The 144179-nt window shown below is 41.4% G+C and overlaps 3 protein-coding genes and 1 long non-coding RNA gene across 10 annotated transcripts; 1 reads left to right on the forward strand and 3 right to left on the reverse strand.

Annotated features, from left to right (window-relative positions):
* Positions 1-5340: 5340 nt before the first annotated feature.
* Positions 5341-56986, reverse strand: ZC3H13 (zinc finger CCCH-type containing 13). Of its 7 annotated transcripts, none has more exons than XM_072850190.1 (20): positions 56724-56986; positions 50476-50598; positions 49929-50038; positions 44413-44524; positions 37615-37723; positions 35238-35377; positions 34327-34487; positions 32821-33018; positions 31245-31418; positions 27178-27482; positions 25634-26098; positions 24478-24660; positions 20786-21329; positions 19657-19760; positions 18239-19258; positions 16672-17181; positions 13255-13410; positions 12142-12342; positions 6442-6605; positions 5341-5831 (listed from the first exon to the last, which is right to left on the reverse strand). In XM_072850190.1, the coding sequence occupies exons 2-20, from the start codon at positions 50590-50592 to the stop codon at positions 5661-5663; spliced, it is 4944 nt and encodes a 1647-aa protein (XP_072706291.1). In that variant the 5' UTR covers positions 50593-50598; positions 56724-56986; the 3' UTR covers positions 5341-5660. The 7 variants fall into 7 exon arrangements, with proteins under 7 accessions (XP_072706291.1, XP_072706289.1, XP_072706288.1 ...); XM_072850188.1 differs by having other exon boundaries at positions 13261-13410; positions 50476-50601; positions 56724-56861; XM_072850187.1 differs by having other exon boundaries at positions 50476-50601; positions 56724-56861.
* Positions 56987-58057: 1071 nt separating this feature from the next.
* LOC140646367 (uncharacterized) lies at positions 58058-65005 on the forward strand. The gene is made up of 3 exons (XR_012040416.1): positions 58058-58303; positions 60242-60382; positions 61941-65005. It is a non-coding gene; the product is annotated as an uncharacterized lncRNA (long non-coding RNA).
* CPB2 (carboxypeptidase B2) lies at positions 58180-77807 on the reverse strand. The gene is made up of 11 exons (XM_072850195.1): positions 77737-77807; positions 73076-73151; positions 69705-69829; positions 69505-69613; positions 68866-68967; positions 68220-68324; positions 65493-65609; positions 64410-64500; positions 60433-60635; positions 58492-58576; positions 58180-58364 (listed from the first exon to the last, which is right to left on the reverse strand). Exons 1-11 carry the CDS (start codon positions 77805-77807, stop codon positions 58180-58182), a joined length of 1269 nt encoding a protein of 422 aa, XP_072706296.1.
* Positions 77808-89450: 11643 nt separating this feature from the next.
* LCP1 (lymphocyte cytosolic protein 1) lies at positions 89451-120205 on the reverse strand. The gene is made up of 16 exons (XM_072854389.1): positions 120022-120205; positions 109679-109769; positions 107740-107891; positions 106855-106984; positions 105318-105450; positions 104653-104734; positions 102300-102465; positions 99515-99657; positions 97363-97458; positions 96639-96834; positions 95860-95938; positions 95543-95657; positions 94560-94693; positions 93403-93526; positions 92372-92496; positions 89451-90942 (listed from the first exon to the last, which is right to left on the reverse strand). The coding sequence occupies exons 2-16, from the start codon at positions 109743-109745 to the stop codon at positions 90810-90812; spliced, it is 1875 nt and encodes a 624-aa protein (XP_072710490.1). The 5' UTR covers positions 109746-109769; positions 120022-120205; the 3' UTR covers positions 89451-90809.
* Between the last annotated feature and the right edge of the window lie 23974 nt (positions 120206-144179).

Here is a 144179-nt window from a genome sequence, read left to right on the forward strand (position 1 = left end):
CTGTTTCATATATTTTAATCATAACTACTATTACTCCTTTCCTTTCTAAGGACACGGTCCCAAGAATTTTAACAACTTTGATATGAGATCTTCCTTGCCTTCCCCAAGTTCTCACCTGTTTTGCAATAAGCTTTCTTGCATTACGAGCCTACTTATAGCGCAGTTTCTACCTTTGCATACATCATCTTTTCTGTGTATTCTTCTACTTTTGGCTTTATGCACATCTGTACATCAGATTGAAGTTTTCTGTGAACTTCTGGCACTGATATTGCTAACTTATGGCACTGTCAGGTATAGGAGTTGATTAAATTTTCCCATTCAGTGATGTGTCAATTTGCACATCTTGATGCTGACTCGCAGAAGGACTTGAAATGAGCTAAATGAATGGGCCACATGGCAGCAAACTCGTCTCCGTGGGTTTTTCTCCAGTTTTAACTGTGATTTGCAAATTTTCTAATCTTCCTTCTCAGCCAACTCCTTTCCAAATCACAAATGTACAGGGAGGTCACCCACTGTGAGCTGTTTGTGATGAGACGTGATCATTTAATCCTCTGTTTTACCTTCTGTTTCCCAGCTAATTTTTAATTCATGTCATTTCTTTATCCTTCACTTGCTACAGCTTAACTTTTTTCTAGTAACCTTGTGTGAGACATTCCAAAAGTCCTGTGAAACCTCTTGCTAACACGTTTTCTGTGAGCGTACAAGACACAGGCAGAGGAATGATGTCTAAAATAGAAGCAACTGCAGGTTTCATGCTGACACAAAGCACCTTTGCAACTTGGAGAGAAGGTAAATCTTGCGTGCACCTATTCGGGTCCTTAGGGGGTTTCCAGTATCCATCTTACAGGTACATATGGGCAGCTTAGGCTCACCTGTTCTTTTGCTGACTTTCTTCAGTTTTTTCTCCCCTTTTCTCACTTTCCCAGTTTTTTAGGAAACAGCAATCATAATCCATGCTTCTCCTCACTTTCAGGGCTCCCTGTGTCTGTAGGTCGAATCCAACTTCTGCAACCATAGGGGAGCAGACCAGGAGAGAATTCGCAGGTACTACAGAGCAGTAAATCCACTCCTCTCCCTGCTCGAAACCCCTGTCTGGAGCCATGTTAGGGCTACACTGCCTGTTTCCAGAGCTCTTTCACCAGTGCATCGTGTCCTCACTTAGCACACCTAGACCTTTCTGTCTCCATCATTCTGATGAGCGAGCTCCTGGCTTGTAGATGTGTGAATTCTCACTCCCAGGCTGACAACTACAACTTACACTACTCAATTCTGTCCCATTTCTACTACTCCCTTCCTCAAGTACTTTCCACACAGTGCCCCAAGCACCCCTCATATGCATATTATATTCAAACAGCAAATTTAATCATGAAGTAGATGGAAAAGAGCATTTTCCATTGCCCCTAAAGCCGCAAGCTTTCTTAAAAACCCCATCCATTACCTGTTAGGTCAGTCATCCCTCTTGTTTAGGAACTGCACGTTTGCAACCCACACAACTCTTTCACATGTGAACATACACTTAAAATCTGGCAGCCCATTGCTTTGTAACTCAGCAGTTTGTTCTAGCACACCTTCTGACGCTTCAGTCTTTAAAGATAATACCCCAACTTCATTACTAAGGAAAAAGCAAGCCTGTGGTAGGTGTATCCCTGACAGTGAAAGCTGATATCAAGAAATTAAACTTCCCCAGAATGCACTTATCTTCCCTCTTTCATCTACTGATCCCTACTGATAGGGCACAGGCTATGAAACTGGCTGTTCTTCATAAAAGACTGTCTTCTTCCAAAAAACTTAAGGTATTTGCTTTTTGAATGCTATTTTAGCACTTCTCTCCCTGCACATTTGGACTCCTTTATTGATTTTGATGGGACAAATTTCCAAATTCTTAAGAGGTCAGTTTGGTTTAAGAAACCCCTTGCATCTTGATGCTTGGCCACATTGCTTTACTTATGAGTTTAGGGCTTAGTTTAGAGCTTTTTATTATTATTATTATTATAACAGTACATTTGCCATTCTCAAGCTGTCTCCTGACATTGCATAAAAAAATAATTCCTCTACCGCACTGCGCACAAAACCTTACCTACTATGTATGCCAAGACCAAGCATTTGGTAACATCTCCTTGGGTTTCTCCTTAGCATTATAGTGAAGACCTGTACAGTAAAAACAACTGTTTGTACAAAGACCCTTTGAAAAGCAGACTTTGACCGTTACTACAAAACAAAAGAGGTTCCTGAACCCTTTGTAGCAACCATTTGAATTGCACATGTATTGTGTGCCCTGCCTCGTATGGGCAGAGCAGCTCCAGCCAGCCTGCTCTCTGCTGAAGGACACCCCTACAGCGGACAAGGGAGAACACAACTACGTCAAGGCAATTCAAACAAAGCCTTAATTTAGTAAAACTGTCTGAACTCTAACGCTATCTTTTGAGTACACTGTGCAGATGGCCCACTGTCAAAATCTGTATCTCACTCCACTATCTGAAGCGGTAATAGCCTTAAAGTACTATTTCAGATAATGAACATGACAATATCCCAAGATACAGGTCGTAGCCCCATTTGTGTCTCGAGGCTCTAAAAATCTGCTCTGTCTGTGAATCTGTTACGGCTGTAAGAGCTGGGCACAGTGTTTCACCTGGGTGAAAGCCTGCCTCATCCCACCAGCGCACGCAGCAGCTTGTTCTTCTGCGGCTCCATGTTCCAGACTGCACCTTGGGGATGCTTAAAACTAATTTATCATCCAACTAGGCACAGCATGGGCTTAGCAGCAGAAAGGGCTGACATCTCTTTAAAGTTGCTGCCACAGCTTAAAAGGAGAAACGGGGTAGCGATAGAAGCTTGTCCACGTTTTCAGACTTGGAGCTTGTGTACCCAAGGGCATCCGAGGCACACATTCAGCCCTGTCCTCACACTGCTGCCTGAAACATTACTGGCTCCTGTGCATCCCTGCTGGAGCCTTGCAAGATGAGAACTGGACTAAAATTCTTCCATCTACTCTTTTTCCACACAAAAATCATGCTAGCAGAGAAGAGGGGAGAAAGGAAGAGATAGGTTAAAAGGGGTGGCAGACCACATCAGAAAAGTGATGACCAACACAGGGAAGGGGATGGAAGGTCCTACAGCAAGTGCTCCGATTCAGACAAGTTTCATGCCTTTTTTTGAAATTGGTATGTGGGCAAATCTCCTTTTCCTGAAGTTACTGTAAAATGACCTGAAGATTTGGTAACTTACATTCTCTGTCAGAGAGATTACCTGCAAACTAAACACTATTTTATGTTAAAATGAAAATATTCATACACAGGAACTTCACACTTGCTGGGCTCTACCTGTGCAGTTAACTCCTGCCACGTGAGAGAGGAATTGCTTGAAAAATCTTAGTGCTTCCCACAGAAACAGGCATGTTTTCTGCCAGTGCCATAACGTACTACTGTAATCATAAGCACTGCACTCGTAAATCAAATCAAAGGTGTGTCAGAGGCAATTTCAGCACCTTTTTTGTATAATTCCAACAAATGATGGTACAGGTCAGCACTGGCTTTGACCTTCACTGGGACACTAGGACTTCACAAGATACTCATAGTAGCCTATCAAGCCTATTTTATTTTGCATTTTCTAGGGTAATGTGAAATATTCTTCTGCAAACTAAGTGCATATATACACCTTGACTGTTTTACAGGAAGAGTGTTTAAAGTAAGCACAGTGTAATTAAATGCCATGCAGTGAATCTATTTTGTGTACTGCAGTCTTAGACAAGGCTGTTTCTAGCTATCAAACATTTTTATGTCTTTTAGAGACAGAGATTAAAATAGGCTTTAACATAATTGGAAGCAATGATCTAATACTTTCAGCTTAAAGGCAGCATTATTGTAGCTATAAAATAGGTGAGAACGCATTTAAATGCTGAATAGAAGAGGTTTGTTAACTCTTGCTCAGGTTAAAGTATGAGTGTGTTTAAAAGACACACTAGTTTTTTATAAGCATATATAAAATCACCGATGACATTAAAAATAACAGCCACCAAGTCCCTTAAAAATGTTCAACAAGTGAAAAACTTAGGAAGATAAAAGTTTTGCCTGCATCACATAGTTTAATAAGAATCAAACAAATGGTAGAAATTTCTCACGTCATTTATATTTGATACAAGTACATATACACTAGTGTGTGGGCACTTACAAAAATATAAATAAAACCCCCTCACATTTTCTTTAACAACAATTCTTTGAACATAGTATAAGAACATTTTACTAAATGCTTATGTACTAGGCATTATAGGAAAGCATTATAGTAAGAAAACTTTGTATTTGAACGGAATTGCTATTCAATATTTAGGCCTTTGCTTGAAGCCAATACAACTGTCAGTAATCACAAGAGATGTGAGACAGGGCTGCTGTTAAACTGCACAGTCAACATCCCACCTCAGTGTGCTGGTTCCAAGCAGAGAAAAAAGGATAAAAAACTAATATAAACCAACTGTCAAAAAATTTAGTGGTTCATAACTCACTTTCAACCTGAATGAGAACAATGAAAGCAAGCTGCTTTGCAGCAACCCAGAATCAGTTAAACTATGGATTTCTTTCCCACTCTCCATGAGCAGAATTCACAGCAACAGTTCAGGTTTAAACCCAGGAAAAGTAGAGGTGTATACAGAGACTTAGTCCAAAGTTTTATAAGTCTCAGTTTCACACAGAGGCCTCCACAAACTACCTAAACGTACGTGACTGGTATAACCCAAAGATCTCTCACAAGATATTAACTTCTCAAACCAAAAACAATTCTTACAAAATTGAGTCCAAGCTTGACAAGTCTCTAATCAGGCCCCTGAAATCTAACACCCAGCAAAACATCATTGCTCACTGCCTTTACTGCTAACATCCGAAAACTCCTGAAACTCACCAAGTGTTAAACACCATCAGGTTGCTGCATGGGATTGATCTGCCTTGATACTTAACGGAACGTAAAATATATGCACGAGTCCTCCTTTGTAAGCAGCAGGCATTTCCAAAATGCTGTTAGTCTCATAAATATAGGCATCTAAAACTGGTCATAAATCGGTTCCTGGAAGTTTTTTTACTTCTTTTCATCAACAAGAAGGGGACCCTTAAGTGACTGGACTAGATTTTTGTGTCCAGAAATTATCAGAGGAAACCTATGCTAAAGATGGAAAAGAGCTAGAGTTTTGTCCAAATCCAGATCCACACCAGAGGCTGCTGTGGTAAGAAAGGGATTTGGAAAGTGGAGGTAGACAAACTCCCAGGAAGCCAGCTATTTAAGAAATTCCAAAAGTGTACTGAGGGACCAGGGTGGTGGTGGAAAAACCCATTTATAATGAGGAAAAAGATACGCAGACAGTTTTCTTCAGTTTAATATCAGGTGGTGTTATAAACTGCTAAAACCAGACATCTTCACATTATTACACTTGATGCACCATAAAACAGGTTTATGTTACAGTGTAAGATTCAATATTATAAAACTTGTGGAGAACTTCACACAGAAGTCTTTATTTTTTACCCCTTTTATTCACATCCAAAACCAATAATTCTTATCTGTGTACAAATGGAGTATTTTCTTCCATCTTCTACAGCTGCTTTCCAACCAACCAGTTCTAAACATTAATACCAACATTGGTAGTGGGAAATGAACTAGAGTGTGCCACCACGGTCATTCGCTTAAGACACACACACTTCTTGCTGGATAGCCGGTTGTGGAATTTTACTATCCTCTGACTTTTCCTGCCCAGGAACTTGGCACACAGTCTTTCGTTTGAATAATCGTAGACTCAACCGTAACAAGTCGCTGTCCATTGCTGCAGAATTTGTATAAGTTTGTTTTGTTGCACCCTGTTGAAATTAAAAATGAAAAATAAAAAAAGAAAGAACTGAAAACAGTGGCTTTTAACATGCAAGCTGAGAAATTAACCTCAAGTACTCTCAATAATTAGAGGTTTAATCATACATATTCACTAGAAAAGACTTTGAGAATTAATGATTTTTCTATTAGCATGCAAGATCATAAAACCTACTGTGGTGCAAAAAATGGCTAAAATATTTTTTCTTTCAATTTTAACTTGGAAGAACAGAACCTTATAATTCTTATAGAAGTACATGGAACCTCGAGCAGGAGAAATATTCAACAATTGTCTTTCAAATTGTATTTTAACCAATTATTTTTTATTATGTATTCTCTAAATATAGAAAATACATCTCCAGAATTTAAACGCCAAAATAAGAAACAGACCTACCTCTAGTCTTAATCTTAAATTAATCTCTCATCCTAAAGAAATAGTAAACACCCTACAACCTCTTTAAATTAAAGTCTGTTCTCCATTGTTTAAAGGACTAGGTCTGCTCCAGAACAACAAACACAAAAATTATCTCCCTAGAGAAATGCTTTGCACAGTGGAATCTGTGTTTCCACATTTTGACCAAGCACTGTAAATGAACCACTTGCCTTTTCATTCTTCATTAGCTGCTTACGAATTGCAGAATCCCTTCGAAAGCACAGTGCTTTACAGCAAGGACCTAAATTACTGAGAAGACCTGCTCTCTCTTCTTTTCGTAGAAGTGCAGCCATGTTCAAGGCCCCCAGCTCATGTTCAAAAAGGTTTTCTGCATCTAGAAAGAATTGATATTTGCAGAGATGAATATATACATGGTATTTTTAAACAGCAATATACAGTAATATATAATTCCTTAAAGTTTTACTTATTTGTATTTCTGCCTTCTAAACAATATCAAGGTTTGGAAAAAAAAAAAAAGGATATTGCAGTTTATAAAAAACCCTGAATAAATCCCTCACCATTTAAAAGGAAGGAAGGGTATCCTTGCATGTAGCTTCAGCACTGGAAAGCAATATTGAGACAGCAATCACCGAGAGGCCTAACAATCAAGTGACAGCTCTGGGACAGAAGAGGGGGTATCACTTATGGTCAGACATGTGTGATGAAAGGGGTTTACTACTAGCGTTAATCAGAAAGTGGTCTAAGTTTCACTTCTCTGCAAGACAGCAGATAACTGTACCAGTGTCAACACAGAGTTTGTACAGCTATGGAGAAGTGAAATATGACTATGTAGAATCATTCTTTTATCCATGGTGGATGAACCTGGAGAACAAGTCTATAGACGCTAATGAACTACCCCCTCCTACTGGCTCATCTAAAGCATTTATTAATAGCACTGAAAGTGGCAGGACTAGTCCTTTAATACATTTATCAGAAGAAACAGTGTGCAGACAGAACACTTTAACCACTTTAACAAAAGATGGATCCTGAGGTAAGTCTTGTTCTGCAACAAGTCTGTTTCTACGAAATGCAGACAAAGACAAAAAGAGTGCACATGGCTGGACCGCAGCTCATTGATTTATAACCCTTTTACAATAAATAGGAAGATTACAATTAATCGGAGGGGTGGGGGGGTGCGTATGTAGCTAAGTGCAATCCAGCCACCTCCATATAATAAAATACTTGGTGTTCAGCAGAGAATCTAACACCTAACTAGAAAGACCAGCAAACCTGGGGAAAATTTAGCAGCTAAAGGCAAAGACTGCTACAGTAGTTTGGCAGAATGCACACAGAAGAGAACAAAAATGCATTTTTAAACCACTCGGAGAATTTGGATGAAGCTGAGCAAGACCAGTTTTTAAACAAGGTGAAAAGAAACAAAAAAGTTACACGAAATCAAGGGCAGGTTGAAGAGAACTGTGCTGAAGTCATCAAGACAACCTCAATGGACAATAAACAACACAAATAAGTGACAAGACACTAAAAGGCCACTTCAAAGGTAACACTGACAGGTCGTAGAGTCTGCCTAGGTGCCAGATGCTGAGCATACTGGCAACTAAGCATGTCCATATCCTTAAGAGGAAACAATGGCATATAATAGATAGAGGGTAAGTCAGCTACAAATGTCAATTCCATCACATACTACAGATTTTTGTTTCCAAAGAAAATTTAAAAAAAAAAAAAAATCCCTGAAACAAGATATAATTTCCTTTTTTTTCTGCATTTCAGTGTATTACCAGAAACTTTTCATCCACAGTAAGAACAAAGAAGGGAACACCAAACTCAGGAATAAAACAGGGAAACAAATTATACCACCATGAAGAAGTCCAAAGTGAAAACACTACATTTTCACTGTAACGCTCACTGAAAATCTAGCTCAAATTCATTCACTTTTCAGGGCATCATATTTGTGCCTTAGTTTAGAATCTATGTGCTGTGGCTGTGTAATCACTATACAAGGAACCTTCACGTAGCAGATTACAGAGGAAATGCACACACTTGACAGCCTACTGGCAGTTCCACATGTAGCAACTTTGATGCACAAGAGACTGCACACACCAAAGAGAAATAATGGAGGCACTTCAATCCCCTTTCTTCCAGAGCAAAGTTCTGCTGAATCTGAGTACACTTAAGACAGCCCAGGGGCAGTGCTGGAGAGCCTGCTATTATCACTATGGACTTTCTGTTTATTTCTAGAGAAGCATGCAGGGACTGCTGACGTTATTTCAAGTACAATTTTAAATAACCAGGTGGAGTGATTCTGCACTGCAGCTCCTGTTGCAAGGAATCCCTGGGAAGAAGCGTTGAAGTATAGAGCAAAATTAAAGCTTACAGGGAGAGAGACATAGTTCATACCTTCACTGTATCAGATAGTTTGCAAACTCAGGAAGACTCAATATTGTATCAGTTACATTGGTTATGTGAATTCTTAAGCGTAAGAGCTGAGATTTTTTTTTTTTTAAACTAGAAGAAAGCTAATACTGCATAGAAAGAGCTGCAAATACTGCAGTGAGACATTTACAGTACTTACTAATACCAAGTACATGCCTCAAATTATACTATCTATGATGCATTAAAAATGTTAGCATTTAATTTGACTTTTAAAAAAAGTAGCAACGGCCCACGATTAATAGTTATACAACTTAAATGGCTCAAGCAAGCAGTGACATTCATGAAGATTAACAAGACAACTGCATAAAGAATAATGTTGCAAAGAATTAAAAAGTACTGTTTCAAATTAAGAACTAGAACTTACAGAGTAAAAAAAAAAAATCAGAAAAATCTGCTATACCCTAAAAACAGGGACTCCACAGATACTATTATTTATAAGCCATCATTTTCTCACATTTAGATCCTGGAATAATTTCCATAGAGATCTTATAGAAAGCAAAAGTTTCATAGTCCTAAAAAACCAATTCTACCATGCAAGTTGTTCCAAGCAGCTCAACTGGTTCCTGGGATGCCAAAGAGAAATATCAGTATTCTCCCTCATGCAAAAGCCCTGCTTACACTACAGAACTGTAGTAAACAGCACTGGTATAGTTTGTGCCCCTCCCATCTATCATGCATGTCTTATGCCACACACTTTGTCCAAATGTGATCACAAAAAATGTGATCACGAGTGATCACGAAATGATAGAGTTTTTGATACGTGGAGAAGTGGCGAGGGGGGTCAGCAAAACTGCCACCTTAGACTTCTGGAGGGCAGACTTTGGGCTGTTTAGGAGACTGGTCGACAGAGTCCCCTGGGAGGCAGCCCTAATGGGCAAAGGAGTCCAGGAAGGCTGGACATTCTTTAAGGAGGAAGTCCTAAAGGCACAAGAGTGGGCTGTCCCCAGGTGCTGAAAGACGAGCTGGCGGGGAAGACCACCAGCCTGGCTGACTAGAGAGCTCTGGCTAGAACTCAGGAAAAAGAGGAGAGTCTACAGCCTCTGGAAGAAGGGGCAGGGAACTCAGGAGAACTACAAAGGTGTAGCAAAGCTGTGCAGGGAGAAAATTAGAAGGGCCAAAGCTGAGCTAGAGGTCAATCTGGCTGCTGCTGTAAAAGAGAACAGAAAATACTTCAAATACGTTAGCAGCAAAAGGAGAGCTAAGGAGAATCTCCAGCCCCTAGTAGATGGGGAGGGAACACAGTGACCAAGGATGAGGAAAAGGCTGAGGTACTTAATGCCTTCTTTGCCTCAGTCTTTAATAGCAGGGCCAATTGTTCTCTGGGTACTCAGCCCCCAGAGTTGGAAGATAGGGACAGGGACCAGAATGGAGCCCCCATAATCCAGGGGGAAATGGTTAGTGACCTGCTGCACCACTTAGACACTCACAAGTCTATGGGGCCTGATGAGATCCACCTGAGAGTACTGAAGGAACTGGCAGATGTGCTCACCAAGCCCCTTTCCATCATTTACCAGCAGTCCTGGCTAACTGGGGAGGTCCCAGCTGACTGGAGATTAGCGAATGTGACGCCCATCTTCAAGAAGGGCCGGAAGGAGGACCCGGGGAACTACAGGCCTGTCAGCCTGACCTTGGTACAGCGGAAGCTGATGGAGCAGATCATCCTGAGTGCCATCACACAGCATGTAGAGAATAACCAAGGGATCAAGCCCAGCCAGCATGGGTTTAGGAAAGGCAGGTCCTGCTTGACCAACCTGATCTCCTTCTACAACAAGGTGACCCACCTAGCAGATGAGGGAAAGGCTGTGGATGTTGTCTATCTGGACTTCAGTAAAGCCTTTGACACGGTTTCCCACAGCATTCTCCTGGAGGAACTGGCTGCTCATGGCTTGGACGGGTGTACTCTTTGCTGGGTAAAAAACTGGCTGGATGGCCGGGCCCAAAGAGTGGTGGTGAAGGGAGTTCACTCCAGTTGGCGGCCGGTCACAAGAGGTGTTCCCCAGGGCTCTGTGTTGGGGCCAGTTCTGTTTAATATCTTTATCAATGATCTGGATGAAGTGATTGAGTGCACCCTCAGTAAGTTTGCAGATGACACCAAGTTGGGCAGGAGTGTTGATCTGCTTGAGGGTAGGAAGACTCTGCAGAGGGACCTGGACAGGCGGGATCGATGGGCCAAGGCCAATTGTATGAGGTTTAACAAGGCCAAGTGCAAGGTCCTGCACTTGAGCCACAGCAACCCCATGCAACCCTACAGGCTTGGGGAAGAGTGGCTGGAAAGCTGCCAGGCAGAAAAGGACCTGGGGGTGTTGGTTGACGGCTGGCTGAATATGAGCCAGCAGTGTGCCCAGGTGGCCAAGAAAGCCAACACCATCCTGGTTTGTATCAAAAATAGTGTGGCCAGCAGGACTAGGGAAGTGATAGTGCCCCTGTACTTGGCACTGGTGAGGCTGCACCTCAAATCCTGTGTTCAGTTTTGGCCCCCCCCACTACAAGAGAGATATTGAGGTGCTGGAGCGTGTCCAGAGAAAGGCAACGAAGCTGGTGAAGGGTCTGGAGCACAAGTCTTATGAGGAGCGGCTGAGGGAACTGGGGTTGTTTAGCCTGGAGAAAAGGAGGCTGAGGGGAGACCTTATCGCTCTCTACAACTACCTGAAAGGAGGTTGTAGAGAGGTGGGGGTCAGTCTCTCCTCCCAGGTAACAATAGGACGAGAGGAAATGGCCTCAAGTTGCGCCAGGGGAGGTTTAGACTGGATATTAGGAAATTTTACTTCCCTGAAAGGGTTGTCAAGCATTGGAACAGGCTGCCAGGGAAGTGGTTGAGTCGCCATCCCTGGAGGTATTTAAAAGACGTTTGGATGAGGTGCTTAGGGACATGGTGTAGTGGTGGTCTTGGTAGTGTTAGGTTTACGGCTGGACTCAATGACCTTAAAGGTCTTTTCCAACCTATACGATTCTGTGATTCAAATGCCAGACCTGTGATTACTTAATTTCCCACTTCTAGCAGAGACATAATATACAAACTTCACTTAGCTCCTTCATTCTGACCCAAAAACTCCTATCTATGCATTCTGGAGAGGATCCTCAGAAGGAAAATAAGAGGATGTGCAGAGGACCTTCAGAGAAAATAAGAAATCTTATTTCTTTCTCGCAATATTACTGCTAACTCACTGCAGAAGATATTTAGCTCTCCAAAAAACTGTTGACACGCTTTAGGCTAGGAAAGCATGAATGGTCTCACAAAAAGAATATTCCATTAGGATGAAAAATTTTCTTTAGGCTATTATTCAAGTCCTCGTCACCACTGCTGGAATTAAAACACTAACTTGGATTGACATGAAGCTGTATTACATTCCTGTATTTTTCACACAATACTGATTATACACTTTCTATGGTCTTGAAACCTAAAATAATGAACTAATGCACATTTCATAAGGACTTTCACTAAGTACGAAAGACAGTTTAATCCCTGTAGAAACAATTACCTTTAGGTTTTTCTAACACTCTCTGGCAAGTCTCTTTAATTTTGGTGAAGAGTTCTGGTCCTGCCAATCGCTTGGAAATGCCAACTCTCAGCATAACGGCACCTGGTGTGAATTTTAAGAGCGCAGCCCCAGGCTCCCGTGGTTCTTTTGGCTGCTTTGGCATAAGACTGGACCAATCTACATCTATAACATCCACAGGATCTGCAAAAACATTGACAGAGAATGAATTATCACATCATCATCCCTTACCACAGTTGATTAATTTCACATACTGTGTACATCCCATCTCCTAAAAGCAATATATATTAGATGAACATTGTTCTGCAGTTCTCAAAGCCAGATCCTTGGACACTTCAGGTAAGAATGTCAAAACTCACTTAGATTGGTAGAAAAAAGGAGCATACAAATATAAAGCTTCTTGGATTAAAAAAACCACCCCTAATATTCTGCTTCATTTTTATTGCAACCCTTTTGTGGAAGGCTGCTTGGACCCTGCTTAGGCAGCAGATTTGGACACATCACTTACGCATTCACAAAAGTCACAGTACAACTAAATGTGCTACGACAGATCCAAATTAAATGCTTAAAAAGCTAGTATTTCCACTCATGATGCTGGATGGTTTTTTTTGAAGGAGAGATATACTATTTATTGAATAACCATACAACTGTGTTTGTCTAGTACATTTATCATAGAAAATACAAACACTGATCATTTAGCCCAGATGACCCAACTGAATTTATGACAAGTAAGAAGATTCCATGCTTCCCATCGCATCTGGGAAGCATTCAAGCACGGATAAAATCTGTTCATAAAAATATCATTTCCAAATAATGATCAAAACCAAATGGGATAAATGAAAACATGGTTATAAAAACAAAAAGCTTACCCTTAGCTATATAAAACAAGATAAATATTACTTCGCAATACAGCTCCTGTTACTCTTTACTTACCTCTCTACTTCTCAGGTTTACCTATTACAGAACAAGTAAGAAATGCAGAAGAGCATACAAACGGCATTCCTAATTCAGAAATACTGCCAACCTCACAATAGCATTATACACAAACTGATCTAATCCTTATATTCAAATAATCATAAAGGGGTTTTGCTATACTTTTACCAGGCATCTTCTCATCCTCCTGTTGATCCTCCCGCTTTTCAGCATCACCTGCCAGAATTTCATCCAGTTCATCATCACTGATTGGCTCGTATTCTCCAGCACCAGACCCCAGTGACTGTACATCATCAATCTTTGCTTCATCTTCTCCTCCTACAGAGACAGATACATACTGTAGCTTTAAAGCAATCATTCTTGTTTTCTAAACATGCTTTAAGCAGCCTGAAAACAAAGAGGTTCAGCAAACTAAACTGTTAGTTTTTGAGGACAAGTATATTCAACATGAAAACAGAGAAGTTATTTTTCCCATACACAATGCGGCAGTTTGAATTTTACTTATCTCAGTCATTTTTTTTGGTGCAGTATTAGTCAAACTGCACATAGAATACCATATTCAGAAGAAACATATGTGGATTATCTGATATCTGTTATGTAGTTAATAATACAAATTTAAGTTAGCGCCACAAAGTCTTTCAGATGCTTTTGCACATGAATTCAAACTCAGGATTCAGTCCAAAGGCTTTACAGGAGAAAGAAGTAACAAAATGCCAAAATACAAGAAGGTGCAAGATATTCTGAATGAAGCAATTATTCACAGAGTTTTAGACTCTTTGTGGAAGTCACAAGAAGAGCTTTTAGAAAGCCATGACAAACTTCTTCAGTTGTTGTTACACTCCTATCCATCCATGTACTATATGCATATACAAATACCTGTGCTGTATGTGTAAACATGTTCCTTAAAACCTGTAAACACAAGACACTCAAACACTGCATTTTGCAGTTCATGAAAGGAACATCTGAAGGTATTCTCTCACCTCCAAGACTGAAAGATCTGATTCAAGCATCCAGAAACCCTATTGCTCTAAACTCAGGTTTTCTTCGGGTTCTCCTCCACAGTACTTGCAATGAGTTGTGTCATACAAACTAGACAGAATTTACAGGGGTCCTCCCCTGTGGATGACTATTCTAATATCTTCCAGCTCCCTTATCCAGAAGAGAAACTGCCTCTGTTTTAAATTACCCCCCTTTTTTTTTTTGCTTGCCTTTCTAAAAGCTACGGGGGGGGGGGGGATTAAAAAAATCACACTTCAACTAACCTAAAAATCAGCATTGAAGAAGCAAGTAAAAGACATGCTAGCAGAGTGTAAATTAACTACTCAGACCACCTGGCAGCGCTTTGGAGGAAGCATATAGCATCTTGGGCATTATTTAAGCCCAGTCCTAGAGCAAACACATTAAGGTTCATGTTGTTACAATAATTTAGTAATTATCTCCTCACACATTTTGTTAGACAATATACTACAGTAATTTGTCCAAGTAAATACCAGATACCTCCTTAACATCATCAGATTTGGAAATTGTATTCAGTTTTCTAAAAAGTTTTTTCTTCTTAAAAGGAAAATAAGGCGATCTGTACTAGATTTCATTTTGTGTCTTACAATTTTAAATATTCACTGCCTGTATGATCCATCTTCTGCCTCCACACTGATCTACCAGATACACTAGCTCACCATAACTATGTGCTTGGACAGCACAGATAAACCATTTAAAAAATTACTGTATGAAGCAATTAAAAATAATAATCCATAGTTCTCAATACATGATTAAAAAAGATTACTTTCTCAACTTTGAATTTCAAATCGAAGTTTGATAATTTCTAGATTATAATCCGATCGCTACCTTTACTGCTTTTTTGCAGAAATGTACTTTTATATTAATTCTGCATTAAAAACAGGACACACTAGTCAGCTAAAAGCAGCAATGTAAACAGGAGTAATAAAGTAATGAAAGACAATAAAGTACACTAAACCTTAGAAAATCATAAACATGCTATATATAGCACGCTTTAATAAAATGGAATGCCATCTAATATTTTGTAAAAGACATTTATTTTTCTAAAAAAAAAAAAATCCTAAATATACCATAACTTCCTACAGATTATAATTTTCAGGGAATTTAGAACACAACCTTTGAAAAATACACTAAGAAATACACATTAAAACACTTACAAGAAGTCTGCTGAAAGCATAGAACTAAGAACACATTTAACATCTGCAGCCTGTTTAGTTACAGGTGCCCTCTTGGAAACAGGTAATGTACCTAGGAATAGCCTTTCACCAACTCTTTTCTGAAGTTACCACATTGTACTCTCAGATTTATTGCACCATTCGTTCCTCTAGCTTAAAAATTGCTGAATTCTGTCCATTACAGCAAGACAGAGCAGACTTTTCCATGCTCACTGCAAATACTGTCTTTGACAAGTGCTTCCACTCCACAGATGATCTCCTTAAATGGAATTTTCTCAATTGTATCAGTCAACTCTAATGACCACTTTGCAACTAATGAGGTAGGAGATATAAGTAGTAATAAATATTCCTCATCATCCTCTCCAGACAACATTTGATTTAACTGCCCAAATTAACAATGAACACTACAGATAATTCTTATTAAGAATGCAAATATGATGAGACAATGTCCTGTTATCTTGTGTAAAACTACAAAAGCTTAATTCATTTCTCTTTCTGCTTCTGAAGACTATGGACTTCAGGCCTTACCATCCCAAACATCCAAAAATTCCAAATCCTACAATGCCTTTTTTCCTCTCAACATAGAGAAGAAAACTCCTGCAATCACCAAAAAAACCCAACTTACTGAACATAACCATAACGTACACCAGCTACTCTGGATTTAGACTATTGCTTCTTTTACGTTGTTGATATAGGTTATAAGTACTTCCCAAACTCCCTATCCCATGCAAAGCTCAAGCTGTCTAATCCACGTGACAAACTCTTAAGAGTTTGTCAGTGTTTGTCCCTTACTTTATTTATTTATTAATCCTAAGCATGTTTTCCCCAGTACCATTAGGGCCAGCAAATTGAAGCCGCATTTAATAAGATTCCCTCACGAAAGCCATTTTCAGACTGTTGTGCCAAACCATACATGTTTCACCTACTAATCAGACAATCATTTCTATGATAATTGGGCTCTGCAGAAAAAAATCCCCAAAGAACAGTTCTAAGCCAACACTCATTTTTTTTCACTTGTTACCTGTCACTTCCAAACTAAGAAATAGATCTTATAATGATATAACAAGGCAATCAGATGTTGGCTATTCTTTAGCAAACTACCAATTCAGAAACATTACACCTTGGTGAAATTATTCCTCAGACCATTTACATTTCTTTGCCTCCAGACTTCTTTAGAAATTAACAAAGAACACTAACATTAACACAATTAACACTAAGAAGATGCTCATCAGAATTCTCTCTTACTGCGTCTGCTTCCATAATAGAGAAGTTGGAGCCAATACACCTTTCAGTAGAAAATTATTCTAATATAGCTCAGTTCAGCACTATACTAAAAGGGAAAGAATAAAATATTTGACAGTCCGGGTTCTTTCCCAGAATATCTCACCTTCTAAACTCTCTACCTTTTCAGCCTCATTTCCATCTTCAAAACCTTGCAAAGGTCCTAAATCTTTGTCTGTTCTTTCCTTCTCTGAAGCCACTGAATCCCGACAAACACCATCGAATTCCTTTTCGTGATCTCTGTCCAGTTTCGTTTCACTGTGTTTTGTTGATTCTTTTTGAGAAGAGATGTCAAGAGTTCTGTCTCTCTCTCTTTCAACAGTATCGGGTAGCTGTCTGTCTCTCTCTCTGTCCAGCTCCCGTCTTTTCTCCCTCTCCCTCTCTCGTTCTCTGAGTCTCTCTCGTTCCCTGCTCCTCGGCCAGTCTTTGTCAACATCTCGGTCCCAGTCTCTCTGTCTTCCCTCTCTCCTGTCTCTCTCTCGTTCTCGATCATGTTCATGTCGATCTCGCTCCTGAAGCCTTTCCCTGCTATCAAAGGACCCAGATCTGGAATGGACCTGACGATCTGATTCAGGAGAACTTCTTCTTGAACTGTGGCTTCTTGAGTCTTGACGATCTGAATAAAATATTTTAAATATATGCATGACTACAGCACGTAAATGTAATAACATTTTACTAGACCAAAGCATTTTAAAGATTCAGGTACAAAAATGTACTTCTCAAGAGCATCATCTTCAAATTAATAATGCCTTCAGATTGCCTATAGATTTAACCTTAAACACATAAGGTATTTCTCCCACTCCCAAAAAAGATTTGTAATGGCTACTTTCTACTATGGCAGAAGCCAAACTGAAAGTACATCATTTCAACTCAGAAACTGGGGGGGGGGAGGAATTAGCTCAAAATTCAAAATTTTCAAAACATGTCTTCTAAAAGCTAGGAATGCCTTGGCTAGCAAATGATAAATTCAGAAAAATAATTTCAGGCATGTAACCATGAGGAGAACAGAGAGCCGAAGTGCTTTAGGAGGAGGGTATTTTCCTACTGATGCTGTTTAAATTTTAAAACATTTTACCCTTTTTTTTTTTTCCCACAGGAACTACACAAATAAAACAAGTCAATTATTATTTTGATTTGCAACAAAGATGATTTCCATATGCATTAGAAGCATGCCTAACAGGAACCATGACAGATTTACCTCAGTGAAAATAGCTCCTGAGACGATAATGGATCTCTCTCCCAGAGAGAAGAGACATTTTCATTTTGCATAGATTTCGTATCAAAATGTATGTTAATAATGAATTTAAGAACATTATTTAGATGACAAAACTACCTCAATGTTCTGTTAGCACAAGCATTTTCTCTTTCTATGAGCTTTTTTTTGTCCTACAAATTACTTTATTCCCCAGGCAGCATGAACTGAATCTGATTGAATGTTTTGGTGTAAACAAAGTGGTAATCCTGCCTACTGAGGATAGCTTTTCAAATATGGTAACACTTGCAGGAATCTTAATTCACTCTAGTTTTACAGTGAATGGCTGAGTACCTACCTCTCCCTTCACACTAACTACGAATGAAAAGAGTATACAGCCATGCAAGAATGATCTGGGATTTGTACCTTCGCACTTTTATACAGAATGACAGGTCAGTCTCACTAAAACCTATCTTATTACCTGAAGATGTGCTGCGACTGGGTTCCCCTCGTTTCAACTGATCAATTCTGGACTTCCGTTCCCCAGTGATTTCTAAGCTTTTCTTCTCTCTGTCCCTGTCCCTATCCCTGTCTCTAGAGCTACTGTGCAGAATCCTCTTCCGTCCAGTCTGGTCATCTCCACTGCGATGAGCTGACTCATTGGAAGGGGATCTAAGTCTGCTTGAGGCATGGCTCCGATTGCTACCAAGGCTGCTGCTGCGCTTCTGATCCACAGGTTTACGGTGTGGTCCATCGTCTATAGTAACATGAGGGGCTTCCACCTTTTCACCCCTCGTCCTGTGACTTTTTCTATGGGAGTCCTCAGTACTTCTTTCTGGAACAACAATGTCACTGCGTTCAGGAACATCTTCATCTGACCAGTCACTAAATGTTGTATCTTCTCTTTTTTTGGGGACTTCTGCCACAGCTTTCTCAGGTGGTGCTTCAACCAATTCTTCTTTTGTTACAGGAGGGGTTCTTGGGCCTTTCTTCTTTTTATGATGTGGAACAATTTCTTCATCAGAAACTTCAGAATCACCCTTGGACCTCTTCCGCTTTTTCTCTACATTTTTCTTTTTTTGACCTTTCTTGGGTGAAAAGACCTGGCTTTCCTCAGTCGTTGATTCATTAGCGTACCTTTCCACCCCACTGTCATCATCTTTCTTCTTCTTTGTGGCCTTTTTCTGTACTTTAGACTTCTTCTTGCTGTCATCATGCATTCTATCAGAAGCATCTCTCTCTTCAGAGGGACGGTGTCCAAGATTTTCCTGAACCCTGGACCGGGAGCTTTCTGAAACATCTGGTTGCTCTCTTTGCTTATCTGCTGAAGAAACCCTCTCTTTAAACTCTGGTTCTTCATAACGCCGGGAACTTTCCTTTCTGTCTGATTTTCGCTCTTCTTCTTTCCAGCGACTCTGCCGCTCTTCTGTAACATGAGAGGGGCTTAGTGACCGTGATTCCTGTGGCCGCACAACCTGGCTCAGAAGTCTGTGCTTTTCATCTACAAAATAGGAAAAAGGATGTACTTGTATTTTTAGGAAGGAGAACAGGTGAACATTTGGTATCTTGTACATGCCAAAGTGTCAATCAAAACAAATAATCCATTATTTCAGTTACATTTCTTAAGTTTTTCTACTGCTGCAGCAGCAACAGCCTATTTCCATTTTGGTAAACATGTATCTTGAACAACAGATATGGAAGCCATTATCAGACATATAGTGACAAAATGAAGACAAAAAGACAAACATATAGATTAAGAAAAATGGTGTTGCTCATAAAAATAAGGGAGGACACTTATAAAAGCTTGCCCCATATTTTTTCTATTTAAGATTGCAAGTTATTTTCCATAGGCAGAGGGTAAGCTGGATCCTGCTGCAGAGATAGCCATCTCCTACTTACTTTTATCATCTCCACTGTTGTAGGCATCACTATCAGGAGAGTGCTCACGGCGACGTTTGGGTGACTGACGAGGACTTGGACTGCTTTCATTTCTGTGACGCTTCCTGCAGAACAAACATGTACAGTTAAATTTCTTCAGGAATCTTTAACGAAAACATTCAATAATTGAGTTTATCATCAATACAATCTCTGAAGTCTAAGCATTTCGTAGAGAAGACAACACATCTAAGGATGCCAGGAAGTTTTGTAGTTTTCTAAGTTGTTATTCCATAATTTCAAATATGATCAGTTTTCTGATCATACTGTAAGATGTCTTAAACTGAAACTCTAACACTTAAGACAACTATTTTTTCAGCAAAAAGTTATGAAAGACTATTAAGATCAATTTTTTCCTGTGGCAATGATCCTTGCAGTGGGTTGACCCCAGCTGGCAGCTAAGCCCCCACCTAGATGCTTGTTCACTTCTCCCCCAGTGGGATGGGGGAAGAGCCCATACTAGCTGATTTATAGGAATCCACAATTCTCTCACACAAAAGCTATTAATTACTTCCAAGCAAAGCAGCCATTCAGGGCAACATTGTTTTGCTTATTATTGACGGAACAATGAGAATTTTATTGTACTAAATGAAAAAGAAAAAGAACTAGTGCTACACACCTAAAGGAAGCACCACACACCTACTCAGTATGTTGTTCACGCCTTCACTGGTAGCCTTCTGGTATTGAAAATTTAGTAGTGCAAAGGGTAATGTATGTTCCACAGAAATTTAATGAACAAAGTCATGAACCCTGACCTAGTTAGCTGCTATCTGACTTGCTAGGCTTCAAAAGGTACCACGGTCTGTTATTATGGTTCCAAGAATGCCTGCATTATTAAAGACAAGGCCACACCAGTATACTTAGAAGGAAAAATTACATGATCTGACTCAGTTGTTAGTTCCTGAGTAGTTCCATGATTCTGCACTAACAAAGCATCAGATTAACTTCACTAGCATAGTACTGATTTTGGGGCCACCAGCATGTGCCACTTCCTCCTTATGATACTCCCCTGTGTACCAACTTACTGAAACCAACAGTTAAAGACTGCCTTTTTTGCCTTTTTTTTACTGAAGTAACATTCAGATCAACTCACTTGGATTTTCTTTCCTCATGGACATCTCTTGAACTTCTTTCTTCTCGGATATCTTCTCTCTTATCCCTGCGGTCTTCCCTTCCTTTTTCTTTGTCATCCCAGTCTCTTTGGCGGTCTCTTTCCTTATCCCTGTCCCGACCTCTCTCCCTTTCTCGCTCCCGCTCTCGCTCCCTTTCACGCTCTCGCTCCCTTTCTCGTTCCTCCCGCTCTCGCTCTCGCTCCTTCTCCCTCTCCCTCTCTCGTTCCCTTTCCCTGTCGTGGTCCCTTTCTCGGTCACGCTCGCGGTCCCTGTCTTTGTCCCGCTCTCTCTCCCTCTCCCGTTCCCGAGCACGATCTCGTTCCAACTCTCTTTCCTTCTCCCTTTCTCTTTCCCGGTCTCTCTCTCTTTCCCTCTCTCGGTCCCTCTCCCTTTCTCTCTCTCTCTCCCGGGCCCTTTCATCTCTCCTATCATCAGACCGATCTACCCTTCGCTCTTCTCTTCTTTCATCCCGCTCGAGGTCATCACTTCGTCCTTGATGTCGTACCGGTGAGCTTGCTCTCTGATCTGTGAAGAGAGGCAGGTTTGATTACCAAGTGCTAAAGGGACATACACTGCTTCCACTACACTGATAAAAACCCAAGAGCTTTTGTTCTGACTATCTAGATATTGGTTTGCACTAAACGAAAAGAAACTCCCTGAAGAAACTTGGAAATTCTCTTTGGGGAGGGAAAAAGACAAAAAGCAGTACTAATTTTGAAAGATTTTTTTCAATATTTAGGGAGTGGGCTTTCCTTCTTCTAGCCAAAAGTTACTACAAAAATTTTATTTTCTACCAGATTTTTCTGAATGGCTTCAAAAGATAATTATATGTCTCACAGTCTAGCTATTACTATTGCATTACTCAATGATTCAAAATCTGGTATAAGGTCTTGAAAAGCTCTGAATGATGTACATACGAAAATGAAACGTTAAGACTTCTGTACAAAAATTTTACTTCCTAAAACTGTTAAGAGTCATGGGCTTTACAAGAACTCACACTATTTATAATACACAGTAAAAAGTACTGCAAAATAAGAAATACTAGCCTGTCTCGTCACACAAGAAGAGATCCCTGCACAGAAATACACAACCAAATCCATGAGAAAGGGAGAGGCAAGGATGCAGTACAGGAAGCAGAACTGCTGGCTGCAGAGCCTTACAGTTTTAGAAGCTGACTTTTCCAATGTTCAGACAGTGGATTAGAGTCTTGGAGAAAACTAAGTTTATATAGAAAATGACTGATCCAGAAGGACAGTGAAACTAATTTATCTAATGGTATTTATTCTCCACAGACTTAGCTGCATTTTGTTATATTTTGGATATTTTTAAAAATATTTTTATAAATTTTGACCACTTTATAACAATTTCTATGCTGATGTTAGTAGCATTTGAATCACAACAAATCAATAAAACTATTTTTCCACAATATGTATTAAAAGCACTAAACAAAAGAGAAAAAAATAGCACGAACAGCGGTTGGTATTTTTCAGTCCATTACTCTGAGGCTGAGAGTGCACTTCGCTGTAAATTGAGACAATGTCCACCAGGGGTGAGCAGGCAGAGTTTGAACAGGACAAAATCAATAAAACATGCATTTCCATCAGTTTAATCAATTTTCATCTCTGAGTGAATTTACAGTGACTTAATGCTCTCCTGTAACCAGGTAAAATTAAAAGCAAACTTGAGAGACATTTCTGCCATGGATGTAACACTTCTTTTTTTTAAAAGGCAAATCAGTCCATGCAATTGGTTCCATGAACAGGTTTTACATTCTTTTAACAGTACCTATAACATTATAATACGATTTATCGTGCATACTAAGTTATTAGATTTTTTACAGAAGTTCTGTAACTCCTGTTTGTTATGTCAGTTTCAGTGACAAAACATCTACACGAAACTCATACATGAATCAAGACACTGGAAGTGTATTAGACAATTAAACATGGACAGTCAGCACTTCTTATGTGATTTCATTATTTGAAGTGCTATTCCCATGGTTGTTTGGAACACCTACATATTTGCGTTAGTTGAACAAAGACAGCCCAAATTTGCAAGCTTTCATTTTAAAATCATGCTAAAAAGATTCCTTACGTATCAGAACTAAGTACTAGCCAAAATCCATCTCCATTTTTCTCTGAACAACAAATGTTAAAACTGTGGTCTAATTATGGAAACTATGTCTTGAACTGTAATTCTGAGGAGGATTTACTATTACAAAAAGCGATATAAATTTTTATTGAAGTAAACAACAAATCTTATCTCCATTCAAGCTCTTTACATTTTTCCCCCCAAAGGGAAACACAACCCATTCAAAGCAACTTCCCTTCTAGAAATTTATTTTGTTCTGATGACATGTTTTTACTTCTAAGGGTTTTTTTTCCTGTGGTTTTTTTTTAAATGTTTTTCTTAATTTATTAAGAACTCTGTATGATATGAAAAGCACAAATTACATTATAATGTATCTAGGATTTATTGGTGGTGAGGAAGTAGAAGAGATGAAAGCTAGTCTGCAAAAGCCAACCCCCAGGACACACGCAGACTGCAGGATTTTTCAGCTGACAAGAAAAAGGAAGGCTGGAGATTAGGTTTGTTGAAATCCTGCCTTGAAGATGAGACAGAATCTAAAGCAGAACCTGTCACAAGAACAAGCAATAATAGATACATTTATTTCAACGGACCAAAAAGCACCTCACAAAGTAACATACAAAACATCTCTTTGAAAAACTGAAATTAAACAACAGCTAGAACATATCTGTCACTTCTAAATCAAAACTCAAGATAGGAAAAAACCCCAAAACACTGTAATTTTGTATTTATTCTTCACAGCTCCTCATTTCATTTCCATGCTATTTTCATTTGCCTGATTCCTCCTGTTCTCTTAATTGGTGAGTAATACAAATATTTTCCAGAGTGCAAGTTGGTACTAAGTTCCTTAAAGACAACACACTGCTCTTTCAGGTGCAGAAGTGTGACATCTTGCATACTATGTCTAAAAGAACAGTCTTGCATACTCTTTCTATGATCACTGGTATCTGTACCAACACTTACTAGCCAATTATTATTGACCACAACAAAGCATTAATCAATATTAAATTCCCGAGGCAGTAAATTTTTTAATTAATCATAAATTTAAACTGTCACTTGCTTTAGTATTAAGTAGTCAGTAAGTCAGTCAGTCTAGTAGTCAGGCCTTCCCAAAAACACACTCAAGTAATTTAGAGTGCAAAAGTACTATGTTTCTACACGGACAAACAGAACCAGTAATGAAATGCAGTCATGACTCTAAGCTTACATGTGTATGTACATGAAGTGGAGGAGGCGGCGGCAAAGAGGAGGAAAAAAATTGTACAATGAAGTTGTACAATGAAATCTCTTTAAGAAGTTTAGTTTGTTGAAAGACTACTTGGATGAATAAAAACAGAAGGTGCCAAAATCTAGCCATAGGAAGGGAGAAAGGGTATAGCATTCATGCATACACTGCGAATGAGAGATCTTACTACAGAAGTTAATTTACATCAAGGATAGGACTAGCATCAGTGTGCCGTGTCAAATGAGTTAGTTATGAATTAGTGTTATGGGGGCAGAACAAGGGGAAAAAAAGGAGGGAGAGAGAAATATACATACATACACGTTTGACTACATATGTATGTGTAAAAAATATACGTTAAAATACCTCTTTCTCTGTTGTCACGCCTGTCCCGCTCACCATGTCTTCTTTCAAAGGAGGAATCCCTTGCCTGTTCTCGACTGTCATAGCGATCCCGATCAGGGTAGCTGCTCCTTGATTCCCAGCTGTCATGGTAGTTTCCACTACTGCTGTGACCATCAACCTGGGATCCTCTAGTCCCCCGGCTTCCTAATAGAGATGTATCAACATAAAAGATGAGTGTCCACATGTAAGGAAATCCACTGATATTTTATACCAACTAAAGTAGTAACTTTTAATAAACTTGAATTAACTGTTCACAGAAATAGAAATTGTAGCAGCAAACTCTACTTAACCAACAATTCTCAAATTGCACATTTTAATGGTAAAGTTGTTATTTTCAAACTGCAAACTCAAGACTTTCTATATCACCATCCCCTGGTCACAGCATGAGGTCGCCTGACTAGGAATATAACAGTCCAAAAGCCAGTTCACATTTGTTCTGAGTAGGATGTAAACTTATAGACAGTGCAGCAGGAATAAGCAGAGAAAGTAGAGATCATTTTTCCTGTAAAAATTGTATGGCATTTTCCTAATAAAAACATCACAATAAGCCCAAGAAAGCCAAAATATATTTATTAGATGATTAAAAGGTGATAAGTGAAGCTGTTCTACAAAGGGCATCAGGCTTTCAAAAATACTGCCAAAGCTTAAAATCCCAGGTTTTTTGGTAAATCAAGAAGGGCAAGGTGGGGAGGTGAAAGTTTTCAGGTAGCTAAGACATGCAGTTGCTTTTGAAAGAGAACAAAAAAACTGCCACCCAGTACTTTGAGACACACTGCCCCCTACGAATCTTCCACTACACATCAGCCTCTTTCTTGTGTTTGTAGCCCATGGGAAAACCTAGAGTTGCAGAAACATTAAAGCGGTGTAAGGGTTAGGGTTTGTTTTAAAATAGGATGGCAGAATACTAATGTTATGCCAATTTAATGAACTGAGAACACAGAAGTGCCATAAATTTAAGCCACTGTTCTAATTTAACGACAATAGAATTGAACATAGCTTTAAAAGCATGAACTATTTGGCAGCACTTCCATATCAATTATCAAACAACACAGTATGAATATCAACATTCAATCTCCAATGATAGGGACACTTATTAATTTTTTAAATCACGCAATACCCTTGTCAGATAATTCTGGACCTCTGCCTCGACTTCTGCCAGCTCTATCGCTTCTGCTCTCATTTCTGGAGTCACTTCTGGAGTCATTCCTTGTTTCAGCACGAGAGCTCTCCTCTCTGCCATGGGATCTTCCATAGCTGCGTGAGTCCTCCTGATACTGGTCATCCTTTTTATGGGTATCGCGACTCTCTCTGTCTCTGTAGTCATGGGAATCTCGTGTGGAGCGCGAGTCTCTCTGATCACGACTATCTTTGGTATCTCTGCTATAATCCCTCGTATCTCTGGAGTCTCGAGTGTCTCTGGATTCCCTTGGCTCCCTCCGATCTCTGTTGTCTCTTGTCTCCCTCCGATCTCTTCCATCACGAGACTCTCTGTCTTCTCTATGATCCCTGGAGGTACTCTGCTCCTGGTCATAATCACGATCATCTCTTGTTTCTCTTTCTTTTTCCCTTTTCCCTCTAGTTTCTGTAAAATGTTTAGAAGAATGTTATATACCTAGCTTAATCAGAGCAAGTAAAAATTCAGCACACAAATAACACTAAAATACAGTCAAAAATATACTTCTGACGTACACACAGAAACTCAAAATTAATATGTAAGTAGGAGAAGATCATGTTGGGTACCCACTTATACATTCAGTAAGCTTTAAAGATCTTTTTGTGAATTTGAATCTGTACTTTAAAAATATTTACCTCTTCAAAAGACAGTAAGTATAATAAAAGTAAACTTCAAACATATTAGAGAGCAAGCACACTTCAATAATTTTAAGGTAGGATCATTTATTCTCCAATCATAGATTCCTTTTTTTCTCCACACACACATATTTTCAGGAAATTTGTGGTATATTTAGACCACTTGCTTTTAAGACCTCAATGCCCTGTTAAAGTTTTTTTGTTTGTTTCGGGTTTTTTGGTTTTGTTTTTTTTAAATTATGTATTTATAATGTTACTGCTACAGGAAGGTAAGTTTACAGCCAGTCTAAAAACAAGCTGACGTGTACTCTTTGTAATCTGTCTTTTGAGAGAAACAGCATGCTTGCCCATCACAAATTGCTCAACCAGCTTTACAGATTTCCAGAGGGAATGACCATTTCTTTGCACACACCTCACAATGTCAATTAAAAAGACAATAGACAGAGCAATCAGTGAGGAATGGATTAGCATTTGGGCACCTCACAGAAAAGAGTAATAGTTACTTACAAGTATCCTGCTGTCACTCAGCTGATGCACTAGTATATGCCTGATACCAAGAGAAGATCACTTACCTACTGACACCACCATTACATTACACAAGAAACACCTAGACAGATGCCTACAGGATCTTTACAATCAGCTGGGCCTACATAAGCAGTCCTATCAGGAACACTCAATTGCACAGTCCCTGAAAACAGCACCACCAGCACAGGAACGATAATACAGCCAGTATTTTCTTCACCCTTAGCCATTGGAATAGGTGCAGACAATGCCACAATTTGAAAATCAAGTTTCAAAATGCAATTTGCAAACAAATAAAAATTATTCTGAAGCGCTATTTTTTATTCATACCATCCCGCCTTTCATGGCGCCTATCGTGAGACTGTGAAGTCCGATCACGATCATGTCTTCCCTTTTCTCTTCCAGGAGATCTGTGTCTCGAAGGGCTTCGCTTCCTCTGAGGAGAAGAGTGTGGGGGATAGGGAGAAGACGATCGCCTTACAGGCGGGGAAGCTGTCCTTTGATAGGATGGAGAAGGAGTTCTCTTGCGGTGTGGGGAAGGAGAATGTCTTTGAATGGAGGAGCCTGACTGTGATGAAGAGGAGTGATGTCTGGAGGATATGGGAGAATGATGCTGACCTGATGGGGAAGCAGACCTGCAAGGAAGAGTCAGAATAGGCACACAGGTAATATCTTGATTTGAATGGTTCTTACCATACCCTACAAAAAAAGAGTGATTAAAATAATTTGTGCATTCTCTACCCTGTCTGCTGAAAATAAGTGCTGTTTCTATAAAACATCAAAGTAGTCTTCCCTCAAGGGTACCAAGGATATCCTTTCAAAGTATGCTTATCTTTAAACGGTTGTAGTTTATTTAATATCTAAGAACAAGCTGTCCAATCAAAATTATATTACACAGCTACCAGAATGCTTTCCTGGGGGGAGGGAGGGAGGAGTCAGAAAAAACAATTATCTTCTCCCCCACCCCCAAACGAAGAACAATTGTTTTCTTCAATATAAAATGCTTTTTGGAGTTCATGGTAGAATTAGGCATGTAACTTTTACACAATGTTACTTAAGGGGAATTTTTCTTCTTTTGTTTACAACAGCATTCAATTTTTTAGAAAGCAACAATGTCTCCTTCTTGTGCACTTCTAACTTTCTTTTATTATCTTCAAACAATTTAGACCTGGATCCTGAAAACTCCTATGCATACCTACTTAAAATTTTAGCAAACATGAATGTTCACACAAACAGGGAAAACTCATGTCTAACAGAATAAGAAAGAGCATACAAAGTGCCTCTCATCTTTGAAATCCCATCACTTAAAGATAATTTACACAACAGTAAACAAATTTCCTCATAATATGTTATCCCATGCACAGTCTAATTTGGACAAACACACACTTCAAGCCTTTGAGCTCAGTAGTGGTTTTTTTTCCCCCTTATCAGCATCAAAGCAACTTGCAAATATCTTTTCTCATGAGATATGCATTGCCCTTAACTCCCAACTCCCTTCCACTTCACAAAATTCCAGAGACTCCAAAGAGACAAGCAGGAGTCAGAAAAATCACACATGGGCAATAGATGTTCAGAAATCCCACTTAAGAAATTTAGTTCCCACTTTTGAATGTCCATATACAGTGTTGGTGACTTCAAATAAACATCCAGATCATACAGATGAAGCTCTCTGTTTCAGGTGACTCACAAATGAGGGACTACTTTACCAAAGGCAGTAGTACCTCCCTGCAATCTTCTGCAATAGCCCAGCAGTTGGTAAAGATACGTATGTAACACAGCGCTTGCTGAATATCTTGCAAACATCACAAGAAATTCTTCTCGGTGAGATAGCTCATGTCAGTTGGGCTCTGAAGAGAATGAGCTCTGGAATAATTCAGGTTAGCAGGCTTACTGCCTGTCATGACAGTATCCAAGAGCCAAATGGACAGTTGCCCAGCCAATGCTACTCTGCAGTGGATCTCCTCGCTAGAGGCTTCTTAAAGACCCAGACTCTGCAGGTAAAAAGATTCTCCTCATGTCAAGAACACAGAGCAATGATTCAGCTTCCAAGGAGCAAAGCTCTGGGAATGGAATGCAAAGTGAAATCACTGGCAACCTGAGGCAGGAACTGAAGTCTGTAAGGAAGTCCTTTTTAGGTAAAAGACAACATGGTGGAAATCTTCTATTAATATTAGTATTTCATCTTTCCTTCTAGTCAATGTCAGTGACTCAAGAAAACTGCGTTCAGAGCCCCATGGAGTAGTATGCCGATAACCACAGGACCAACCTCACGAAGATGGTGGTTTCACAGCCAGATTCCATTACAGAACCAGATATATTCACTAAAGGAAGCATCTTGACTTGATTGTTGAGGCACTTCAGACTTGTCAATTGAGAGAAGTCAAACAAAATTTTTGCAGAACAGGCTGAAACAATACTCGAACTGAGCCACTTCATCTCTACTAGAAAATATACCCAGAAAAGTGGCAGAAAGATAGGGGTGAGACAGAAAAATAAATAAAACCAGCCTTTGGAACATGCTTAACTAGGACACTCTGAAGAACAGGCTGCATCTGTTTTTTCGATTTAATTCATACTGTGTCTGTAAGCTTGTACGCTCAGATATTGCCAGGTCTGGAGACTATCCCACTGAGACGTGTTTATGATGGTCAATGCCAGAGAATATTTGGACACCTCTACAATAGACTAAGATTCTGTATCTCCTTGTCTGAAGACCTAAAAGTGCATGGGATCCAGCTGATGCGCTCCTGATGTGGCTTAGGGATGACCGTAACTTCTACATACAGCCTGACCTCCAGGATGCTTATGTGTAGCTTCTTTTGTCCGGAAAATTAAAAAGCCTCAAGGTCCCCTTCTGCATGCTATCAGTAAACATTCCTCATGGATGGCAGGAAAGAGGAAACTCAGTTTCTCTGTCTCCATGGATATATACTCATGCTGGCCACAGCTTTCCATCACAAGAGGGAAGGTCTGACCAATGGCTATTCCTGAGGAAACAAGTAGCCTGCATGCCTCTAAGATAACAATTTGCATACATTGTTACATACAAATGAAACAGATGGCCTGGAATTAGTAGTAAAATTTCCAAAGCACTCAAAGTAAAATTCCGTCAGGGTCAGAAATTACTGGCAGAATCTATATCAACTCATGACTTACCATCTTTAAACTAAGACTACATTTACTTTTCACCATTAAACCATTATTACGAAACACAGGATTACCAAAATCAGCTTGCATGGAAAGCTCTCAATGGTTTGGAGACAAATAAAACATTTCAAATATCCTTCCCTGCTTCCAGGAGAAGGCCCATTTATCTTCCCTGCTTAACATTCCCTTGCACAACACTTGATACGTCTGCATAGAACCTCCAAGCAGGCAGTGATGAGCAAAATACTGGAGTAGGTTAGCAAAAGTGGGGAAAAGCATACTGCAAAGGTATTTTTCAGTCTCCTGACTACTGCCAGCTGCAGGAGGAACGGGCTGCTCTACTCCCTTCCCTATAAACAATCTATTTTAGAGAAAGTGTCCAGTGACATCTAGCTTAATACAACATTGTTCCAGCTGAATTGAGTCACCACAGCAGCAAAAGAACTTGCTTACAACTCTTAGGATTGCTGAATGGATGGGTTTTATTTCCCTTGTTTTATCAGCATGAAGATATATATGACATCTGGTGTCTTCCCCCCACCCTTCAACAGAAGTTCAGAAAATAAGGATGCCCCCCCCTCCATTATATAAACATAGGACTGCAGTAGTATTTAGCACTGTTCTAAACCTAAGCTTACAGACTCCTTCAGACCAAAATAAGAAGCCTTCTCCTTTCTTTTTAATGGGTGGTACAAGATTTTTTTCTAAGGCCCCTAGAAATAGCAGGATGGTATCTTCCCTGAAGCTTCCTGCAAGAAGAGTCTCTGAAATTGTCCTCGTATTATACTGTTTAGTCAGTTGTGCTTACTTTTCAGGAAAGAGGTGTAGAACCAGGATCTGTGTATTACCGTACCTATTTTAGAATGGAGAAACTCTGCTCCTCCCCCACCTCCCAGACAGAAGACTTCTCACATTTTCTACTTTTTAAGAAGGGGGAAGGTGAGGAAGAAAAAAAAAGTTCCCAAAGGATGACAGACCGACTATGTCTCATATCACACTTCTGAAGTTCCACCTGAAGCCAAAACATTTTAGAGGAACTGACAAATGGAAGCCTGCACCATGACTTGTGTTCTTGACATGACAGGTACTCTCAATGTAGTAACTTAGCAAAAAAAAAGTCTCAGAGCTCAAGCGTGTGAGGCACACACATACCCACAACAGGCACATACAAACAAGTAGTCAAACCAAGAGAGGAAGTTTCTAAAGTAGAACAATTCATGGAAATAAAATCCATGCAATTGACCTCCCACCTGCGAGAGGGTGAGAAGTTATGTTTGTGAGTGGTTGACTTGGCTGGAGCTCGGGAGGTTTGTCTTCGCCTTGCAGCAGGTGGTGAATACTCCCTGGAAGGGGAAGAATTACTGCCAGAATGATCTGCAGGACTAGGAGAACGCTTCTGCCTATGGGAGCTTTCAGAGGGATCCCTGGAAGACATAAAGAGCAGCTTGTTTAACAGGTGTAATATGGCATTAGTACATTTCTAAGAAATTACAAACAACTCCAAGACAGAACCTGTGCTTACAAGATCAAGAACTATCTTATAGAACCATTTGCTCCATCTATAGTTTCATATACAAAACTACCTTAAGCTAGCAAAACTCAAGAATGCAAGACATGCACTAAATTTCTTGCTAATTACTGGACTGTAAAATACAAAACTAGAATACGGTAAAACCAAAAATATATTCTTGTAATTTCACCTAATATTTCATGTGGCAGTGAAACGGAATTCCTATCAATGGAGAATTATCTTGCTACCCTATTTCAAAATTTCTGTAATGTCAGAACTTTATTTAAGAAGCCTCAAGCTCACAGACATTTCCAAACACTAATCACAGTTGCAAATGAATGAAAGAGATCTGCCACAACCTTCAACTATTTCACCTACTGTACATCATGAAGATTTGACGTTATTTCTTAATTCTTATTATTTAGGGAAAAAAAAAGACAAAAATCCAACACTGAAATAAAAGGCTGTAGTCACCACAGCAATACCTGATTATAGTACAACGATAAGCCAAGTACTCTCTTGATCCTTTCAGCACTACCTAGAATGTTCTTTTCTACTGCTTACAACCTCCTTCCCGTAATAGAGTGTGCAAGCATGAGGGAAATAATATATTTTAAAGTAAGAATGGTGCAATTTATTTAATCAATTAAAAATACACAATTCACTGGTCTTCCACTCCTTAGTCTTTGCTATGCCCGTTACAAAGTAAACACTTATGAACATGTACCCTATTTTCATGAAGGGAATACAGGACTTAAAAATGCAGATGTCGTATTTTTCAACTTAAATGGACACCTATGCTTCAGAAAATAACAGGAATAGTCATATTAGTCCACTGTTTGAGACATATATATATATGCAAAAGTGAAGTAATTCTAAAATCACAGTAGTCTGACTACTTCAGAAATACTTTTAACCTACTGAAGATTAGGGGAAGTTTAAACGTGCCACTGCCAATTTAGAAAGATATTAGTCCTTTAAAATTTCAAAAAAGCAGGCAAGCAGACAAGTGAACGACTTTGATAAAGATTCTGGCAAATGAATTGCTCCACTGGTGAAGGTCCAACTTCCTGAAAAGTAATGAATCTTTCAAAAGGGCATTTTACAAACTTACTTAGTTATGTAATTAAAACCTACCAATCTGTTAGTTATAGTCTATCAATCCATCTATATAACACACTTAAAATATTTAATGAGTACTGAAAAGGTTGTTGGCAAAGCAGGTATAAATCCCTTATTATTCAGTGTTCTATAAAAGATAACTTTAAAAGCAAGGTTACATTAATGTTAAAAGCTAATAACGCAACATAACTTACCTCTGCTTCTCTTTTTTCTCCTTGTGCCTTTCAAAGTCACGCCCTCTCTCTTTCACCTCTCTTGCCTTTTCTTCTGAACGTTCTTTTGCTTTATGTTTTTCTTTGTGTTTTTTCCCCAGGGGAGTTTCCTCTTGTACTGGTGGAGGAGGACTAGGGGTACGAGGACCTTTCTTTTTACTCTGGTTACTTTTAGAACTCCTAGAGATAAATTAACAGGGGGGTAAAAAATGAAGGACTGCCAACTATTTCAAATAATGATTTCTCAGATGTTGGCAGGAAAGTTATAACATAAAGTGCCTTGAAGCTTTTAAGATAGGATTCACCACTCCATTAGCAAGCAGCGCTCAATAACTGTACTTGACTGAAGGGTGAATGTAGATGGTAAAAATTCACATTGAGCTCTCTCATTTATAACCTTTATTTCTGAAGCAAGTGAACAAAAACAGGAATTGCTCCCATTCAGACAGAACCAGTTTTCAAAGTTAAAATGCCCTTGTGTGAACTGAACGCATCAGAGGACCAGAAGTCTATGGAGTATCTTGTCTGTTTAGACTCCCAGGGGGCAATGTAATACCCCAATCACAAACACAAAATTACTTGAACAACTCATGTCTTCAATTTAACATTAACTACCCGAGACAGGATAAAGCATCCAAATATTTTTGAATATGCATCTTACAATATGAAATAGTACGTATTTTTCCATATAAACTACCCTATAAACTAGATATCACTGCATACTGAATGTCAGTAGCATACTAGCCCATGCTGTACATTCTCGTAGCAGAAACAACATTGTTTTGTCCCTATTTTAAAGGGGATTTTTGCTTAGCAAACACAGATGTGTCTGCTTACACTGCTGCAGTAATTTTTCCTATCTAAAAGCTGCAGACAGTGATTCAAAAGGTCCTGCAACCAGCAAGGACTTAGAAACAGATTTTGGAGATTGACTTTTTGTGGCAAGGTGCCCAGTTCGAACTTCCTGTGATTTTCACATACCTTGTCCTTACTTTTTTCCCTCCCCCCCCACATCCCCCACTTCTTTTCCCCTCTTGAATTCCGAGGAATTCCCTGCCTTGAAAGTCAAACATTATTTCCTGAACATCAATATGCAATATCAACAGAATGTGCAGTTGGTCAAATTTTAAACATTTCACTTCAGTCTAGAGCACCTACTTCACAGGCTGCAGCATCTCAAATAAAACTGTCTCCCACTTTTTAATGGTTTATATTTCCTCACCACCTCCCAGAGACTCTGGACATTCAAAGAGAAAAGACCTGCTTGTAAACCATGAAATTAATCAACTGACAACTACATGCATATAACAATTTTCTGCATAGGATTATTCTCAGTGCACAATTTAGAGACCTTCCCCTAAAGTTATATAATCAAAAGTCCTGAAAGCAAGGAAAATGAAAAATCGTATTAATTACGAAAACTCCAGTAATCAAAATCAGCATGGTTCTCTGTTCTCACTTTCTTGCAGGATGCATCTACATACTGACCTCTGCTGATCCAAAAGTGGGGAAGATACAGTAGATGCTTTCTTCTCTTTCTTACTAGCCGAAGATGATGATTTGGGACTGGATCTTCGTTTAGGAGATTTGCTAGACTTTCTCGGTGATGGCGATGGTGATAATTTAGATCTAACCACCTCTGGAGAAATCTTGAGGAAAAGAATATATTAACCGATAAGATATTGATGCTCAAAAGCTTACCTGTATGCTGATATATGTGTCAAATATGTAAATTCAGTAGCAGTCTACATCTGAGAATATAACCATGTACACATCTACCTCAAATAAACTAACCACATCATTTTCAAAGAACACCATAAAAGGAAAACGACAGGAAAAAGGTGGGGAAAGACATGATGATGCACTCCAATACATTATAAAAACTGTAACTAAAAGTTTAAAATCAGTACGTTCCCAGTTAGCACTCAAGTTTGTCTGAAAAAGAAAGACCTCTTTTCCTTTCAGGCTTTTTTTTTTTTTTTAATCTTCCTCAAAATTCTAGGGTTTCTAACACTTAGAACTTTGCCTCTGTCACTCTACTTTACTCTGTTACTACAAGATGTTGGAAAAGGAGCTTGGCAAATGCCTTGGTGTTTTCTTCTACATGTCTTCTCTGTTAAACGTCTCACTAGTTTTATAGCATCAAAATGCATTAATCCTACTCATTTAATAGCTGACTTCATAAGCAGAAAACTTGGTTATGGTGCTGATGACTGACCTGATATTCACAACTAATATCCAAGTCACATACTGAGTTATACATGTGCCTGTTTTTTACTACTATGTAGCACAATACTGCATTTGTAGCCCAGGAAGCTCGTGTCTTCCAGGAAACAATGAGAAGCCTATGATGTGGCTGCTGACTTATTTTTTTTATTTCACATTTATGTAATACAAACCTCTTTTTTAATGACTATTTCCTCTCGTTTCTCCATGTTTTCCTGTTCCAACTTCATGAGTTCTCTCTGAATCTTTTGGCGCTTCATTTCCAAAGACAGCTCATGATCATAATCATAATTAACATCTCCATTATCAGAGTCTTTATTTAAAAAAAAGTAAATAGATTAGTAAACAATTACATATGAAATAAATAAGAATATTTAGCATACTTGATGCCATGCATAAATATTTCCATTACTTTTAAGCACTGCATGGATGGATCAATGAAGCTAAGCCAAATCCCTTCTCCAATTATGTGTGTAAACCTGAAATAACTCCAGTTAGTTCCATACAACCTGCAGTTAAATTCTTCAACTTCATTAAAAAAACACCTTAACTTCTTTCAGAGACTTGCATCAATTATTAAGCTGAGGCAGCAAGGGAAACCCAGTAAACCATTTATTTATATTTAAATAACAAAAAAATATTAAAACAGTGTGTCTTCATAAAGACCAAAAATATGTAGAGCACTACTTAATTGGGACATCTTACATGAGACGGATTTAAAGAGAGATGCATGATACTAGAGGATTTTGCTTAACAGAGTATCCCACAAATCAATTGGTACACTTAATTACATCTACAAATTGATTTTAAAATAAAAGAGGTCTGTATGACCTCTTTCTCCAGATAAACACACACTTCAGGAGTTTATTTCTGTTTTTAAAACATTATTACTGTTTGGTTTTCACATCAGAAAAGGTGCTATTTCTCTCACTTTTTCCTTAAGTCGTGGTTAGTTAATATCATATGCTTCAAGCCTTGCAACTGAAATCTTACTGAAAATTAAAGCAGTTTTACTCACTCTGTTCACATTTCTTATTTTGTTTATGGCTATTTAACTCTAATACTCAAAAAGCACTTCAGGAAAATAACCGTCAGAGAAAAGATTACTTCATTAAAAAGCCATTAGCTTTCACTCCCCTTCTTACACACAGGCACTATATAAAAGGTTTTGCAATAACTAAACTCAGTCTACAAACACCCTTCACGTGTCATGAATGCATGGGAACAGCTTATAGAGAGGTACAGTTCCTAACAGCACAGGTTCTTTCCCAGTCCATCTGTCTGCTTATATAGCACTCACTAGAACTTATCAGACAGTAATTCTACTTCATCCACATAACTATGATCAACACTATTTTGAAAAAATCATAATTTTCAAGCTGAAAGCCTCAGTGTCTAAGACTTAAGACATTCATACTATGTATTTATATAGAACTTGAGGTTTTTACGTTCCAAACTTTTTTGACTTAGAATCTATTTCCATGTATACGTGTCATAGGTCAATGTTTCTTAAATCACGCAAAAAAAAAAATTTAGAAAGGAGTGAGAATATATTATGGCTACTTTTCTATTCATGTATTGTGCTTAAGACACAACAAAACAGTATTTACAACACTTATAGCACATACTATGGAAAAGCTACTTACTTAATGAAATTTACAGAGGACTCCATCCCACAAACAACTTTTAGTATACTTTATTGCAAATATATTCACTATATCTGAATTCTCTCAGAATGGATCAAGATTCCCATCTTCTCTTGCAATATTGTAACTACTTCTGAAACACTGACACTTACAAAACTACATAAACGCCACAGTTCATTAGAAACTGCCATAATTTCACTGTCAGGTGAACTTGGTCTCTAACAGAAGACAAACTCAGAAGAGAGAGGAGAAAGACAGTCCTGTCCTCAACTGTCCACATATTAAATGGACGAGTATTATCAACAAGGACAATGAAATCACCTTTTAACCATTTAAAAAAAAAAAAACCCACACCCAAACAAAAACTACTACAGAAGGTAATGAAGACTCTTACCACTCTTTGAGTGTTTTCAGAATATAAATAGTTCACCGATTGCTACCTTCAGCTGTTGTTATACTCTTTCTAATGGAACCCTTGTTAATGAGACAGTTCACACCATTCCAAATTATGCAATAAAAACCTGCTGACTTTTGAATTCAAAGGAGTTATGCTCTCTCCTCAGACTGACCAGTTTCAAAATTACTTTGCATGTAACTTGGATTCAAATAGTGGTCTAAATGTGAAAGGTTCAGCCATGGAGTAGCCTATGGCCAAGTTCCTTGTTGTCTGAGGAGTCAAAAAAGAAAAAAAAAAAGCACGTGTTTTTAAAATAAGTTGGTTTTACCATTGTAGCAGTCCAACTCAGATTGCTTCTTTGGTCTCCTCCAAAAATAAACATTAATGGCTACTGCATAAAAGTATTCTGCTTAGAGACCAAATCTTTAAGCATTCTGCTTTACATACAGCCAAGTAATCTTGCAATTCTTTGAGCTGTAGGGGGACCATTAGTTTAATTATACTTACCTTCTCTATTTGTTTCCCAATCCCCATTTTCCTCTTCACTTTCTGGTGTTCTCTCCTTTGTAATTTTGATATCCTCCTTTTCTCTATGTCTTCCTCGTGAAGACTCTTTCTATAAAGGGAAAAATGCTGCATTAGAGTAAACAACTTTACTTTAAAAGGAGTCTGAAGAAGCAGGTATACTTTACATGGTATTTTGGCTGTTTCTTTTTTATAGTACAAAAAGCATTTTCCCCTTTAGCCTGTTGAACAAATACCTTCTTATATAAAAGAGACTCCACAGGCAACATGTTCTAATGCAATTTCATATAATCAGTACGCAAACAGCAGATGGGGAAAAGAGAAGAAAGGATTCATAAAATAAGAAGGTTTAAGGCAGGGCAAGAATCGAGCACGTATCAGAGAATAAAGTTTAAAACAGGAACCGAAAGAACAGATCAGGTTCTTAAGACCAGAAGTTTAATGAACATTTAAAGAGTGTAATTTTAACAGCTTGAGTAAGAGTTCTCAGCTGTAAATGAGAATATTTATATGCAAGGCAGATGAGCCTCAGAAGCTGAACCATTTAACTCTCCAGAGGAGGGGGGGGGGCAGGAAATAATAAAATAAAAAGAGACCCTTGGCTGGCAGAAGGAAGGGGGGGAAAAAAGTATAAAGCAACACATAGGAATCAAGTTTTGTTGATAGCTTTATATTTCAACTTTCACTGGCCCCGAGTTATTAGACAAGTCTAACTATTGCAGTAGCACCCATTTTGCATGTGGCAGACGGTCCTGTGGACACCTAAGGAAGCCAGAGACTCTTCTTACAGGAAAGAAGATAATTTCAAAAGGCAACTGAACCTGTACTGCTCTTCTCCCCCTGCTAAATTCCAGTAGTAAAGCTGCATAGTTGCATCATTGCTTCTGCTGAACTGACATTCTCTAAATAATCTACCTGGGCTCAAGTGGAGTACAGGACAAAGTTTTTTCACTATTTGCAAAAAAAGAACATTCAAGCTTAGAAGTATCTCAGGTGCATTTATTAAGTAGGAAACCAGAAAGGGCAAATAATGAAAGTCTGTCCCATATCCCTTTTGTTCTCACCTCCCATAGTGCCTTCTTTTGTCTTTTGGGGATTCTTCAGTGTTGATATGTAGGAACCTTTGTTTTTATGTCAAGAAAAGGAGATGCCTGAGAATTTCACTAGCTATTCCTTATTGGGACTTAGATCTTGACTTAATTTAAATCCTTAACGTCACCTTAGAAACACAGCAAGGAAATAACGTAACATTGTGGACAGTCACTCCCAAGTGTGGATAGTCACTCCCAAATTAGTAAAATTCAACTGTTCCTTTTTATTCAATAACAATGTTAAAATCTTATCTCTAGTCTAATGACATAAACAATGACAGAACAAGTACTGCATTTATTTTACCTAGTGAACTAAAACAAATGCTTCAATGCACAGTTACCTTCAAGCCTCCCATCTTGATGCATTCAGTATATCATATTCAAAGCCTTAGAAGGTTTGGAAAAAACTGACTGGTCGCTGTGTAACATGAAGGAACTCCACATTAAAGAACTAATTTGTGTCATGTTTAATTTAAAGCAGCTTGTAGAATAAGGAAAAAAAAGTCATTTTTTCTCCATTTCATGACAGTATCTCTAAACTGATGCACAAGATCCTAACCTATCAAGGCATGTTGGTTGCTGACATCAACTCCAGACAAGTCTACATATCAACTAAGCCATCATCACAACATGTACTAAAGTCATTTCAGTCTAAGAGCAAGAATTGTACTACGCTCCAAAGCAAGTTACTTTAAAAGAAAATTACTCTGATGAAATCTGAAAATCTGTACCTTTATCAACAAGCCTCTCCTGCAACCATTCTTTTTTTCCTTAGAGTATCTGAATTTTTCTAGACTGCCCTCCTTGAAGGCTGCATCTGTTCTATTAAACTGTGTACTTCTGCTACATACTCCAACTAATTCCTACAATATAAACATACAATAAACATGATTTCTTAAGTACAAATACTAGGTTCTATTAATTCAACACTATTTGTTACTAGCAAACTGAAATACGCATGTTCGGACATCCTCTATACGCCGAGTTCAAAAAACTTCTCAAAGCCAATTCCCCAAATAACTTGCCAGCAGAGAGCATGCAGATAAGTCAGAATGCTTCAAGACCAATTTAATAAGCCATGTTAAAAATACTACACAACCTGCATGTATCTCACCTACATCTCCAAACTTATACCCAAACGCAAGCATCTTGAAACAGCCTGTATTTTCTCCTTTCAGTGGAGAGATTCAGTAGTGGCACAATCATACTTCTACAGAAGAACTGAGAACAAAAACACCTATGAAAGGAATTTTATTGAATTACTGAATATAGGGGAAGGGAATAGACAATTTTTATGCAAGCATGCTATTTTACAAGTCAGGACAACTCGATCCAAGCCCGTTCATACACTAAATGACTTCAGTTTAGTTGTCAGGAAAAAGGATTCTGATGATATTGCATCTTGAAAAACAAATCTCAGTTTTGAAATAGAGTATATTTTCCTGGGGCACGCAAATCAAGAATTTAAGTTATGATGGTTTAGAACACATATTTGAATTTTCTCATTGAAAACTCTTCAACGTATTCCTTTTATTGTACTTGTTCCACTTACAATGCAGTTAATTCCCTCATACTATGGGGAGTAAATATTTCCCTCATATCCTTATAGACCTTCTTGTACTTTACACAGATTTGTTTTCACCTCTTCCTTAATAAGCCAAGAATAAAAAGTCAAACTCCTAAAGGCCAACAGCATGGCTTTTATTTGTACTTGAAGATGCTGTATCCACTTCAGCCACACTTGTAAACTACTTCTCTGCAGACTCTGAAAAAATGCCATTTACTAGATAAGAAACAATAAAAACTTTCATAATAATATAATTATTTACTAAAAACAAATATTGTAGATTATCCTAAGAGCAAATAACAACTTCATAGACTTTGTCTATGCTGTTTTCAGGTAAGTGCTCAAAGTTAAACTATTTACATGTGTTGAATTGATGATTACAGTTTAAAGTTGACATTCAGGAGAAATGCTACTTAAGAAAGGAAAAAAAATACATTATGGCTGAATTCTGTGAGATTTTATTTAATTTAATGTCTACTTAAGTTGAAGTTCCACACCCCATAAGATATGATCAGCATGCTACAGCACAAGACTTGATGTCTACTTGAATTAATTTCCTACTAAAGCCAGGAGAGTTTGGCCAAGCACAGGACTCATCCAGTCTGCAAAACATGCTTCTAGCCAAGAAGTGTTATTTTTGCCAAAACTGACGGAGAGAATATTTATAAGACTCTTACAACCTACAATTCTTACAAGGCAGGAGCTTCAGTTTCAGCCTCATCAGCACTTGTACATGCAGCAGCAATATAAACTAATTGAAAAGCACAGATTCCTTTAAATCTAGTATAAGCTATCATGTATTACAGCTAGAATCTTTTGGGCAAGCACAGTACTATTTTGCTCTAGGTATAATAACTTTATAGTGTAAACTACTACCACACTACACGAACATACAAGAAAATGAATCTGAAGTTTCCCTGAAATGAACAGGTATTGTTTCCATTTCAGAGATGGAAGACAATGCTGACTTCCATTTCTAGTGGAGATATTCAAAAGCCACAGTGACAAAAAGCACAGATATGAAAAAAAGTGATACACATGCCTTACAAAAACCTTTCCTAAATGCACATTAAGTTCTTCCCACTGTTTCTCCCAAATCACACACCCCTCCCAAGTAATATGTTAGATAATACTTCATATACTCCAATGTAACTGTCTTCTCATAATACAGAGAAAAATTCAACATAAAAATTTCCAACTAAATACAATAACGGCAAGAACCTTATCTAGTTATTTGTATAACAACTGATACACTAACATACAGTGCTGAAATAATTCTGAACACAAATCTGAGAAACACAGAAACAACTGAGTTCAATGTAGTTGTCCACGTAATGCAGCATATTGTCTCTGAAAATAATAGTACAAGACATGAAGAAATAATAAGGGATATATTCTATAAGCTGTACATATAGGAAGTTTCTTCCTAAATACATAGAGATTGTACTAGTTACCTTATGTCTCCAAAGAAAAAGAAATCTCTTCTAAAAAGATTTTATACTAGTTATACTGTCTCAACTTTTTGTGCAACCTATTCAGGTTTTTGACTGTATGTTCTGGTCATCAGGTAGAATTGTCATATATAACAAATAGCATTTCCCCTTGTCATTTTCAAATTTGCCACTCTTTCTACTAGGATAAAGTATGAATAGACGCATCTAATGTACATTCTCTCAACCATACATTATATGCATTCACCACATGTCCTTTCTTCTCTCCAGTCTCTCACCTCCTTGCCCATTCAAAAAGACCTTCGACTGTATTTTCTTGCATACAGGTGATCACAACCAAACAGCATTTCAAATAAAACTGGACCATGAACTTCTACAGCATAATATTGATCATTTTCTATTCCATTTTTATGTACCTGAGCGTTCGCTTCTACAACTGTGACTGCACTTTGAACAGATGGTTTCATTGAGCTGTCCACAATAACTTCTTTTTCTACTGGATGGTTTCAGTTACTTTTAAAATATTCATTCATGATTTTTTGTTTTAAATACTTTCTTCATTGTGCATTACCTTGCACTTGCCAACACCAAGTTTCATCTGCCATTGTACTGCCAAAAACTATCTTTCCCCAAACTCTGTGACATTCCTCAGACTTTAGTAATCTCAACTACTGTTTTCATATATTCTGCAAAGTTTTACATTGGGGATGTCCAACATTTTTTCCACATTCTTAAAAAGTTATAGCTCTTTAGATGAAGCACCATAGCATCCTCTGTAACTTCATCATTTGAAATTAATCTAAAGTTTTCCCCTTAGCTGGCTTCTAAACCTGACAATATTATACCTGCTATTCTTTGACTATCTATATGCCTCAAAAGCCTTGTTTCAAAAGTAGCTATTTAATGTTTCACCTGTATCAGACAGTTCTCTTAGCCGCTACTCTCCATTAAAGTTCCAGGCTAGTAGACTGGTGAAGCACAAATTTTGTCTGCAGGAACAGTGCTGCTCTTTTTTTTTTTTAAAACACAATTATGAAACTTTTTGTGGAACAAGCCACTTTCCGTTATTTCAAAACAAAGTTAAGATTTCTTATCCAGCTCCTCTGGTATCCCAAAAGCTTTAATAAGAGGTGGAAACATCAGGTATTCGATCTCCACCATAATAGTAGCTCTAATGATGGAGCAAGATTTTTGTTAGCAGTTCAGTCACTTCGGTCTTCTGTTCTTTTAGATATCCTGGTTCCTTGCAATGCAACTCTTGACGCCTGTCCCTCTTCATCTATTTGTTCCAGAATATTTTCTTTGGATATCCCGTATTTTGACAGTTGCCTCCATTCAACTAATACAAAAGCTCAGTGGCTTCCTAGCCTTCTGTTTTATGAGATTGAAGCAGAGTATTTTTTTCTCTGCAGTGTGCTTATCCTGTAAATAATTCTTTGGTACTTTTAACAGACCCACTAATTCTTCAATTCCTTTTGATTTCTGCTTCCAGTTCACCTTTACTTGGGGTTTAGTTGTTTAAGAATATTTTATTATTACATTAATAGAACACTATAAAAAAGCAGGGTTAACTAACCAAAAGTAAGAATGACATCAAAATTAGAGTTGTACCACGAGAGAAGAAGTTACAGTAAATTTTTAATAACGGTTGGAAAAAAACACTTTTCCCACCAACCATGTACTTAATAACTGAACAGTTTATTCAAACTATTCGAAAATAAACACATTTAAGTAGAAGAGTAAAAAGACTGAAAGTTTACACAAATTAACAGCAACTGAACACATGATTGGAAGGTAAGCCATTCTGATAATTTAATGATAGCAGCTGCTGTTGATTTCTTTACACCTGACATAAAATTTCATTTTACACAGCAAGTAGGAACAGACCAAGAGGAAAAAAAAGAATGCTGTTAATACCTGCAGAAGCAAAACTGATTTTTCACAAATAAAAACTTTTAATCATTATTCATATGAAGATGGTCTTAAAAAACATGACGCAAGAATACACTAGTGCTATTGTTACACAGGTGCAGGATCACACTACCAACTCTGTCCCTATTTGTTTGTAACATCAGGAACAGATAACACAATTTAAGTAAATTCTGATATTTGAGGGGTATAGAGTTGCAGAAAGAGGATTAGAAAATGAAAACAATAATGAATGAATTTTCTGCAAAATCCAAAAGTAAGCAGTTGGGATGGCTCACGAGTATGTGAGGAGGAAGGCGAAATGAACCAGCACAACAGTAACTGCATGGTCTCATCAAAAGCAAATTTGGGATGAACAACTGGAGTCAGGATGCATGTAAAAAATGGATATGAATAAGTGTTGGGGGAAAAACAGTGCATGATTGGAACAACTGTTAATACACTTTCTTGGTAATAATCGAAGAGTCTGCACTGTTATTAAATATCTGTTTATCAGTTTTTATAACATATTTTAGTCTACGGGATTTATAAAATCTTTGGGAACCAAAAGACCAGAAAGTGCTATAAAATTGCAAAATAATACAATTAAGACACTTCATAATAAAATATGCCACATGCTACATACAAAACGATCAGTTCATTAAAACATTTTAAATATTACAAGTCACCACAATCAGGTTTCTAGGACACACTGCCCAACTGCTACTGAGGGATTCTGGAGTTCTGCAAACTCCATTCTTACCCTAACAGGAGAGGATGATTCCTCTGTACTTCGTTTCTGTGGCTCTGCCTCAACGTCTTGACGTTTGTTCTTCATTCTTTCCCGAAGATCTCCAGTGGGTCTTTCTGGTGACCTGTATAATACAGAAACATAATATAACCAGTTCTATGGGACTATTTTTATACCAATACAATCTGTCTTGTAATCATTTTTTTAATCAGTATATACAGAAAGATCTAAACCTCCCACCAAGAAACAAAGTGAATTAATAAAAAAATATTCTGTTCTAATGGGCTTAAGCATTCTAAAAAACCAACTCTTTCAGAACATCAAGGAAGACTTGACTCTAAGAAGAAAAATTACTTGTATGTATATATGGCATGAGGCAGTTACCACTCTAGATCAGCTTCAGGTGATCCAATCCAGAACAAATCTTCTTTTTCTGACCATCATGTAAATGTGTTTCACAATCACTCCTACCAAGTCTTTCAATACATCTTTAGCCTTCTCCATATTCTAAGCTGCACCGATTTTAATATATATATATAATATATATTAAAAAATACAGTTAATGCCGAGTCAAACTACTGTAGACTAGCAATGATAGTCAGACAGAAGCACAACTCTGAATACAGATGAAGTCTGCAAGTGGAGATAACATGACCGAGGTGCCATCTTCCCATGACCTTGGTGAGACTGCCACACAAAAAAACACTGTTGCAAGACCATGCACCAGACATTCACTCTTGGAGGCCTCCTCCATTTTCCATCTTGCAGTAACATAATTATTTAATTATAAAACACTGGATGAACTCTACTAGTCATGTGACTTTAAGGTATATTTTCTGTAAAAGGTATTACTGTGATGTGGGAAGGGAGGGCAAACATCCTACACTACCACAAGACATCTATATAATTTTGTCACCTCTTAGTATGAATTCACAAGTTCATTTATCCCTTATGGGTTAAAAGAGAACAACTCTTGCATTCAAACAAGTTCTTAAGCAAAGGGGATGTAGGAGCTGCTTCAAATGATCTTTCAGTTCACGAAAACAAATTTTCTCTTCATATAAATCTGGCTTGATATTGAGTTTGGTACTTCTGTGATGGCTGCTAGCCATAATTACAGATTCTTCTCTGAAGTGGTTGTATTGGAAGTACTGCATCTGTACCTATCAGTTTACACTAAAGAATCATAAAGAGATACTGATGCTGCCTTAGTTGATTAGAAGAGTTATATGTAATATTTGAATAATGAAATTTGCATTTGTTTTGTTTTTCAGACTGAATTAGGGTTTCCATTTAGAAAGTGTTGTTTCTCCCATCCTTCCTCTCTCACATAATACACAAAGGGTAAACTGCCTTTCACAGTTTATGCATACATAAATCTAAATTAATATGATTTCATTTTCAACCTGTGCATATTTGAAAAACAGTAATTGGTTTCCACTTCCTCTTCTGCAATGTTATCTATATTTAATTCTTTAAACTGTATCATAAGGTTAAGTGTCAGGATCTAAGAAGAAAAAGACCAGTGACTTCTCTCATTTTTAAATGCATTTAATTCTTCATGAAGTTGTAAATACAGGTCAATCTAGATCAGAGGAAAGGTACAAAACAGTAGCGTGCTGCTTCTTTCAGCACTAAGAAATAGTATCCAGCATACAAAAATAAACAAGTTATCTTATTTGCATGCATGATTATATCATCTTTACAGTGTCTGGCTTTAGCAAAGGTTATGATTCAAGGTATTTTTTTTCCCCTCCCCCCATCTTCAAAAGATTTCTGAAGCATTCCAACCATCAGCTACCTCAACAAATAAACTGTCTTTCAACATTAAAGTGGCAATTCAATGCCTTAATTTTTAATAATATTTCAGCTATGGCACAAAGGATTTGGATTTGTGAAACTGAAAATTAATTTAAAAGGCAAAAAGATTATAGATAACGTACTAATAACATTGTTCCTCAAGAGGAGCAATTTCAGGAAAAACCCCAGTAGCTGAAGGAGAAAGCAAGAGAACTTACACTGAATGCAGCTCATGTACTTTCTAGAGATGCCTGATATCTTAATACTTTTTTTTTTAAAAGCTATATGCTGGAGTGAAAAAACATCCAAACCATTTCACCCTCAATTAAAACCTTTTTCAGTATGGGAAGGAAGAAAAAACTTATTTTGTTAAAACATTATTCAAATCTACTTAAATATTACACAAGTTATCAAGAATCACAGAAATTAAAAAAGCTATAGCTTCAGGGTTGAGGTTTGTTGGTGGGGTTTTTTGCTTGGTTTTGTTGTTTTGGGTTTGGGGGGTTTTTTCAGCTTTAGGAGAACACTGGAGTGAAGTCACGGCAACCATCCTACCCCTCCTTCCCAAAAAGCATCATAACCCCCCAAAAAGTCTAATAAAATAAGACTGAAAAATTGTCAAATTTTAAGAAATAATTACTCAGGAAGCTGTGACTGTTTTCAGATACTTTGGCTTAATGCACAGAAAAACAAGTTGGTCTACTAGCTGATTTTTCTTTCAGATGTACCGCAATTTTACACAATGGCTTCTTTTCTACATAACTTTCCCCCCGCTCCCCCTCCAAAAGGGATCTTTGGTTATTCCAGGTAATGCACACTGCTGAATTTCAACAGATAACTACAATTTTACCTCTACAGTTTAAGATGATGTGGCTAGACTGCAACTGGTAGAACCTTTCACACAAAAGACTCCACAGAATTATCCCTGTACACTGAAAGAAGAAAACTACTCAATGAAAAATTTCTCTTTAATGACTTAATATTTTGTGCTGGGCCCAATTTTGTGCTGGGCCATTTTAAATAAGGCCTAAAATGCAGAATTTAATAATTTCAAATTTTAAGCAGTGCAGTTAAGTGATTTTAAACAGCATTACTTCCTGCAACAGTTCAGTTCTCCATATTCAGCGGCTCAGTTAGGAAATGCACATTCATAACAGTGCCTCCATTTGCTTCTGTACCTCATACAGCGTCAGGAACAACTACCTAGCAACAGGCACACATTACACCACACCTTTCTGAGAATATCTGTGTGTATGTGTGTGTGTGTGTGCACAAATGCGTGTATAGGCAGATGACAATTATTATGTACAATGTATATATTATAATTGAATGCTCATGAAACATTGTCCCGTTTTTCAGCTTCCCATACAACAATATTTGAACCTTGCAAAATCCATACGTTCTTACCTAATATTACCACTGGTTTAGTTTTTAAATCCAGTGTAACGATCCAGAATGAAGAGGATCAGACAGGCTAAGAGAGGGATGCTATGATGGCATAGATCCTGACAACAGTATAAAAGAACCAGCAGGAAGCTGCCAAGCAACTAACCAACAATCTATGAGTGGAGCAAGAGAGCAAAATTCCTTGTGGGACAGCATGTTTACACGCAGCTCTCTCCTTGATAGCTTCTCCTTACTTCAGATGCCTGGAAGACTGGCAGGTCTATTACTGAATTCTTAATATCCTCATCAGGAAAGCTTTGTATGTAAAAACATGCTAGGTTTTATTTTTATAACAGCAAGGTTAAAATTCATGCGTGAGAGGCAGCATTAATGCTGAAATGGAGTTATAATGAAACTAGATTTAAGAGTCTTTTTCACACTTTAGAATCAAGTTTTCCTACTGTCTGGTGATGTTCAGAACTATGGGAGGCATTATGGTCAGATAAAACCATTAACAATGATATTTATTTCAGACAGGTATGAAATTGAAGGGGCAAGACAGAAAGGCAACAAGACGTGCTTTGTCCTACCAAACTGCTTGCAAAGCAGACAAAAATACTTCACCAGCAGGCCTGGCTGAACACACATAGACATGCCGCCATTATGCTGTCCCAGCTACTTCAACAAGAGTACTTGCTTGAACTGAACTGATGTGGAAGCAGCATTAGCTTGGCTTGCAAGAAGCCAATAAAGTTGCATTCAAAATACCTGGATAAAATTTATAAAAATCTCTGTAATGTTAAATGGCATGAAAACACCAACATTTTATTATGTACATAAAACAGCTTTTTCTGTGCCTGGCCAAGAGCTATCAGTAGAAACTTCTGAAGACAGGCATACCTTTTTCATTTGTCTGTTTTGGGGGGTGTGTGTGTGGGTAAGTAGGGACTTCCTCCCCCTCTTTATTTTTAAGAACACCTTTATTAAATGTTGAATGTATCAGGCAACTAAGCAGCAAGATTTGTCCTTTGACTTTTTCATATAGTCCTAGTAAGAAAAAGTTAGCAATAAAAAGAAGTAAATCAACATTATTCTTAAATGTCAGTGGCAACAGTGAAGCAGAAACATAGCTTTAATCATTAAAATAAATGTCACTTTTCTTCAAATGACCAAGCAGAACTACGCACTGAGTGTTCCAAACACTGAAAGCAAGGAGAAAGTGACATTGTAACAGTTTTAAAATTTAATCTCTACCAGTAAATCATTCCTTTTTCCCATTTGGAACATTCAGTACAGAACAGAGTAAAATCTTTTACACACCAAAAGAAACATTAAACTCAGTGACATATTTTGTATCCCAGCTGCTACCACCATAGAAGCAATGGAAGATCAAACAAGCAAAGTCAAGATCATCCTGAGAGTATGCCACAGGAACAGGAAAAAGAACCAGAAACAGAACCCTAAACTCATGCCAACCTTCCTGTTGTTGCTTTATACTTTGATGCTTCAGTGTGCCCGTCCATAATCTAGAGGTAACATTGACATTACTGTAGCATTACAAAGCACAGTTGTTCATAAAATGTGAAGCCTTCATACAGAGAGGTACTATACTAAAACTATACTATCTTTTTGTCCTTTATAGCAAGAATATTACAAACTTACTTCCACATTTAGTTTCAGTTAAGTAAGGTGCTATGCCAAACAAAGGACAGTCGAAAAAACCAGCATTTTTAAACTATAGTAACATATGAAGAGGCAGATAATAAAAAATATTCTCTTGTGAAAAATGAAATAACTTTTTGGATCTCCTCCTATGATACAGGACATTTGTTCTATAACTGACACAAAGTCAAAACTATGTTTTGAAGAGAAGTGTTTTCTCACAACAGGAGAGAAAGGATAGACACCTTATTCATCAAGCAATATAGCGAAGGCAGAAGGGCTGCAAGTATGTAAGTACTGCTGTAAGTAGTTGCAAAACAGCATTTTAGTAAAGGACAGAAAGGCATATCAGAAGCTGCAGTGACGCTATGCAAGAAAAAAAATGTACTAAGGTACTCGAACTTCCCATTCCAAGTAATATAAGAAGTTAATCTGCACCCAGCGGACTCCATTCATTTTTTAAAGCTACATACACACAAAAATCCTGGGAAAACCCACTGCAAGTTGCCAAATTAATTGTTTTGAGCAGCTTCACAATGCAATTGGTTATTGATAAAACATACCATTAGGCACACCACAGCATTTCACTTAAAAAAAAATAAAACAAAAAACAGAAGACATAGTTGCAAAAGCTATTTTCCTACAGCATGTGAAGAATTCAAAGTGAGTTCTTGATTTACCTTCTATAACTGCTGCTATAGCCTTTACCTCGTGGTGAAGGGCCATGTACGAATCTACATGTGTTCCCATAGAGGCAGTTGCCAGTCTTCAGCCAGTTACGGCACTGTGTCTAAGAGACAGACATTACTGGGTGAATTTCACACTCATTTCTGGAAATACCATTGGTGTGAGTGTGGCAGAACAAACAAATGACTCACATTAACTCCCACTTATCTGTAATTTCTGTCCACCAGTAATATAACTAATTTAAAAAAAAAAAATCAACAATGAGCATCAGGTCTGGCAGAGAAAAATTTAGGTTGGTGGAAATACTATTAATATGTACAGCACTACTGCTCATCTCCAGAAGCTGGGACAACACACGTTATTTGAAAATTCTAGTATTAGTATGTTGAACATCCATGCGTTAAGGAGTTCTTTTCACCTTTACTAACATCAGTGACATCTGAGTATTTGGTACTTGTGAGCTACTCTTTCCCACCACCTAAATCCTGGAAAAGAAGATGCCAGGGTGGGGAAGAAAAAAAGAACACTTTTACAACTCACCTCTGCAGTACTTCCAGTGCTGGGTCCAAGCCTTTCAAACACACTGGGTCTTCGGGATGTGCTATCGGATATGGTCTTGGTATTTTCCACTGTGACCTTCCTTCTAATTTTTGACATTTTGTACTACTTCAACCAAAAAAAAAAGCAAAACGGTAAAATCCTTCAGTTTGGGGCTATTGACACTGAACTCACACGAATGAAATAGTATGATATACGTTGTAAGAGTTGCTGCAGAGGTGATGAAGAAAGAAAAAGAAGTCATAAATGAGTGAAATGTATCTAATAACAAGGAAAGGCTCTGATTTGAACTAGTCAGCTGAACACCAGTAATGATAATTTTTCATTTTATTTTATGACCTGCTTTGGATTCTTCAGCTGCCCTTTGGGAAAGATGATATGACATGTTATTCATTTAGGTAGCAAACACCACACAGAACAAATGCTTTCCTTCGTCATGTATTTTTTGTGCATGAACTCAAGTGACTTCAAGTGAAAAACCTTTAATGTTACTTCACCAACCTCTCAGAAACAGGTTCTGACCACTAAAAATGGCTCCCATTTTCAGAAACAAATCTCCAAAAATGAGAGCTCCTTTTTCCCCCCGCTTTGTTGTGTGTGACAACCTACTGAAAATCACCTTGATATCATCCACAGTCTGTGTTTGTTACTGGTCTGTATGCTACAACTATTTGGAACCACCTGAGTTTAGAAAAAAACAAAAAACCCACAACAGTGATACATTTCTTAAGCTTCTCAAGAAGTAACTCCTTTTCATTAAGAAAAACAGATTTTAAAGCAAATACAGCATAAGTTTGACAAATAAGAAGTCACAATTTATCTTACCTGAGAAAGGAAGGAGTTATTGAACACAGAAAGAAAACCATTTAAAAAAAAAAAAAAAGATACATATTTAGCACTAGAGATAGGTTGTAGAAAAAGGGCAAAATAGGCTCCAAAAACTATTGTCCATTCTTTAAATGCTACTTGATCTACAAAGAAATAAATTCCATTTGGATAAATCTGGCAGTCGCTGGACAAATTATATACAGCTCAAAAAACCACCTCTTTGTTGTATTGCAAAGTGTCATCATTCTAGAGCTTGTTAGTCAGTATACCACGATTAGCCAAACACTAATCTCCTACCCTTCTGCTGTCTCTTCTGCTCCTATCCATGTGTCACTGCATTTAGAACACACACACTTAAGCTAATTTCTCATACACAAACAGGTTACAAATGACACAAAGCTCATCCATACAGTCAGAATAATACAAATTTAAACTAACACCCACCAGACTGGATTAATACAAATTTTCACTGATCTGATCAGCAATATTTTCCCATAGCATTCAGATTGTAAGGTCCCCTTCTACAGCAAAAAAAATTTATAATGTATAAATGCAGACAAATGTACATAAAACGTAATACTGCTGTAACTTATATTTTACACTCGATACTTTGATAATACCTGGTTTTCTCCCTTGTACCTTGGTGAAACCTCATTATCTGGATCCTATGGTTACTTCAATGACAAGACTTCCCTAGAAGACTGACACCTGTGCACTTTCTACAAACAAAATTCTGTGCTGAAGATCTTGCTAAGCACTTTAGCTCCTTTATAAACAACAGAAGAAAGCTTACACTATGCACCTGAGAGATTTCTCAGCTCAGCTCTAGTGACTACTTCTCCAAGCCTTTGATTATCTGAATAATTGTATCTCATGAGTAAGGTTCAGATAACCAAGACGTTAACCAAGATGCTCAGAGAGGGTAGTAGTTAACCATGTGGTGTATACCAGACATAAAAAACAATGGTTAACATCAATTAGTGGAAGCAGACAGCAAAACAGTAGAATTTGCCAGTAGTAGGAAATTATTTGGGTTAGTAAAAACTGGAGAATAGAGATTTCCAGAAAGATCTAATTGAGTTAGAAAACTGAGTAATACAACAGCAAATGAAATGCAAATAAATATAATGTAATGCACACAAGGAGAAATGATTTTATCTAAATACTCGATGAGTTCAAATTAGTCCAGTCTTCTGAGAAAAATAATTAGGAGTCATTGTGGACAGCTCAATGTGCAGCAATAGTTATAAAGTCTGACAGGATAAACCATTAAAGTTAGAAAGCAAAACAATACCACATCTCACCTAGCTGAGCACCCTTCCATTTCAGGACTGTTTCCCACTGTATTTCAGCAAAAAACCCCACTAATTTGTAAGGTTTCATGCAGCTACACCCTTTAATAGAGGACACAAAAATTGACTGACATATGCAAAAGTATTTTTAGTAAGACGATCATATACCAAATACTGAATTTAGTTTAAATATTTACAGTAAAAAGAGCCATATCTGAAATAAAAAGGGTTAGAAGAACGGCACTGGCAATGGCATAGGGAGAGGGTTCAACACATGAAGGACATAAAATGAGTGCATCTAATACATAAGTACAGTACACACTGACATGATAGCAGTATACAAATACAAAAAATGTACATTCATTTTGCCTCCTAATTTGAATGTCCTTTTATTTTCAAAGAAACAGAGGCAAAACATCTTTTTTTAAATGTTACTTTTAACCCAGCAAATAGTACCTTCTTGGAATTAACTTCTATAGGAAGTTATGATGATGACTAGGCTTAAAAGGATAGTTATAAACATGGAGAAGATGAAGGGGGTAATACCATCATAACTGAACAGGTAACTTCATTCCAACTACCTATTTCCACATATTTTGGCTGATAATTTCCTATAAGGAAATTAAGAGAACACCATCCAACCCTGAATCTTCTAAGGTTTGTAAAACCCCCTATTTTAAATAAAATAAAATCTTGGAATGTGAAATAAAAAAATGTACTATTTCAGGTAGCATTCTGTCAATTCTATCCTTACATTCTGGCCCATATCCACCAGTTTGCAATTAAGAACAGATACTTTATTAACAGAAGAGATATTTCACAAGAAATTATTCTACGCAAACAAAAACAGCATGCTGTGACTGCACAGCATATTACTTTCTGTATGCACATACTATCACATGAGGGTCTAACTCCTGCAATCAGAACTGCATGAGATTTCACCATTGAGTGAATATAGCCGTTATATAGGCTGCAGGATTAGAATCCAGACACATTATTGAGAGGCAAACTGCAGAATTTTCACTATGTCAAACATTACATTTGAGAGACTGTATCTGAAAATGCAGTCAGTCCCATTTTCATTCTTCAAAGACCAACCAAGTTGGAAAAACAGACACTATTAAAACAATATTGCAGTTTAAATCTCAGATGCATAATGGCAGTTTTATATTACTGACAAGCTTCCTTGCTTATAAACAAGTACTGTGAGGGGAAAAAAATTAAGTGCTTCATTTCCAAATTTTTCAGATTGCACATTAATGCATAATCAATAACAATTTAAATGGAACATCCTATAAAAATTCCCATAACTTGCTCAATTCTCCCACATTTTCATCTTACGTTGCTTTACCCTGGCTGATCACAGTCCTGCTATCCATCCCACACTGACAAACAGTGCAATGATTTTCCTTTCCATCAAACGCCTGTGTCTCTGAACTACCATCTCCTTATCAAACACTCACATGGATGAGACTGCACTGAGTATCAGTGTGGACTGAGCCTTGAGCATTCAAATTTCAACATTTCAAATAATTACTACTATGATATATTTTTTTAAAAGTTTCTAAGTAGAAAATGATGTACTTCTCTATTTCAGGTACATGACATTGCAATGCTAAATCTACTTAGGCGCACTGAAGTGTCTACAACTTCTGAAACAGCTTCCTACCGCTAAGTGAAATTACCTTTATACTCCTAAAATAAATTCTATAGCTAAGGTTTTAACTGTAAAGTATCACTTTTCCATACATAAATAAGATCAACGGGAATCTTTAATAATAAATTAGAAATATTTTAACACTACGACAACTTACTCACAGATGCATCTAGGTTATTCTTTAAACGGAGTAACCTTTCCAGGGCGAGAGACAATCTGTTAATGACATTAAATATACTACCATTTGAAGTAAAATATATCTCAGAGTGTTACTTAATGAATAAATCTAAAATGTAGACAGACTTGAGAGAAGTGAGTATACCTAGTGGGCACTAACCAAGTAACTGAAATCAATGAAGCATGATATGATTGACACAATATTTGGTGAAATTCTGTATGTTTATTATCAGTACTCCTGCATTTTGGTGTCAAACATGCTTAACATTTTTCTTCAATAGAAATATGATATTACATAAGCCACAATCAAGAGAAACACTTCTGAAACACCCGCTCTTCTGTTAGAAAAACTCAGTCCAGTCCTCTGCAAAAATTAATCCTGCTTCTACAGGAAAACTAGAAACTGATATGTTACAGAACAAAAGCAGAGTTCACAAAAAACTATAAGGAGATAAAATCTCTTTAAGAAGTCCAAGACCTCACTAGCAAGCATGTCAATGTCTGTGCATGCATACATGCACACCACACACAGGCTAAACATCATGTCACTTAAGAAAATCCTACCTGTGAAGTGATAAATAATATGCCATTTAAAATAACAAGCAAAATTTTAATTTTAAAATCCTACAGAAGTTCAGATACAAGCTGATTATAACACTCTAGGATAAACTAATATACCTGTTGACAAATAAATAACAGCTTAGAAAGAGGAAAATGTCAGTGCTTCCCTTCACTTTTCCAAATGAAGAGCTTTTACCTGAAAAGGTTTTGTTTCTGATTACAATGTTAATGTTTCCATGTCACAATACTAATAAAATAGTGATATTTGAAGGAGCTCCACAAGTTTACTACCTAAAAGTAATGCTAAAAATAGTAAAACGTGTTGTTAACCAACTTTCAAAAAATAGTCAAATACTGGTTGCACATTTATGCAATGTCAGTCTAGCACTCTTCAACTCACACAAAGAAGCCTGTTTGACAGAAAACTAGAAATTATTCCAAGTTTACTTTAACAACTCCATGCTGTTAACCCATCACCATATTAATTTGAACCTATCCCTATAATTTAACATATGGTATTTCTCCATTAGTAGTGATAAGCAACTGCTAATTATGTTTTCACAAGTCTAAAATCATGGTTGGCTTTCTACATGTAAATAAATAAATTAAAACATCAGGCCCTAATATAACAAAAGTAAGTATACAGCATTCCATATCTTGTCTAACAAAGTCCTCGTACTCAAAGAAGATGTTTCACCAGACTAAGGGACAGTCTATGCAGACTGGTGTGGACAGATCCAAGCTCACTCAGCCTTCCTATCAAGTTTGTTGGACACAGGTTATCTCTAATCTGTAAACTGGATCACCACATTAGCATGTTGTTACACTCGAGCAAACATGCAGAGAAGCAGGGTGTATTATCTTGGGCACAGTCACATATGGCCATACTTCTTTAATTTTCAGACACACTCAGTTCATGGGCTGAGTCTGTCCACTCCTGTCTGCACAGAGGCACTGTAAGTGTTTCACCACCAGAGCAAGATCCCTTAAGGTCCTGCTAACCCACTATCTGTTACAATCTGTTCTTCAAACAGTCTTGCAGAAGGTCGACAAGAAATCAATGGTGGAGGGAGAATCCAGCAGAGAAGTCAAAGGTGAGGACCTAAGCAGACCTAACCCAACATGCCCTGTCTACAAGTTCTGGAAGGGATGGGAGTTAGCTGCAGCCACTATCTAAAGAAATGGTGATGAGTGAATTTATACGAGCGAAATTAGTAGTTCCTCTAAGCGCATAAAGCAGAAACAATTTTACTGCCAGAAAGTGGGAGAAGAGCCCCATTAAAGAGGAAAAAACCCCACGAAGAGGGAAGATCCAAGTATCTGGGAGGCAGACTCCAGCCCGGCCACCGACTGATGGAACTGCACCCCGAGCAAACGGCTGGATGGGCCGGCACCGCCAGGCACTCACCCGCGGCCCCCCGGCAGGCCACCCCAGCCCTCTCGGCCGCGACCCCCTCCTCGGGGAGCCCCCAGGGCGCCCCCAGCCTCGCACCGTGCTGGGCTGCCGGCGCGGGGGGGGGAGCGCGGCCCTTCCCGGCGGCGCAGCTCCGAAGGCCGAGCGCCCCCGAGCCCCGCCGCCGCCGGTCCCCGAGGCCAGGCCAGGCCAGGGCGACGGGAAAGGGGCGCAGGGCCCGCCCCGCCCCCTCCCGCCTCTCCTCCCCTCACGGCCCTCCCCCTCCCTCTCCCCCTCCCTCCGCGCCCCCGGCCGCACTCACCTGCTCCTTCCGCTGCCGCGCCGCTCCCCGCCGCCTCCTCCGCCGCCGCCCGGGGCGGAGAGGGTGGGAGGGGGCGAGGGGGGAGTCCGTCCTCCCGGGCCTGAGCGCGGAGCGACACGGAGAGGAAGACGAGGAGCGCCAGCCGCTCCCGCAGCCCAACGCCGCCCGCCGCTCCCGCCCTGCGCCCGCGCGCCAGGGCCGCTGGGTAACCGCCGCCGCCACCGCCGCGCGCGCCCTTCCCGGCGGCCCTCGCGCCGCCCCCCGCGCCGCCGCTGGTGATGACGTCAAAGGGGAGCGGGCAGCGGCGGCGGGCTGGGCGGAAGCGGCGGCGCCGCCATGTTGGGGGAGGGCGGGGAAGGGGGGCCGTCCGCCCCGCGCGGGGCTGCCTGCGGGCGGAAGCCGCCTGTCCGCCCCGCGCCTCCTCACGGGGCTTCGGCCGGGCCGGCAGCTTTGGGCGTGCCGCAGGCATCTGGCCGGACTCCGTGGGTTTGCCAGTGCGGTTTCTCGGCCTGGGCCGCTCAGGATTGTGGGGATGGTAAACAGTGTGGCTGAGGTGCAAGAAAGAATCACAGAACGGTTTGGGTCGGAAGGGACCTTTAAAGGTCATCTGTCCGTCCCCCCTGCCGTGGGCAGGGACATCTGTCACTAGAGCAGGTTGCTCACAGCGCCGTCCGACCTGGCCTTGAATGTTTCCGAGGATGGGGCATCCACACCTTCTGTGGGCAACCTGTGCCAGCGTTTCATTACCCTCATGGTAAAACATCTCTTCCTTATGTCCAATCTAAACCTACCCTCATTCGGTTTAAAACCCTTGCCCCTTGTCTTGTCACTACAGGCCTTGGTATAAAGGCTTCAGGGCTACGTTGTGCTGCACAAACGCTTGGCTGCAGGGTAAGCAATTAGCCTGCTAATTGTAGCGGAGGAGCCTGTGGGCAGCTCCCACTTAGTATCAGTGATTTGGCCCCCTGTGTGTCCTTGCCTTTATGTATACGTGCAGCAAGAAGTTCTCGTGTGAACATGATTTCTGTTTGACAGTGGAAATGATGAATAGGGTTGCTTTCTTGTAAGGAAATCCTGTAATAGCTTGAATGACCGAAATGGAGGAATCTCTTCTGTGGATGGGGTCTGCCCAGCATGCCGCATGTCATCCAGAGGCCCGTTCGATGCTACATCACATGGAGTTCCCACCATCTAGAGGGACGTAAGATTATCTATGCTATTTTCCCCTTACAGTGTGCACTATATATATATATATATATGTATGTAGTGCACTGAACTACCATTGTAGATATAGGTATACAAGTACGGTTGAAAAAAACTGATGTATTCTAAAATGAAGTATAGGGGGTGCAGTCTGTCTTTATTTTGCCTATATAAAAATAATAAAGCAGCAAGCTTTTTTATTACTATTTGAGCTAACCAAGTACAGTCATGCTGGAATAAATTATATTCAACATCACAAATTTTGAAGAATGTGTTGAGCTATCTCTTTGACAGCAGAAAGTGCTTCTAAGCAAGTTGGTTTAATTTCCTGAGGAGGAAGCAAAAATCCATAAGTTCCTGTGTCCCGAAGCTCAAAGGTAAAAGAATATTTAATGCCAAGATCGTAAGCCCAGTCGTCTGAACCTCCAGGAGCTAGATCTATGTGAGGAAGGGAAAATAGATCAGTTACCTGAAACGAGAACTACCGTTCTCTGTTCAAAAGCTGTCTTCTGATGCTAGCGAGGATATGCTGTCATGCCTATTGTTGTAGTAAAGTCATACTTACAAATTGTTTGTGCACCGGGACCAAGTCTATAAGTTTTCTTTGTTGTCCTCTTTATAGCATTAGCTGCTTTCTTTGCCAGACTTTCCTGAAATTAAACAAAACATTATTAGCTTTATAGCCTTGTGATAATTGTTAATATGTACGCAGTTAGGATTTATGTACACTGTTCTCTGGATCTCGCATTAGTTAAATACTCTTATAAAAGGCTCTAGAAAACTCATAGAATGTGATTAAAATGTTCAGCATATGCCCATGCTACAGATTGCATTTCTGCTGTAGCTAGATAAAAAATATAGGTGGGACCTTACCACCACTTCACGCAACAAACTGTTGTCAAACCATTTGTTCCCACTTGTCTCATGTTTTTCCTTTCCTGCCACAGTATTTAAGTCACTGTTGATTTATGTAGTATTGACAAAAACAGCAGAAAAAGATTTTCATTGAGGGAATTCTACTCTTAAGCCATGACAAAGATTTAAATGCCCAGAATTAGTGAATCTCTTTCTGCTTTACAGGGAAGGAGTCACAAATGCATTATTACTGCTCACTCACAACTGCATTTTTTTTTATTGCAGTATATAAAACAGTTTGTTTCAGGAAGTTAAACAGTAACCAAGACAGCATAAAAATATATGTTGTTTGGACTTAGTTTGTCCTGTACTTATATTACTATATTTTTTTTCATTTTTTCTTCTGAACACAGTTACTAATGGAAATGCTATATTGGACTGTCTGGGGTTTTGTATAACAAAGTAGGATGCTTCCAATGCATTAATTCTGTACTTTTTACAGTCCTCTTATCTATACAACATTTATTTTGTAAAATAAATGGTTTTTTAGAATATGGTTTTTAAAAATGTTAAGTGACGTGGGAGATGCATGAGGTTGAAAAGCAGTAAAAATGACAGCAGTGTCTGTAAGTGTCAACCCTTGGATCTTCATAAACTGTCTTACTGTCTGTCCTTATGTCATCTAGCATATGAAATGACCTGTCCACCTCAGACATGTGCTGTCTTCCCATATGGCAAATCACAAAGCCTGCAAACCTGCTTTCTGGTCGCCTTTACATGATTTCTGCTCCTTTCTTACTGCTAGGCAGGAGCCCTTGCTGCACATAAAAGAATTCATTGCCTCAGCACTTGGAGCTTAAGAAACACCAAAAGTGGGCTAGGAAGTGCAGGAAAGGGAACTCCTTGCTCTAGGGAATTTGATGTCTTTACATAAGAAGAATATGACTAAGCTGTCCACCTACTCTTATGGCTTGATTACTCTTGAGTTAGCAAATCCCATTTTAGCCTGGATATCCCTTCCAGATCCAGAGAAAGCCAGAGTTTTATGGTCAGTGGGGAAAAGCAGCGGCTACTTTTTCTGTTTTGAACTCTGTTTTCTAGGAGAGTTTTTACTCTGTGATTTGGTGGCTCAAGAATGTAAAATTCTACATAAGCAGGATATGTTTTACATCCTACCATTAGGACCATTTTAAATAAGTATCCCTAGCAAAAACCTTAATAAAAGTAGCAAGTATCCGCCAGAATACCTCCTTGCTTAGGTATGTGGAGGGTATTTTTCAGAGTTACACACCCAAGTAATTTCAGAGTTTGTGTAAACCATACAACATAATCAGGAATTTGCACAAATATCTTTTCAAGGTGTCCAAAAACCAAGAATCTGCTCTTCTAGCAGCAACTTCAACATATCGGGGTTGTTCATGTGTTATCAATCTGGAATAAATATTTTCATTTTTCCATAGTCTTCAGAAGAAGCTTGTTGACTTACACACTGCTAGACCAGCCCAGACTTAAGTTCTTAAGAACATCAAGAGGAGTCTCATTTCCTGATTCTTGGTCCTCGGAGCACTGTGACTCCCTCATTACAAGCCTAACCAAGCAGGGTAAGAAGTTCTGAAATAAGCGTGAAACTTCAGGAGATAGGAAGACTTACCAGCTCATCATGGTCTTTGCTTTTGTCCATAGTGTAAGAGTATGGAAACAATACCAGCTGGGAGTAAGAGTGCATGGTTATGTAGGCTTTAATGATGTCTTTGTGATCTCTGACAAAGCGAGTCACTGCTTTCACTTCAGGCTCAGACTCTGGGTAGGGTCCACAGTATGTCTCCTGACATTCATAGGGAGATGCTCCTTCCCCTGTAACAAAAAAGTGCACGGTGTTACTCCTTAACTTCTTCCCTTCTGCATTTCTGTTCGTCTAATGCAAGAGCAGAGTATGATGCTAATACACAAGAAATCGTGGACTCTGCCATGCTATGGAAAGAACTCTCATGCTTGTAGAAATCGGTGCGAGCCTACTAGGATTTCTTACCTACTGTACTCTTGAAAAAAAATTGGAGAAGGTGAAGGAAAAAAAAATGATTCCAAGACTGGATAAAAAGCCTTAGAGGAGAGGATGAATATGCTCAATTTAAATTCATCAAGAACAAGATTGTGAGATCCCTTCTTAAAATCTAGAAGTATTACAGGAAAAAGGCAGTTCTAAGTGATTATTTAATCTTGGGGAAAAGCAAAATGCCAATTGGAAGCTGAAGAAACACAAATCAAAATGAAGGTTTTTAAGAATGAAGAAAACTAGGCACTGGAACAAATTACCAAGAAAACAACTAGGATTCACCATTTTTGCTATCTTCAGAATAAGACCAAATAACTTTCTGGAAGCAGGCAGGATCTTTAGCGTTAAATGTCAGGTCTTCATGTTTTAATAAGTTTTGTAAATTTTCCCCTTTGCTGCTATCTGTAGTTTAAATGGACATTTTATCCTTAAATCTTATGCAGGAATAAAGCTCACTGAGTACTTTAACACCCACAAGACTTTCTTCATCCCTGGGCATTGGGACACTTTAACAGATGTCCATCTTCCAGAAATCAATAAAGCCAGTTACATTTGCAGAGTAGCAGCCCTGTAGAAGCAACACAAGCTGTTATCATATGATACAGGGGAGAAGGAAACATCTTCTGGTGCCAGTGATATCTAGGGAAGATCTATAGCATGCCACAAAGTAGTAGAAGTAGTAGGGAGCATATCTGGAACCCAAAAACACTTAAAATTTTATATATATATAAAAATATATATTTATACATATATATAAATATATATTTATATATTAATAATTTATAAATATTTATATATTAATATAAAATATAAATATATAATATATAATATATTCGTATAATATAATAATATAATATAATAATATATTATAAAATATATTAAATATTTATATATTAATAAATTATAAATATTTATATATATTTTATATATATATTTTTTTATATATATATATATATATGTTTTAGTGAATTAAAAGTTGCAAGGCCCCGTACAGGTGTATTTGGGTGAAATGTAGTTGTGATAGATGGAAAGACTAGGTGATATGGTGGTTCCTGGCTGTCAATGTTAAGAATAAACCTGTATTTTCATATTCAACTGTTCCACAGATACTGCAAGCCCCTTTATAATATCAATGGCTGAAAATACATCCCCAGATGACCTACACCCTTGTATCACACAGTAGAAGAAGCAGAAATAATATAGTGAAGAGAGCAGGCTGTGAGGAAGAAGTGACGACAGAGACACTGAGTCTGGGAGATGCAGGCTGGGAGGTCAGAAACAAGCGTACTGGAGCAGAGAGGGCTGTGGTACATTTTTGTTTTGGGATATATGTATAAGCCTTAGTGTTTCTGGATCGAGGGGGATTTCACAGACAGTCCATGAAAATTCATGCACATGAAAATACAGACAATGTATTTTCTGCATCTATGCAAAATCATGCCAAGGTGGCAAAATGAGAATGTTAAATTTTACACTGTTCTATTTTGCACAGAAGTGAGTGCTGTCCAAGGAAAAAGGCAATGAAGAATCTGTTGGCTGGCAATCTTGGATGAATGTTCTGTCTGCTTTCCTAAATTCTTGATCATACTGAGAACAGCTAGCTAAGGAAGCGATACAGAAAATGTAGAGGAAAATTTAAGTCTGGGTTCCAGTCAATTTTAGTTCCACAGAGCAAATTCCAAGTTAGTGCATTGCTTTTAGTGGAGTAATTTTGCTTTTTATTTGTGTAAAAGAAAAGCGTAAGGTATCAGTGCATTTAGTATATTTTGCTCTTCATAAAAACCATGAGGGCTTTGTTCATAAAGTTCATAAAGTTGTTATCTGAGCAGCTGAAGAGGAAGAACAGATAAACACGGTGGTACATTTATAATTAAATGCATAGATCTAAAACCTGGAATTTTGCAGTGGCACAAAGTGTATTCACAAGCAAAGCTGAAGCCAGTGGAAGTCTGAACATTTGGCACCCCTCACAAGAACTATTCTCTATTTAAAAGTATGTGAGTAAAGATTAAATTGCAGGTTCCCATGAATTTGTGGTCATTTCCCATGAACACAATTGTGTTATTGTATTCAATCGACACAGCTAATAGTAATTACAACAGTATTGTGAAGTGATAAAACTCCAGCTTGGTTCTTCTGAGGATCCTGTTGAACTCCTGGTGTTTCACACAGCTACAGCAATAATGGAGATTCTACAGTTAATATGTTCTGGATCAAATCTGTTCAACCATTGCTATCAGTTGCTAATGTATCTGAATCAGTATAAACAATATTTTTATGTTAACTAAGAAAAACAGGATTTGGATTTTCAGCATTTTACTGACTGTATAAGTAAAAGAAGTAGAAACCTAGGGAGATCCTTACAATCATCTGTTTAAGTTATTGTAAGCACCTGACTTCGGTGCTTAGATTCATCTGTACAGTTTTTTTCTCTCCAATGGCCCTGCAAGGTGCTGAGGCTTCTCTCTTCTATGTTTTCAGCCATCTCTAAGAGAGGAGCATAGCATGGCTGAAAACAGTATGAATACTTCCCTAGTTATTCAGGTAAGATGTTCTGGTTTTGCCCTGTAAGAAGGTGTATGTTTTGTCCAGAGACTTACTTAGAGAGGAAGCACTTTCTAATCTACCTGTATTCTTCTGCTCTTTGTAAAGGGGAATCATTTCTCTGCTTCAGAAGTTGTTCACCACCAAAAGTGCTTGACAAGTTGAATGCAGTACTAATGTACACGACCTTTCCCTGATACTAGTATCTGTATTACATAGTTTTTTGCTGTTATTCCTTCAGACTTCTCCAAGTTCTGTTTTTATGACATATTTATACTGAATATCACTTTTAAGTCTATGTATTTGGTCCCCATCTTCATAATTTTGTGTCTGAAAAAATGTATGGTTTTCTCCATATAATAGCCATGGATGGTAAACAATCATCTTTATTCCCAGTTTAGCAATGGACTAAAATGACTGAAAGTCATACAGGACATTAGTGTCAGTACTGAGTGAAGCCAGATCTGATCTATAGGGTAACATTTTGAGACAGCTATTGTGCAGACTATTAAAAACCTGTCAAGTACTAAAGTGCTTGCGGGTAAGTAAACATGATATAGTCTTGACAACAAACACTGAGAGCCAAAAAATCTTGGTCAGGTAGGCATTACTGGAGGATGACTGAGGTGATCAGTTCATACTACGTGGTGGAGCATCTACTCAACTGGATGGTGCAACAGGCCTTGGGTGACATGGCAAGGGCCACCTCTTCCCTCTTTCCTCCCTCCCACCAACAGCCTGCACCAGGTGTGTCATGGTGTGATGCAAGGACCAGGGTCCTGGTCCCCCCCTCTCTTGTCATCATGCTGGGAAGAGGTTAGTCCCCGATGTGGCATCTGGGAAGGAAAAATCCTGAGTCCCAACAAAAAGTGTCTCAAGCTGGGGAAGTGTTCACTGGTTCATAACAGATATTCAGCTGCATTTGTCTTGATATCAACTTTGTGAAATGGTAAATGAAAATGTTTTCAAAATAACAATTCCAAAGGCTAAAAGTAAGGCAGGGGTACAATAGGAAGGAAATGATGTCATACCACACCAGAGCGCATCAAAATTCCTGTTCATGTCAGTACCAATGCACTTGCTGTTACCGTGCGATGAGCGGCTCTTTCTCCACAGCCGATTCTATGGAAGGAGACACACAAGCCACGTTCAGGGAAAAAGCCGAGAAAAGCAATGCACCATCTCACTGGTTAGTAAAATGTGACTTCCCACTTGTGCCTCTACAGGTCATGTGCCAATGAAGAGGCAAAAGACCAAGGAAGATTATAAAACCACAATCTGATTGCCAGCGAGGCTGGATGATAAAAGGAAATGTTGGGTAGGATAAGAAGTGGTCACATCTGGTCTGATTTCAATGGATTTGGACTGTGGAGGGAGGGGAGGAGGCATACAGTTTGGCCAGGTATGTGAGTTTAGGAGTCCAAGTCCAACCTTTCTGTAGGCATTGCTGACAGCACGTGGAAAGTTGGAAATTTGGTGTGCAGCTGTTGAGGTGTATATGCATAGTTATCCAAAGGGGAGCCAAGCTGGGTTGAAGATTGAATGGGTAAAAGAGTGGAGGATTTTTTTTTTTTAACTTGAGTGAAGGATCTAAAAAATCAAAGAACCATCTCAACAGCTTGGAATTTCCAACCAATAAATAAAATCCTGGACAAAAGATACCTGTTGTACCTTCATTTATCTGAAACAAAAAGTACTGAGAGAACGGGGCTACCTTGCAGGAGGAAGGAGTGAGTTATTGGCTGTGCTCTATGTGATGCAGCATGCTATTCAGCTTGTGCTAGATTGTGCCAGCATTTGAAACCTTGCTGCCGAAGGCTGACACAGGCGTTCCCTGACATCTGGAAGTATTAAAATCCCAGGATGAGATTCTGTCATTTCCAAATGCATTTGCAACAGCTTGGAAGACACGAAAGTACTGTTGGTCAAATGACAGTTAATTGCAGTATTTGTTGTGGTTTAAATAGGGCAGAGATGCAGAAATTCCAAGCACGGATTAAGAGTTTGGGGTGTGCAGTTCCAGGATGGAAATGATCCCCTAAGCATGCACGCTGATAGTTCCCATAAATAGCACATCAGTACATTGCACAGCCCGTCAAAAAAGCTCTACATACAGAGGGATGGCTCCACGTGTACTCATAGCCATCCACATTCATCACAGGCATGACGTAGAAATCAAAGTGCTCCAGAAGTGTTGTCATGATCTGATCTCGCTCACGCACATGGATTGCCTATAAAGCACAGGGGAAACTTATTGAAAGCACTCATAATAGTGGTTTTCTTACCTCCCTAGAAAGGCACCTGATGGCATATGTAAAATAATTGTGCAATTATCAGACCAGTCTACCTCCTGATAGAGGCTCATCACATCACAGAAACTGCTAAATAGCAAAGTATCTCTTCGGTTGGAAGTGCCAGGGAGAGGGTAAGAATCGAACTGATACAATCAATCAGATACACTGCAGTCCTTTAATGTTAATGGGTGGTCATGAGATAGAGTTGAAGCCTATTAATAGGAAGGTTGAAGCCTGAAGGTTGAGCTTTTGCTGCTTGTATAAGAGATAGGAACCCTTCCTCCCACCCAAAATAGCACAAAAGTAGCATAAAATAAAGCAAGCCCAAAACCAACAAGTAACATTTCAAATGGCTGCTGTACATAACGATTTTTTTTTCTGGTTGCATTGTGAGGTCAATGCACTTGTATGCCAAGAGCCAGTAAGATCTACATTGCTGATTTTGCCTCACAGCCTATTTTGAAGGCTTTAGTGATACCTAACCTGGTTGTTGGACCACGACACAGGGATAAATTTTAACCTAGATAAGTGGTTTTGTTACTATTAGAATAGACTAAGTCTTTAATCATATCTTTTTTTTTCTTTATGCCTTACTTAAACCACCTTCTTTCATTTTAAATCCTTCCTAGTTTTTCTCAGGCAATGAACTTTCTGTGACTAAATGAGAAATGTCAATCTTTCTACAATCTTAACAACAAAATTAAATGATAAGGAGTGGACCCATTGTAAAGAATGCCTAGGATTTGCTAGAGAGAGCTAGTGATTTTAATGTGTGTGTGCAGATGTGTATTAATGTCAGATTTTAAAATGTTACTTCATGAAGTGATATAGAAATAAAATTTGAATTTAAAACACGTAAATTAGATCAAGGGGATGGGGAGAACCTAAATGTTCAGCTTGTTACTTCTGAAAAATGCTGCAGGGACATGTCACCGGCAAAGTGACAGCACAGCTGGTAATTATTTGGAGCAGCATGAAAAGGGCAAATGCATTTCTCTCCAAGGGAACCTTGAAGGCTGGGATTATCAGTTGGTCACAAGGCACATTCAGCTGTATCTGTCCCTAACTGCTGCTATCTCCTTTCATATGTCATAGTCATTGAGGTTTTATAGTTGTGACTGAGGACAGAAATAAACACATTTCTTCTTATTATTGTTATCATCATCATCATTATTTAGTTCCATCATGGCCAAACCGTAATTCCTGTTTCCAGGACTCATCTATGTTGTTTCTCTGGCTACTGTACTGGTGATTGCGAAGTCTCAATTTAATCTAGCTTATTTTTACTGTGAACTTTGCTTTTGTGAAGAAGTAACAATAAATATAATTTATTTATTTATTATTACTCGGGACATTAACTGAGCAAGCTGGGCAACCTTGTCTGGGCCAGAAAGGCCTTAGGAGCTTTTTCCTGGTCCATACGAGGAACTGGGCCAGCAGCTCAGCACAATCAGTTGATCAGAGATGCCTTCAATCCAAAAAGACCAAGGCAACATATGTTAAGATCCAGGTGCAAACCATTGATGTTGTATCTTTTGGCATATGTTTGTTCACTCTCCTGAGCAGTGTAGATATTAAAGATACTAAAGATCAGATGTGACCATTGGTCTGCAGCTGCACATCGGGCTAAGCCCATACTACAGTCTCATCCCATCAGTGGTTTACTAGTTTGCATGAACTGGTACTATGCATGTGGCTGGCAGTTGTTGGTCTTGTTCTGGAGGTCTGAAATGAGGGTGTCTCTAGCAGGGATGGTACCTTCAGAAGAAGGTGGCTTGTGTGGCCTCATTCTCTGAATGAGGCGGATCCAGAAAAAAGCAGGAGCACAAATAGAAAATGCAGCGGCAGGAGGCAGAGGAGCAGTAGCCGCAGACACAGCAGCAGATAACACATCACAGCAAGTGCTAAGTAGGGGTTGCTGGTGTGCATGCTGGTGTGGAGCTATGCCATGCCTGGAGCAGAGAAGTGTGGGGTACCAATTGCTCTAGGAAGGCATGTAGGGAAGAGCCAAGTGTTGTAGGACAGTTTGAGCTCACCCGGGTGTCCTTTGATCTACACCAGGCAGTGCCAGCTGGAGTAATATGGCCATGAGCCACTATGTGCTGCATGACCCAGAGCCAAGATCATTCCTTGGATCCGTGTGGCAGTATAGACATAGCTCTAGTAGATTACCAAATACTTGCTTTTCCTGGCACACCCTCTCCATCCCTGACTGTTCATAACTGCAAACATCTCTGTTGAATTTGCTACACATACTTTGAATTTTCTTTCATACTTGAGAATACATCTGAGCTCTTTTGCCTTCAATCCATATGACTTTCTGTCTCTCACACACACACGCACCTTCATCTACTGACACATGCACGCATGCACACACACTCACTGCTATGTACGCAGCTTAGACACAAATCTCATATGTTGGCATGGTGGAAGTAAATGAATTAAGACTTTATGGAGCTTAGAGCGCAATTGGACAGAGAAGGTAAGTGGCATCAAGATTTTTTGCTTTGTTTTGAAAATGTTAATCAGATGTGATTATCTACTCACATGGCCTATGAACCACAGGCAAAACGCAGGAGAAATCCATTCTCTAGCGTGGATACCACAGTCAATCCATATGGCACTTTTGGATTTTTCCTGGCTTTTAGAAAGCTGACAAAAAAGAAACTGTATTAAAATGTCACCATTGTAAAGTGTACCACATAAAAGTGGAAGTGAAAAGGGTAACCAAGATGGAAGAAGGTAGGGAGAACTTAGACTGATCCTGGGCCAGGATACTGCTGTCAGTTACGTTCGCATACAGTCAGAGCCATATTCGGACTGCTTGCAGCAAGCTCCTAACATAGACACCAAGACTACAGCAAGACCTGAGGTCAAGTGAGTAAATCACCAGCTATGCAGGGCAACAAACTAGACTGGCTTCATAGTTAACAGAGGAGGGTATCCACCATGCCAATATTTCATATCTTTGGATGATGGCCTGGATGTGGTAACTTCTTTGTGACCCAACAAGGAACCTAATGTGGTCAAATGCCTTTGCAAAGGTAATGCACCTTACTAGAAGAACTTAGGAAACTTCTAAAAACCACAAAAATATGCATATAAGTACAGATTTAAGAAAGTGTTCTGACCAAACCCCATCACTTGCTTACATTAGTACTTGGAAAGTTTTTGCAGTAAGTCACAGCTGTACCTTCAGAACATAAAGTGGTCGTTTTTCATATGATGATCCAATATATATTTTCTGGAGGAGGTCAGAATGGACTTTCACTACTTCTTCCATCCAATGATATATCTGCAAGGATGAAGTTAGTAAATAGATCTTCTCCCTATTGTTTTCCTTCATCCCTGAAAGTGGTCTAGACTTAAATTCATTCTTCCTCCCAAAATCCTGCCTCTTTAGCTGATGGGAAATAAAACCTAGCAATTCAGCCAGCTTACCATTTGCCTGACTCTAATTTCTCTTAAAACAAACAGTAAGATACAGTCACAACACAGTCCAAGTATAGCCCTGAAATTCCTCTTTAGTTCTATTTGGTTAAATTATTATTCATTTCATGTTTTAAATATTTATATGTTGTTTGGTGACTTCATTTTCCTTCTGTATTGGCTGCATTTAAATGGCAGTTTGAGGCAATACATGTATGAGACATTTTGTCTGCTGCTTCTTTCTTTTTCTGTGAAGGCATTCCAGTAAACACAGCTCTCAGTGGTTGAGCAATACAATGGTAATTATTTACCTGTTGATGATTTCTTTCCCTATGTCCATTCTCAACCATGAGACCAATTTCACCCCTTGAATCTACAGAGGATTACAACAAAAATATCTTACTTCTTTCATCGAATGGTAGCTTTCATAATATGATGAAGATCTGCGTGGGTTGACTGTGTCATTGATAGTCTGTTTTTCAATAAGTCCTTGAACATCTCCCATCAACACTCTGAATAACAAAGAAAGAGCACAACCTCCTGTTAAATAAATGACAAACAACTTTACAGAAACACTTATGACAACGAATGAAAAAGGCATACTTGTGTTGGATGGTCAGTTGCCATAACTGAGCTTTTATGCTATTTATGCTGGATCCCCTGACATAGAAATGGACTTCTCTGTCCTTCTTGATGTTTTCAACTACAACAGGTTGCCAGAGAATGACCTGCAAAGTTTCCAAAAACATTTTATTTTTTTTTACTGAGGAAAGAAAAAATATTCTTACTAACATTTAATAAGTATTTTGAAAATAATCAAAGCATATGTTTTCAATTTAAGAGACCACTTGTAACAAGCAGTCTAATGTTCCCTGTGTTGTGTTATAGCATTCTGCTACAGCTGGAAATGAAATGTGTGTATTTAAGAAATGTTTATAATGACTTCTGCACATAAATTCATAAATCAAGGACAAAGACAAGAACATAACCTTTTCTGAGATAGTATTTCTAGTATAATAGATATGTTTAGCTGGTTATTATGTTACATGTTTTCAAGTCTGCTGAGAGTTATTTTCCCTGAGGGTATTTGGAGAATTAATGAAGATCAGACCAGTCTTTGTAGTTATTGTATTCGCTGATGACTTTGATCAAGGAGGAAATAAATGCCAGAAGGGGTTTGAATATAAGTCAAGTTGAAGCAGCAATACAGAGATTAGAAATGTGAGGAAAACAAGAAAATGAGATTCTTCTTGGTAAAATTAAATCTTTTACAATAATAAAATCAGAAGCCAACATATTCAATAAAAGACTGAAACTGTAGAACCAATAATACCAAAAGATCTAGGGGTGACAGTAAGCAGAAAATCAGGCATGAATTTACAATGTGAAAACGGTCAACATAATTCTTGGATGCATTTTGGAAGACATACAGCATGGAGTCGCCAGACAATAGGGTTTTTTTTTTTCCTTTCTGGTGCAGTTGCACCAGGAATATTATATTCAACTTAGGGCACCATGTTACCAGGCTGTATCAGCTGTCAACTGTTTACCTCACTCATTTCTCAGAGAGAATGTGTCTGCAAAATCATACAGAAAACTCATCCATGCTTTTAATCAAGACTTTGGAACAATAAATGGTAAAACATTTGGCCCCTGGATATATTACTGCAATGTGCTATACAAATGGCTGAGCTAGTCTCAGTGTAGCCATCTCGGACATTATCGGCAGGCGAGCGACAGCACCGCGTGGCTCAGCATTGTTTGGAAAACCCATCTAAGAAACAAGCTGGATGCTCAGCTCCCCAGCACCGATTTCCCTGTTGCCCTGGCTAGCCTGCTGTCTGCACTGATGTGCACCAGTTCAGACTTAGTTTCTCTTTGGTGTAGGTATTCTTTGAATTGAGAATAAGGAAAACTAAGGAACTCTGGATTAACACAGCTGAGCTGGCAGAGGAGCAATGAATGGGGGTCAATGGGAAGCTTTGATAAATGCATATGGTTATTGGTCTCTTTACCCATCATCAGCAATGGTCGATACTGCCCCAGGGGCAGCTACAAAAGACTCTGATGTAGGTGTTCCTCCATCTGGGTCTTCTGATGGATGCTATATGCAACGTGTGTGCTGTAAGAACAAAGCATTTCCTTTGTTTTAGGTTTTTGCTTTCCAGCTTTTGCAGGAGTAGCACCTATAATTAGCCTGATAATTATTCTTGTAAGATGCTAATTTTCAATTGCTTCTTTTTTGCTAGATTGTAACCATAAAGTTTGTTGGGAGGTACTGTTTGTGTCTTCCCTTTCCCTTTCCTTTCCCCTTTCCCTTTCCCTTTCCTATTGCCTTTTCTTCTCTCATTCCCTTTCCCTTTTATTCTTATAACTTGCCCAATTTATAGCCATGGAAAAAAAATGGCTAGTTTATAACTCTTGAAAAATATTCGGTTTGCATATTCACATAAGTGACTTAGTAGAAACCACCACATGCTCTCTCTGCACTGAATGTACTGCAGTTGTTCATGACTTCTTGGGGCTCCTGTGTACAAGAAAGTGAAGAATGGCAGTGGTGAGGAACAGATGGAGGAGGGGAAATTTGTTTTGATGCAGCAAAGGAGATGGATATGTGAGTTGACTTGTGGAGGTGGAAAAGAGCAAGGAAGGTTATCAATGTTTGTGAGAACTGAAGGGAAGGATCAGAAGATGCTAGTAGGGACAGCAGAAGATTAGTAGGATTTTGGGGTGGACATAAAATGAATAGGAGCCAAGAAAGACAGAGAAAGACTGGGCATAGGCACCATTAAAACCTCTCAGTCATCTGAGACACATCCTCAATCATCCTGTAAATTATGTTGGTCGAGGGAATGGTTACACCTTTGTTGCAGAGTGTTGGCTTCAAACTGGGAGGGTGTGATTGGGCAAATGCTTTTGAAGAGGAAGAGATGCCTCATTTTAATTAAATACTCTATTCTTTAATGAAAGATAGAAGTAATTTTTAAAAAAAGTATTGCTTAAGAGATTTTTATCTTCTAAATGCTGCTTTAAGAAAAATACCACAAAAACCCAGTCCTGATCTTCAAAGCTGTGCAAGTCATATAGGTGTCCTGGTTTCAGCTGGGTTAGAGTTAATTTTCTTTATAGTGGCTGGTATGGAGCTATGTTTTGGATTTGTGCTGAAAACAGTGTTGATAATACAGAGATGTTTTAGTTGTTGCTGCACTAGCCAAGGACTTTTCAGCTTCCCATGCTCTGCCAGGTGCGGAAGAAGCTGGAAGGGGACACAGCCAGGATAGTTGATCCAAACTGACCAAAGGGCTATTCCACACCACATGACATCATGCTCAGTATATAAAGCCGGGGAAGAAGAAGGAAGGGGGACATGTTCGGAGTGATGGCATTTGTCTTCCCAAGTAACCATTACGTGTGATGGAGCCCTGCTTTCCTGGAGATGGCTGAACACCTGCCTGCCCATGGGAAGTAGTGAATGAATTCCTTGCTTTGCTTTGCTTGCGTGTGCGGGTTTTGCTTTCCCTGTTAAACTGTCTTTATCTCAACCCACGAGTTTTCTCACTTTTACTCTTCTGATTTTCTCCCCCACCCCAGTGAGGGGGGAGTGAGCAAGTGGCTGTGTGGGGCTTAGTTGCCGACTGGGGCTAAACCACGACAATAGGTCAAGATTGCATTGCTCTAAAGTGAGTGCTGAGGTTCCCTAGCAAATGTATTTCTACTTACTGTGTGTTGGTGCTTTGCCAGTTTTGCAGAAATCTGAGCTCTGATATAATGCATTACTACAACATTATGAAGGAGGGGTCTCCTCATGTAAATCAGAAGGTAGCGGAGCAATGAAAACCAAGCATTTTCTGAGTTGCTGTATTAGGACAAATGAATGAAAGCAGGCTAAAATCTTTCTCCGGGGGGGCAAACAGTATTAGTGCACTTTGGGGAAGAATTTGGCCTAGAGATCAGAGAGACAGGGATCTGTTTACCTCAGTGGTGTTCAGTAAATCCTGAAGGGCTTCAACCTGTGTGTCTGTTTGTGGGAGAGCCCACAAAACTTTGTCCCTGAAAAACAAGGGTATTTATGTAAATCACAGGTACTCAGAACTACTCTAGGTCACGCAAAAGTAGAGAAGCAGGCTTGGCCTTTCTCGTCTTCCCTGGCTTGGCTGCCATGAACTCAAAGAAGATTCAATAGTGAAGATGCTGAGCCCTGTTCCAGCCTCTGCTCTGCCAATCAGTAAAATCCATGAAAGAGGTGGTGGAGGGCTTTGGTAGCCAATATCTACTGCTGGACTCTGAGATTGCTCCTGGAGCTGGCACCAGCACAGCAGCAACCAGCCCCAGCTGATCCCCAGTGCAGCAGCACCAGTGGAAAACTAGCCTAGACCAGGAAGGCAGCTCTCCTGCTCTCCCCTGAGTTTCTCACTCTCAGTCACTGTTCAGCAGAGACATGAGCCCTCCCAGTCTGGCAAAAGCCCTCCCAATTTGGCAAAAGCCAAACATGATGTTTTGTAGATGTGCAGAGGCTACTACGCTCATCATTCCTACTGCAGTCGTTTCTGTCCCTCTGCCAGGTATTCAGTTGTTCTATACCACTGTCCTCCCCCCCTTCGCCCAGTAACTTATATTCCCCTTCTACTTGAAACCCACGGTCTGGACACGCTGTACATGTGATGGTGCTTCCCAGCTGTGGCATGTCTGTCCCCACCATCAGTGACAGAAGTGAAATTAACTTTCTGGAAAGAAAAAATACCACTTTGCCTTGTAAATCCAGCCCTGATCTTCAGTGCCCTGCAAGCCATGTAGTTCAAAATTACATTGGATAGATAATTAAAATAATCTGTGTGTGTAGAAGGAGGAGACTCGAGGGAATGTCAGACGCCTATTTCCATTTTCTGGGCTGGGGTGGCTCTTGGCCCTCAAATTGTGTGGAGTTGGTGGCAGTGTTATCCCCCAAGCGTGAGGTCGTTTACCCGGTGTGCGAGATGCCAATATACACACAGGGCAGAGGTATTTTATTTCATGTCTGCGCAGAGATGGGTGCTAGGTGGTAGCTCCACAAAGCTAGCACAAAGTTCCGCTAGTATTTTTACAGTCTAGTTATGCATATGCATAAGTAATTACACAAAGCAGTTTTCTATTGGTCTACATTTCTCTTATTTCAACTTAAAGCTACAGAGCTACTTTAATATTCTGTGCATGCTCAAAGGTGAGGGGTCTCTGCTTGGGCCGGGGTCTCTGCTTGGGCCGGGGTCTCCAGCTCGAGGGGTGTGACTTTTAGTATTATAATGAGGATAGTTCATGTGAGGGTGCTTCTTCTAGTTGTTTCAGATGGTTCCCAAAACCTCTTAATTAGCTTCTCTTTTTCTCCAGGATGTGCTTTACTCCCAAGGACAGTAATTCTCGTTTAGATGTTCTGCTTTCCAAGTCTGAATCCCCCTTATCAACTTTATGTAAGTCCTGGCCTTCCACCAGCTCCTGCTAGACTACACTGTTAGACTACAGCAGTGCAGTAACCAGGCACTATGGAAGTCCCTGCCAGCCCTGTCTGCAAAGACTGTTCTGAAAAGAAAACAGTTGGGGCTCTAAAAACCGGTGTTTTCAAGCTGCATAACACGATTGTCACAACTCGTTGTTGTGACTGATTTCAAGAAGAGACCTGACAGCATCTGGCAACCAGGTGATTCATCTTTTCTTCTTTTAGCCAGGCTCCAAGCAATCACTGTTGTTTCTCATGCAGAACCAACAATATGCCAGCCCTATTTTTGTCTCCACCATCATTTGACAGAGCATCAAAAAGCAATCAGGGATAGGCAGGGTTGGCAGTTTGCCTATTTCTTTAGGCAAGTGCACTCCAAAGTGTGTGTTTGGGGCTACTTTAAAAGTGAATTTGTCTTCTTGTATCTGGGGAAGTCTTTTCACAGGGGAGTCCAGAAAAGGGCTGCTGCATCTGGTTTTGTCCTATGATTCCCACAGCCTGAGAGTACCATAATGAGGAAGCTGGTATGTACTTGTACCCCACCATTTCTTGCACAAATATTTCATCTGAGTGTGGTAAGTACTGGGCAGGTGGTAGCTAGCAGCAATTCCTCTATAGCTCTTGTTGGTAGGACCTGAATACACTGAACAAGCTGATCCAAGTTCTGCCCTTGCTCTTGTAGTCACGTTTAACATGGGGAGTATTAACAGCTGAAATTGTAATCATTGGGCTTCTCAGTTCCTCTGCTTCGATTTGGCATTATACCCTCTTTCATCTGTCTTCTGCCCCACTCCTGTTAGAAAACACCCAGACAAAAGCTCTAATTATTGCCTTTATACCAGTCTCAGAAGCAGCCCTCCACCCCCAGCTTCCTTGTCCTGCCTGCTGCCCTGGTACGGCTGGACATTGAACATGAACACACTCCTTTTCTTTTACTTTCTGTCCTTATGCCCTGCTTCCCTGATTGCTCTTTGAGTTTGTCCTTAAGAGGATCCCTCTCATTCCCCTCCTCCAACTTTCTGCCAGGGTCCCACTGGACTCTATCACTGTTCCCCGTCTCTTTTTCTTCTCCCTTTTACTTCAGGGTAAATAGAAGTCCAGCTGCCATCCCCACACTACAATGCTCAGGTCTTATCCTGTAGCTATGACAGAGTGAGTGGGATGCATGACAGTTCATTTTAGATGGTTTTGATATCTTCATCTGAGCTAGTCACTCTCTTAACAAAGAAACAGGCACTTTCACAGTCCGGTTAACCTGAGCTAATTTAGATGAGTGTGCTAAACTGGAATGAATTATAACCTAAATACACATATTTTTCTCCACTAGCTGTACAGGAAGGTGAAGGGGCTTGTTCCCATGCAGAACCGTGTAGAAATGCCATATAGTCAGATGAATCCAATCCAGGGGCCCTGGCCACCATTTCACAGATAGACATAAATCAGTGCCAGCTCTCTGCAGGCATCTCAGTCTCTTCATCCCTCCTCTCCATTGCATTTCTCAGTCACTAGGAAGGCTGCCAGCATCACATATCACACAGGCCCACAAAAACAAGGCATCAGCATGGATGTGTCTCTCTGTCCTCATAGCCTGGCTTCATTTAAACCTTGCATGTTGTTTCTGACTAACATCTCCAGAAGAGAGGCCTCCGTACCTGTCTCCAGCTGAATGTCTTACCCTGGCTCTAGCAGGTAGTGTCACTAGAGGAGCACTGCCAGCATGGTCTCCTGTTCTCCTGGACCATGTATGCTGTTCGTCTGCCTGGAGCACAGATGTGGGCTCTCTTTTCTCCCACCTTGCTGGCTCTCAAGCGCCTCCAGCCTTGCCCTTTCCCTACAAGTGAGCTAGGTGTCTTTCCAGTGTTATCAGCTCTTGCACAAGTCTCACAATGTTCGGTATTTTTCTTAGAAGTCCAGATGCAGTAATCACGCTATAACCTTGCAACGGGAAGCTTTAATACATGACCATTAAATCCTCCAACACTAGCACTCAAATAAAAGCAAAAAGTCAGATATATTATATCACCTTTAAAATCTCATTATTTTAGCCATTTTCATAACTGGGGCTGGAAGGGTTAGACTCATGCTTTCCAGTGGGAAATGCCATTTTCTTCTGTAAGGGTCAGATATTCAGTGTTTTATTTAAACATGAAATAAATGAACCTTCAAGTAGCACAGAGCAATATTGCTCCACTGAATTCACCTAAAAACATGTTTGACTGTCCCCCTACTTTATCCTTCACACCTCCGTAGCAATCCACAACAAAATATGATTGCAACACAAATGGAGATGAAAGATCCTCTTTTTAAGGCATGAACTCCAGAGGTGTTCACCTGTCACAGGTCTGCCCACTGGCTTGTGGTGCGGAGTCGCAGAAGGCTGAGAGACATAATTCACTATTATTTGTGTAGGTATTTCAGTCCTGGGAGCAGGCTGTGTTTAATCACGATTCCTATAGGTTGTTCATCTTGCTTAATATCACCACATGAGGGGCTTATCCTTTTAGTTCTACCTATTAAAACATTTCAGGTTTTTAGACCAGCTGTACATGTACAAAATAAAAGCACTTTGGCTGTCTTCATCTCTTGACATATGTTCTCATGTTTTAACAAAGCATTTGGTTTCAGGGCATTTCTGAAGTTTATCGATAGGTAACAATAAAGCTGCTTCTGAAACATTGTACAAATACCAAGTGGTTATTCAAAAATGATTTATGACTGGAAAAACAATCATAAAAGCTGCTTTAGAAAGAAAACAGATTGTTAGCACTTTCTGAAATGGTTTCTCTCTCTACCTCAAGAAGTAATTCATTTAAGGTCTTGTTTTAAGGCAAATGAAGCAAATTATTTTTTGCCATTAAGTTTCAGAATGCCCTTTATTGGCATTCAAAAGCACTGAATGAACAGAATTGATTTGCACTTAGACCGAAAAGAATAGTTTTAATATGATTAAAAACATAGGATTTATGGATGCAAAGAAGACTTAGAATAATTTCATTTCCTCCACCATCTATATGTTAAATTGAACCACATATCCAATTACAAGAGCAATAAATAAATGTCAACCTTTGCCAAATGTTTTCTTACGGAGCTTGGAGTTATTTTGCTTCAATACTTTCCCTGTCCCACTCACCACACACTAAAAGCCCAGTAGCACTATCAGATATCTACCTTGGAAGAGTGAAGACATGCTTCTCTTGAATCCAGATAAATAGGGTAAAAAAAAGCAGATAAAACTTCATCTTCACGGCATCCACAATGAAACCAAATGCAATTGGAAAGCCAAGGGTTCAGGACCCACATTACTGATTTCAAAAATGTTATTTAAAGAGTGGTTAAAATTTAATACTCTCTCTCATCTCAACCCCAAGCTAAGTCAATATGACAGAGCTCCTTGGGGAGGTCCTGCTTATATTGATGTCGCCCATCCATGAAAGGATAAGGTACATTTTGGACATTTCATATTGACAAGTCACTTTGTCATCTCAGCCTTTGTGTCATTTCATTGTGGCTACGAACCACAGACATAAGAAAGAACACCAAACGCAAAGTTTTTGTGATCCTCTAATATTTATGGAGGTTCAGCAGCATGCTCTGCATTCAGCACTCCTATAGCACCTCACAGCCAAGCATGAAGCTGGGTGAGAGGAGTGGGAGTGAGGTTATTAAGTCCAAATGGAAAAATCCTGAGCAGAAAAGCTTCTTTTGCTGGCATTTGCTAGCAGAGAAAACAAGGAGCAAGTGGGACGTGATACTCTTGCTATTGAGGGCCGTTCCTCTAGTTCAGAATGGAGCACATTGACTGGGTCTCCATCTTCTGCAGCTGGCCTCTACCTCTTTGGTTAACACCCGACCCATCCAAGGATTTCAGATTGCTTGTGTTGCTCCATGCCCTCTTTTCTGTGATGTTCTGACATCCATGTATTTTCCACATGTCACACTGGGTTAGGTTTTCAAGAAAAAGTACCAGTGACTCTTCATCTCTTTATTATTAATTTTTGCATGCCCCAAGATTTGCCTCCCATATTTCTATCCACAGTTGTCCAGACAGGACATGCTAAAAAGCTGAATGAATTTGACATGTCCAGAATAGATGATCTCCATATATGTTCTGTGCTTGAACAGTAAATCCAATTTGGCTAGGACATGGCAAGGACATGGTCCAAGTCCTCTTCTTCTACGCACCAACATAGCAGTTCAAGGCATGGCACTGGTTAGAGAACACCCCAATGGCAGCCTTATGCGGAGGAGAACTGCTCGTTTACATCTCCAGCATCAGACCCACCCTAACGTTAGCCCTTGGCTGAGGATGTTGTATAGGTGCAGAATGAGGGAACCAAACCTGGGGCAGTTTCATCCATGCTGTCTGATATAAAAGGTTTTTCAGGTGAGTGGCCCCCAGAAATACAACATGGTTTTGTTCCAGGGGAAATTCATTCCAGAAGAGGATGAAGGAGTGAATCAACATACGTGCAATGGGGACACCAGGGAGCCAAGGCCTGGGAGTGAATGGGGGAACTAAATTATTTGATGCTGTAGGTGTCACTTAGGGTTATAGCTATACAACTGGGTGAAAAATGTCTGGGAGCAAGCCCTGGAGCTAAGGTTAGGTAGCATGGATTCGGTTGCATCCACCAACCTCCTCTAAAACAGCTCTGGAGTGGTCCGGATCAGAGCCAGTGCTCCAGTTAGGCAGGCAGGCAGGGCTTCACAGCTCAAATTCAGTCCTGGCTGTTTTTTATTTGGGAGGGCAGACCTGCCCTATGAAGCCAGACAGCTAAGTTTCAGATGGCTGAAGTCAGCAGAGGTGAATCACGCTCCCCAGCGAGTACCCTGCTGTTAATGTCTCTGTGAAAATACACAAACACTGAAAATCCCCAAACCGGAGTTGAGCACAAACTGGACACCAAAGGGAAAGAAAAAAAAAAAGGCTCACGGGAAGCTAAACCGCTGACACCTTACCTAGATTTTGTAGTTCCTATTTTATCTTTTCTAGATGTTGTTCAAACAAACGGGAAGTTCTCGTAAGGTACAAGAGGTTGTTCCCGGCAAGGGCAGTGGGCAGCGGTCTGCTGCAGGGGTTGATTTTTAAACTGGTGGTTCAGCTGCCCTTCCTTCACGTAGGCAAAAGGAAGCTGCCAACAGAGGATAAAATACAGGAGACAAAACGTGGTCATTCAGGCACACGTTCATCTGGAAATGTCTGATGCACAGATAGGAATTTAAAGAAAAATTGGATCTGCTGAGATAGGTGTAACAGAGGAGATGATTGAAAAGCCAACGGAGTGGGGTTGCTGGTAACAAAGGGAAGAAAAGGATCATATTTCTCTATGTCTTAAAGTGTTAATTAAGTGGGAAAAGGGAACACTTTCTGCTATCTACCTGAGAAGAAGGTTTTGGACAAATGGTAGGTGTCAGACATTTTTGTATGTTTGTTGCTTTTCCTATGAGTTCTCTGGCTCGTCTGCAAAGAGATAGTTCCCATGCTGTTTGAAAGATGCCATTTTTCTACTTGCTTTTTGGTTTCTGGTATGCACTGGAAATATTTCACACAAGAAAAAGGAAAAAATGGGTGTTTGAGGAAACTACAGGCGCTAGAGGAAATTCTGAGGGAAGGACAAACCAGAGTCTTGTGGTGGTTAAGGCATCGCACAGGTTAAAACACAATAAACAGAAAAGTAAATGTAGGATGAAAGATCAAAAAATAAACAAAAAATAAAAAGGAAGATGTGACTGACCAGGAGGCAGAGATGTATATCCCCACGCCTCTTGCTTGTCTGAAAGCCTCAGAGGTCTCACGACTCAAGGTAAGACACAAACCCGTTGCCTTTCAAGCATGTGCTGGACATGGCTTATTTGGATCAATCATCTTTCTGCTTGTTTTCCTTCCATTAGTATCTAAACAACATAGACTACATCCTCCTCCACTTACGCAGCCTGTCTCAGCAACAAGGTCACCCACAGTGTTCAAAACCAGTGCCACTGGTCACCGTCCTTGGGTGGCTAAATGGGAGCTCCAGATCCCCTACAGCCCTTAGCTCCATCCCAGCACCGCCACCTCACCAGCAGCAGCCAAGCTGCTCGGATCTGGATGCCTAAAATGAGGTTCCTGGTCAGTAAGCACCTCCATGAAGTGGGCTGATTTTCAAAAGCATGGAGCCTTCATGGCAAAGATATTTGTACTGTGTAACACACATTTCACACACAAAGACAATTTCTGTGACAGTTCAGTCTCCGAGCAGGTCAGATTTCCTTTCCTGATATGATCTATTTATACTGCATTGCTGTGGTTTGCTCTAATGAGCAACCAGCTATACACTGAGTACCCCCAAAGCCTTACGAGCTGCTGAGGAGCGATCTACCCCTGCCCAGGCAGAACATCAGTTAAAAAAACTACTGACATAATGAAAGGGGTGGGAATGTATTCAGACACCAAACTTCAGCATTAACTTCCCTGCTTCCCCCCAGCTGGCAGGGGTTATCATTTGCCCTTTGACTTATGTTGACATTCCCCCTGTCCGCTCGTCTCATCCGCTTAGGAAGACAGAATCATCTCCTCTAACATCAACCATTCCCAGTGCAGACCGCTATACCTGAGCGAGCCATCTCGTGCCACTTGCATAGGCACTGCAGGGAAATGGGCACTTGTTGGGAGCAATTCATCTGTGACCTCCTGTAGACATCTCAGAGGGTAATGAAACGCCTGGTCCTATTCATGGCCACCAGAGCTGGGATGACTCACTCAGAGGTAGGAGGCTGTGTTTGTTCCAGTGAATCCTATGGATTCTGTCTACCTCCCTCCCTCAGCTTGGACACTTCAGGTGTTTGTTATGGTCAGAAGCAATTTGCTGTGTTCTGGGCTACAAAAGTCATAAATTAAGATGTGCTTGCTCTACCTACAACAGTAAATTGTTTCTTAACCTTCAAGAATTTCTGAGAACCTGGGAAGTATTTCCCAGATAAGCTGGGAAGAAAAATGCAGTCTTAAAAAACACTGTGAAGGGCAACTATAAAAACAATGGGTTAATAAAAATGTTTCATTTTGATAATTTCAAATGTTGTTTTATTTTTACTCAATTTAAAAGCTTTTTCTTAATTCTATTGAAAATTAACCCACATTTCTATGCATTTTTTTAAGACCTGGAGGAAATAAGATTGAATTTAGGAACTGTTGCAAGGGGAGATTTCAGCCGTTTGCAAGCTTCCTTTCTCAAACAAAAATATTTTTCTCTGATCGGGAAATTCATCAAAACTGAGCCTTTCCAGCAACCTTTTTTGCTTCTGATGAATCAGAAGAGCTGCTTGGTCGAAAATTCTGGCTGAGTTCAAAGGTTTTGCTGCGCCTGGATTAATTATTACTTCTACACTGGCTAGACCATGGGCTATGCTGAACTGGTGCCTGCAAGTGTTACCACAGCAGATGTGACCAGAAGCCTTGCAGTAATGGGGGACAGTTTGATCTGTGTTGGTTTCTGTTAACTTTTAGAGTAGCTTTGGGTCATGCATGGGCTTTTATTTAAAAAGGGATGATCAGGTCCTAGTTTTTAGAGCAGATTAACAAAGTAGTCTCTTGATTTCCTTGTTGAAAACTACACATGTGGGAATTAGGACTGGCAGTATATAAAGCCTCCTGGTGGCATTGCTGTATTGCTTTTTAAAGTATAATCACACTTTAAAGGCAATTCTAAAGAGATATTTCCACTTTTTTGGCTGAACCTGCTGTCTCTCCCCTCCCTCTCCACATTGACGTGTGGTAACACCCATGTCCTCCTGATGTTGCAGAGGTGTTGTACCTCACCCAGACCAGGCTCTGGCACATCTTTGTGTGGTGGTTTAAGACGTCAGTGCCCAAAAAGGTGGTGGCAGAAGAGGCCAGGCACCCATGTCCCAGCTAAGGCAGGGTATCATTGCTCAAGCACCCTCTGCACCAGCATACTGTGAGATGCTCAGCTGTGCCTGGCCATCGTACTGGGCTCCTGCAGGTGCTCTTGCCGGTGAAGGAGAGCCAGAGCCCAGAAAGTCGTCAGATAAAACACTTCAAAGGAGGAACTGCTTGAACTGCTGCAGGCAGATGGTCTCGAGCAGTTGCAGCACTGCCGCTGAGTAATCTCCAGTGACTCCCATTAGTGGCACCCTTGGCTTTCAGCAGCCAAGTGTCACGAGATTTCCTCTAAGCTCAGCCAGGACCTAAGTGTGGCTGTCCTCTTTGATCCCGGGGCTTGCACAGTATCCAGCAGCAAGATTTTAAATAACAAGCCTCATTCTGCATCCAGAGTCTCAGATCTGAATCTGTATTCCAGCATGTGCCAGAGCCCATGCTAGGTTGGTGCTGTCTGTCGGTAACAGTAAACCTGTTAACAAGCACACAGAAGGGGCAGGAGGAGGGGAGGTCAGCTGTTATCAGTAGCCCCATCCCTCAGATCCTTTTCCCTGTTTCGGACTAGCATATTCTGCTATTGTTTTGATCCTCCAGAATCCTCTTGTTTCCAGTTAATCAGCAACGAGTCACTCCAGGGATGGGTAATCATTCCGATGGATCCATGTGACTGAAGCAGAACACAAAAGCCAAGTGAGTCTGTGCTGTCCTTCTTCGTTCTTTAAATTCAGATTCAAATGCAAAATTAATCTCCTGAAAAATATTTACAGGCTCTTGCCCTTTTTTTTGTGCGTTATCACTACCGATGAGGCCAAAGGTAACTGGTTAGCATCCTTCCTACGTGAGGCAAAGGACGACTAAAATCCAACTAAACTCTGATCTCTGTTGCTTGCTGTGCAATGCAGCTGAGTGCCGTTGCTCATGAACCACACAAGGATGCAATTAGTTTAACAGCTCTTTATTATGAATGCGGCAGAACAGAATTAGAACTCAATTTACAAGTCTCCCTTTCAAACCCATTCAGCCGTTAAGACCGCATCATCTTTCAGTTTTCCAAGGCATATAATTGATAAATGATTTCTCCCTGCACACCTCAGCTCCTCATCTTTATTCATGAACCAATTAATCTCCGTAGGACACTGTGATCATTTACATACATGGCCAATGTCACCAACCTCTGTCATTTCATTCTGGAAGCAATTTTGCAGCCCATGAAACCACCAGGAGGGGAAAATCTGGACTATGTCTAAATTGCTGTGGTTCTGGCATTTCTCCCTCACGTCATTCCCAGATATAAAAATCAGATGTTACCTGTGCTAGGAAATGATGGGTTAACCTGGGAGGAAACAGACCTCTCATCCCCGGGTGAGTGCTGTACAGGCAGTATGTTTCAATCGTGGCTGATAGGTATGAGCAGAGGCTGAAAATACATCTTCACTTTGTGTTTTTGAGTACTCAGTTATGCCAACCTACTTTATTCATTTTTTATTTCACTCTGCTTGCTGTTTAGCTTTCCAGGGTCAGCAGAGAGAAGGATGCTGTAGTGTATGTGCTGTTTTGGGGAGATGAGGAAGTGTCTGTACTGGTTAAAGACTTTCCTCATGAGCTCTGTTTCCTGAAGGTCTGTTATCAACTCCCACCCAAACAACATGTTGTCCAAGTGACTCATGTTTTCATATTGCCAGTAGATGTCTATTTATTTGCCAGTATCTTAACAAGGAGCACTTGCAAAGCAAGTTTAACTTTGTTAAACAAAGGATCTCAAAGGGAGCCACAGGAGCACTCCAGGCAGAGCTTCTGAGCACTTGAGAAAGGTGCTCCAAGTACCACGTACAGAGAGCACACTTCGGCTAAGGTGCAAGCGAATGGATGCACACCTGTCCCCTTCTCTATGTACATAGGTATCTATGTACATATCAGGAATGCAATTAGCCCTGGAGTAAGGATGCGTTCTGCCTGTCTCTGGGTGCATCAGCAGTATATGCTGGTCGCCTCTGCACTGCTTGCACTTCCTCACATTGCTTGCATGGCATCTGGCAGAGGTTAGAAGAGTGGGCCCTTCCTTTGGGCTTTTGGAGGATGCTGGGACCTCTTTGGAGGATGCTGGGACCTGTTTGAGGATGCTGGTGAAGAGAAGCTCCATGGAGCAAAGCTCCTGCCCGCTTTTGTTCACCCCTCTCGGCTGGTGTGGTCCCCGCCTCAGAGAGGCACGTCTCACTCTCAGCCCGTGCTGACCATCAGTTTGTGCAAGCAGATCCACGCTGCAGAGAGACTCATCACTGTCCCAGTGGAACAGCCCTTGTACAAATGCATCCAAATAGGCACTTGACTTTTCTTCTATCCACCCAGGGATGGAGAAGGGGAGAGGTGAGCTTTCTTACAGTGCAATCTCAGTGTTGCAGTTGCAGACCCCCAGCAAAGCAGTGACACCGTTGTATGGCTGCTCCAGCCCAGCATGGTGCGGCTGCTCTGGCAGCTGAGGGCATCTGGGGTGAAAGCTTCTGCAATCTGCATCCAAGGACCGTGCTCCGAGAGCCCCATGATTCCTGTTTGGGGTGTAATTTCCAAGCCTTCAGGAGATCACTGTAGGCTTGAGAGGGATTTCTGTCACAGTGCTGGGTATCCCCCTGCCCAAAGCTTGTATGAGAAGTAAGTGCAGAGTGAAATACCTTATGAGAATTTGTTCCTCTACTAAGCCCAAAGCCGCTCCCGAATGGATGCCACCAGGTCAGCAGAGGCTGAACCTGTATTAGTAGGTTGTTCCCGTGTGTTGTAAAGCTTGGCAAGCCAAGGAGATTTCTGACAGTACAAGTCCCATTAGCACAGTTCACAACCTCTACAATTAGCAGAACCTATATTCCTAGAATTTGGCTCCAGCAGCAAATTTGGGAAGTTTCTAGAGGCGTTTGACTGTTCTCCAAGGTCTGATCACCACGTGGGCAGCATCGCCCCATGTTGGTCTGAGAAGGATGGTGACTGAAGCATTATGGGGCACTGCGGCCACGTTTCCCTAATGTGAAATGTAATTTGACAGTGCAGCAAGTAGTGGAGGGAGGGCTGGTGGTGAGGGCCTGCATCCCTCCTCAGAGATCGCTGTTACTTTTCACCGATGTGGCTGATTGAGCCTTTCACTGGCATGTTACTTAACCACCAGACTGTTTCACTAGCACCTAAGCAGACACAGGTCTTGAGGAGAAGGCATGGAGAGGTCGATATACCTAAGGCTTATCCACCACCTCTCAGATGTGCAGGATGCTCTGCTCCAGGGCTGCAAAATCAAGGGAGGACATCTTACTGAGGGGCTGGTCAGAAGACATCTCTCCACCTCAGTGACAAACCAATGTGTGCTCTGAGGTGTCTGGTTTGCTTAGCTGCAGTGAAGAGCCAGCACAACTTCATAGGCTGCCAGAGGTGCTTGGCAATGGGACATTGCTTTTCTGCCTGCATGGATCCAAGCAGCACCGTGCATGTCAGTCACCTGCTAGGAGATTTCCCAGGTGGATGTGTGGGGTTTCTCTCCATGCTTTGTGCGTTCACAGATTTTCATTGCTGTATTCTTTTGCACTGAACTGAAGGAGTTCAGTGCTTATATGCATGATTGGTTATGTAGCTTTCTGCCCTTTTCACAAATTTCAGATATATCATTACCTGTGAGCACATGGCCTGTGGGAATTCTGGCCCTTCTCGGCTTTGGGCAATTTATCATGGACCTTTAATAGCAATAGTAGCTTACACCCTGGGAGCAAGTTAGGTTTTCTGTAGGATACTGTTGCCTTTAAAAAGTGATCGGGGCACAAAAAGTAAATAAGGTGCGATGAAAAACAGTGCTTCAAAAATAGTAATTTTACTTCAGAGCTGTGTGTTACTTCCTGAGCAGCAAACAAACCATCACAAAAACAACACGGTTTTCCTGGTGGCAGAAGAGAACTGCCACCGAGCACTGATATACGTAAAAAATATGAACAAAATGAGAATGTTATTAAGTTATTTTGGTCCTAATTCACTAGGATTATATAGCTTAGCCTCCACTAAGCTATATAAAGTCTATCACCATACCAGTACACAGAGCTCCCCTGTTTACTGACTTGCTTAATGAACAGCTTCTTAGGTTTGTGTATAAATGTTAACTCTGACGTTGCTCGCCACACAGCAGGCAGTGAGGCTCAGGCATTCAGTGATGCTACTCTCTGCTGCTTGCTTTGTCTGCTTGCCTGAAAAGTACTGGACTTAAAGTGGCTGAGCAGCTTGGAGGAAAACACTCCAAATTCTTGACAAGTCCATTCTCCAGATGGTGGAGGAGGCTGCCAGAAGCAGCAGAAGATGGGGAGCTGGAGAGTCTCAGTAGCAACTCAGCACATGGGTTTGCAAGATCAGAGGGACCAGGATCCGTTTCTCCATCAAGCTGAAAGCAGCAGCAGCTGAGTACTTGCTGTAGGACCTGAGTACTTGCTGTAGGACCAGTGCTGCTCATGTGTTTTTTGCAGCCATCTACCAGAGACAGGGTCCTGTTTTCCAAGCAGGAGCCAAACCAAAGCTGCTGCATGGTTAGGCAGCAATGCACACCAAGACCTAAAGTTTATGATCAGGCTCACAGCAGAAATAAGCTGCACTTGGAAGGAGTGATGTCAGGTTTTTGGTTAATTCCATCTCTGGAGCAAGTAGAAACATGACTTTTATCTGTACAAGAGCACAGCAGCCAGACATACTTCTTGCTATCCCCTTTCTAAAGCCAGGATAGATGATTTCTAGCTAGGATAGATGATTTACAAGAAGGTGTAAAATCCTCATCATGCACCTAATTATGCTCTACTGCACTATGGGGGGATATTTCCTTCTGAGTCCATCTGGTGATCAGACTGTACCCTGAAGCATGTAGATTGATTGCCCTCATGGTTTTCTCTCCTAGTTAGTCTAGCTGCTGATGCTTTATTTTTATTCATATGAATGTCTAAGCCTTTTTGAAGCCTTGAAAATTATGATTAATTGTGCAATGAAAATCAATAATGGAAGTGCTTACAAAGACAGCTTGATTTGGGAGTGAATCCCAAAGACAGCTGCTTTCTCTAAGAGTGATGGAAAAAGTTGGAGAAAAGCAACAGCAAAAAATTCCAGATCCTGGTGGTTTTTTGTGATGTTTGTTGTGGGTTTAACCTCTTCAGCAATAGCTGGGAGCTTTATTACAGGTTATTCTTACCAGTTCATGAAAGCAAAACCTCAAGTCCATCCAAAAACCAGGAATACCCAATTAAACAGAGGTGCATTGAAAAGTGAAAACGTTTATACTCCTGTACCACAATGTGGCTATTCCCACGCCTTCGGGTCCATGACAGCTTTATATTTCATGGGAGATTATAGAGATAGGGATGAAGATCTGGTAAGGCATTTACTATAGTATCCCTGCCTATTCCTTTTTGCACACTGACAGGTGCTAGCATTTTGCCTAGGGTTAAATATCCCCATTTTTCTCCATTTCCCAGAGGAGAGCATTTTCGGAGCTCATGCACGCCAGCCCCTCGGACTCCAGATAGAGTGACTGCCATCTCGTGGTTAGCTCTCCCTGCTGCACTGGTGCCAGAGCTCACGGCTGGTGCAGAGCTGCAGGTTGGGGTTCAGAGCCAGTGCCCCAAAACGCAGCCTGGGGGCAGCGACTCGGAGGGAGGGCTGTATGGCAGGGTGCCTGGCCCCAGTGCTAGGATGCTGAGGAGGAGGAAAAGCAGCCCCCTTCACAAAACATTCTTCGAATAACACCGTACATCACCTGGCCCCTTTCCAGGGCCTGAGCTAGAGGCAGGTTTTGATCTCCAGGGACACTGAAGTCCTACATCTTGCCTATGGGAAATGCATGACGTGTGAAAGCCTCCTCTCCCTGCCTCTCTCAGCAGGCTCCTTTAAAAATCCTACTTCCGTGCAAAAACCTGAGTTGCTAAGGGCTGGTGAATGGGAAATGCTGTGTCTGAAAATCCCTTCTTCTCTGTGGGGATAGCAAGTGCCAGCATTCATTGGGGACCACGGGAGAAGCCTGTCCTCACACCCTGGTGCTGCTGCTGTCTCCCATCGATCATCTACTTCATCCCTCACATCTGCCCCTGAGTCTGGGGCAAGGGCATCTCCCTGAGACAGGGAACCCGGAGCAGGCCAGGATTACCTGGCCCTTTCAGATCTGCACTGTCTATCCGGCTGAAAATGGCCCTTGCAATTTGTGAACATACACATATGCACGCAACACACACAAAATACACGGTCATCCCACCCGAGGGAAATGCTGTGGTCACAGTTTCTGCCTGCAGCTTCCTCTCTCTGGTTTACCTCTGGTGGACTCCCAAGTCAAACAACATAAGGGAAGAGCAGCCGCCTTTTCAGTGCCACCCCTCTTGTATGGCAACAGTGGGTCCTACGCTTAGAAAGAGGAGGAGCAGTGTAGGGGTCACACTCTGGTAACTCCTCCTTGATGGGCAATAAGTTGGGGTGACCTCTCCTTCGTATAACACTCGAGGTGTTCTCCTCTGCCAGCACTGGGAAATATTGTGACCAGATGGGATGGGTCGTGGGGTGCTGTTCCTTTCCCACCCTGTATTAAATATATAGGTTCATGAGAGGAACAGGGCAGCCAGATCTGATCAGGAACAGGAACAGATCTTTAGTACAGAAACCCAATGGCCCATCTGCATTGCAGAATACATAAAAAAGCAAAATTTGAGGGTATACGAGCAAAGGAAAAGGATGACGGGTATTGCGCTGAATGGACAAAATTGTAGCAGGTCAGGCTGCAGGTCCAGCCAGCACAGTGTCTTTGGCAGTGTCTCAGAGTGGCATGTACAGAGATGACCTAGGAAATAATTCCTCCCGCCTTCTGCAATCTGTGGTTTCAATAACAATATAGAAGACACATCCTTAGCGAGCCCACAGTGGTTTTTTTTTTAATCTCTCCCTATTTCAGCTATAAGATATACACTTCCCATTTAGTAATGCAGATGCATTACTAAAAACAAAGATTACACATTTGGCTTTATAGAACATTTTATTTGGAGAGACTTCTCATGTCATTGAGTACTGGTTCTTTATTAAGGCAATTCTGAAGGGGCTGGAGGGGAGGGAGGTGGAGAGGGAGGGAACTGAGACTGTGTCAGTGGGATTGCATTAAGGCAAAATTCCCTCCTTCTGCATTTCACCATAGTAAATTCCACGTAAAGGCCAGAACAGTAAATGACTCAAGCCAAGGAAGAGATTCAGTGCAAATATATCCCACTGACTATCTGCAGGCAGGGCTAGGTCCTCGATTGAGGCAAATTGACAACGCCTTGTTAGCCGCAAAGCTATGCTGATTTAACTCCATTGAGGATCCCAGCCTGGGTTCAGAGAAGCATTTTAGTATGTGTTTCATATGCAAGCACACATTTAAATGCTCTCCTGAATCAGGGCCACAGCCCTTTGAGTGCAAGTCTGTAAAGTTAACAGAGTTTAATTTTTATTCACTACATAAATATGTCATTCTGTGTCCCTTTGGTTCACTTCTTATCCTATTGCTACTAACTGAGTATATTCCCTTAGTTTCATTAACATCGTTTTCATTTCTATCATGCTTTGCAATCTGCTTATGTTTTAAGCACATTATGACATAAAAATGAATTATCCTTTGGAGAGCATTTCTTGCAAAGGTTCCAGAGTTTGCATGTTCTTGGAGGACCAGGTTACGGTAGGTTTTTTTCAGTGAGTAGTAATGTACTCTGTGAGTAATGCCACTGATGGCAGAGGCATAACTTGCAGGGAAAAGTACTGCTCAGTTCATATACCAGAAAAACATAGCAGACTCCAAGCACTTCTCTCTTTCCACAAGAATTTGCTAAGAGGATAGTACCGTTCCAAAAATATAGTCGCTAATACTTGCATTGGCTTGGGGAAACCCCTTTTGTTATCCTAGGTGCAAACTGAAGGAAAGTATGGCAGAAATGCTACCAGAAGCATGAAGACATTTTCAGGCAGAAGCAGTATATAACATTTCATAATCCTAAAAGCTGTCTGTACCTCCCAAGACAAAAATCTCCAGGTGACCTCTGACAGAAAACCCTGGTATCCGTTAATAAAAGGATATGTATAGGCCTCATTATTGAAAACTTACTCAGGAATATGAAATGGTTACATCTAGCAAAGTGGAAAATAAGGCAAATAAATCAAGCACATACTACTATTCAAAACAAAACATTTCCTGCATACACGTGGATACACAACTTTTGTATGATCTGGAACCGTGTATAACATTCATGCCTTAAAAGCATGAGCACCCTGCATATTTCCTTGATACGGAGAAGAGCATCCAGTTTGAGGGAATCAAAAGAGTGAATACCAGGCATCAGTACAAGTCTTTTGTGCTTTAAACTTTCTTCATGCCTTTTCCCATAAGGCAAGCAAACACTGTCATGACCATTTTGGGTTTTACTTCAACCAGGTCTTCTGGAAGGGCATAGACTCTTGCTCCAATTTTTCTTGCCATAGAGATTGCATATCTGCATTGCAGGGGCGAAAAAACAAAACAAATAAATAAATTAGTGCAGTAGCATTAATATTCCCTCTGTTAAGAAGTTTTTTACATGATCAGTACCAGAGTGGGTTGGGAACCTTCTTACTGATTCATCAAAATTAAACTTTTCTATAGGAATGTATAAGACAGGTTCATAAAGAACTAATTTCTAGTAAAAGGTAGAGTGTATTCCCTCATAGTGAGAGCACTGATTACCTGCAGCATGGGAGACTGCAGGTCAAAGTCTGATATGAAACATTTAGTCTCTCATCCCCTGAAAGATTATCCTAACAAGCAGCCATTCTGGTCTTGCTCCCCCTCAATCTCTGCTGCTCAGTCTTTGCACATAAACAAATTCATGAGGATGGAAAGCAGAAGGCCAGTGCTGGTGGAGATCAGTGTTGTTGGAAAATCAACATTCAGGGACTTCTCTTCTGCTTGAGTTGTACCCAGAATCTGCAAGCTGACCTTCCTTCCCATCTCCCTCCTCAGAGTGCACTGTTGCATGGCTACTGGCTGTTCTCCAGTGGGTATGTCTCTCTATTTTTTAATGAAAAAAGCTAGAGAATCCCAGGTTCTTCCCACTGCAGAGCACATATGCTTGTGAAATTCTCCCCAAAATGCAGAGAAACATGTTGCGGAGGGGGGAGGAGAAAGGGAGGGAAAAAGAGGAAAACATCAGCAGAGGGATGAAGAAATTAAGTATGGAGAGAGGCACACGTAGGATTGCAAGGAAAGAAAGAAAACAGATGGTAGGAAATGGAAGGCAAAAAGAACAGTGGGAAAAGTCTTTAGAAAAATGATGGCAGCTCTGATTGCCTTACAGTCGTCCTTTTCTCTTTTGTAGTTGCCACATAGCAAAGGAGAAGCTAAACTAATGATCAGACCGGTAGGTGATCTGTATAACTCTGAAAGGAAAGGGAGGTGCCCCCAGGATTGTCTCTCTGCTAGGAAAAGGTTTGTACTCAGGAAAAAAAATCAATATCCACATCCATAAAACCAGTTTTTCAGGCACAAATCCTGTCCTCCCCCTTCTCTCTTAAATATGTCCTTGTTCCACCTGTATGTGACTGAAGAAGTATCATGACCTCTAATCACTGGTTTCCATCGCTCACTATTGTTGGCGTTGTTCCCTGATCTCTGAAAGAATTTTAAATTTAATAAGAGAAAATAGGAGCTTGTGAAGCCAAGTGATTTTGATCCCTTCAAGGGAATTATAAAGCAGGAATTATAACATTACACACTTCATTTCCATTGATAGTCTTTTTTACTGCCTAACTCCTAGCCTTCATGCTTCTAGTTGCTCTCAGTTGAGGTTGTGCCAGATGAGGATGACAGCAGAGCAGTTTTCAAAGACAGAGTCAGGCAAGCCTGAGCAGGTAACTCGTGTTAAGTGTCACTTGGCACGAACGTACTTAGCATTATTTAGTTTCTCCTCATCATTCAGGTCCTCTGTTTTCAAGAGGTCGTATTTGATTGATCCTGGTTGAATGGCATCAATGAGATCCAGGACTGGCATGCTGGTGCTGATTTTGCTATCCTGCATAGATGAAAAATACAATTAGATGCAAGAACAGGATGACAGATCTCCCACAAAGCTAAAGTCTAGGCTCAAGAGCAATGGACAGCTCAGTCAAATACCATTTAGATCTTCACAAAGGGCTGCGTAGCATCATTTTTCATCTAAGGCAGACTAAGAACCCTTTCAAGGGTTTTTTTTTTTTTCCCCAATGGATGAGACATCACTAAATCAAAAGATGGGGTGCTGGGCTAGTGAATTTGCTTCCTGTGGGGAGATGACATTGATACACGTCTACTGATGGGAGGCATGAGGGGGACCAGCTGTGTGACTTCTGAGCTCATTACGTGAAGTCTGATGGATCTGTCCTTGCCTGGTGCAAACTGCTGATTTACATCCACTGAGTGTTCCCCAGCTTGGGAAGTGTCTCAGATGTGTTAGCAAAATCGGAAGCTCTCTGGAATTGGACCGTCTTGGTGTTTATAAGGTGCCTTGCAAAATAGGGCACTACCCCTGAATGGTACTACCATATTATAAAAGTATTGCTATTGTTCTTTTTAATACTGTAATTTGTGATTGCTGTCATTTAATAATCAACAGCACAGCAGTTCTTGCTTAATTCCAGTCATCATTCATGGCTCCGTACTTTGATTTCCTATGTCAAACTGGCATTCAAGGTGTTTCCTGTTATGTTCATATCATGTTTCTGTTACCTTTTCATAATAAAGCTCCTTGAATAAAATCTCTATATCTGAACATACCTTTAAAAGGGAATGAAAAATAATCAAACTATGTAGTTAATGGTATCATAATATATTGTGTGCATGTATATGTGTATATAGATCTATATACAGGCAATGTATATAACATACACACAAACACACTGAATGAGATTCCTAAGCAGAGACTTCCAACAAAAAACTGTACCTTGAAACTGGAGATGGTTGAATCCTTCCCAGCTGCAGTCAGTGTTTCATTGACCCAGCTGACAATGATTTCATCATTGACCTTCTCTCCACCACCAATGTCTTCAAGGATATTCAGGGTGTACCTTAAGAGGGAAGCCAGGATACCTGCATTTGCTCAAAGTCTACCGTAACCTCAGAACCATCCTGTACATGTGCAGCTTGACTGGGATCACCCCAAAAGTCATCTTAGTCCTGATATTCCCCTGCTTCCCACACAATCACAGTATATATGAATTATATTATAAAATGCTAATTCATCTATTGGGTCTAGTTCACCCCCAGTTTCCTAATCACTGTTTTGGGAGTGTCAAAAGGTTTTGATACTCAAAATTCCTACAAGGTCCCTCTTAGTGGATGTCAGTGTAAATGACTTATTCTCACAGTGCTTAAAAATAAGCACTGACTTTAAGGCCAGAAGGGAATTGTTATGCTAATCTAAGACTGACCTTCTGCATAAACACAAGCCTGGAATATTTTGCTTATATGTCAGCATACACCTTAGAAAGACATCCCAAACTGATGGCAAGTAATCATCACATCCCTAGATTAATTACCTGCCTGATAAATCTATACCTTGCTTTATAGACTGAATGTAGTCTGTATTCAGTTCCTAACCACTGGGTCTCTTTACAGCCAATTATGGAGCTCTTAAACACACACACAAACACACACACACAGAGAATTACATTAAAGTGGGGAGAGCTACTGAGTTGCATCCGCTTCAGGTAGCAGATTACAAAACTTCTGCATCAATTCCTTGTTTCCAGTACATTCTCTCCATTCCCTGATACAGAGACCTTTCAACTTCTTTTTCTCTCTTCCATGCAATGCACATTTATTCATGCTATACAGATAGGGACAATAATAATCTTCTGCATGAGCTGACTGTAATGGCCTTGCCCACAAGATAATGTACTTCCTGATCGCATCCCTAACTAGGAGTGAGCAAAAGGTTACTCTGTCTTGGCATATAAGTGCAAACAGAGGAGTGAGAAAGCTGTAGCCTGTAGAGCCTTCTCAAGCCTGTAGAGCCTTCTCAGTGATAGCATCAGGAAACTATTACAATGCAAACTGAATATACCAAAACACTCTGAAGTTTGTGTCTGACTGCCATACCTTCTCATCAACTGCCAGATTAAGGCCAGCGTGAGCGTACGGTTTCCTTCATTCAGATCTTGCCCAGCGATGCCAACAAGGGAAAATTTGGCTTGATTCTTTCCCAGTTCCACTGCATAGTTGCAGTTTTCAAGCTGTTAATGACAGGGTCAATTAGTGCAGTTCAAAAATATAGGAAAAACGAAGACAAGACACTCTTACTTCAAATTCTTTGGATCACTTAGCCCAGATCCTCCTGGTCAAACAGGAGCTTTGGGGCTCTGTGATAATACAGCTGTTTGACTACCAGCAGCCAGTTCCATCCCAAAAATACCATAGTAAACAGTTAACATAGAAGGAAATGTTATACTTCATCATCAGGGCCTGAAAAACAGATTACCCTGGAGAATATGAACCTATGGCTCATGGGTACCTCCAGCATCATGGCATTGCACTGAGACAAAGGATTAGTGTCCCAGTCAATATTTTAGGTCAGTTAATCACTCTGGCCTAACTGGATGGAATTACTCATCCAGATAGCTGGGGAAAAGCTTTGTATTTAGCAGCAACTCTGTGATCGTTTCTTGAGGCATCTGGTCAAGAATGCTTATCATCACTGTCTTCATTTGATGTGGAGGGCAGTGATCCAAACAGCTGCAATTAAGCTGGTGCCATATGACTCACGGTGAAGATGCATAATAATTGGTGACTAAGACAGTAGCAAAAGTGGTCTGCAAATACAGTTTTTAAATATTGACACAAAGGTGTCAAGTCTTTTTACTTTACAAAGATTGCTCACCTGTCAACAGAGCCAGTGAGTCAAATGTATGTTTCTTTTTCAGGATGAAAAATTATTCACTGACTAGACAAAAAATCAAAATCACAAAAAGTGTGCTGTACTTGGGACTTGAGAACAACACAAGTGCCCACATTGCTGTTTGAAATGATATAGACATCCTTTAAGGATAAAGCATCGCTACTAGAGCTATTCCAGCTGTTTGTACCTTCTTCATGTTGCCACCCAGTTTAGGATATGGTGGTTTGTTCACTCTGTTCCAGTCTACTGGCACTTTGATCTTTTCATAGAGCTGGAAGATAACCAAGGCATCTGACAGGTCACTGCAAACAATAAAAAAGATATATGATTGTCCAAAGAACAGAGGAAAGGAACCCCACTAAATTAATAGTGGAAGTAAACCTAGTTTCCTAAAAAAAAAAAAAAGCAGCACATATTCTTATAAGGTCCAAAACTTTTTATGTTTTTGTAAACAATTTGCTGGCTGTATTTATCATCTGAAGGAAGTGTAATATTTCCTCTTACCTATATAAGTGATTTACACGTGGATTAACACCCAGGGAGTTCATCCAGTTCCTGAATGTCCTCTCTTCCCTTGTCTCACCTAAAACAACAGATACATCAATCAACAGGCCTGCAAAACACAACACTCCAGTAAAATAAATGTCTTGTGATGAAACCATAACTCAGAATTTACAGTGCACTGAACCATAAACAGAAGGAGACACTGGTTGACATGTGAAATAAGAGAGCACAGTGCAGCATGTAATATTTCTTCATGCCCTATATATTATAGTATTTAGGCAGATTGGCCTTGAAGTGCCTTCAAGAATTCAAGAACAGCCTGTGCCCTAGCATGAACAGTTTCACTATGAGGCTCAGAAAGAAGGACCTGAAGCTCAGCACGTTCCATATGATCCATACAATGGTGGTCCTGACCCCAACCCAGAGCAAGCAGGCAGCAGGTTTATGCAAGATCTGATTTTTAAATTATATTCTCAATTAAGGGAATGCCAGATCAATTCTAATTTCAACTAACAAGCATGCTCAATAGTCCATACTGGTTCAGACATCCCACAAACATTTTTGTCTTTTAACATGTGCTATCCACAGAACAGACCGCCAAAATACCAGAAGCTACATGCAGGTAAAGAGCAGCCGCCCCTTCTCAAGGCTGCCTGTGCTAACGGTGCAGTGAATGTATGTCTGAAGGACATAAGGTTAGGTTAATGTATCATCAACTCAGAGCTGGGAATACTGTGGCACAGATGGCCGGAAACATCCTTTATTTGCATTTTCCTTACCTTCAATAGAGCTCCAGTCAATGTCCTGGTTCTCTGGCTTATGCAGGGCAGGGTATTTGTTGAACAAGTTGGCAATGAAAGCCAAGTTTAGCTTTGGGTTCCCCCGGACAACGTCAGTGGCCGTGACGAACTGCCGGCAGCCCAGCCGCTCCGCCTGCTGCAGCATGCACTCCGCTCGCTGGACGTCATCCTTCTCCTGCGCCAGCAGAAGACAGGGCCATCAGCCTCACCCCACCACCTGGCACTGCACGCAAGACCCCCTTGGGGTCTCCGTGTGTGGAGCTAGGTGTGGGGCTGTTAAAGCAGGCCCTTGTCAGATTTATAGCTATTTCCTTTCCCACTTTTACTAACAACAGATCTGTGTTTTCAAATGGGCTTTACCTACAATCCAGCCATCTCACCATATTGCTTTTACAGTTATATTCCATATAAAAGGGGATGGTTTGGTGAAATTCCCAAATAAATGTATTTAAATATACTTGTTACACGTTAGTAGTTTATCATTGTCGTTTAATGGTTGTTAAAGTTTCAGCAATAATATCTAACAAAAGGCAAAACACATAATTTAATTCTTTGAAAGCTTTGATTTCTGAAATACAAGATCATGTTGCAATGCTAAAAAGAGTTTTCTTGTTCTGGCATCCCAGTGCAACTCTGTGTTGGCCAGCAATGCAAGTAACAGACAGAAAATATCGGCATTTACTCTAAACTTATCTCATCTTACCCTTAATCCTGACATGTCAATAGTAATAGCCGGAATACCTTCTTCATCTCCCTTGGGGGCAACTTGGTTCAGCAAATGGTAATAAGCTCTTGAGTCCTGTGACAGACAGAGAAATTAAAGGGAGGAAAAATTACATCTAAAGCTCAGGTTCTGCATGCAAGTGCTCCCCTGAACAATGTGCCTGCATGCTTCATTTTTATTGCATCAATCATTGGGCTACATAATTAAATTAATTAAGCTGGAAGCACTTAGCAATTCCTACTTTATGCTGTATTTGCCAGATCTGTTTCTTCCCTAAGCCAATATATATATGCTGCTGTGCAGAACGCTCAATGCACGAGACAAAATGCTGTGTGTTGCACTTACAAAAAGGACAGCAACAACAAAGAGGTATTAGAATTTACTTAATCTGAACATTAAATTAGAGATAAGAAAGTGCATACCTTTATAATGCTGTAGAAGTCAGGCTGCTGAGCATTTAATAAAAGAAAATGCAGAAGGAGAAAGCAGATGTTTAAAGTGGATTTCAAAGCAACGCTGGAATAGTTATGGAAGAGAAAGCATAGTTTTCAAGGACAAAAGTTAAAACGGACAATAGTATCAGCAGTTTTCAGGCAAAAGGGCAGGAACAAGACAAGGATTTAATACGTTGTGTCTTTAATCTTTTATGAAATGTAATGTTGCTTCCATGTGTGGAAAATATTAATCTCACTTCAGAAATAACTCAAAGAACTGAAAATAAAGCTACATGTCAGTGTCTAGGGACTTGACTAACTAACCCAACTAATACTCTTCAAAATATAAAGCAGATTACCTGAATTATTTTAAATCTTATACATCTGCGAGGTGGGGAGACACACTTAATTAGAGAATGGCTGTAAAGGCTGAAGTCTTGGCCTCTGAGAGGTAAACGGGCGCCTTATTTTCCAACTGTAAATATGGTAAGTGCGATTTATCTTTCAGTTGCAGATAGGATTTAATCAGTTGCATTATAATCCTCTCTCCCAGCCTACAGAAAGATGGGAAAGACTCCATTCCCTTCCCTTTCATGGATATTCTCCAGTCACCTCCACCCAGTGAACCAAAAATCTGTTACAATAAAAATTGTATTGTCAAATGTGACTCTCAGACTCTCCTGTTGCCTTCCCTGGTGTTTTTTTCTGTATATCAAGTAAGTCATGGTAAATTATTTTTCATGCTTCAGTCCCTGGTGAAGGCTACAACCAGGCATCTCCGGAGCAGGGCTTTTCCCATGCTATGCTGAGAGCGGGCAGTTCAGGTCGTGGCTGGTGAGGTCGGTGTGCCAGCCAGCCCCTGGCTTGCCTGGAAGCCAGCTCAGACACCCTCCCTGATATACCCCCTACAGCCTACCCCCCTACAGCATCCCTACTGGGATGCCGGCTGGGCCTCACACTGTAGCTTTCGTGTCTGAAACTCATCAGTGTGCACCACTGAGGTTGAAATACATCTGTCTAGGAAGAATGAAGGTCCTACAGAGAAAGCTCTGCTGAAATCTGCACCCACAAGCCCATGAAGTCCCAAGCACATGAAATATGCTGCACAGACTAGAGGCCCATCCTCGCAAGTGCCTCCCTGTCTAGCTATATTATTTTGAATAGTCCCACTGAATTAAAACTTGCAGGTAAGTGCATGCAGGGTTATAGCAAAGGTTGGGACAGAGAAGCGCAAAACCCAGGTACTGTACTGAAGGAAAGATCAAATGAGGGAATTGGAAGAGCCCCATCCTCTTCCCCTACGCCTAGTTACATGTCTGGGTAAGGTCCAGCCTTTTCCAAACCAAAGCCAGGTCAAGAGGCATTTAAGGACATTTAGGAAGGAGGAGAGCAATAGAGGCAGGGAACTGAAAATACAGTGCTAGAGTCCGTATGCCCTGTCCAGAGCCAGCAGCCATTCCTTTCCCAGGCATTTGGTGTGCTGGGGCTGGCAGTGATGACTGGGAGGTTGGGAGGAGGAGGAATACTGCTGAGCGGGAAGGTAAACCCCACTAAAATGATTTTATGTACCCACTTCCATGTATTCGGCAGAGCAGTCTCAGCTGCTTGGATTGTTTCAGTGCATGATCCCTGTTTGGAGGACAGGGATTTGGATGTGGAGCTGCTGTTTTGCTATTGATGGTCAGTGCTTCTCATACCTTGATGTCTGAGCTGAAGTTGTTGACTTTGTTGCATCCTGCATTCTCCAGGTGATAGTTTGCCCACCTCAGCAGCAGTTCCTCTGGAGACAACTTCATCAGATCCTCCAGGCTCTCTCCTTCTCTCAGAAGAGCGATCAAGGCTAAGCAAGGGAAAAAAAAAAGAATGAAGTTGTGAATACTTGTAGAGGAGAACGTGTCACTATTTTCTCTCTTACACATTTTGCTACCCTAGTTTCTAAAAGTTAGCAACCAAAGTGTCACCAAAATTCAAGCTGGGTTAGCATGACAGAGGACATAAACATAAAAAGGGTCTCATCAATAAAATGGGGACAAGGCTGTCAGTTGTGGATCTAGTAGTGGATCATATGGAAATGCAAGACAATTTCAGTGTGGTCTAAGAACTACCCAATTTCCTTGCCTCAGATCTTAATGAAAAGATGATGATACTGAGCACAGGGGCAAGATGGGAATGAAAAAATGAACAGAGACTTTCTGCAGCTTAGATGAAAGAAATCTCAGTAACCTTCACACTGAAACTGTTTCCACACAGGTATTCTGAAGAACTTGCACATGACTTCGTGGGCTCATGGGCCAGTAGGGTTAACTCATCTGTCAATTGGAGAAGATACCCTATTTATATAGAAAAATTAACATAGTAGTTTTGTTCATAAAAGGAGGATGAGACAGGAGGGAAGGATCGACCCTTGCAACTGCAGGATGTTCAGCTGATCTCTGCAGCATGAAACGCTTTAGAACAAGTTTTGAAAAGAACAACTAGTAACATGGAAACTAATTGTTAATGTGATAAAAAGGGAGAGTGTGTCACACTGCTCTGATCTCCTTCCAATATCTTTTGTCATTCCTTGAAAGAAAAATGGATTTGCTACATAAAGGAAACAGTGGAGACCTACTATATCTGGAGTTCCATAGATAATTTGATATAGGGTGCTATGGGGTTAAACAGAACCAGAAGGAGATAATAGAAGCATTTGAAAGTAGACAGTGGATTTTATGAAGAGAACAATGTTAACACTGAAAGAAGTAGGCTGGAAGAAGGATTCTTGTGGAGTTGATCATGGATTGATTTTTGGATTAATGTTTTCTCTTTTTTTGCATCAATTAGCTTGGCAGAAATACTAGCAATGTGCTAAAAATTTGATGATAATATTCACTAGGTGGCATAGTCAATACGGAGGACCGTCAGGAAATCAGACAGAAAGAACTAGATGACAGTAATAAAAATTGAATGTAATTTAATAGTGCCATGTTCAAGACATTCACTAGGTAATTAATATGAATAACTGCTGTTAGCTAGAAGCTTATACGAACAGAGGATGAGAACAACTTGAGTGTATTAGATGTCTTCTGAGCTACTCTGAGCCACCGTGTGATACAACCAGGGGAAAACCAAACATGATATTAGTGCATCCCAGGTATTTCCCATAGAGGTTGGGATGTATTACTGCCTTGATACCACATGTTCATGAGAGCTCATTGGAAATAGTGTCCCATATTCAAGAAAGGGGAATTTCACCTGGAACAGCTGCAGAGAAGGGTTATCAGGGAAAGAGAGAACCTGAAAAGAAGTCAGAATGATCTTGGCTTCTCTACCCTGACAAACTGAAGTCTGAGATGAGAAGTGAAGGAGAAAATACCAGAAAGGGAAAAATAGCTATTAAGCAGGGTAAGGCTACCTACAAAGGAATGGGAACTGGGAACTCTGGAAACTGGTGGCTCTGGCTATGAAAGGGATAGAAATGTGCAAGGGGTGAAGCAATGAAGGTAACACCTGCATGGTAACTGGAGGAAAGAAGTGTCACTGTTGGTTGAGCAGGGAACAAAGCAGCAAGATGAGGTGCCGTGTGGACTGCATGTACAGACCCACAGCCTCACGCTGAAGCTATTTCACGGAGAATTTTGGCATTGGTGAGACACGTCTGGAGTGCTGTGTCCACTTTGGGGCTCCCCAGTACAAGAGAGACATTGACAAACTGCAGCAAGTTTAGTGGAGGGAGAGCAAGACGGTTGGGCTGGAGTATGTGATATATGAGAAGAGGATGAGAAAACTGGGTTTGTTTAGCCTGGAAAGAGGTCTGAGAGGGGAACAAGTATTGTCCTCAACAATTACAGAGGGGCAAGAGCTGTATTTTCCCAGTATGCACAACAAAAGGATGAGAAGTTACAGTTACAAGGTGCAGGAAGGGAAATTCCAACTAGATATAAGAAAAAAATTTCACAGCAAGAGTGGTTGGGCTCTGGAACAGGCTGCCCAGAGACCACTGGAAAATGCCCTGAGTAACCTTATCTATCCTTGAGACTGGTATTGATGTAAGTGGGTAGTCAGATGGCTGAACCAGAGGACCTCCAGGGTGGACCTCCAGAGGTTCCTTCCAGCCTAAATTATTCTGTGATCCTATAATTCTGATTTCACAAAGAAAGAGGAGATGTTTGGCGATCAAGAGCAAGAAAAGAGCAAAGCTTCCTGAATGCAGTGTAGCATTTCCTTATCTCAGATTTACTGTCAAAACACCAATATACCTGCATGTAGACCATCATTCCTGGCCCAATGAGCATGAAATCGGCTCTGCACATACAAGCCTACACACAGCCTTGGACTTTGGAGTGCTGGAACTTGTGAAGAGCAAGGGAAATTAGAGCAGTCAAGAAGACAGGCGACAAATACTTGAAGAAAAAATTGAATTAAGAATTTTTTTAAAAGAGCTTTATCCTAAAGACTGTTCAGTGATAACAGTAGAGCGCTGAAATGAAGAGCCATACATACCTTCATTCCTGCTGATCTCTATGTCGGCAAAGAGTCCAATTTTGATGACTTGCCATAAAAGACCCAAAACCAGGTAAGGTTTCCCTTCTTTTAAGTCTTCAGCTCCAATGTTAACAACATGGCACCCAATGGCTGAAGCAGAGTTCAGGGCCAGGTTCAGATTTTCCTAGGGAAAGAAGAGAACTTCTGAATGGTGCAGTAACTGGACAGCTGAGGATACAGGAAGGGAGCACAGCCAAAACTAGTGAAGTCTGCGAGCAGCTTCACTGTGAATGCATTTATGTACATGTCTGACCACAGGCAACAGGGAAAGCAGAATCTCCTGGGATTACAGGTAAGTTCTGGGACCCAACACAAAGATAGAAAGGACCTCTTTGGCAAAGGTGAAAGACACCATGTCACAAGGCATTGGAGCTCAGAGCATACATCTGCATTCACAGTGATGTCCTGGCTCAATCCTCATTATCAAAGCCAGGTTCTCCCTATAGCTAATGCACAAGCACATGTTCAAGTGCCGACTTACAGATATTCCAGGCTCAGCTCTCCCTAAGCACTATGCAAAAGCCCCAACACCTAAGATACAAATAAGTTGCTAGCTGGCAATGTATACAAAAAGCACACGGTCATAGGAACCAGTATGAATAAACCTGTTGAGGTTTTAACCTTGCAGTTCAGCCAAGATCAGAACTAGTCAAGCCTGGATATTTTCTTTTTGAACTTTGGAGTATGGAGTCCTGGTTTGGGAGTGTCCAGTGGAAGCAGAGGAATTCTGTGATTCACAGTGAGGGAAAGAAAGAAAGTGCTGTTTCAGGAACATTATGTTCCTTCGCCACTTCATTCCCATTTAAAACAAAGGGTATAAGAAAATCTGACCCACAGGTCTGCACTATTGAAAAAGGTGGCTTGGTAAACAGAGGACAAGTAAAGCAGGCAAAGAAACCTGGAAAATATAATTTATCACACAGATTCACAATTTTTCACATGAATTTCATCACTGCTGGCATGACAGACAGATCCGATTAGATACAAAATGCAGAGAGAGACATAGTGTAAATTCTCATAAGCTAGAAAAATTGGAGCATTTCAAATTAATTACTTTTTTTCCACCAGACAGCTTTAAAAGGGTTAAGTTAAAGTGGAAGCTATATTGATCAAATCACGTCTACGTGTGACAGGGATTGATCTGAGCTGCATCACTAAGCTATGCTGCTGACCAAAACAATTAGAACTGAAAAATGTGGTATACAGCATAAAAATCCAATTTAATGGCTTCTGAGCTTACTTGAGGCTGGCTAATGTTCCATCAAATCAGAGTAGCTGAGGGCTAAACTGGGTTAGGTTCATATCTATTCCACATATCTATTTATATTCTGTACCCAGATACATAGATGCTGTTCATATAAAAATATCTCTCTACATACTGCTGTGTGAGAAACACAATAAACTTTAAATAGGTGAAAATTAGCTTTTTTGTGCAATTTTTAAATCATATACATGAACACGTAATAGAAATAAAGAAGGGATTCCGTATTCAAGGTGAAATAGCATGGATTGTAAAAGGCAGGCAAAGGCTATGGTCCCATCTCAGGCATGTTGCACAGCACAGTACTTAGAATCATAGAATTCTTTGGATTGGAAGGGACCTTTACAGGTCATCTAGTCCAAGCCCCCTGCAAGAGCAGGGATATCTTTAACTAGATCAGGTTGCTCAGAGCCCCATCCAACTTGAGCTTGAATGTTTCCAGGGATGGGGCATCCACCACCTCTCTGGGCAACCTGTGCCAGTGCCTCACCACCCTCATTGTAAAAAAATTCTTTCTTAAATCGAGTCTAAATCTGCCCTCCCTTAGTTTAAAACCATTGCTCCTTGTCCTGTCACAACAGGCCTTGCTAAAAAGTCTGATCACTTCTTTGATCACAGTTAATATTTTGGTGAGGGCATCAGACTGCAGTTGTGAATTCAAGTCCATGGCCATGCCTGTGTGACCTTGGATGTGGGGTTCAGCCTTCTGAGAGCTACTCCAGCTGGAATTGGTCACTGTATTATCTAATTGCTCTTGCATTCGTATGGCATCTACTACAAAGGTATCTAAAGCTTTGAACTGGTAAACATTCTACATTGGGTTAAGTGCAAATACAAACACAGTTGTTTAGTCAGATTGCTCATATGTTTGGAAAGAAACAGAAATATAAGTCTTTGTGTTTTTATGACATGGATCTGAGCATCTCAGTTTGTCACAAAACTTTGCCTGATTGTGTTGGGCTGGACCATGGTATCTCCAGCCTTTGCTCTAAGTGATTATATCAAACCATCCTAAGGGGAAAAGCAAAGAATCTTGTTACATTTTAGTACCTGTATTGTGAAGGGCGTGAGTTTCTTTTTGTTGATTGTTCTCTCATCAATGGTATCTGGCACTGAAAAGTTGATCATCTTACTGGAAATAAAAAAAACAACAAGAAATACACTACTAGCTATGTGCGCACAAAATACGATTTAGCTTTTGTCACTACACTGTAGGACAAGTCAAAGAGCTGGAGAGTTACTGAACAAATATAGATAGTCAGCCTCTGTTTTACATGTACACACACAGGCACACACGCAATACTTGAGCAATTCTTTTGGGTCACGTGCAGATTGTACTATAGGTGTGAGGCCAAGGTGAAGTTGTGTGAGAAGTTTATTGTGCAGAAAATTTCTGTGAAAGCACTCACTTTCATCTTCTGCTGCTTTTTGTGAACCCCCAAAAGTCCTTGGACAAAAATAAAACTAAGTAACTCCTCAGATTTCACTGACTTCATCTTATTGCAAGGGTCCAGAGGCAAAGAAGAACTCTCATTTAACATGAAAGAAGCTTTATATTTTTAAAGAGAAAAGAAACAAAAACCCTAGCATTATTAAGGCCCTGAATCTGCAAAGATTCATGAGCTTATGTAAAGTCAGCAGCTTCCATTTAAGCAGAGGTGTGAGCTTCTGCAGACTCACAGTTCCCTTTTGTGAGAAAGATAGGTATTACTTACCAAAGCACTATGCCATCACCGACGGCCTGGAAGAGGTCATCTGTTTCTGGATTCATTGGGACCACGTGTTTACAGTCAGGGTCCTTCTCAAGGGCTTTATTAATCCAGTTGACAAAGGCATACTTTTCTTCCTCTGTGGACACAACATCAAATCCATCAGGTTTCTGTGCAATACCTCTACCATCATTTTACTTACAAAGGCAGAACTCCTGGGGGAGAAGACTCTCCCATCAGTGTGACTGATCAACGAACCCCTACAAGGGAAGAAGGCTGTGAGGAAACAGGCAAATGAGCTGAAGACAGCAATGGGCTTGAGCTGGTTAATACTCTTTCCATACTCCTTCCTACTGACTGGGGTTGCCTGGTGTCATGAGGGCAGGCATATTATAGAGACTAGTAATGAAGTTCACGTGATTCAACTGTATGTTGCAGTTCCTATGCTCTGCTAAGCGTAATTTGTACTTGCACCATAATTTGAATGCATCGTTGTATCACTGTGCTAAATCGAAATCCCATGTAACTTCAAATAAGTTCAAATAAGTGAATTATGGATTGTACTTTACACCCTCCACGTGTGGAATATCTAGAAGAGCCTGGCCAGGGTGTATTGGACTCTGACAAGGAGCATTCAGAGGGTAATGGGCAAATGTTCCCTGTAGTCCAACAGGGCTGTAATGTAGCTATCATAGAATCATAGAATAGTTTGGGTTGGAAGGGACCTTTAAAGGTCATCTAGTCCAACCCCCCTGCAATGAGAAGGGACATCTTCAACTAGATTAGCTTGCTCAGAGCCCCGTCCAACCTGTACCAGCAACAGCTCACACCACCCCCAGTAGCTCAGAGAAGGTGTCCTCTGTGCTCAGCTGGGTGGAGATCTTGGAAGCATCCTCTGCTCTCCCTTCCCTGGAGAGAGTTCCCCACCCCTGCCCCTGGACAAGACAGCCAAGGGTGGGACCTCCTCCCTGTGGAGCGGCTTCACAGTGGGCTGTGCCCGGGAGGCAGCAGAAGCAACCATGGCTTCCCCAAACCTTCAGCTTGGAGAAACAGGCTGGGAGAAGAGCCCTGGTGGGGTCGTGCCGTCTTTAGGAAAAGGTCAGGAAGCATTTGGTTACATGTGAGTTTACAGAAAGACTACCAGAGAACTGGTAAAATGCACAAGGAAATGGCTTAGCAACAGCAGGGAACCCATGCCTTGCCTTGCTGGTAAGCAGGGACAGCGACTGGCCAGTCTTTGTGCTGCTGCAGCTGTGCCAGGAGGCTGTTCTCCAGCAGAGCTGCAATGCCTTTAGGGTAAGGGAAGCCAAGCCAGCTGGAGCTTCCTTCCATAGCCACAGCTCTGTCCACCCCGGTAAACTGGCTCACATTATTTTTGACAAAGACCCTGCTCTGGTGCTCTGTCACCTTCACAACCCTTTGCCTTGCACCAGCCTCACCTGAACAGCCGCCGAAGCTCACCGAGGCTGGAGCACCTGGTGCAGGTGATCTCCAAGGGCACACTCGTTCCTAGTTGCTATCAGTATAGGACAGCTGTACATACCTGAGTAAGAGTGTTGTGTGCCAGCACTGGACTGCTCAGACATCCCACCGATAGCACAGATCCCCTCCTTTTTGTTGATTTGTTTTCGGAAAGACTTAGCAATGTCATCACTCTTCAGGTTCTGGAAAATCTTTGAAGCACAAGAGGCAATTTTAAAATTTTGGAGAATTAAACCAAGCTAAAACAGTGAGCTCTTGGGCCAGGAGACACGTCCTCTCTGCTTCACACATAGGGAAGCACAGCTTGCGTATTATTCAGTGGGTTTCTCTGTAAAATCTGTGTATCTGCTGTGATAGAACAGGATCATACACAGCTTTTATGTTTTCAAAGCAGGGAACAAAGATCACATAAGTAAGAGAAACATACATGGTATGAAACCACAGAGCTAAGATGTGCAGGAGGAGGGCCTTTAACAGTTTCAGTTTGAAGAAAGGATAAGTAAAATTCAGTTTCTCCATCCCAAGGGAAATTCCACTATTTTCACATTTGCTATTGTCCCAATTCAGACCAGAAAAAGAAGAAGCTTTTAATAGAAAAAAAGCCCCATAAAGTTTTCAGTTTCAATCTGCTGAAATTTTTCTTAACCATCTAGCTAGAACATAATAGTTTTGCAACTTATAACTGAAAAACTTCATCCTGCTGCATCAACCAAACTCAAAGATATTAAGTCTGTTCAATATGCAGCTGCATTCATGTAACTTGTCCCAGTTAATTGCAGGATTTCTAGTTCAGTTACCTCCTGCTCTCATCTTTTCCAGCGAGGGGACTCCTTGGATTAACTAGGTACCCATGAGACCTTGTGCTTGTGCCTCTGCTGTGCCCTGGGGACCACCTTGAGTATTCCGCCTGGCATCTTACTTACTAAATAAATAACATCTTACTTACTGAAATAAATTCATCAAAACTGATCCTGCCGTCCCCCGTGGTTGTCAAATTCTGAATTAGTTCTCTGGCTTTATATCCTGGGAGAGGGAAGTTGGCTGCCTTCAACACGTCTGTTAAATCATTGGTGTGGATAAAGCCGTTCCCACTGATATCTGCAAAGATTAAAGCAAACATTTAGATTCTACATCAGCTTAATGAAATTTTATGCACACAAAGGCTGTAGTTTTTATTTCACCTGGGGAAGTGTACACTATATATAAAGATTTGTTACCCTGCAATCCAATATTTTCAACCACTGAAGTGTCACTCACCCAAGAAAAAATTACAATCACCATTTAACAAACAAAAACTCACAGTGATGAATTTATATGTTTTAGACATATAGTAATATCTTAACAAAGATAGGTTTAGATGGATATAATTGACTTTCCAAGGTTTACATATAGACAAACATGTTAGTGATTTATAGAGGGAATACCCTGTCTACAGAACAGCTAAAGAAAATGGAGTTGACGCAATACAGAGTTACACCTGACACATCCATATATTAATAGGTATAATATCATTTTGGCCTGTTTTCTGAATCTAATATAATCAGAAGCTTAGAGGCTTGGAACTGCATACGGTCATCCTTAAAATAAAAACTTGGGTGTTTCTCTGCGATGATGCTAACACGGATAGTCCTGCTGAGCTTGTTACAAGATCCAGGGCCAGATTTTATTAGAAGATGACCAATACGGGTTAAATAGTCCTTTCTTTTCTACCAGTTTGTGAAAATCTCCACAAATTAAAAAGGAAAATGAATCTATTGCGTGGAGAGTTTCTGTTAAAACACTATGGTTATTTACACAGCTATATATACATATATAGTTATATATGGTTATGTATTTATATTTGGGCTTTTTAATATATCTGTGTGTTTCTTGTTCTGCAGGCTCTTTTTCCCCAGCCCAGAGGCCGAGGTGATTTCAAAGAAGCATGTGCCAATTTCCTGCGTGGTAAGTTGCAATGTGAGTCACTTGTTGCACGCAGCAAAAAGGCACCCTGCTCTCAGCAGCAGTAGCCCAGGGTAATACAGATTGCAAAGAGCATCCTATCCGATTCTGAAGTCATACAATAAAAGGATCTGGACTTGGAGAGGGAAATGTCTGGGAGAGGAATGAGAGATTCCTTCCAGCATTTGCCTTGTCAGTGCCTCTGGTGCACTGGGCACACACAGTGGCCAGATGTTTAAGATTGCCAGCCTGGACTACTGTGTGCTCAGAAATCAAACGATCATCACCTGAAGCAATAAGGACAACTGATTAAGACATAATCCCGCAAGGCTGACAGACCCGCTAATAGAAGTTAAGTGAGCTGTGAGAAACACAAGGATTTTTCTTAGAATTTGGGTAGAGAGTGATGGATCTGCATGACTTTAAAGGAGACAAATCAGGTGAGACCTTTAAAGGCTTGGAAAGGAAACACACACTTTAAAAATATATAGGGCTTGAAAGGTCATGGTAAAGGGATTACAAATTTTGTAGCCATTTCCACATTTGTCCTCTCCAGACTCTTCTTCCCCAGAGGGAGTACTCATTTTACATTAAAATGAAAACTTTTTGCCTTCCAAATAATTTGCCAGGAATAAACACTATTCTTAGGAAAACACTTGAGAGTATTTCCAACATGGTTTTCTGTACAGCGTTTGAGGTTATTTCATAAACTCTGCTGCTCGTTGCCCTGCCATCTCTCTCCGGTAAGAGGCCCTTGCTCTGCAGGTGTGCTGATGGGGTTTCATCGGGGAGGTCTGCAGTGGCAGGAAAAGGACCGTGGTTGCTGTGACACTGCAGATCAGCGCTGGAGTAAGCTCTGTTTCCTCATAGCTGGTCAGTACATGAGAAAAGAGCCTGCTACAGCTTCACACTTCTGCAGCGTCTTTCCTGTTTGCTGTACTCACCGACTTTGCCGAAAGCCTCTCGGAGCTCTGCCATCTCCTCCTCCGAGAAGTGTGCTGTCGACGCCATTTCTTATCTCTCTGAGCAGCAGGTCTGCAAGAAGAAAGCACTTGTTTTTATTTGGTACCTTTTTGGGTTTGTAATCTTGATTAAAAGGAGGGGTTTTCACTTGGTTTTTCAAAGTCTCGGAGCAGTTCCCCATAGCTGAAAACCCAGTTCCTCTCTGCATCCCGAAATCAAGTGAAGGGGTAAAATCCTGCGTACATAAGATATAAATCCATGTCCCTCCTGTTGTTTTGCCAGGCCCTGCTCAAAATCCCAACCGTTTTACTTGTACTAATTTAACTGAAATTAAATCCTACCTCTGCTAACTTTTGCTTCTCATGGAGAAAGGGGACAAAATTTGTTACTCCCCCTTTGGAAAGACAATTCACCGCATGCTTCTTCAACAGCGCTGGCAGAGAAGCGGCAGCCGTGTCTGCTCCCCAGGCTCTGGGTTGGAGCCAGAGCCCCAGGGATATTTGTACCACCTACCTTTGGGTACCCACTGAGGAGGCTGGTCACCCTTACGGGGTGGATGGATGGAGAGAGAGAAACTCCTTCACAAGGTGTTCAGAGCACCAGGTCAGGCTCCCCAGAGGGCTACTTCTCTTCCTGGCTATGGGGAGTTTAGGGACTTGCCACCCGAGGTACCCAAGTTAGTGCCTGAGGTTGGGTGGCACTTTAGGAATGGGTGGCTGGAAGGAGCTTTCCTGCCTTTCCTCTCATCAAAGATATAAAGCAGGAGGAAGGATTCGACTTTGCCTTTCTAGGCACCTTTCTTAATAATCAGAAAGGGAAAGGTTACTTCCGTTTGTCACATAATTTAATGCACCGCCAGAAGATGCACATAATACCCCTCTGCTTTTTCATGCACCTACTGTACCTTGCATCTATTCATGAGGAAACTGTTCGGGAGAAAGACTATCTATTATTCTATATTTGTGAGAATGACTCTAGTGTCCTATGTCTCTTTAAGTATTAATTAACCAAGCAACTATTTAAATAGAATAGAATGGAAACCTGAGTTGATCCTGGAAAGTGGTTGCTGTAGCTACAGTGTTCAAATGAGGAAAAAAAAATTAGAAATACCTCATTCCCAGACTTGCATCCTGGAGACTTGGATTCCAAACTTTATAGAAAGATATACAGGGATAATTTTAAAAATTACCAATTTGCTGTAGCCCTCTACAAAGACACAGAGTTGTGTACAGCCTATCTGGGCTTCAGATTTAATGCTCTCCTGAACTCATGCATTGATTCCTTGTATCTGTGAGAACCGCTACGGACATGGCTTTGAAACAGCCCAAAGGCAATCTCATCTGGTTGGCTTTTTGTCTGCTGTCTCCCTGTAGTATCATGCACCCTTTATCTGCCTCATCACTGTGATTTTAGGGTGAGGACAGCTTCCAGAGAAAAATCTGTTCGTTCACTCCAGCCTTCATAAGTAGAGAAATGCAGTATAATCCATAATGCAGTCGCTCTTGGGACCCATGAGAACCCATGAGCAGTTTTCAGCACAATGGTGCTGGTGATTGCTACTGAAATATTAATCTAATATTAAAAGTGGTTCTAACCACCATACTTGCAAGGATTACCTGTAAAAATCCCTGTGATTCACTAGCAATGTGGGTTGTACATACTAGGGTAAAATCAGATCCATCGTCTTCCTCCTTCATCGTAGTATCTTTCCTGCCTCTGATTCCTCACTACCAATCTTTTTCTGTTGCATGCTGGTTTTGCAACATGTGGATTACCTAAAATGCACCTGGACACATGAAAATCTTACACTATCAGCAAGAAAATCCATATTCCACTGCAAGATCATCCCTTCCAGTCCAGTCACTTGATCAAGTGATATAATTTGAGGCATAACTTTTAATAGCATTAAGATTGTTCTAGAGCTTAACAGATAAGAAACACCACAGGTTGTTGCCTATAACATTGCTTTTGCAAAGAGTTTTATAACCTTGAGAAAAAATTATCACCAACATAAAATGGACTTTTCTTGACTGCATAAGAAATTGTGGCCTCTGATCAGTAACTAACTGATCTGTTAAATACAGAGAATTCTATTAATAGTACATATGTTTACATGTGTGGGCATTTATACTAATAATACATAATAGGATGAAGGGCTTTGCTGTAACGAACCCTTCTGACATCTTTTTTAGGTGAATATCATCCACTCTGTTGTAAAGGTGGCTGCGCTTAGCCGAGAAATCAGATGAATCTCTGCACCGAGCACAAGGACTGGTCCTCGATCACCCGAGCAGTAGTTGTACTCGGGCGATGGAGGTATCGTCACTGCCCACTCCAACATACAACTGAGTTTCTTCTGCATTTTCATCCCCTTGGCATCTCTTGATTTCAGCCTGTCAGCTCCAGCATCTAACATCACCTGGTATCGCTGACTAAAAACCCGCTCTCTGTTTATGCAGCGATGAGATTCGGACGTGCACCCTCTGTCAGCCAGCCCCATGCTGCCATCTGCACAGCTCTTTTGGCAGGTCAAGTGCATCGTAACCCATCATCTCTCTGAGGGTTTGACACTGGTGCCCATCGCAGTACATCTGCTACATAAAATCCATACCAGCAAGAAAATCCCTTTATAGCCACCACCTCTACACAGTTTCAGGGTTACCTCTAGTTCCGATTTTGGCAAGGGACTGCAATAAAGGCAGGGAAAGAGTTGAAAGTCTTCGCTGAGGGTCTTCTAGGCTCACCTGCAGCCAGAAGAGCTCTGCAAAGTGCGTGAAAGCCCTCAAATTTGCACTCAATTAATCAAAACCAGAATTTTCAGAGTAAAGGTTTCAGAGTTATTCACAATTAAAAATCGCTGTCATTTTTTAAATTGTTCAAGTAGTAAAAACAAAACATAGGGAAATCAAGAGAGTAAAATTCCAAAGCTTTAGCAACACACAGCAAAAAGGAGCAAATCTACTTTCAAAAAGCCACTTTTCAGTATATAAACTGCTTATTTTGCTTAGATCATTAAAAGTAAATTATGATATTTAGGCACACAGAAATGTAAAATGCTTCTGGATAATGGTGGGGGAGGTCAGGCCCAATATTTTCCTTCTGATTTTATCAGCCAAGAGCAGAGTCATTTGCTTCAAACACTTCCAGCACTTCACTGTCCTCAATGCAAACTGAAAATACCTTGGGCATCCCATCAAGAGGGCATTCAACAACCCTGGGTGAATAGTCCAATTACTGATAAACCACACAGCATTGTAAGCATACGGTGCACCGCTCTGCTCCAAACCATTTGCAAAATCTGTATGACAAGACAGATGCAGAGAAAAAAATGCCAAGGATGGTATAACAGCAAAGGAGAATACGTGGAGATGACAGGAAAGATGAACAAGTTGAAGCAGCTTCTTTGAAGGGAATAGCTGTTGAGGAGCTGAGGGAGGAGCAAAGGGAAAATCATCTGATGAGAACCAGGCGATGGCTTTGAGCACAGAGATGTACAGCAAGAAGCAAAGAGAAAAGCTGGGCAGGGGGGAGGCATGGCAAGAGGGAGGGAAGTTTGAAGGAACGAATGCAAACAGCTTGGCTATCAGCAAAAATGAGATTTTGAAGGTCAGCAGCAGCTGGGAGGAAGGATCTTGAACTTGGCGTGATCGAAGATCAGTGAAAGAATTGAAGTTCCTTAGAGAGAACAAGATGAAAGTCAGCACATGCTCTGATGTGGAGGCAGGACGCTGAGGAGGGGAAGACAGCTCCACAGGTCAGAGCAAGAAAGACAGTGGAACTGCCAACAAGAAAGAAATGGAAGGTAATAAAACTTCAGAATGAAAATAAAACACTCCTTGAGACAGACTGAGCTCCAGATGGCATCAGGACATCCGGGATTACTCATTGCCCGGAAGTGACACTTCATTCTTGTTTGCCAAACAGCATAAGCCCACTATTGCAAAAGCAAAAATAAGGTTGTGCAAATACACTCCTTCCTCCCCAGAAGACTGCTGAGTTACAGGTTAATGTAAAAAAGGGAAAATGGTCTCGCCTAAGCTGCTGAGAATCGTAACAAACCGATATCAAAAGAGCCTCTATGAAGCATTCCCTTTCCTGCTGTCATTTCCAAACCAATACATTACAGCCATGCCGTAAAGCCTCCTTTTATTTGACCTTGTCCTCAGAAGAACCTACTATCACACTGATGTTTTAAGGGACCTAATAACAAAGTATTTTCAGTCTGGAATATAAAGGAAGAACTAAAATAATCTCAAACCTGAATGTTACTGCTAAATTGAAGCACAGTGATACTGATGTTCTTTCATCTCTTTCGATTTTGAAGCCATAGTCTGAGAAGCTGCCTGGTTGCCTATTACTTGGCAAAGTGTGCACTCACCATGCAATATAAATAATAAATGGCAAAGCCATTAAAACCTAAAGGTTTCCAAGACTTGTATTAAATGATTACCTTGTTTCATATTTTCCTCCACTTCTCTGGTGTTTAAGCTTTATTGCAAGCAAGGCAATGAAAACCTTGAAGATGTGAAACCGCACTTTACAGCTAGACATTAAGTTGTATCTTTCCCCAAAGCAAAAAAGCAAATTTCATAGGGCAACATTACACTTCACAAACACATATTTAAGTTGTCAGGAATGACTTAACTGTGAATTTGGTGCCAAGAAGGTTGAATAAATTACTAATATTTACTCACCTTCTACCATCAGGGCTTTATTTTGTTAACGCACTAGTACTTTGTTAATAATACAGTAACCCCTCTAGCTGTTGGAGAGTGATCAGAGAAAGGATTGCACGTGTGTTCCCTGTCATATATAAATTTCCCTAATTCTTCTGCTATCTTCTCTTCAAACTTGTTTATTTTTTCTGAAAGTGATGAAACAAGAGGCACCTGCTGTTGCAAAACATAGCTGTGAGAGTCGTATGCAGCAGCATAAGACTGTCCCCCCTCCGCACACAAAACTGTGCCTTTTACTTTATCAGAGCTCACAGCTCCACTTCCTTTTCTTTTCTCTTTCTTGTCTCATCCACAAATTCAATTTCCAAATATCTGGCTTTCTGTAAGGGTTGGGGAATACTTCCCGAGTTCTTTTCTGCATTAACCTTTCCTTCCTAACTGATATCAAAGAGGCACCACCAGCAATCCTCACCCAATGCACAGGCCACCCGGGAACAATGCCACCAGCAGGCAGGAATAAGAGAAGTGCCCTCAGAATTGTGCAGGAACTTTTGTGATAGATCTGAAGTGTCTTGCAGGCCAGAAAAATATAAGGGAAAAAGGAGTATCTTGAGCATGTTTGATCTTTGTCCCATACTTCTTGCACCTTTGGGGCCTTCCTCATTCCTGGTCACTCATCAGAATATCCCTGACAGGATATTCCTCCCCAGAAATATTTCCCTCTACCTTTCTCTCATAAGGTCCCACATGTAAGTCCATATATCCATATGCATTTCTGTTCAAATTATGTGTCTCAGTCAGCTGATTTTCTACAGTATGGAAGGGCTGAGGAGGAGAAAAGAAAAGATAAGATTTATGAGTTAGGCTCTGATAAATATTTTCCTTCTGGAGACAAGTTTTTGTCATTTTCATTCTCACTAAGGAGTGAGAAAAAGAGAAATTATTCAGTGGATCTCATGTTGAAAGAAGAATCAATGCTATAACCACAACAGTGTGGCCTAGAAGTTCCTCAATTTTAAAGTTTCATCCTGTACTCATCGGCAAAAAACTTGAACTAAAATGCAACAGGCAAAGCCACCTTGTTGGTAGTTCATAAAACGTATTCTTTTGCATAATCCGGAATAGTTTATCTCCCAATTAAACTTCATCTTCTCGGCATACTTGCTACTATTGTGCTTCTCTCTCATATATTTATTATTATCTGTTGTTATTCTTACAGTTCTGATCAAAATAATGTGCTTGTATCCCTGCACTAGCAGGGTGTTCCATAGTGCACCCACAGCCACGTAAGATAGTAGCATTAACACTAAATTTCCCCAGCCTTACTGCCGGTTTGGAGCAGTGACAATTTGCAGCAACAGCTCTAGGGTATCCAGCCATCTTAGACAGACAAACAATCCCATCCATGTCCTTTATTCTTGTTGGGTGTCACAGCTTCCAGGCAGATTGCATGGACAATTTTTTGTGATAGGTTTTTTTCTGCTAACGATGTAAGATAAAAACTAGAATCCATGTCTCTTCCTCGCTGGTGAGTTATTCAGCTAGCCTGCTACTTACCATGACTGACAGCATCAGCAAATGCCATCAGGTTTTGAACTACCTGTCAATTAGATGCATTTCTTGCACAACAACTTCGAAAATCATTGAAGAAGCATGAAGAATTGCAGCATCTTTGAACAGGTGAGGATGTTCATTTAAAAAAGTTCATTTTTCAAGCTGTGCACTTAGTGGTATGACTATTTCCCTATTTAAATAGCTATAGATGCACACATGGATAAGAGCTTTTTCTAATTTCCTCAAAGATGCTGAGTTCACTTTTAAATCCTAAAGTAGACAGAAACATACTTGGCTCTATTAGCAATGTGTAACTTGGATATTACAGTACCTTCAGTCTGGGTGAGATCTTGCTGTTTAAATCAGCATACAAAATACAGAGAGGAGTCTTTCTGAAGTTATGGCAAATAGTTCCTCCTCCCTGGTACGTGATAAAGATTAACAGTTTAGCCCACAACAAATGACACTCTTTGCCTCAAAGGCATTTTAAATGACTGGTACCTGCAACAGCAAAACCTCACCGTGTATGCAGGCACTGGAATTGTTAGGCTGTTGCACTTCACATGTTTTGTATACAATTTGAAGAAACACAGAGAAAATACATTTATTGCTGTATAAGCAACATGATGCTGCCCATGAGTTATTTTCTAAATGTTCTGTTTTATAAAGGACCTCATTTGTCAATGCAATGCCTGAGTCCTAAATCAAATACGAGTCAACAGGGCTTAGGAAGGGAAAATCCACAGAGCTTGTAGAGAAATGGACATCTCTTTCCAATATACCCCTCAATGGCAGGGAGTGCTAATCCTTCAAGAAAACTAAGACATTGAAGAAGCAAAGCTGTGAACCCATAAATACTCTCCTTACGTGTCTTTTATCTGTCAGATACATCCTACCAGGGAGACAGCATATATGTGCATATTATTTTTCAATCAAAGTCAGTAGAATTTTTTAAAAAAGAAAAAAATTGATTCAGTACACTACATTTTTTATTGGGTCACTTATGTTCTCTACCCTGTTACCAACACAAGCTAGCTAGCTTTTAAGTGAAAACATTTTTCCGTAGAAAAAATAAAATTTTGATTCTCAAATGCTTTCCAGTGATTTTTTTTTCTTCTTTTTTTGGGGGGGAGGGGGCCAAAGCTGGTTTTCAAACCAAGCCAAATTGACAAAAATCTTCAGTCATTCGGCAGATGTCTTATTTGGCAAGGAAAGCCCTGCCCAACCCAGTTCCACCTTTGCTAACTAAGGTGGGGGAAGAGGAGAGCATCTACAGGGGCTGCTTGGATATGGGTACGAGGAGTTACCCCACCTCTGCCCCATCACGACCGGGGTGGTGGACGGGACACAAAACCCTGGGGCAGACAGATGAAAGCCTCTCTTCCTATTTGTGCGAGGTAGTCATCAGACTGCAGCCCAATGGCAGAAGGTCAAGTCACAAAGTACTGACTCAGTCCCAAATGTCCTGTGAAAGCCTGGTATCTGATATAAGAAAAGGAGAACATGGCCTGTGTTTCCAGCTTGTAGCAGGAAAACAGTTCCTCCGTGCATGGAAAATATTAAAAGCATGTTCCAGCTGTAAAAAGGAGGTGGATATATTATTTTTAGATACAAATGTATATTTGCATTTGACTGATTCCACCTTGATTTATGAATCTGCTGCTGATGCTCCCATGCTGGGAGCTGTGTTCTGTCCTCAGTTTTGCAGGACTCCTCACTGATTTCAGCAAGGATTCACAGGGGCTTAGCAAGCCCCTGAGTGATCAGGCCCTTCCACCCACCAAAGCAGAGCAGCAAACGGAGAGCACATCTGAGCATAGCCCTCCTTACAGGCTGTCCTGCTGCTTGGGACCCCCTCCTGCAGTGGTGCCGCGCTGGGAACTGTAGAGTCTGAGTGCGCAATGGGGAACCAAAGCAAGAACTGGAGCAGCAGGAGGCACAGTCCTCTCGTGCCCCTTCCCTCTGAAGAATAATTTGGTCTTACGGCGTGGTCCCTGAGCCCCCACTGCCAGGCACCCCTCGTGGCAGCACACCGCCCTCCCCGAGGGCACTGCCTCCATGTCTGGGACCCCCTGCTTGTCTCACGGCAGGGGCGGCGATTTATTTCCTGTCCTACAGCCTTCCCCTTTGATGACTGCAAAGATGCACAGAGCGACCAATGCAGAGCCTCCTACTCCATCTTGCAGCACAGCTGGCTTCAGTATCCTAAATGCTGTTTCAGTTTTTTTCATAACTATTTTTCATTTTGACAAATATTTTACATTTTGTATCAGCATTTCACTGGAGTCTGCTGTTTTGCGTGAAAGGGCTAAGAGTATGAAAATCAGCTACATTTCTGAATGCACTGCACAATCCTGATCTCCCCCGTCTCCTTCCTTCCCCTTTACTCAACTTCTTTCTGAAGTGCTTTCATACTTTAGAAAAAACATATGGTGATGACTTTTACTGTAGGATTTCTATCATGATAGCTCTGCTCCATGCTACACAGCTGCATTTTAAGCTGCTCATGACTGAAATCAGAAGGAAACAGGATCAAACCAGAATTGGTAGCATTATACAGCACGATGGAGAGCATGGTATGTTCTGTGAGCAGGGAGAGAGAAGCAACACCACTAGACTTTTTCAATTACGATGAGTTTCATATAGGATCTCAAACATTTTATAACCATAACAGCATTCAGCCCAAACCCATACTTGATTTCAATTGAGGAAGCAGATTCAAAACCAGTTACATAATACCTTTTTTTTGGACCTATGGTGTGAGCACTGTCTTCAGCTTCTGACCTGAGCAAATCTGGACCTCATGGTCAGGACTGAAGCAGAAATCCCCACTCTCATTACCAGCAGGCAGGCAGGTACTTCCCCGTCCCTCCTGGCTCTAGCATCCCTCCTAAATGGAGTTTCCCACCATGGAGGGGGTTTCCACATCTCCTGTCTGCTCAGGAGAGTTTGCCCAGCCTTATCCCTGACCCCCCGCAGACCCTCTGGCCCCATCTCAGGAGGGCAAACCGCTCCTGTGTGACAAGCAAGAGGGGAGGAAGGGGATACATGCTGGAGTTTCTCTGCATGAGAGGTTTCAGGGCACAATCTACTTTTATCAAGATAATCAAACAGCCATCTGCTGAGCACCCATCTGCACTTCTGATGGCACAATCTCGCCTGCCGTTTGCTAGAGATCATCTTCACTTGACGTCTGCAGCAGTGAGGGGCCAGCCGGCCAACGCTGTCTGTGACTTTGGCTACACTAACAAAGACCTGAGGTCCCATTTGCTTGAAAAGTCAAGTTACTCACAGGCCTAAGGGTGAGTTGTACAGACAGTGTTCAAACCAAATGCACATGCTGAGGAAACCACTGTCTGACAAAAACAGCAAGTCTACTGCTCTTACAGAGCAATAAGTTAAGCCCAAAGGCTTCTGTTCACAATACTACTGCCTAAAATATCTGTAGACCATTGCAAGTCACAGTTCATCTACAGCCTGAGCTGAAATCCCAAAGAAGACAAGGGACAAGCCTGACCAGCTTCAACAGTCAAGATCTTAAAAGGCAAATATAATGTTAGGACCACCACATATCACCATTTCTAAAGCAGAAGTCCCTACTACAATCAGGCTCCATCATGAATCAGTTTGATTTATTCTCTGGAGAGTAAAATTACATTTATAAAAACCTAGTATGAATGTCCTAACAGGCAGCAGAGTGTATTGTAAACAATACAGGCCAAAATACATTAGCTTTATGAATCAGTGTTTTTCATCACTGGAATTAGAATTACCCTCTTACAGGGATTCACTCTGCAATCTAAATAACAGCTTCTGATTTTATCACACCCTGCCAAACTAATGAAATGCCAGCAAAAGCAAATTCAAAGGCTACCACTCTACTCAGTCAAACACCACTCTGCCCAATTAAATCCATCAAACACTTTCCTGAAGGTCAGTAGAAATGCCATGCACAAGATAATTGGAAAATGCTTCACGCTAATACAGAACCTGCACTGCTTTTTCATGGTGACCACAATTTCCTGTGCAGTTAAACCACTTCTATGCGCAATGAGGGTGGCTTGCTAAAAAACCAGCAGGTGCTGTGATCTTACCTCCCGGGCTCAAGCGGTGGGTCCAAACTGCCGGAGCAACTGCTCGACAGCTGCAAATCCAATGGAAAGGGGAGAACTTCTTTAAAAAAAAGAAAACTTTTTGTAGGTTGGGGAACCGCAAAGTAGTATGTCGAAACAGGTTGCTGTGTGACTAGGAAAATCTTCCTTTTCTGCAGAGCAACTAGTCAAGCCCAAGACTGCAAGCCCAAGACTGAGCCCAGAGAGGGAAGTGACTGGTGACAAAACGTCATAGTGAAATAGATTTTGTCTTTATAAGGAAATCTACCCTTCTCTGGTCTTCCTCTTCACCTCATTACTCCTACAATAGGTCCACTGGCATGTACCACTTCCTCTCAGTCTTACCTCTCTTCGGTTCCGTTGTCTCTCACCACGCACATGCACACGCACACACAAAACACCTTCTCTCTGGCAGTTAAAAGCAGCCACATTTTAGACTTGCAGAACAACAAGGTCTGCAGTCCTACCCTGCGCTCAACGCTGGGCTGGCTGCAAAGTCAGGCTGGGGCGCTCGGGGCGGTGTCTCCAGGGATGGAGACTCCTCAGCATCTCTGGGTAAACTCTGCCAACGTTTGACTGTCCTCGCTGTGAAAACTCTTTTTTCTTGCGTGTGGTTGGCATTTCCCTTGATGCAACTTGTGACCGTTTTATTCTCAGTGCAAATTTATTTCTCTCTGACAAAAGGCTGGCTCCATCTTCTCTATAAGCTCCAATTAGGTAGGTGTAGACACCAAAAAGATCCCTCTCAGCCCTCTCCTCTCCAAGCTGAACAAGTCCAGCCCTCCCTGCCTCTTCTTGGACCTCGTGTGCTCCAGCCCATGACCATCCTCGTGACTCTCTACAGTTTGTCAAAGCCTTTCTTATACAGGGGAGCCTCAAACAGGACACAGTGCTCCTCATGTCGCCTCACAACTGACACCAATTTCAAGGACACGTCTCCCAGCTATGCTGAGGGTCAAGCGTAAAAGTGCTTGATGGATGCAAATATTAGCTGTATTTCAACCCTGATGATGCAGCGTTGCAGAGGCCTTAACAGAACTGAAAATACAACATCAATAGCTAAAAGTGATTCATCAACCCTGTGGGGATTTTAAGAAATGTCCTGCCTTAACAGCAAAATTCCCACCACTTTCCACAGCCTGAAGAATCATCCTTTAGCTTTTTAAACAACTTCTGTTCTGACTTTTACCTCTGAAAACAGGCAGCTGAAAAAATAACCAAACTGAATGCTTTAATGAAAAAGCTGTCATTCACGATTCATCAGACCAGCTCGACCATCATCTACATGCTGATGTAGAGAGCTTCAGGAAAACCTTCTCATGAACAAATGCCCACAGTTAAGATCCATCCTTGAAGCACACGTACATTCGCTGTATTCAGAATTACATTGAAACATGTTCCAGGCATTTTTTATTACTTCCTTCTATTAGAAAAATACCTCCCCTATGGTATTTCATTATTTGCTAGACTCTGCCACGGCTCCTCTTCTTTGTTTTCTAGGATATTTAACACCAGCCTGATGGTTTGCCCCAACTTTTTTCTTACAGACCTTTTTCAAATCCTTAATTATTTCTGTTGCTCTCCATGACATCTCCTTGAATGCTGCAATACCTTTTCTGAGACAGGGAAGAGGGCACCAAATGGATGCATGCCTTAAATCTAACATCTTACTTGCACAGGAAAACTAGGGGTGGGTGTTTCCTTATCAGAGATGTTTGCTAAGCACTCTTAACATACTCTTTTGAGTTATTATAGCTTCTGCAGAAGGTAGGTGAGGGACTCGGATTTTCCACCCTTCTGTATGATATTTTATATTCATCTCACTTAGACTGAGCTCAACGCTGTCGTCAGTACACAGCACTGATTCATACCAGTACATACCAATAGGCACCAGCTGTGCTAAAACAGTGCTCGAACAAGCTTAGAAATACAAGGACAGCAGGGATGAGATTTAAAGTATGATGGATTTATAAGGCAAGTATAAACAAAAGATTTTGATATATTTGCCATGTGGACCATGAATCCCTTTCCCTTTTTCTGCCTCATTTCAAGACCTACTGGAGTGTTGCTGTGTATACCTAATAATGCTGTCTCACCAAACATTATTAAACTTAAGTAGTCTCTACACACAACCCCAGCTGAAGTCCTGTCATGACAACGTACTATTTAAATTCTGCACTGTGCATCCTTGAAGCATCACACAAATAACAATTTTATTGAGCAGCATTGAAATACATTTAACTGGTACGGTGCAATAGTAACTCCTACCTGTACCTGGTTAACTTGTACCAGTGTGATGTTCGTTTGTTGTATTGCTGACAACATATGATTATATGAAAATGATCTCTCTAATGTAATTTCTTACACTGGGCAGGATACTGCAGGCAATCATTATAGTATTGATTTCCTAGAAGCGTGTTGAATTGTAACTCTTCGATATAAATAGCTTGTATTTTGCAATAAAGTATGCTTACGGTTAGCAACAGGCTAGCTAGTGTTACGACAGGATGTATTGTGATACTGAGTCAAATGTCCATTACTGTCCCGCATTAGAAAAATAATACACTTGTCCTACAGCTCCAGTCTTAGGGCCAAAATCCGAGTGCAGCTACTTTGAGATTTATTTGCATGAAAGGCAGAAGAGTTAGAGAGTGGTGTTCCTCCAGTTACAGGCAAAGACATTAGGAAACAGCTAAGATGATTGTCTACAAATTATGTACCATAAATTAACATGCACTGTGTCCAGTCCCTCACAGAGGGAGGACTATAATTATAAACAGTCCATGCCCCTGAGCCACAGCTGAACAGGTCAAAACCAATCCTTTCCCCTCTGCTGTCACCACTAAAACACTTCAAAAGCCTTGCCCCTTATCGTCCCTGTGCCTGAAGGACCTTTCTTTCCACGCACCTTTTGCAACGCTGACACTCTCATCCTGCTGCCTGTGCAACGCAGTCACACTTCGCTGCAGGTCAGCCAGACCGTGTCACCGCAGGCTTCAAACCCTTCCATGGCTTTTCTCCTCCTCTCCCACGGCCTCGGCTCTCCCCTGCCTCTGCGCCAGCCCCGCAGCTCTGAGCGGCAGCGTGCGTTCACTCCCGCCTCCTCGCCTGCCCACGGGCTCTCACCTTCCTCCCCTTCAGCCCCGGGTGCCTTGGGGAGCCTTAGGAAGGGTGGTGACTGCCTGCTTTCTCCTGTCATCAAGTTCAGATATTTCTTAGCAAGGTAAGCAGCAACCCAAAAAGCCTGCAGGAACCGTTGATCCCATTTCCGCCAATGAATCGGAATTATATTCGGAGGAACTGGGGCAACTGCCTATGAAGAGGTACAGCGGCTTCATCTTACTGGGCAGCATTGTGTTCTGGCAGCCTGGAGGGGGTTTGCAGGGATCCCCAGCCGAGGAGGGAGCTGGGGTCTGCTGTAGGTGACCAGTTTACTTGTGGGAACTGGGGAAGGGTATTCCTGCGGTGGCCTTTTCTGGCACGACCACCTCTTGGCTCTTGTGTTTGTAACTGCGCACTGCAGCTTCCCCAAGACCTTTGCCTTCCTGCAGGCTGCTTCTGCTTCAGGGAATGAGTTTCTCCAAAAGCCATTATTTTGCAAAATCACATTTGTATAATGCAACGCCTTCCTTGCCACTGCTGATACAGTCACGGGTTGTGGACGTGTCCTCCATCCAAGAACGTACACAGGATGGGGAGGGCATGGTGGGGAGCAGACCGGGGACAGCAGCACAGATCTTCCAGGCTGACAATGGAAGCTTCCTGCGGACCTTGCAAAGTATCTTTGTTTTAATGACAGCACAATTTTAAATGAACCCTTTGAGGGGAACCTCCTGATCCATGAAAAACTAGGGCAAATCAAAATTAATGGAAATTATTTAAAAGGGATCTAATTTAAACAAATAATATCTTGTTCCTATATAAGTGCAGAGGACCCAATCTAATTCCCAGTAAAGTTTGATGCGATCTGAGTCACACCTTTATTCTGTGTGACCCTGTTCTTGTTCCTATTAAAGTCAGTGACACTTCCTGTAGCCACTAGTGATTTAGGTACTGAAATGCGTGCCTCGTTTCTGAAAATGGATCCTGAGAATTTACATGCTGTTGAAAGGTAAATGAGTCCTTGTGAAGCAGGGTGTGATGGCATGTGCTGTGATGGCATGATTGCTGTGATGGCATGTGCTCAGGTGGGGGAAGGTAATTTGACCCACTGTTGGGACTGTCTATGTTAGCAATGTATCCTGAAATGCCACGTGTGATCTCTGCAGGAGTGAGAATACTAAAGAGCGGGGCTTTGCAGAATGCATGTGAAAATAATACCTTTTACGCTGTATTCTTCCTGCATTACATCTGCCAGAAAAAGCCTTGAGAATGCAAAGCAATGGTAGCTGTTCCCATTGAACCTGTCACAACATGGATACTGGGGTCTTTTGGGGGTGGAATCACGATATCATGAAATATTTGTTGGTGCAACAAGAGCATCTCACTCTTTGTCTCGATCTGTTCACGCGGGCAGGAGTGGGGCAGACCTACCCCCACAGGGCTTCACCTCCAGCTGGAGTCTGCCACCGTGCTCTCCCTCCCTGAGACACGGGACCTCCGACCCCCACGCAACCACCACCCTCCACGCCAGGACCCACCGACCGCGTGGACCTCCTGCATCGGCATTCCCAGCGGTGCCCCGCACAGCCACTGCGCGGAGCCAGAGGAGGCAGAAGTGGAGGGTGATGGTCTGTGCCTACGCAGGTGTGAAGAAGATGAAGAGAAACCTCTGCCATATAAGCAGAGCTGGCAACCTCCAGCGCAAATCAGCAAAAAGGCATTTACACTCGGGCTGGGAGGGACATCTAGGCTTGTATACTGGCATGTCTGGAGATAGGGGCATGTAAAAAGAAGTCCTCTCATACTGAAAAGCGTCTTTTTGGTGGGGTCATTCTGAGAAGCAATGGCTCTCCAGACCTCACCCTTTCCCCTGGAGCTGGGCACAGGGATGTCCAGGAGGATAACGTCCTGTTAAACCTAGGCTGGGAGACTGGTTTATGACTTTACATGCTTGGGTAGCTTTCAGTTTCCAAACCCTTAACTCTGAAAATCTGTCTTCAGTTCTTCTACGGAAATCTTTATTTCAGTTTCACTGACAGGCTGTCTTATTTAGGAATCAAGATGAGCCACAAAGATCAAATAATCTATGAGTAGACTGTTTCCACAAAGCAAAGCAAAAAATCACTCCAAAGCAGGGGGTACAACCTACAACCAGCCTCGAAAGATCTACGCTCCCCAAAACATACGTGCAGGGGCCTAGGAGAGAACAGTGCCTGCTGGCAGAGGAGGAGGCAGGGCAACGATCAGTCGCTGGTCTTGCAGAAGGTTGTTCCCTCAGCAGAAGGAGCCAAACATCCCTGTGAAACAAAAAGCAGATAGCTCTGAGGCCAGGGATGAACTTTGGGCTGTCAGACTTGGTACCAAAGTCCCGAAGTCATTTGCTTCAAAGAGATCTCCTGCACTGAAGTGACTGAGTGTGTCTGAAAGTTTTCCTTGTGGCCCAGTCCCAAGCCCTTGCAGGAAGAGCTTAGCCTTACTTAAAAGGCGTAAGGAACAAGATTAATTTCCTGCAAGCAGTCTGAACTTTGAAGGAGAGGCATTTAAGCAAGTGAAAAATGAAACAACAGGGAAAAAAACCCTGCAAAATGAAAGCAATGATAAATAAATAACATGAAAGTGTACACCCCACTACAAATTTAATAGGCTATGCCCAGCCATGAATTATTGAGCAGAACCATCCATTTGCTGCAATGGGGAGTACTAGTGAAATATTAATAACGGTGCATGAGCTAATCTTGGGTTTTACTTGGTGGGGGGAAGAGAAGAAGAGGTTGGGAAAGCCCGGTCACGATGAGCCGACCGAGCAGCCACAGCCCGCAGCCCTCCCCCTGCAGCGGGAGGAGGGCACGTGCCCCTGGCTCTCCCGGGAAAGCACCCGAATCCCACGTCTTGAACAGAGACCGGCAGTGACTCTACCGCTGATAAACCCGTTTCCAGAAGGATACAGGTCTAGAAGTGTCATTCGCAGAGGCTTTTGCAACAATACTGCCTCTCGTGTTTGGGGATTTTTTTGCACTCCTGTGAAAACGGGAGTCTTGGTTAGACCCTGACTCGGCCCAAAATCTGTTTCCTAGCTGTTCTGGTTTTCTTTCAGGAAATATTTCACCTTTGTGATGGAAGGGGGTAGTATGAAAACATGACTTTGGTGGCTCAGCTGGCCAGAGGCTTACAAGAGTAAAAAGCGTGGAGAAACAGATGGGAAAAAAGTTTTATTTTTAATTATAATAATTATGACAGGGGTTTTTTTGCAAAGCTGGGAGGAAACAAAGTAATGATTTTTGAAAATCTGGATCTAGCAAAAGCTGTCTCATAGTTAACCAACCTTCTCATTTATCTGTTACACTTAACAGCCTCAATCTCACTCAATTTTGGTGAGTGACGCGTAGGTGGCTTTGGCACGATAGCAAAATGGGCTTCCCCAGGCCCCCTCCCCTGCCTGCTACGTGGGTGCCGGCTCCGCTGCGTGCCCGGGGCGGCTGTCACGGCAAAGATAAACCACCCCTGCTGGAACCCAGGCGCTGCCACCCCACCACCGGAATTTCAAGTACCTGTCTTCTGCTGCAAACTGGTGCGATGGCAGGAAAAAAAAAGTGATTATAAATGAAGCTGCTCTCCTGAACAAATTCTCCATAGGTGGCTTTTTGCCAAGAAAAGAATCATTCCATTTACTTTGGATCCAGAAGGAAATCTGCACACAAACACCTGTACGACTGAACAAAGTGTCGTGTGCACGCAGACACATTCGCATACTTACCTTTCTTGTATACTCTATCATTATGTTTTGATTGTATATGTTTTTAAATGTTGGAAATTTTAACCTCCTAGGCTGTTTGCTTTGCTTTTAGCTTACTTTTCTTTTTTTTCACTCAGCTTCTTTAAAAGCTATAGTCCTGTATCTCTTCTTTTTTGTTTTCACGTTTCCCTTTATTCTCTCATTTTCCCTTTGCCCATTTTCTACTTTTTTTTCCCTTCTGCCTCTACCTCTTGCTATTTCCTCACTCCCTGACTCCTACCCTAGCAGTTTCTGCTCACTTGCTCTCACGTGGTGCTCTTCTGACAGCATTCTTTGTAATTTTTCTAAGCTCAGAAGCCCCACTTCTTTTTGCAGCCTCTCGCCTGCATTTTCCAAGCCTGGGTGTCAATGGCCTGAAAATCTGCACAGAAACTGCCACAAGAAACCCATACAAGCAGTTATTAGTTCCCTGTCAGGAGGGGAAGTTTGCCTCCCCCAGGAGGAACTTGCTGTGCTTCTACAGCACATCAGAAAAAAAATCTCAGTACAGAATCTGGAGAGCAAATGCCCGAACCGAGGGGTTTTTGTTTCCAGCCTTGCCACGGCTGGGTTTGCAGAGCCGGCTCTGCTTCTGGCTCTGCCTCAGGGGGCTCGCCACCCTTTACGGGTGAAGGATGAAAGCCAGCGCTGGGCTGACCGTGTGCTGCGCTGGGTGACAGCCTGTCGCTCAGAAGGAACACGTCCTGCATCGACTGAAGCTGCAGGAAGACAAAAAAACATTGGTTGGTTGGGGTTTTTTTTTTGTGGAGGCATTAGTATGGAATTTAAACACAGGCAGCATCTGAGGCCAGCTTTCCGCAAAGGCCATAATACGAAGGTCCTGAATCCTTAACAAACTCTTACCTGGTGCATCTCTATTTTCGGAAAAGTAATGCATAAAAGACCACCCTCTTTCTTGAAAAATATAGTCTCAGTAATGTTTTTACATGGTAATTAAGAAAACCTCCAAGTCAGAGCTTGTATTTGGGATGAATCCCTTCCATGGTATAGGTAAACTAACAAATACTGATTACAGCAGGTTTTAGCTGTAATTCTGCTTCAGCCCAAGCCCGACAAAAACCCAGTCATGATTCCTTCATGTTTTCACTATCAGTTTTGCTTACCTCAAATAAGCAAAACCAAGCTTTTCCTTGCATTTTTTCATCTTGCTGGTCAAACACCTTCCTGTCCTAGTGGTTGGCATTGGTATCTCTTGGAAGCTCAGCTGAGATAAGGTTGGAAGCTCAGCTGAGATAAGGTTGAAGAGATGTGGATGCGCTCTGCAAGGCAATTCAAGGGTATTCATCCAAAGACGTGTTCCTATTCCAGAAGTCTATGTAGAGCAGTAGCCGGGCTGTGACAGTAACGGTGGCCAAGATTGCGAGGCTTTGCACACCTGGGCAAAAGTTTGAGGCAGCCTGGACAAGTTTTAGCAAACAACATACTTAGCACGTCACTAAAATATGGTTAGGAAGACCCTTTATATTGGGATAGTAGTTAAGTTAGAAATCATACAGAAGTCACATGTTGTAAAAGAGAAAACTAGACTTTCATTTTGCCGACCGCTTAAAGTGAAAGACCTTTGAGGGAACACAGAGAGATGGAGGATCCACCACTTGAAGCCAAGTGCTGGGAGTGATGTGTCAGATGCGTATCTGATGGCATGACTTTGCCTGCACAGATGCTGCTTTTGTTGCTACCAATGGACACCATACAGGAGCTGCCTACACTGCTAGAAAACAGGCAGAGTACATCCTCAGACAAGCAGAGGAGTGTCTCGTCTCCTCATCCTCACTTAGCTGCTCCATTTTCTGTGCTGCTGTGGCCAATGCATACCAAAAACTAACGAGGCAAAATCGTCAGGTGTGTTTTCAAATGTCAGAAGACTCAAAAGAGCCCCTAAACAACTGTTCTTGAAAAGCAGCAGAAAACATTACCTCCTGAGTGTTACCTAAAAGACAGATAAACTTGAAACAAACATGAATTGCTCTTTTGACACAGCACTCAAGAGGCACAGGGGAAACTGAAATGTTAAACAAATCGGTAACACATGAAAACTCCACAACCGTCTTGATCTTCTGTGTGTGTGTTTGTGCCGGTGGTGTCAGGAATTTAGAGACCAAGGCCTTCGGCAGGGCAGAGCCAGGAGACAAGCCCTGTGCTATCCAGGTGACACACACCGGTAATCCCAGCAAGCGCTCTCTTTGCTCTCACAGATCACGGTAAAAGAACAAATTCTTCCAGGTAGCTGCCCAGAAATCCCCCGCATAAACAGCCCAAGGAGCAATAGCGTTTGGCCATATTCAGCTCTGCATCCCACTAAATAAATGCACAGGCCATGGCATCCTTGCAGGTCACCCACAAGTCAATGGTGAGGTCCCTTTTCCCAGGCACTCACTGACCTGTAGGGTGCAAGAACACACAACCCATCCCCTAAACCCAAATGCCAAAAGGGACAGTGTCACTAGTCCTGCTCCCGGCCAGCTTTGCTGCCTGGTTTCCATCCCTCGTCGTACAGCTGAGCCAATGAGCGGGATGGCTTTGGAGATTGTCTCAGGAAGATCAGTTTAGCCCCTTCTCGGATATTTACCAGTGTTGCATGCAATGAATGGCCAATTCCATCATCTCTGAGCTCAGCTGTTCCCAAACAGCAGGGACATAGACCCCTGAACACATTCAAGATGAAGGAAACCTCTGCAGATGATACTGCTGGCCAGCTTATGTCGTGACCTGGCAGCAGGCCACTGGCCGGTATGGACAACCGAGGCATGGCCAGCAGCCCCACCGTCACTCCCCCTGCCCAGGCAGCTGAAGCTGTGCCAAGGACAAGACACAGGCATGCACGGAGCCTGAGGCTGGGACCACCCCGGTGAGCTGGTGCCTGCCCTATGGCAGCAGAAGGGAAGGGGGAAAGCAGGTGGTCCATAGACAGGGGAAGGATGGAGCCAGACCAGCTTCCCAAATAGCCGAGAGCCATTCGTGGAAGCTTATTCTCTGTGTCAGTCTCCTCTGCACATCCCACAAGCGTTAACTGAGGGTGCACGGAGGAGGGATGGGCACTGGGGATACCACCTGAGCAGTAGCATTTCTTGGTGCACCATCATTATGAGATGATTTCCTCCTGCAGCTCCAAAGCCCAGCGGTGCTGGTGGTGTTTTGCAGGCTCCATGGGCGGGAGGACCAAGCCAAAGAGGCTGCAATGTAAGTCCTCTGCAGATCTCCACAGGCAGGAGTATCTACACATCCACCCTGGGGTTGCCAGTCCCGTTCTGCCAGGCATGTTCCCACCGAAACTGGTAGCAAAGACGTGCCTGGCAAGTTCTGCCATGGGCAATAGGTACAGGCTGGCCATGGACTCCACTCCAAAACTCGGGACCAGGTACAATGAGCCATGTTACTGTTCAGGGATGAAAATGACCTCAGTCACTGTGAAGTGCTGGCCACAAACCATCCTCCCTGGGACCTCAAGTTTGCATCAAGGAATGGGTAATGTGGTGGGAAATGTTCTTCCAGAATGTTCCTGGGTGCTCAGGTTTTTTTCCCTTCACATCTTTGTGTCTTCTTTGTTCCTAGGGCTGGTTTCTACAAGAGCTGCTGGAGCCTCCGGGCACTGTGGTTCCAGGAATGAAGAAAGACAGAGGATAAGAAAGAAAGCTTCCCCAAAGGGCTTGCACTCTCCCGGATGAGACAGAGAGGGAGGTAAGAGAAACCAGATATAGACAGACAGAAGGATGGTTTGCTCTACCACCATCATTCAGAGAGCTGCAAAGGGTGGGGGGAGAAGAAAGCAGGAGCATCTTCAGTTTTTATTTCAATCCCCTTTGCTAGCCAGGGCTGAAGGACAGGCACACAGGAGAGGTGGAATGAGACTGAGATAAAAGATTGGCACAAACCACCAAACAGCTCAAGGGGAAGAGGGTTGAGTGTCAAGAGTGGCAGGAGCAGTCTGCCCGCTGGTTAAACTTGCTTTGGCTGGTTTAATGCTCCTTCAGGCATTTCTTTGCCTTTTCCCACCTGGTGAGTTATGAGCTCCACATGAGCAGCAATGAGTTTCCTACATGACAGTAACTCTAAATCCTTTTCTAAGCATTAGTGTGGAAAGTATCTAAGTTTTAGGTATAACAAAATATGTTCTTCAGCTCTTCACAGCATTACATATTACATGACTGAGTAGTGTGTAATGAAATATGTGTCAGAGACACTGGACAGCCAAACTACAGCTGAGCCAGGCAAAGATCTCACACTGAAGCAATCCCAACAGTTTGCCTGGTCCCTGCCCCTGCTCTGCTCGTGAGCTGCTCCTGCAACTGCAACAGGAAGAGGAAGAGGAAGAAAAACGGGGGTGGCTCTGATGGCCTGCAATGATCCCGTACAAACCAATCTTCTCCTGACTCATTTCAGAGAGAAGTAAGACCCACTGTCCTCCCATGCAGCACACTGATACTGTAAGTGCGTCCTCGACTGCATGCTGCAGGCTCTGACTTGCAAATCACGTTTAAGCAAGAGGTTCACAGGTGCCTTTGCAAAGATTAGATTTAGTTCAGCCTGTCTACATTTCCTCAGTCGTTTCAGCAGTATGTTGTAATCCCTGTTTCCTCCATGACTGAAGAGCTGTTATCTTTCATTTTAAAAATAAGTGTATTTCCACATCCCAGTGAGATTTCAGTACTGTGGGCTTTCCCTACTTAAAGCTCAGGGACACCTTTGGCAGGTGCATTTCTGGCCACAGCCACATGAATGAGACACCGTAAGGACAGCTGGCATGTGAACTATGATGCTGCAGCTACTCTGTGCCCAAGGGTATGTTCCAGTAATGATTGCAAGAGATGTTGACTCATGAATGAGAGAGAAATTACCGTGCATTTACTAAGATCCTGTGCACCAGCTGCTCTGCAGCCTCCCTGCAAAGTTTTGTGGTCTCCCTTCCTTCCCAGCACGCAGATATCTGCAGCCACAAACTCCAGCTTTACTAAAGGCCATCTTTTCAGCACGTCTTCCTACCTGCCCTTGCAAAATAAGTCAGCATTTAAGCAAAGGCTGTGTGCAAAATTTCTGGGACACGCCACTGCATGGGTTCTGCGCACCTGGGCCAACACAGGAGTGTCCTCAAATCCCACCACAAGAAAGGCTCTGAGAGGAAGGAAGGATAAATACATGGCAGATACATGGTGGTCACAGCCTAAGGGGATACCTCTCTTGCAGCTACTAGGATTTGTGGTTACCATTGGTTGCACAAACCCATTTAACTAAGGGCACGTAGACACTGAAGGCAGAGTAGTGCAGAAATACTGGAGTTGGCTTAAAGAAGCTAGCTCAAATGCTGGTAGCAACCGAGCTGCCGTCAATGTATTCTACTTATTTAAAAAAAACCAAACATCTTTTTAATATATATATCTGAGAGAGATCTCCCATGGTTTGAAATGGTGGTCTAACCATCGGACAGTCCTTCCTCTTCCAACTTCCTGCTTGTCTATCTGGGGCATGTATTTCTGAAAGTAGATGTTGATGAAGTCTGGACATTGGGATGCAAATGAGAACTGCAGACAAAGACGAATGCTTGGGCACTCGCAGCTTTGCAGCAAGGGGAGGCAGCAGGCGTTATCTGAAAATCAGTGTAAAATGCCAGTCCTCACCTGAGGGCTGCTTTTGAATTGGCTTGAAAAATTGTTTTCTCATCTATGGGTGTAGCATCCACACACAAATACTGGGGCTCACTGGTAGATCACAGCATTAAGGCTGCACTGCCTTTTTAACTGAATGAACACCCAAAATGAAAAGAAGGCAGAGGAAGGGTGATATTTCTTTAAAAAAGTGATTAACAAATATTTTGATTCCTTCTGATACTAGAAATCAGATGTAAAATGTGTCAAATATCCTGTTACTTACAGGAGATTGAAGGTGGCTCTAAGGGATCTTTAGTAAGGGCATTTTTCCTCTCTCATTGACTATAAATCCCTTTCTCATTTTCTGGGAAGTGTCTCACCTTTGGTATCTCTTTTTTGACCTAGCAGTCTCTCTGAGGCAAACAGACAATATAAGAACTGTGTTTGCAATATAAGAATAAAGAAACGGATTACTGCCTCATCCTGTAAAACATTTACCATCGTCAAGAAGTAAAATGTGCAAAACATTATCTTCTCTTTGCAGGACTTTTTTTTTTAATAATTTGTCCCAAATACCCTGTGCATACTGACACCTCCAGCACTGTAGTCTAGCAGGAGCTGGTGGAAGGCCAGGACTTACATAAAGTTGATAAGGGGGATTCAGACTGGAAAGCGGAACGTCTAAACGAGAATTACTGTCCTTGGGAGTAAAGCACATCCTGGAGAAAAAGAGAAGCTAATTAAGGTGTTTTGGGAACCATCTGAAACAACTAGTAGAAGCACCCTCACATGAACTATCCTCATTATAATACTAAAAGTCACACCCCTCAAGCTGGAGACCCCGGCCCAAGCAGAGACCCCTCACCTTTGAGCATGCACAGAATATTAAAGTAGCTCTGTAGCTTTAAGTTGAAATAAGAGAAATGTAGACCAATAGAAAACTGCTTTGTGTAATTACTTATGCATATGCATAACTAGACTGTAAAAATACTAGCGGAACTTTGTGCTAGCTTTGTGGAGCTACCACCTAGCACCCATCTCTGTGCAGACATGAAATAAAATACCTCTGCCCTGTGTGTATATTGGCATCTCGCACACCGGGTAAACGACCTCACGCTTGGGGGATAACAGTACTACCTAAAACCCAACAACTTTTGCAAATATCAGGCTTCCTACTGACATGCATATTGGAAGACAGTTTATTTTTAAATAGTTTATGGTTGGTGTTAGTTCTGAGAAACACGTTGTCATGAGCATGGGAGACCTTCAGTGGCCGATGACCCCACCTCATCAGGAAGGGAGTAGCACAGTGTTACTTCCTCCACCCCAGTGTCCCCTCGCACCACCTACCCATGTGATGTCTATGTTATTACTGCACCACTTCACAGGCAACAGATGCCCCCAGGCTGATCACTTGATGGCACCACAAGTCTCTCCCACGCGGTACAGGGGAGCCTGTTCCCACACTCAGAGATGGCTTCTTTATGGGGGCAACCCCACCAGCCAGCTTGGCAAGCCATTTGGCTTTGGGTACCTGGTGAGGAGGATGCTTTCCTCTGATTCTTGGTCTTTTTAGCATGGGGAGCTCATCCAAGCTAGGAGTTACTCTGCCTAGCCTTACAACTGAGCCGTCGGTGAGGACCCCCTGATGAGCAGGGTCCAAGCCGACGGGAAAGCATGCTCATGGAGAAATGGCAAGGTGGGTATTTTAGAATAGAGCTGTTTGTTAGGAGAAACTAAGGTTTTTTTAAAGAACGCATAAACTACTTCATTTTAATTCATAGGCAAAAATAAGTGTTCTGACATTGTTGCTCATTGTGTGTCCCTGCTTCCTGTGTTAATCACAGTTCTGATTAACTTTGCTCATTAAAGCCAAGCTGATCAAGTCACTAACATGCAAATGGCCTCACTGTGCCTGCAAAACATAATTCAAGCTGTTTCCACTTCTGTTGTGTGGTCTTTGCTGTTTTCTCTAACCCTGAGTGGAACTGGGTGAACTCTTGAGATCCAGAACCCGAGCACTTCCACGAACTTCTAGTCTGCAGGTCTTCCAGAAAGCCTGGATGCATCCTCTTCCCTGGGACCTTGAGGAGTACAGTACAGCTCTCTGATGGTAGCTGCTCAGCACTTTCCAGAGACTGCTCTATTTTTCTCATGTCTTAAACTGGGTAATCTGAAATCTAATTTTTATTTTGAAAACTCTGGCCTGGATACACAGGTGAAAAAACTGAGGAGCAAAGTCATGACACCTGCCTGTACATAAAGACAGCAAACATATGGGGAGGGGAAGAAGAGAAAAATAGTCTGCCAAAGCTAACTAATAGGAGCCAGTTACATTTTCAAGAGTTTATTACCCATATTTCATGATAAAAATCTCACAATCTGAATTTCATATTTCTCTTTACAGAATGTCAGGCAAGCAAGGACTGTATACAAAAAAACCACAGCATAAATGCTAGAAAAGTTTGCTGACACTTAGAAGTACAGATGCTCTCGAATTGAAAAGTAGGGTAAAAGTTGTATAGTTCGTAAAGAGATTTTGATATATGGCATAAATTATTTATTTTCTTGTAAATGCAAAGAAGCATTTGTCTGTAAGATACGCTGAAATCTCATCTTTTGAGTTCTTCCCATAAGCAACAGAAGAAAAATTATATTGACAACTTCCTCGAGTCAATCATTCAGAAACTTGTTTGTATAAAAATTAGAGAATGTTCTCATGTAACTTTACACAATCATGAAACAAAGAAGTTGTTTCTAAAGATACTATTTTTAGGTATGTCTTCAGTGATTCAACTTAAGACTTCTGCTTAACAGCAGACACTGGAGTTCCCATTTTTGCTTGTTATTTAACATGATGACCATATAAAACTATTACGGGAAAAAAAAAAAAAAAGCAGCAGTAACTCTGGTTTTATTGCAGAATTTTTTTCACTCAATTTCACTCTTACCTGGCATACTGGCTCCCTTTTACCAGTACATGCAAGAAAATGAAACTTTTTTTGAATTTTTCTTCTGCCCTGAGAGGGATAGGCAATTCAATCCCAACATGGCAACAAGCATTTGTAAAAAGTTAACAAACCTGCTTTCATTTCGGGGTTAGGCAACATAACAGTACAGTGACAGGAACTGTGCTGGGGAAAGAAATTCCTCTGATAAGAAATTCGGCTATTTCTGCTTAAAGGAACAAAAACATTTTGTAAAATACTCGGGTCTCTGAAACAAATATTTTTTTACTGCAGTTTTACAGTGCTTTATCTTTGGGGAAATCAATTCCAGAAATGATGCTGACCTTCTTTTCCAAAAACTTTTGGACTCACTGATTTAAGTGTGATGTGAAAGGCATGTGCTGCCACTCTGCTGTTCCAAATACTTCGACACTAGTTTTAACCACGCTTTTCCATCCTGTGGTACCCAGCTTAAACAGGCTGAGAAGCAAGGACCATGGATATGTTGGCTGGAAGGGACCTCTGGAGTTCATCTACCCAAATCTCATGCTCAGTGGGTTACATTAAAATGCAATGCTACGAGGAAGGAAACTTTTCTGATGTAAAAGCATACATGATTACTCAGCTCATACGTATGAGTGTTCCCAGCTAAAACAGTCCACTTTTTGCAGGATAAGGGCTTGCAAGAACAAAATGAAATGTGTTGACCTTCTTCTGAGATTTTCTTTAAAGAAAAAACCCTACAAAACAACTTCAGTGGCTTCCTGAAACAGTAGTAGTCAAGGGCGTACATTCACAATCTAATAAAGGTTTACTAGTTCTAAAATATGACAACAGGAAAGGCAGAGTAAATATTGAAGGTTCAATAATGAAAACCAACGAAGATAAATTTTAAACTAGGGAAATACATTAAATATTGATTCAGAATAAAACCCTAAAAAAAAAGGATGATCACGTAAGAATGATCACAATAGAAACAGATTAAATATGGCTAAAGCAGATTAAAAAATAAATTAGGTTTATTCAAAATGCTGATTAAGTGGACTAGCTATCTCCCCATAAGAGAAAAGGAAATTGGACTAGCTGTCTTCCCATAAGACAGAAGGAAATGAATGTACTGTATATACTAAGGGTCACTAGGTAGGGTAGGAAGGAAAAGAGGAAGCCTACATACTGAAGACATTTACACGGGGAGTATTCCCCTCCCTAACACTGAGCATCCGACTCAGGCCCCTAAGCCTGCATGCAGCGGGACCAACTTCCCCGAGCGCCGGCTGGGTCGGGGGCTCTGCTCGGACACTGTCCAGAGGGTCTCTTCCCACAGGCAGCACAGGGAGGGCCGGAGAAAAGCAAAATACTGAAAGAAAAGAAGCAGATGTTTTCTTTGCAGAGTACACCATCAATTTAGAAATCCATCCTTCAAGTCCACCTTGTAATGCTATTACCAATTTGTGAATTTTCCAGTTGTGTGATCCCTATGTCCCCAATACTAAAAGTCAGTAGGAGGACTAGCAGCATGGTCCTAGCTTCTTCTTGATGAAAATAATTCCATTTTGGTAACCCACACCATTGCAATTGGTATTTATTTCATCCAGCCCTCAAAACCAAAATGTGGATTCTCTGATAACAAGAATATAATTTCTGATGAATGATTGCATTTTCATGAGAAAAACCTGTGGGTTATCTGTAAAATAAATAAACAAATATGTAAATAAATAAGTTGGGCTATTTAGCAATTGTACGGGTTACACATGTGCATGCAGAGGAGCAGAAGAAGTTTATCTCTGAGTTCCTCCGCTTGATCTCCTGGCGCGTGCTCCCAACACAGCCCTGCCTATGGTGCCTTGCTGCTCCTTTCTCTGATTTTGCATGGATGATCAGAGGGTATGAGTTGTCTAAAGACTTATTTTTTAGCATCGTACCTTTAATGGAGCAAGGGCTATCTGAAGTGTGTGTTGCACATGGGAAAATTCAGGAATTGCAGGTCTGTCATAGAGACAGTGAGGGGATGCAAGAGAGAAAGCGTTAATGGTGAGGAAGCACCATGTGATGTGGTGGTGTGGGAAAGGGAGTTTCATGTGAGTTTCATCTTTTCTAACTCAGAAATAACATGTAAAGCATACTCCATTACTGGACTGCCACTATTGCTGACCTTCTCCCTCACAATTAGTATATCTGAACAATCATTGAAGGAATAGAGGGATAATTTTGGAAGCAGCTGATGGAAGCACCATCCAACCAGTCACCCAAGACAGATCACCAATGGAGATCAGAGCCAGACACTGCTGGGAATCTGGGCCACAGTCCCTCTCACGTGTCTTGTCACACCAGACACCCGCTCAGCTGCTGTCATGGCCCCTGCCATCGCCGTGGGAAGGGTCTGGAACAGAAAATGGAAAGAGGCTCTTTCCAACCAGGGAAAACTCACACAAGCCATTGAGTGAGATGGTGTTTTAAGCACAGCTCTTGTCCCTGCCTTTTATGCTGAAACAAAAAAAGATAGACCTTGGTCTTGCAAACACAAAAGCCACCTTATTTTTCTGAACTGAAATAAGAAAACCCAATCCCACTGAAGCTTGGAGAATTTTTGCCAGGAGCCCCTGTAAGAGCAAAATTTCATCCTGCTCACAGAATACAGGATGCGAAACAGAGAGGAAGCCTAAATCACACTCTTCTGTATTCGACAAAGTAGGGTTTTCAGTCTGGGATCCACATAGTACCTAGCACTGGCCCATACAGACACTGTTGCAGAGCCAGGAGATGGCACTGCAGAGAAGGCTTCCCCTACCACCCCTGCCAGCGGGTACCTGGCAGAAGGGACCTGTCCAAGCCCAAGCACAGTACCATCACCTGCTGTACCTGGGCCAACCCAATGTCCCACCTGCCAAACACTTGGCTTCGCGCATGTTGGTGAAACTACTAACCCTGCTGAAGTCAGTACTCTGGTGAAGAAAAATTACAAATTTTGGCAAGGGTTTGTTGGATTATCCCTATTGCCAGTCACAAAATTCCTGGGAAGGGAAGACTGCAACCCAGTATTTCACTGTCAACAGCATGAACACACAGAAAATGTTTCAGTAGGAGGATTCGGGTATCCTTCTAGCCTTCCTCAGGGTGTCATCTTCAGCACATGCACCTACATCTGACCAGGGGACTTGAAATTGTCTGGGCTCCCCGGTCTGGATGCTCACCCTGGTCATATCCTAACTCCAAATCCAAAGGCAGGCATGAACACCCCCATTCTGTCTCCCATGGAAAGGGGTGCCGGGGTGGGAGGTGGAGTGTCCTGCTGGACAGCCCTCTGGTCCCAAGCACCACGAAGCGGGTGGCCACACCTCAGTGGAGATGCAACCGTCACTACTGCGCAAAGCTGGTGACACCAGCGGTCCTCCTCAAACGAGCTTACAGCCAAATGGGGGAGAGCTCATGATTTGGCACGGTGCGCACGTAAGATATATTTCTTCATTGTGACGTTTTTCTTTGAATCTCGCACCGCTAAGTACAAAAGCCAATGATAAAATAAATCATTCGGGCACAGTATTGATTCTTGAATGATGATTACATAAAAAAATGTAAATGCCTTGGTGTGTTACATAAATAATTCCCCTCTGGCATCTATTACGCACGTTGCAGCCATACCTTTAATTTCATTTATGCAGTTTCTTTTGTGGAAAGACACACAAATTTTTCCCTCGGCCTATTCCACTCACTTTACGCAGTGCAATATGTGCAAAGGAAGAGCAGAAGCAGAGGCAAGAGAGGGAAATTGATTGCTGCCAGCCTGGTAGGGAAACGTTAACCTTGCAGGCAGGGGACAAACAGCAGAGTCATCTGCAACATGCAAACCAGCTTCTTCATTTCCATAGCGAGGCAAAGGAAATGCCCTTCAGAAATTCTCAAAACTATTACCGCTATAAAGAAGTTGTCTTTAGCGGGACCCTGTGGACAAAAAGGAATTTGAAAAATAAATACTAACATTAAATGTTTCAGCTAAGCAGTTTTTGACACAGAAAACAGTGCTTGGTGGTCAGTGTTCCCGTAACACAGATGCAGACTACTCATCAGTCCCTAAATGCAACCTAATGAGATCATTTTCAGCTAACAGAGATGCTAAAGCTGCCTCCACCTCGGTGTCCCACCCCTCCCTGTCCTGCCCAGTCCCCCTCTCTGCCCTAGTCCACATTTCTAAGTCACTCACAACAGACTTTAAACCCAGGCAAGATTTCTCTCACGCTTGATCAAACGGGGTTTGCTTGAACCAGGACTGCAGTGCCGGGTCTATTTCTGAAATTAATTCTATTTCCGAGATTAACCTGAAGAGGCTTGGCTCAGCTCGACCCGGCTGGCACCAGGAAACGCCAGATTCACACCTGCTATCCCACCCAGGCAGCGTACCCGCAGTCAGCGGGCGCTGCCGTGGGAGGGCGGAGTGTGACACCGAAAGCAGCCGAGCCCCGTTTCCAGCCCCCCGGTGATGTACGGGACCCGCGCACGGCCCCGCACCCGCGCACCCGCTGCCGCCCGCCCGCCGGGCCCAGCGCCCCGTGCGAGCCCGGGCTAAACCGCCGCCGGGACTCCCGCACCGCTCCCCGTCCCCGCCGCTGCAGCCGTTTCGTTTATATATTTATTAGCAACAAAATAACTTATAATTCTGTAAGTATTCCTTCCATAAAATAAATTTATATATTAACTCCAAGTATATAATTATTAGCATTATCGTTATTATTATAGGAAGTGCAAACAAACCAGCGATGCGGGAATAGTTACCAGCGAGGAGCCGCGCTGCAACAGGCGATGCCGGGCCCCCGGGGCGGCCGGGCTGCCGCACCCCCCTCGGCCGGCTCCCACCGGCGCCGCGCCCGGCCCCGCCGCCCCGGGCGGCACGGCGTGCGCCCCGCCCCCTCCCCGTATGGACACGCCCCGGACACGCCCCTTTCGCCTGGCGCCGCAGTAGCCGCCGGCTGCGGGGCGTCGCCTCAAGCGGCCGCCCCTGCGGCGGGGTCCGCGGTGTGGCGGGCAGCGGGTGAGCGGGAGCCGGCACCCCGGCCGCCCCAAACCCTCCTCGGGGCTGTGGTGGCCTTATAGCAGGGTGGGGGGCGCCCGGCCGCCCCCGGCAAGCCCCGGCTCCCAGAGGCCTGTGAGTGAGTGAGTGAGTGAGTGAGTGAGTGAGGGGGCCCGCGCCGCCCCTGTGGAGGGAGGAGGGTGAATTTTCTGGGGCACTTGGCCCGGGCTGCGGCTCAGCTCGCAGGCTGAGAGCCGGCAGGCAAGCGCCCGGGGCAGCCTGTCGGGGATGGGTAGGAATGGACGAAGGAAAGCGAGAAGTCCCGAGCCTGTGTAGTGTTTGGAGATGTTTGCATGGTGAGGCCGAGCTGCCCCTTCCTAGATCAGAGGCAGGGGCTAAGTCTGGGCAAAGGTTTGTCTGTTCTGCTTGTGTCGGACAGTGCTGTACAAGGCACCTTTTAAACAAAGACATAAAAACTATGGTAAGAAGAAGGGAAAATTTCTGCTTGAAGGTGGGAAAGATTCAGGGTGAAGAACAAAACCAAGCACAATGTTGTATCCTACTAGTATTGTGTATTACACTGTACTGTTACTATATTGCTCAAGAAAATACATTTTTAAAAGGATACCTCTGTAAAAAGTTTCGCTCTAAGCTGGTAAAGCTGAACAGATGCTTTTTGCTGGTCAATGCTAACCTGGTTTTAATACTGTGCAGCAGAAAGTTCCTGATAATTGGCCATGGTTAGAGCAGACTACAACTGTATCAAGGTTGCTTTCAATCTACATCTGAAGTCACTCTGTGCCGCTCTCCCTCCTCGTGATCTGTTTGTTGTAATTGTTTCCCCCCGCTCCCTTCTGCCCTGACTTTGCTCTGCTCCCATAGCAAGGTCTCTGCCTGGCAGGGTTCATCACGGACACCTCCTTCCTTTGCTCTTGTATCCTTCCCTCTGCTCCTGCATATTTGCCAGGCTGAATTTCCCCACTACTAATTTTCTTCTTCCCTTCTTCAGCATTGATAAGTTGTGTTGGCTCAACTGTCTGGTGTCTTGAACTATATTAGACCTACAGTAGTGACCACAGCCGCGTTTTTGTGGCCACAGTCTTTTTGCTTCTTGGATCTCCTTTCATTTTGATTTTTACCTAGAATCTCACCAACTATAATGGTCAATTTTATTTCATGAGAAAATCATGTTCCCTCTCCCTTTGACTTGCTTTTACCCTTCCTGTTTCTAGCAGCTTGAACAACTCTATCTTCCTTCACTGACAGAAACACTAGGGTTTCTTGTCTGCACTGTATTTGCTCCATTGCCCCCACCGAGTCTTCTGCTTTTCTTCTTATCCACCCTGCTCATCTCCGTAACTTCAGGTTTCCTCTGGTGCTTTCAGCTCTGAGCCAGCTGAATGTGCTGTGTATACTCACTATCAGTTCTTTCACTCCACTTTCATCCTAGGCCTTCATTTCTTTCCAGCCTGATCGGCCCCTGGGTAATTTGCAGGCAGTGCTCCTCAAGGCACTGATTTTTTCTTAACCAAGTCTGAGAACATTTCTCACCCTCCTCAATCCGTCACCCAGTTTCAACAGAAGCTACCTATAAAAGAGAAAACAAGAACATTTATCTATCTTTGGATGTGTGCCTTAACCGGGTGTGCACTCTATGTCTTGATTTTTATCACTGTTGGAAGGAGGCCCAGAGGTTGCCCAGAGGGGTTGTGGGGTCTCCATCCTTGAGTAAAGCTCTGAGTAATCTGCTTAGACCTCATAGCCAACCCTGCTGTGAGCACGAGGTTGGACTAGAGACCTCCTGAGGTATCTTCAAACCTGAGTCATTATCCTATGCTATGATCCATGTGGCAGGTGCCAGAACCCTTATCCTGAAGAGTAAAAGACTGGAATGATAAGATGCAGTGTATCACCAGGGAAGTCCAGACATAGCTATAGAGTGTTTTGTTTCTGTTCTTGAAACTCATCTTCTTTGTCTTTTTAAGAAGTCCTGCATTGGGGGTGGGGGGTGGGAGGGGTGTTGGTTTTGGGTTCTTTGGGTTTTTTTTTTAATATTATATTCTTCCTCCTGTGCCTTCAGTTTATTGCAAGGATGCTGTCCCCAGCCTCTGGTTAACGTCATCAAGGGTTATCAAGCATTGGAACAGGCTGCCCAGGGAAGTGGTTGAGTCGCCATCCCTGGAAGTATTTAAAAGACGTCTGGATGAGGTGCTTAGGGACATGGTTTAGTGGTGGTCTTGGTAGTGTTAGGTTTACGGTTGGACTCGATGATCTTAAAGGTCTTTTCCAAACTATATGATTCTGTGATTCTGTCATGAACCATGCCAGATTCCAGTTATTTTTGTGTAGTGGTAGCTCATCTTGTTGCAGTGTTTGACCATTTATTCAAACTCAGCATGGCTGTAATTGAACTCCAGGCTTCCTTTTCAAGCTTCCCCTGTTTCTTCCTTTCTCCATCCCCTTGTTTAACTATCATTCAAGTCCATTAGCTAAGTGTCAAATCTGAACTCAGTCCTGCTTATACGCTTCAGGACTGTGTTCGTTCTTTTCATCACAGTATTTTTTTCTTTTCATCATAGTTTTATATAATGCTACACTTCATTTAAATTAATCTTGTCCACATGCAACATTGCACTGAAGTCTCAAGTTTATCTATCTACTTTCAAATTAAATTATTGAAATATTTTTTACCGAGAGATGTCCTTGCTTCTAGCTGTATGTGACAATCTTCTTAATCTTCGTAAATCTTCCTGTGAGCCGTTAGTTTCCTGATGGCACTTTCAGTTTCTCTTCCAAGTCACGTTCATCAGCGCTTTCTCTTCCATGTTTTCCTTCTGATTTCCAGTTCTTTAGGACCGAGTCTTTATACTGTGTGATGTCTTATATGTTTTTAGCCCTACACCAAACAAACCCCCTCAAACTGCAATTTAGGGTGTAGATAATATTGAAAATTACTGTGAATCAGAGATTTACTAAACTTGGCTATTATAAGAGGATAGCTCTTTTACTTTTTTTTTTAATAATATCACTGATTTATTTCCTGAAACACTAATGATAACTAGAAAAACTGTTGAATCAGTCACTAAGAGAACAAATGCCCTTTTTGGCCACTTTTCCTGTTTTATGATGCTTTTTTCACCTGGTTTATTTGAGCAGACATTTATAGTTCAGCACCTTAAACTAGGATGACTATTTATTTTGTTTTGCCTTGTTGTCAGATTTTTCTGGTTTTTTGAAATATCTTCAGTCATCTGGCAAGAACAAAGGCAAGGCAGAAAATGGTTGAGCAGCTAAAACTGCTTCGTAGACCTCTGTCTCCTAAGCCGCCGTCTAAATTATCTACACCAAGAGAGAAGGTTGGTAAACTGTACAAAGACAGTTCCTGTAGTGCACAGTTTCAAATTCTATCTGTTCTCTAAAATTAACATAGAAGAAGATAGATTGGAAGTTAAGCTACTAGTTCAGAGCAGTGTGAATAGGCCTGCAATATGACCCGTATGACCTGCATCTCTTTGGGAGGCTCTTCATGTAAATAGTGGAAGAGTCATCGGAACAGGTGCTGGAACCTGGGTCTTCCACCTATCAGGAAGATATCCTGATATCTTCCACCTATCACCTCCTACCCACTGGATAATAGAGGCATTCCCCCTAGCTCGTCCAAAAAATATGAGGGAGAACTGAAAAACTGCTGGCATCAAGAAAAGTTGAATTAG

This window comes from Ciconia boyciana, chromosome 1 (genome assembly GCF_034638445.1).
Source record: "Ciconia boyciana chromosome 1, ASM3463844v1, whole genome shotgun sequence".
Lineage (NCBI taxonomy): Eukaryota > Metazoa > Chordata > Aves > Ciconiiformes > Ciconiidae > Ciconia > Ciconia boyciana.

Bases quoted from the DNA above. Each gene is read 5' to 3' on its own strand.
- ZC3H13 (XM_072850190.1), bottom strand. From the start codon at position 50,592: ATGTCAAAAATTAGAAGGAAGGTCACAGTGGAAAATACCAAGACCATA. The intron at 19,761-20,785 runs GTGAGTTGATCT...TTTGTTCTGCAG, and splicing joins CATGAGGAAAGAAAATCCAA to GAAGCGTCACAGAAATGAAA. The intron at 6,606-12,141 runs GTAATTGTTTCT...AATTCTTTCTAG, and splicing joins AGTGTTAGAAAAACCTAAAG to ATGCAGAAAACCTTTTTGAA.
- CPB2 (XM_072850195.1), bottom strand. From the start codon at position 77,807: ATGAAGTTTTATCTGCTTTTTTTTACCCTATTTATCTGGATTCAAGAG. The intron at 69,614-69,704 runs GTATGCCTTTTT...TTTGTTATTCAG, and splicing joins CAACTGACCATCCAACACAA to AGTGTTGATGGGAGATGTTC. The intron at 68,968-69,504 runs GTAAGATATTTT...TCATCCTTGCAG, and splicing joins GCTACCATTCGATGAAAGAA to ATATATCATTGGATGGAAGA.
- LCP1 (XM_072854389.1), bottom strand. From the start codon at position 109,745: ATGGCGTCGACAGCACACTTCTCGGAGGAGGAGATGGCAGAGCTCCGA. The intron at 96,835-97,362 runs GTAAGATGAGAT...CTGCTGGCGCAG, and splicing joins TTGACATGTCAGGATTAAGG to GAGAAGGATGACGTCCAGCG. The intron at 95,939-96,638 runs GTAAGGAAAATG...CTGTTGTTTTAG, and splicing joins TGACTGGAGCTCTATTGAAG to GTGAGACAAGGGAAGAGAGG.